At 41.9% G+C, this 136,249-nt stretch overlaps 1 protein-coding gene across 2 annotated transcripts; it reads left to right on the forward strand.

The window, feature by feature from the left end:
- Positions 1-58,663: 58,663 nt before the first annotated feature.
- LOC149432467 (ultra-long-chain fatty acid omega-hydroxylase-like) lies at positions 58,664-120,519 on the forward strand. 2 transcript variants are annotated; one of them, XM_089665123.1, is made up of 13 exons: positions 58,664-58,820; positions 68,847-69,069; positions 82,889-83,033; positions 95,644-95,697; positions 97,527-97,654; positions 99,624-99,745; positions 99,866-100,133; positions 101,984-102,050; positions 105,803-105,932; positions 115,962-116,095; positions 117,960-118,024; positions 118,106-118,188; positions 120,103-120,519. In XM_089665123.1, exons 2-13 carry the CDS (start codon positions 68,848-68,850, stop codon positions 120,272-120,274), a joined length of 1,590 nt encoding a protein of 529 aa, XP_089521249.1. In that variant the 5' UTR covers positions 58,664-58,820; position 68,847; the 3' UTR covers positions 120,275-120,519. The 2 variants fall into 2 exon arrangements, with proteins under 2 accessions (XP_089521249.1, XP_089521250.1); XM_089665124.1 differs by lacking the exon at positions 82,889-83,033 and adding an exon at positions 91,874-92,018.
- The last annotated feature ends 15,730 nt before the right edge of the window (positions 120,520-136,249 follow it).

The raw sequence follows: 136,249 nt of genomic DNA on the forward strand, positions 1-136,249 counted from the left end.
ATAAAGATTTCCAAAACCTTGAATATGCCAATGAGTACTGTTAAATCACTTATTAAGAAGTGGAAAGTTCAGGGATCTCTTGATACCAAGCCAAGGTCAGGTAGACCAAGAAAGATTGCAGTCATAACTGACAGAAGAATTTTCTGGGATTCAAAGAAAAACCCACAGGCAACCTCAACAGAAAAACAGGCTGCTCTGGAAAAAGTTGGTGTGGTTGTTTTTAAGGAGTACAATACAGTGATACTTGAACAAAAATTAGCTGTTTGGTTGAAGTGCCAAAAAGAAGCTTTTACTGCACCAATGACACAAAAAAGCCCGGTTACAATATGCCTGACAACACCTTGACATGCCTAACCAAGCCTTTTTGTGTCATTGATGCAGTAAAGGCTTCTTTCTGGCACATTAAACTCTAATTGGCATTTTAACCTTGTGTGTCACCTTGTGTGTCTGTACCAAAAGTAAACATTCCAGGGTATGTAAACTTTTGATCATGGCCATTTGGGTGATTTCTGTTATCATTATGATTTAAAAAGGAGCCAAACAACTATTTGATAATAAATGGCTTCATATGATCATTCATCATCCTTCAATAAAAGAGCATTTTTTTGGCATGATCAGTCATATCTTCAATATCAATGCCAAAATTTCACAATTTCTGCCAGGGTATGTAAACTTTTGAGCACAACTGTATATTTATGCATATAAAGATGTTATACTTACAATTTTGCATAAAGCGGGTGGAAAGTGTAAGTCTGAAACCTAAGCATCTTAGACAGCCTGTTTACAGCTGTGTCAAGAATACAAAACTTAATAGCAGTATTCATTCAGCTGAAAGACTCAAAGAGGTACCACACCCTCACCTCATTTTCAAAGTACTATGCTGTCTAAAAAATTTTAATTCTGCATGTGGGCATTTTGCATAGTGGAGGCAGTGATTTGTACTTCTGCACCTTAGAAGCTGACAGAGACATTGCCTGGAAATGCATGAGTTGGCAAAGGCAGCACTCTTCATTCACTTCTCACTGGTTAGTTACATATAGCTCTCCAGGCAAACTCCTTCCTCTCCACTTATCTCTATATTAAGTAGCATTCCTGATGCAGTACAATGCAGAGACTCCACCAGCTTCAGATCTATCACCTTCCCCAGTTGTTCTCTGTGAATAGGCATCCCAGAAAGCTGTTACCATGCTTCTCCTCAAGGCCTCACACCTGTAACTCCCAGACCAGGTGCCTGAGAAGATCCCATGCTGCAGCTGGTTCTTCCTTCATCACCCCTGCCAAGTCACCCACTTCCCCTGCAGCTGTCTTTTCTGTATTGTTATGCTCGGACATCTTCAGCCACAACACCACCACAACGGTTACTTTAGCTGCACCTTTATGTACAAAGTTCTCTTATCCTAACCCAAAGAGTTAATGTGATATTTTCCTTGATAGTTGTTGTAGCACACCTTGCATACACTTATGTGACTTTAAATAAGGTCAGGTCAGGCAAAGATTCTTCACCAAGGGAATTCTTTATTCAGGACTTTCAACATACAGCATAATGCATCTTCTCCAATATCACAAGCTGGTGCTACTCCTGGTGCCCTGGTACTCTGCCCCATTATTCAGACCTCACCTTGGTTATTAAGTCCAACATAAAAGCAAATGTCCATGTCTCGGAATCCTGGCTATGTTCCTGCCACGGGACACTCCAGAAAAAGTCCTTTCACATGATTCTGGCAGAGGTCCTCTTTACACTTCACACAAACAGCCCAATCTCCCTCTGGAGACACATTTCCCCCGATATTTATGGCCTCCATCAGGGGTCAGAGTCATGAACATCACTGAAAGAGCATGCTCACACAATTAACTCCCTCCCAACTGGAGTTCAGCAGCCCTGACCGATAAATACAGTACACAACATATTTTAAGAGCAAAACGTAGAGACCAAGATACAGTGAGGTAGCAACTTTAGTAGGAACCCTCCTACATGCAGTCAACAAGTACTAGTGTTTGGTCATTTTCTAGACACTATGCATATTGCAGACTAAAGCATGGAAGCACCCTGTAAAAACATATGCTTAATTCAATCCGTCAAAAGGAAGCTAATGTCTAAAATGAACATAACTTTTAGTTTTTTCCATAATGTTCTAATGTTTTTAATAAAACAAACTTTTGAGAGTAAAAGATGAACATGACATGATAGCTAACTGGATGTCCAAATCAAATCCTTGATGTACCCACGAACAACTTCTACTGAGGTAGTGACAATCAGAAAAATTTGTTAAAAAACCTTGCCAATTTGCAACTATTTTCCCCTATTAAGGAGGTGTCACACACATGTGCCCTTCTGTTCAACACAGGATCCCACTGTCAAAATGAGCTGTTATATGGCAATTGGATTATTGTTTATGAAATTTCCATCACTGCAGCATGTAGGCACACAACCTATGGTGCCAAGGGCATCATTCCTCTGATAGGATCACTTCATTCTTTGTTTTATTTGATCTAACCTGGCTTAGAACATTGTGACAATGTAAATAAGCTCATAAAATATTTCTCCTGATGATGGAAGAAAATGTATGGCCAATAACTATCCTCGGTAAAGCCTCTACTTTGCTTCTGCCACCTGTAGGCACTCTCTGATTCTGCCTAATGGTAAATCCAACTCTAGTCTAAGGGTACAATTAGAAAGTTTGAGAGGTATGCCATCAAACTCCAGTATGTATTAGACTTCTTCTATGGATTAAATGTTTTAGGAATGGTTTGTATTTTATTTGTGTTTGATGCAGAATAAAAGAGGCTAGCATGCTAGATATCTCTCTAGTGGGAGGTTAGAGGTTTGGGCATCTGTTCTGAGGTCACTGTTCTGAGGTCTAGGAAGTACTCTGCATAGTCTGTCACCAAGAAAAGGAACCAGATTGTGGTACTCTGCATATTATATCCACTTAAAATGATAATACACCTAAAAATGTTTTTTACCTTAATGCATTTTTAGTTTCCCTGAAGAGAGGGGAGAAGAGATCAGTGAAGTGCATGGCTGCATTTCTTCTCCCTTCCCCTCACTTCCTCTTCACACAGGAACTCAAACAGAAGCAGGAGCCATTGGCTCTTGCTGTTGTCAATCAAATGTGATGAAGAGGAAGTGGGGGTGGGGCTCCACAGACACACAAGTCAGGAGCAAGCACACAATGTGTATCCCCATAGCAAACAGCTTGCTATGGGGACACACAAAGAAGGAGGAGGAGCCAGGATTGCTGGCAGGGGACACGATAAGAGGAGGATCAGGGCGCTCTATGCAATACCACTAAACAGAGCAGGTTATCATAACGTGTTATTTTAATTTTTTTTTTAAATCTGCTTTTAAAAACACTTTAAGCTACTGAAGATTCCCCCCCCCCCCCCCCCTTCATGGCCAGGTCATTTGTTGCTATTTAGCACTGCAATACTTCAACCGGTAATTGCTTGGTCATGCAACGCTGTACCCAAATGAAATTTATACCATTTTTTTTCACACAAATAGCTTTCTCTTGGAGGTATTTGATCACCACTGGTTTTTTTTCATGAAAAACAAGCAAAATCTTTTAAAAGAAAACAATATTTTTTACTTTTTGTTTTCTAAAACATATCTAATAAAAACATCAAAAATCAAATTTCTTCATGAATTTAGGCCAAAATGTATTTTGTAACATGTCTTACATAGTTACATAGTTATGCTGGCTGAAAAAAGTCAAAAGTCTATCCATTTCAACTATAGAAAAAAAAAAGTTATAATCCTATACCCACACCTGATCCAGAGGAAGGCAAAAAAAACCATCAAAGCACGTTCCAATTTGCTCCTGCTGGGGAAAAAATTCCTTCCTGATCCCCCGAGAGGCAATCGGATATTCCCTGGATCAACTTTACCTGTAAATGTTAGTATCTAGTTATATTCTGTGTATCCAAGAAAGAATCCAGGCCATTTTTGAAGTAATCCACTGAGCTGGCCAGAACCAACTCTTGAGGGAGTCTATTCCACATTTTCACAGCTCTCATTGTGAAGAAACCTTTCCGTGTTTGAAGACAAAATTTATTTTCCTCCAGACATAATGAGTGCCCCCTTGTCCTCTGTGATGACCTCAGGGTGAATAGCTCTACACTGAGTTCACTATATGAACCACTGATGTATTTATACATGTTGATCATATCCCCCCTTAATCTCCTCTTCTCAAGAGAGAATAAATTCAGTTCCTCTAATCTTTCCTCATAGCTGAGCTCCTCCATGCCTCTTATCAGTTTGGTTGCCCTTCTCTGTACTTTCTCAAAATCCCCAATTTTTTTTTTGTGAATTGGTGCCCAAAACTGAACTGCATATTTCAGATGAGGTCTATACCTCTTTTAATGCAAGAGAGGATTTTGCGCGCTTTAGAAACTGCAGCTTGGCATTGCATGCCATTATTAAGCTTGTGATCTACCAGAACCCCCAGATCCTTCTCCACCATTGATTCCCCCAGTTGTACTCCCCCTAGTATGTATGATGCATGCATATTCTTACATGTATCAATATTCTGGAATAGTTTCTTACTGTGTTTTTCTGCCTCCTAGTAATTTCATCCATGAGCTCCCAAACATTTGTTTTCCTTTCACTTGTTCAGAATGAGCAGTGCCCACTAGTTGCAGTCACATGCACTGCTCTATGAACACTACACATACCATAGTCCATAACCAATAGTCCATCTTCTGAGCAAGCAAGTGAAAGTTGCTATATCCCTACATACAGTAGGACCATAGAGAACGAACATATCTGACTTCCTGTTGCAGGGTGGCTAACAGCAGCAAAAAAATGTTTTTGGACATATGCAGGCTTAGAATAGAAATTAAAGGGGGGGGGTTATAACCAGCACTGAGCCTTGCCTCTTCTCCTTTCCACAGCTGCTGACTCCTCCTGCTTTTTAGTTTACACGGAGCCTGGAGCTACAGCCTGCTAGTCAGGGAACAGGATTCCCTAGGGAGAGGAGGTCTTGGTAAAGAAAAATCCTGAAAAGTGTATATTCATTGATTTTATTTATTTGCATGAAAGTTATAGTGTCTACAAATGATGATGTATATACAGTATATATATATATATATATATATATATATGTATATATATACATTTTATTTATTTTTTTAATACTAGTAATGGCGGTGATCATCGACTTTTAGTGGGACTCTAATAGAGTGGCGGGCAATCTGACACTTTGGGGTTTATTTACTAAAGCTGGAGAGTCCAAAATCAGACTCCCTTCTGCATAGAAACCAATCAGCTTCTAACCTCAGCTTGTTCAATGAAGCTTTGGCAATGAAACCTGGAAGCTGATTGGTTTCTATGCAGAAGGGAGTCTGATTTTGGACTCTCCAGCTTTAGTAAATAAACCCCTTTATGTCTGGAGGAAAATAAATTTAATCTCCAAACATGGAAAGGTTTCTTCACAGCGAGAGCTGTGAAAATGTGGAAAAGACTCCCTCAAGAGTTGGTTCTGGCCAGCTCAGTGGATTGCTTTAAAAAAGGCCTGGATTATTTCCTAGATACACAGAATATAACTGGATACTAACATTTATAGGTAAAGTTGATCCAGGGAATATCCAATTGCCTCTCGGGGGATCAGGAAGGATTTTTTCCCCTGCAGGAGTAAACTGGATCATGATTTGCTTTTTTTTTGCTTTTTTCTGGATCAACTGTGGGTATAGGATTATCACTTTTTTTTTAATAGTTGAACTGGATGGACTCTCTTTTTTCAGCGAGACTAACTATGTAACTATGTAACTATAGCGGGATTGCGGGACTACAGCGGGCATTCTGACACTGGGGGGAAACTGACTAAATGTCACTGACATCCCCAGTGACACTAATACAGTGATCAGTGCTAATAAAAAGCACCAACACTGTATTAATGATACTGGGCAGGAAGGGGTTAACATCTGGGGTGATCAAAGGGTTAACTGCGTGCTGTGTGTGCTTTTACTGTGTGCTGTGTGCTCTATTTTACTAGGGAGGCATGCTGTTTTGTGTTTCTCTGCTATGCAGAGCAATACAAAGCAGCATGCTGGAGCTGACAGGGGAGAAATCTGTGTTGTTTACATACAGACCTCTCCCCATCAGTGTTCCTCGGCGATCGCCGGGTGCCGGTGGGGAATCTCCAGCCGGGACCCAGTGATAGACAGCTGTAGCTGCCAATAGCAGCACGGGTAGGGTGTGCGCGTCCCCTACCTGGAGATACAAAATCATGTATATTTACATCATTTTGTACAGCCCTGCCGCCCTGTAGCAGTAGTTCTGCTATAGGGCGGTCGGCAAGCAGTGAAACAATCTATAAACATTTGTTAATTTTGGAAAGGCAAGAGGTTGTATAAATTTACAAATAAGTTGCTGTTAATATATAAAAAAAGTGCAGCACTATCATCACCATTATACACACAAAATATTGTATGTTGCCCATTGTGATCATCATTTAGTGACTTATTAAACCTGCTACAAATTTTAAAAAATACTTTTAAAAAACAACTTAATACAAATCCTGCAAGTGCAATATAATGCTCTATACACCTACAAATGTTACTCAATGCAAATGAAATGTACTCAATTTACATCAAGTCCATATACAGTTTGCAAATCCAACACCTTGTGCTATGTGTAACTTTATCCAGTTTTCACCAATAGGGCTCCATCACCGGCTACATCAACTGCTCACCTGTAGAAATTGACCTATAATATAAATGGGTAACCATAAGCCTTGCCCTTTAATTAGGGGTTCACCATCTCCTTTGGGCTTCACCAAATGTACCAACAGCACACCTCCTCTCTCACCAATCGTCAGATCTCAGATGCAGGATGAAGCTTCTCCAGTTTACATTTATTGCTGAAAACCATAAAAAGCCATCATCATACGCTGTATTTAAACAACTTCCTTTATTACAAACAAATGAAAAATCACTCACAAGTCACATTGTTAACCAGTGCATTTGGATAGGTTTGCTTTAAAACATCAGCATTGCCACTTAAGAGTAAACATCGGCATCACCTTAATAGAAAAACAACCATACGTCTACTTCTGGGCTTGCGTGATGACGTCACATAGCTCTGCATTGAGGTACTGGTAGCATGGACAATAAGATCCGATTCACATATATGCGGTGCAGGAAACGCAGAAAATCCTGAGTTTCCCATATCGCATTGAAATTGCAATCTGCCATCTATGTCAATGTTAAATTAATGTGTCTGTTTGCCCCATGTTGGTATTGTGTCCATAGTAGCATTTGCATTGGCAGAGCAGAGTAGGACTGTCCAGAAAGGATTACTTTGATGCAGTTGGCCAGCTTAAACATGTATTGCAATATGTGTGAACTAAAAATCCCTAATTTTATTGCAAAGATCAAAAGGGTATATACCAGTGTGCAGAGGGTTCTTTTAGAATTTCTAGTGTTAATATGTTATTACAGCTCTTTAGCACCTGATAGGTAAATGCATGTACAAGCTATTGCGATTTGGGCACAGGCATATCTTAATAGATAAATTATTGACCCCCCCCCCCCAAAAAAAAAAACACAGTGCAATGGCAAGAATTGGATCGCATGGGGTTTTTGCCACATCCGATTCCAGTGCAGCAAAAAAAAAAAATAAGGTTCATGCACCTTTTTCATGCAGGTGAGGTGCGAATTGAGCCCATACAAAATGAATGGGCTCAGATTGCACTGGAAAGAATCGCATATGATTTGAACAGGAATGTGGTGCAATTTCTGTCCAAATCACATGCAATTTCCCACACCACTATAGTGTGAATCCATACTAATTTGGGTTCACTGAAGTTGAGGTTAATATTTTCTCAATAACAATTCAAGGTATTTCATATAGGACATTTTTTCCTGTTCTACAACCATCAAAAGTCACATCAAGGCTCTTCAGAATAAATAAACAATAACAGAAAGAATACAATTAAATTGCAATTAAATACAATAAAATACTTTGCAATATTAGTTATGTTACAGAATTCCCGCAAAATGTGATCTTTGAACTCCCTAAAACTATTGAAATCGATTTTCTCTTTCACTACCTTTCACAGGCTGAACAACTGTTCCAGATTTTATTTTTAAATCAACGAAAAGAATGCCAGCTCTTTTTTACTCTATCATAAACAATCCTTCTAGTGTTCCACAGCCAAGCTGACTTTGATTTTCTTAGTTTACACAAAACATTGCTGCGACCCTTAAAATTTTTGAAGGAAAGAGCCTAGTCATTGCTATGTTTATTTGTGAAGATTTACACATCCAATTTTAACATATTTATTTTAACACGGGTCTGCAGGGCACAGTGATACCATCAGATTTACAGTCAGGAACTAATCTGACAGGTTTGGTAGGATGACAGAGATAAGAGAGGATAAGAAATAAGAGCTTTTTTGACTAAAATCTATTCTTTTCATACATTTTGTGTGAGCAATCCATTGTTCTGTTTGTTATGTGAGCTGAAATGCCATGCTGCCACATTTATCTTATGTACTAAATTATCAAAAAAAAAAAAAAAAAAAAAAAAATATATATATATATATATATATATATATATATACACACACACTGCTCAAAAAAATTAAAGGAACACTTTGAAGACACATCAGATCTCAATGGGGAAAAATATCATGCTAGATATCTATACTGATATGGACTGGGTAATGTGTTAGGAACATAAGGATGCCTCATCGTTTGATGGATATGAAAATCATCAACCTACAGAGGACTGAATTCAAAGACACCCTGGAAATTGAAGTGAAGAAATGATGCAGCAGGCTCGTCTATTTTGCTGAAATTTCATTGCAGCAACTCAAAATGGTACTCAGAAGATTGTATGACCTCAACGTGCTTGTATGCATTCCTGACAACGTCGGGGCATGCTTCTAATGAGACAATGGATGGTGTCCTGGGGTATTTCCTCCCAGATCTGAACCAGAGCATCACTGAGCTCCTGAACAGTCTGACGTGCATCCTGGCAGCATCAGATGGACCAAAACAGAGGTGTTCTATTGGATTTAGGTCAGGCAAGCGTGGGGGCCATTCAATGGTATCAATTCCTTCATCCTCCAGGAACTGCCTGCATACTCTTATCACATGAGGCCAGGCATTGTTGTGCACCAGGAGGAACCCAGAACCCACTGCACCAGTGTAGGGTCTGACAATGGGTCCAAGGGTTTCATCCTGATACCTAATGGCAGTCAGGGTGCCATTGTCTGGCCTGTAGAGGTCTGCATCCCTCCATGGATATTCCTCCCCAGACCATCAATGACCCACCATCAAAACAGTCATGCTGAACGATGTTACAGGCGGCATAACGTTCTCCATAGCTTCTCCAGACCCTTTCATGTCTGTCACATGTACTCAGGGTGAACCTGCTCTCATCTGTGAAAAGCACAGGGCACCAGTGGTGGACCTGCCAATTCTGGTGTTCTATCTCAAATGCCAATCAAACTCTATGGTGCTGGGCAGTGAGCACAGGACCCACTAGAGGACGTCGGTCCCTCAGGCCACCCTCATGAAGTATGTTTCTAATTGTTTGGTCAGAGACATTCACACCAGGGGTCTGCTGGAGGTCATTTTGTAGGGCTCTGGCAGTGCTCATCCTGTTCCTCCTTGCACAAAGGAGCAGGTACTGGTTCTGCTGATGGGTTAAGGACCTTTTATGGCCCTGCCCAGCTCTCCTAGAGTAACTGCGTGTCTCCTGGAATCTCCTCCATGCTCTTGAGACTGTGCTGGGAGACAAAGCAAACCTTCTGGCAATGGCACGTATGGATGTGCCATCCTGGAGGAGTTGGACTGCTTGTGCAACCTCTGTATGGTCCAGGTATTGCTACTAATAGTGACACTGACATTTGCCAAATGCAAAACTAGTGAAAAACAGTCAGAAAAGATGAGTAGGGAAAAAAGTCAGTGGCCTGCACCTGTACCACCATTCCTGTTTTGGGGGTCGTCTAATTGTTGCCCATCTAGTGCACCTGTTGTGCATTTCATTAACACCAAAGCAGCTGAAACTGATTAACAACCCCCTCCGCTACTTAACTGACCAGATCAATATCCCAGGAGTTTAATTGACTTGACTCTATACTCTGATTAAAAAGTGTTTCTTTCATTTCTTTGAGCAGTGTATATACTGTGTGTGTAATATATACTGTATATATATATATATATATATATATATATATATACAACATATATATATATATATACAACATATATATTATACACTATATTGCCAAAAGTATTAGGAAACCCCTCCAAATCATTGGATTCAGGTGTTCCAATCACCTCCATGGTCACAGGTGTATTAAAGTTGTAAAGGCTGAAGGTTTTTTAGCTTCGTGTATTCAATGCATGAAGGAAAAAACCTTCTGTGTGCAGCAGCTCCCCCAGCCCCCTCAATACTTACCTAAATGACAGCCTCGGCTGCCACGAGTCTCCCTCCTCATTGGCTGAGACAACAAGTGGAAGTCAATGAGGAGAGAGAGGGGGTGGGGCTAAGTTGCGGCTCCGTGTGTGAATGGACACAAAGAGCAGCCCCATAGCAGGCTGCTTGCTGTGGGGGCACCCGGCAGACAGGCTGCTCTGTGCAAGGCCACTGCACACAGTAGGTAAGTATAGACAGGTATGTTATTTTACAAAAAAAAAAAGGAACCTTTAGAATCACTTTAAATCAAGCACCTAGTCATGCAGACTGCTTCTACAAACATTTGTGAAAGAATGGTTCGCTCTCAGGAGCTCAGTGAATTCAAGCATTGTACCGTGATAGGTTGCCACCTGTGCAATACGTCCATTCGTGAAATTTTCTTGCTACTAAATATTCCACGGTCAGCTGTTAGTGGTATTATAACAAAGTGGAAGCAACTGGGAACAACAGCAACTCAGCCATGTAGACCACATAAAATGACAGAGCGGGGTCAGTGCATGCTGAAGTGCACCAGCTGTGAGCAGAGTCAATAGATAAAGACCTCCAAACTACCTGTGGCCTTCAGATTAGCTCAACAACAAAAACAGTGCATAGAGAGCTTCATGAAATGGGTTTCCATGGCCGAGCAGCTGCATCCAAGCCTTACATCAGCAAGTGCAATTCAAAGTGTCAGATGCAGTGGTGTAAACCATGCCACCACTGGACTCTAGAGCAGTGGAGACCTGTTCTCTGGAGTGATGAATCACGCTTCTCTGTCCGGCAATCTGAAGGACGTGTCTGGGTTTGGCAATTGCCAGAAGGGTACTTGCCTGACTGCATTTTGTTAAATGTAAAGTTTGATGAAGAGGGGATTATAGTGCGGGTTTTTTTCAGGGGATGGGCTTGACCACTTAGTTCTAGTAAAGGGAACTCTTAAGGTGTCAGCATACCAAGACATTTTGGACAATTTCATGCTCCCAACTTTGTGGGAACAGTTTAGGGATGGCCCTTTCCTATTCCCACATGACTGTGCAGTGCACAAAGCAAGATCCATAAAGACATGGATGAGCGAGTTTGGGGTGGAGGAACCTGACTGGCCTCCACAGAGTCCTGACCTCAACCAGATAAAAAATCTTTAAAAAACTGGCACTTTTCTAACTAAATTATAATTAGATTTACTAAAGAAGTGAATCTTCACTAAAAAAATTGTAGATGTGTTCACATATCTAATCATATTCAGATGGCACAAATAAATACAAATGTGCTTATCACATGATTGGTTAATTGAAATGAATCTTTACTAAGTTTATCAAGTGAAGATTCTTAGCTCCTTTTGTTAATCTGGTTTATTATCTCTAAAGAAGTCCACAAACCTGAGAGGCATGATCCAACCATTGAAAGAGGTCCTTTTCCGGCAGCATTTCATGTAAATATATTATTTTTTTCATTTACACAGGAATGCATGCATATTACTATGAAGAGGAAGGAAGAAGTACAACCAGACACATCAATGGCCACCTGATCTTACAAAAATGTATCTACAAAAATATATATAAATAAACCTGCACTAATAAAAATTACAATAAATGAACAATAATCAAAAAATGAAGTGTATAACATATAGCAGCTGAACACAAAAACCCTGATACTAGGCAGTAAACAATATATACATACGAGTGCAGCACTTAAAAAAGTGACAGATAATTGTAGGAAAACAGTGAAAAAATGTGTCAAAAAATAGTCCATCCAAAAATAAAGAAAAAGTTCCAGAAGCTGTGATGAAACAAAAGAAATCCAAGGACAGTTGTTGTGTCACCAACCACTCATATAAAAGGCTTACCAGAAAGGCATGACTCCCTGTTAAGAGTGGTCAATCGTGCTTTGTTAAACAATCCAGAAAGCCAGTCACTCGAATCCTGCTCTAGATCACTAAAAGAGCAGATAAAGATCTTCCAAACAATGGACCTTACTTAGGGTAGCTAAACCACTCAGGATAAGGCTCATACTCGTAGTAGGAAACATGTAAAGAAAGAGTGTTCCACATAGTGTAAAACGATTAAAACCATGCACCTAATGACGTTACCTGTGACGAAACGCGTAGGATAGAACCACGTACACACGCTACTGCGCATGCGCGACCGGCCAGTGGCCATTTTGTAAACTGGAAAATTTGGATTTTTTTCCTATCAATGCCTAATGAGGTTAACTTTCATGTGAGTGCAACCATACTTTAAATAAATGTTGTTATAATGGTTTTACACTATGTGGAGCGTTCTTTCTTTACATGTTTCCTAATACGAGTCTGAGCCTTATCCTGAGTGGTTTAGCTACCCTAAGTAAGGTCCATTGTTTGGAAGATCCTTATCTACTATTTTGGTGATCCGGAGGAGGATTCGAGTTACCGGCTTTTTGGATTGTTTAACAAAGTGCGATTGACCACTCTTAACAATGGGTCATGCCTTTCTGGTAAGCCTTTTGTATGAGTGGTTGGTGACACAACAACTGTCCTTGGATTTCCTTTGTTCCATCACAGCCTTTGGGACTTTTTCTTTATTTTTGGATGGACTATTTTTTTTACACATTTTATACTGTTTTCTTACAATTATCTGTCACTTTTTTAAGTGCTGCACTCTTATGTATCTACAGGTCAAAATTTTTGTAAAATGTCAAACTGACCTATCCACCTGAGATAGGCAAAGTAGAGCTGTCTGCTAGTTGCCATAGACATGCAAATGTTGTGGCTGGAACTGGTGACAATAATCTAGTATCTATTCCCAGTTTTAGTCAAAGCCTTCTATAAACAAAAGTCCTAAGGGTCTGTGTAATACAACCCATGCATGCATGTCAAGATATAGCATTACATTGCTAATTTCAAGTTTGTCTCTGCTTCTTTATTTCTCCCAGAAGCACATATTACAAATGTTTAGTACAGCTTATTGAGATAATTTTCTTGGCATGTTGACATGAGATCCGCCCATTGAGAATTGACATAGTACTTTATTACTTATATCACAGTGATATATTTTTGTCATTTCTTGGAAGACCTACCCTAAACACAAAGTTAAAAAAAATAAGGATAGTTGCAAGTTCAATCACACCCTATTCCATTTACACCCTTAATCCAACATGATTTAATGCCTTAATAAAAGTTAACAGTATAACTTTTAGAATTTTTAATTCAATAGTGCATAAACATACAGTATATAGGGCAGAAATACAAAGAAGGCAGTTATTTTGTAGAACCACCATAAAAACACAATTTGTCAGTTAACCAGAAACTGAGACACCCTCACATGTTATGACAGTCTCAGGGCTGTTGACCCCGATTTGTAAAAAAAAGACAGAATTAGATTCACAAATTCTCAACTATTTTATTCTGATTTCAAAGCTTGCGATTGCAAAACAAGATGTCCCAAAATGAATTCTGCTATACCCCCAATCCAATCATTTTTCTGCTTACATCACTTTGTAAACAGACATAAGGACATTTTAAGTAATTCGTCCTAAAAGGTTTGAATTTTCTGTTTACATCAAAATTGGGCTTGCTGGGCCAATTTGCTTTTCTGTAATGGACGTTTTTACATGAATAAAAGCAGGGGGTGCATGTGGAATTTTCACTGCACTCTGCCCACACTCAAACACTCTATTGCTTTACAGTAATTGGTTTTAGGACAATAAAGGGGGGCAGTATCCCCAGCATCCCTCTAGGTGTTTGCTCATTAGTGTTAGTTGTGTATAGGTATATACACATCAGAATAATCCCATGTCTGTATGTTTTGTTTCATTAATCAAGTCCTTTGCCTTTAAATGGCTTTCTCAGCCACCAGCTAAGAAATTTAAATGACCAGAACCTCTAGGCTCTATTCATATGTGTGCATTGCTAGCTGCTATTACTGCAAGACAGGGTAATGCATGACAATGACTGTAGTGTGTTACAGTGGAGTTTATTTGAACAGCACACCAAAGTACCTTCCCTGTGAATTTCAGCGCATGTGCACTTTGGCACAAAACACATAGATGTGAACCTTCTCTGCTCTGTGGTCAGCCTTGCTGAAAATATTGCAGGGTCATTAAAACCTGCTTTGTAGTGCATTTACCCTTTCTTATATTTGTGCAGGGACAAGGTGGTGCTGAGGCCGAGGACTTCCTTCTTACCTAAGAAGTGTACCCAGTTTGCATTGGAAGCATTTGCTTGACAAGTGCAGGGATGGCCTCACAAGAAAGAAAAAGATGATAATTATAAAAACAAAATGTACATACAGTATACTGTATAAAGACTGTATGAAAAAATAGTGTAGCAAGTGAGAAGTCAATTGGGTTTAGACCAGCGTTTAACTCCCAGCATTATCAAAAGACAGATTTCTGCCTTCCTATCTTGTTTCAGGTACTATTGGCCTCTCACTCCTTGCTTAAGATTTAATCTAGTTCTCTCTGGCCTTTAGAAACAGCTTTTCTAATCTATTAGAGACATACCTCTCCCACCCACAAAATGGTATTCTTTGTTGCCATCAGCTTTGCAAAGGCGAGTATGTGAGCTGATGGCCTTATCTTGTGAGAAGTATAGAACATAGTGTAGTAGAAGCACTTGCAGACAAGTGGCTTCTCTGCACTCCTGAGGAGTAGAAGAGGAGGAGAATAAGAGCATTTTAGTAGTAATTGCAGACATGTGGATGCTCTGCGCCTTTGTTTGAAGGAAGAAAGGAAGGAAAAAGGAACATTAGCAGCATTTTCAGACAAGTGGCTGCTCTGCGCTCACATGATGATTTAGGAAATGAAGACAAAAGGGGAATCCTCCACATGAACATGGAGGGCAGGACTAGACTTGCTGGCAGAGGTACAATGGGACTAAAGGAAGTAGAGGAATAGGTGGAGGTGGTGGAGAAGGGGAAGGAGGAAGTGGAGGAGAAGGAGCAGAAGATGGAGTAATGCCTAGTACACATGGGTCAAATACTGGCCAAAGTCAGCCAGTACAGTTAGTACTTTTGGCCCATGTGTACAGCTCCCTGTCTGACAGAAGCCATTCTCATGACCAGCTTCTGTCTAACGGGCAAGCTATAAAGCCAGCATCCGATCGACATCTGATCAGCACCCTTATCTAATGACTGTGAGCGCTGACCAGGGTGTTCCTGAGGGACAGTATAGCACACCAGGGGGGGAGATCTCTGTATTAGCATTGCTTGTGGAAAAAAGAAAAAAATAAATTGTTACAAAAAATCTTCCACTCTGGGGCAATCCAGATCAGGAAATTTGTACTAGGTTACATAGGTAGGGTTGCAGCACAATCAACTTGGGCAGAGTTGGTCTCAGACCGCCTGACCTTGAGGTGGTTTGTTCACTGCCATCTGGAGCTGCACTGTCCAGCCATTGTACAATATTTGTGGCTAGTGTCTCAAATAATATACTCTAATGTTCCTCACTACCTCTTATATTGTTGCCAAAACAAGGTTCTTACATACAGTCCAGCCACTGAATAATATGTGTTGCTATTGTCTCTCAGATAATACACTCTAATTTGCATTGCATATAAAACCTGCTTTGTCTTTTCTAATCACTGCCTATTCATGTGCTAGAGTATTGTCCTGACTCTGACCAACTTCTACCAATCAAATACATGAAGTCTATATTACTTCATTTCTATAGTCTTTAAATTTGTTGTAGTTGCCACTTCCACTATTCATTCAGGCCTGTTACTGCTAGATACAAAATTAGGTGCTGTAGCCCAAAAACGTTTTTTCCAGGTTGTAATGAATCAGATTAAGGTGCTTTTGCTGTATTTAAGTTAAATGTAAAAGCTATCTATGAAAGTTGTACTGTTGCACCGAATGCAGCTTTAGGGAATTCCCCAAGCATTTTATTTAAAGGATGTATGTATTTTCAATGTTTCCCTTGAAACCAACGTGAAAAGACTCTCCCCCCACTGTATGGCAAATTGTGTTTTTTGCACTGGTATTATCAAGTACCTGGTGAAGACTGGAACATTGTGGAGGCCTCTCTTGCACTTCCTGCACAACACTCCTGAAGGTGAAGGATGAGTGTGAGGGCATAGAATGGCACGAGTATCGGAGTGGCTGGCTGGTGATGTCTGCTCTTTAGGTGGGTAGAGCTGGTAGCTGCAGTCCTCAGGACAGGATGCAGGAGCAGCTTGGCACCAGAGCAGAAGATGGAGGCAGGACCAGGAGACAAGCAGAGGTCAAATCAAATCGACCAAATCGGCAGGCAGAGCAAGTCCAGGAAACAAGTCGGGGTCAGTAACAACAGGGCAAAGTAGTACAGAAACAGCAGGCAAAGACCAGTAGACAGGCCAGGGTCAGAGCAATCGGATGAACATGATGGAGGCAAGACCAGAAGCAAAGTCCAAGGGGAAGCCAGGTCATACACAGGTAAGCAGGTTCAGTGGATCAGGTCTCAGGGACACAATAACAAGCTCAAGACTATTCAGCAACTGTTAACAGTGACAGACCAGTTTAAATAGGCCACTGGGCACTAAGTGCTCACTCTAACTGGTATGCACACATGCACGTGCTGGCTCGCACAGGAACGTGAGCATGACAGAATGAAATAGTACATCTAACATTGCCTCTTCGCTTAGAAGTATGAGCATGTGTGCAATGTACACACGCATGACCAGGCTCACACTGGTTTTATGGTGCTGGGAATCCAGTTTACCTTACAGGTACATTCTCCACATGACAGTGCCCAGATTCCTATGCTATAGACTTCAGAGGGGTTTCATGCTAAGTTCAGGTTATGCAGACATCATGCAGGGTTTGAGAAATGCGAACCCCCCCCCCCCCCACACCATCACCATGAATTGAACTCAGGCAGATTCACTCATCCCTTTATGTAACCTTATATACAAGAAGGAACGAGGAGATGCTAGTAGAGCAAGTCATATAAATGTACAAGCTTGTAATACTTTGCAACATTCAAATATGTCCTCCAATTTAGAAAAGAGTCACATTGTAAAAAATAGTTCAGATGTTATACTTCACAGTAAGATTCCATTACTGGGTGAGAATGATAATCTATGAATATAAACCATTGGAATTCACTGTTATGTACTACATCAATAGATCTTTTTTGCTTTATTGCTGATCCAGGAAGTGTTTCAGTCTTATGCTGGTATGATATATTTTTTATAGCATCTAGCATATCTTTGTGCAGAGGGAATCCTGAATATATTTGTAAAACAAACCTCTGTAGAGTTTCAAATGGCGTACAGTGCCTTGAAAAAGTATTCATACCCCTTGAAATTTTCTACATTTTGTCATGTTACAACCAAAAACGTAAAAGTATTTTATTGGGATTTTAGGTGATAGACAAACACAAAGTTACACATAATCGTGAAGTGGAAGGAAAATGATAAATGGTTTTCAACATTTTTTACAAATAAATATCTGAAAAGTGTGGCATGCATTTGTATTCAGCCCCCCTGAATCAATACTTTGAAGAATCACCTTTCACTGCAATTAGAGCTGCAAGTCATTTTGGGGATGTCTTTACCAGCTCCATCTACAGTGAAAATTTTCCCATTCTTTGCAAAATAGCTCAAGCTCTGTCAGATTGGATGGAGAGCATTTTTAAGTCTTGCCTCAGATTCTGAATTGGATTTAAGTCTGGACTTTGACTGGGCTATTCCAACACATGAATATGCTTTGATATAAACCATTCCACTGTAGCTCTGGCTGTATGTTTAGAGTCATTGTCCTGCTGGAAGGTGAACCTCCACCTCAGTCTCAAGTCTTTTGCAGACTCTAACAGGTTTTCTTCTAAGATTGCCCTGTATTTCACTCCATCCCTCTTCCTATCAACTCTGACCAGCTTCCCTGTCCCTGCTGAAGAAAAGCATCCTCACAACATGATGCTGCCACCACCATGTTTCACGGTAGTGATGGTGTGTTCAGGGTGATGTACAGTGTTAGTTTTCCACCACACAGCATTTTTTGCGTTTAGGCCAAAAAGTTACATTTTGGTCTCATGTGACCAGAACATCTTCTTCCACATGTTTGCTGTGTCCCCCTCATGGCTTCCAACAAACTGCAAATGGGACTTCTTATGACTTTCTTTCAACAATGGCTTTCTTTTTGCCACTCTTCCATAAAAGCCAGATTTGTGGAGTGCACGACTAATAGTTGTCCTGTGGACAGATTCTCCCACCTGAGCTGTGGATCTCTGCAGCTCCTTCAGAGTTACCATGGGCCTCTTGGCTGCTTTTCTGATGCTCTAATGCCCTCCATGCCTGGCCTGTCAATTTAGGTGGATGACCATGTCTTGGTAGGTTTGCAGTTATGCCATACTCTTTCCATTTTCAGCTGATAGATTGAACAGTGCTCCATGAGATGTTCAAAGCTTGGGATAGTTTTGTATAACCTAACCCTGCTAAAAATGTCTTCACAACTTTATCCCTGACCTGTCTGGTGTGTTCCTTGGCCTTTATGATGCTGTTTGTTCACTACTATTCTCTAAAAAACCTCAGAGGGCTTCACAGAACAGCTGTATTTATACTGTGATTACATTACACACAGGTGGACTCTATTTACTAGGTAGGTGACTTCTGAAGGCAATTGGTTCCAATAGATTTTAGTTAGGGGTAACAGAGTAAAGGGGAATGAATACAAATGCACGCCACACTTTTCAGATATTTATTTGTAAAAATTTTTTAAAACCATTTATCATTTCCTTCCACTTCACAATTATGTGCTGATTTGTGTTGATGTATCACATAAAATCCCAATCAAATACATTTACGTTTTTGGTTGTAACATCACAAAATGTGGAAAATTTATAAGAGGTATGAATACTTTTTCAAGTCACTGGATCTATGTGCCATATTCAAAATAGTTTTTTCTCAGATAGGTTAATATAAATTAGTTTTTTTTAAGATTTCCGCTGATAAAAGGATATTAATCTAATAAATTTATGCTATTTGGTCATCATATTATTCTAACTCTTAGGAGATTTTAAATAAAATGATATATCAGAAGCGTTGAAGTTTTGGTTTGGTTATATCTCTCCTATTGTATCTGAAACAGGATAGTTAGAAGCCAAAAACGTCCAACTAGCCTGGTGTAATGATACCAGGGGACAAACATATGTGTAACAGGGTATGGACAGTTGTCGATACAGCAAAGACCATAAAGCTTGTGTCAAAAACATAGTGCAGAACCATGCCAGGGTGCAGAGAATAGGTCAAGGTGGTCAGCATTCAAAACAGGTCAAAGTTAGCAATATAAACAGTCTAGTCCAAACGGTCACACTAATTAGAAAAAAAAGGTGTCTCTAAGGTTTGGTGCCCTTTTAAAGCCAGACAGCCAATCAGAGAATAAACAGATACCCAATAAAGTAATAGCCAAGTGCATAAGTGGGTGAAAAGGACACAGAAAAGGCATGGGGTGCCAAGAGGCAAAAGGAACTGAGCAGGCAAGATCCTCACATAAACCACTTGCCCTCCAGAGGATATACCCCCCTTCCTGACCAGGCCATTTTTTGTGATACAGCCTGTATTATTTTAACTGAAAATTGCGTGGTCATGCAACGCTGCACTCAAAATAAATTTAAGTCCATTTTTTCCCACAAATAGAGCTTTCTTTCAGTGGTATTTGATCACCTCTGCATGTTTTATTTTTTGTGCTATAAACAAAAAAAATAACAATTCTGAGAAAAAACAATATTTTTGACTTTATGCTATTAAACATGTCCAGTGAAAAAATTTTAAAAATCTAATTTTCGTCATAAATTTAGGCCAAAATGTATTTTGCTACATGATCAAGAAAAACAGAAAATAAGCGAGCGCTTGAAATAGATATAATGAGCAGCGGCTGTACACCAAAAGGCACCGTATCAAACCTTCAGGGACATAAATATAAAAAGGGGGGTGCAGCGCTACATATCTTAGCAAAATGATAGATCAAACACAGATAATAAACAATAAAACAGTGACTGTGTGCTAATAGAGCCACTGAATGGTGGCTATGAAGTGAAGGAAGTGAAACAGTCCAATGGAGGAGTGCTCTTAAGATCCAGGATGATCCTCAGACGTCCAATATTAGGAACCGTCAGGTGATAAAAAATGTAAAGACTGCGCACTCACCAGATACGCAATCTTTATGCGCATTTGTGTATAATATCACTGGACCTCCTGTGTCATCATCCTGGTCTGGTCAAATCTGGTCAGCATATCCTCCCTTGCCTGATATCCGGATAGATGCAGCTATTCCATGGATCTGGCTGGCTCCCACCAGAACTCAAATAAACAGAAAAGGCCACATAGTGTGATATCCTCAGGTATCTTTATTGTAGGCAAAGGATAGCAGGAAAACCAACATGTAAAAAATTACTGACCCAGATGCAAATCAAAGATGGCCGCCGAAGGCTCGTACTCATAGGGGTGCAGCTTACGGTAAGCTGCACCCCTATGAGTACGAGCCTTCGCTCGAAACGCGTCAGGGAGAGCTACAGCAGGTTGGACGCTTCACCGCCGGCACCACGAGGGGCCCCGGCGGCCATCTTTGATTTGCATCTGGGTCAGTAATTTTTTACATGTTGGTTTTCCTGCTATCCTTTGCCTACAATAAAGATACCTGAGGATATCACACTATGTGGCCTTTTCTGTTTATTTGAGTTCTGGTGGGAGCCAGCCAGATCCATGGAATAGCTGCATCTATCCGGATATCAGGCAAGGGAGGATATGCTGACCAGATTTGACCAGACCAGGATGATGACACAGGAGGTCCAGTGATATTATACACAAATGCGCATAAAGATTGCGTATCTGGTGAGTGCGCAGTCTTTACATTTTTTATCACCTGACGGTTCCTAATATTGGACGTCTGAGGATCATCCTGGATCTTAAGAGCACTCCTCCATTGGACTGTTTCACTTCCTTCACTTCATAGCCACCATTCAGTGGCTCTATTAGCACACAGTCACTGTTTTATTGTTTATTATCTGTGTTTGATCTATCATTTTGCTAAGATATGTAGCGCTGCACCCCCCTTTTTATATTTTGCTACATGTCTTTGCTAAAAAAAATCCCAATATGTGTAAATTAATTGGTTTATGTGAAAGTTATAGCATCTACAAATGGCGGTATATATTCTGGAATTTTTTTTTGTTTTTTCTACTAGTAATGGCAGTGATCAGCAACTTATAGAGGGACTGTGGGACTGAGGTGGGCATTCTGACACTGGGGGGAACTGACTTGGTGTCACTAATATCCCCAGTGACACCAATACAGTGATCAGTGCTAATAAAAAGCACTGTCAATGTACTAATGGCACTGGGCAGGAAGGGGTTAACATGTGGGGCGATCAAAGGGTTAACTGTGTGCTGTTTCACAGTATGCTGTGTGAGTGCTTTCAACTGTAAGCACACTGCTTTGTATGGCTCTGCTATGCAGAACCATACAAAGCAGTGTGCAGGAGCTGACAGGGGAAAGATCTGTGTTGTTTATACACAGGTCTGTCCCCCGTTGGAGATAGTCGACGATCACTGAGTACTGGCGAGGAATCACCAGCCGGGACCTGGTGATTGATAGCTGAGGCCACGAATGGCGTATATATACGTGATTTTGCTCACCCGTGCCACCCTGTAGCAGGATTTCTGCTATAGAGTGGCACAGAAGCGATTAAAGTTTATTTTTTGTTTTTGTTATATGAGACACTGAGATATAATTATTTATCAAAATAACCAAATAAGTGTCTGTGCTTTATCTCAACTTGGAAAGCTCTGGATGCAAACATACTAAAAATGTGTTGGGATGGCTTATAAAGCTATGGAAGTTAGGGGATTTATGTTTCTTTTGTTAATTAATGTAAACATTTATACTTTTCTCAGTAAAAAAAGAAATTAAATGCATCAAGACCAGCAAAAGAAACTAAAAAAGTCATGTTAATCTAGGTAGACACAAAAATGGAAAAGATCATGTAAAGTGATACTTTGCTGTAAAGATTATGCTTTACTTGTAGATATATTTGAATTCGTTATGTCTGGGTTTGCTACGTATGTGTATGTTTTACAACATTCTGCATTCTGTTTCACATGCCAGTCATTTCAACTGTTACGAAAGCTTGGTAAACCGATACCCTTACTGTAGCAGTACCTGTCACACATCATGCTGGTAACACATCATTGTAACAAAAGACCCTCACAACTGACAATGTGTATCTTCATCTGTTTACTTTGACATAAACTCAAATCAATGAGATGTTAAGACCATCTATTAGCTCTGTTTTTACTACACAGAATCAACTTTGACACTTGACTTGATGGGATTTATTGGCATTTAATGATGGAAACAGTTAGGGAAAGAGCAGAATACAAGGGCTACCAACTGAAAAAACAAAATGGGACTTTTTCTTGTGTTATAAATCAACTCATTGAGTTTTGTGCAAAGTAGAGTGACAAACAATTACATTGTTTTCAACACCTCTTTTCTTCACCTCCTTCTTTTTAACTATGGTTGCCAAGGAATAATTGCTTGTGCTGAAATTGGCTTCTAGAAATTGGCTTCACAAATCCCATTCAAACTGTACTGGCAATTGTCTGTTTCTGTTTTCCCAGATAATTTTTCCACTCCTCCTACCTCCACTAAAGGTGTACTTAGACATGATATGACATGTCTATTTTGGGTGGATGGGGAGACAATTCCATGTCTAAATCAGCCCGCATGCACTGTTACCTGACACTCCTCAGGACAGGAGACTGTGTGATCAGAAAGGTTTGGAAACCCCATCTGATTGCTACTGGTTCCCCTAGATAAGCTTGCATTGACAGTGTCTGTAGGTGCTTTCACATGCTTTGCCAAGCAGAGCATTCATGTTTATGGAGCTGTTGCCAAACATAGATGATGCTTGCACATTTGACAAATATCAGAAAGTGATTAAACCAGCACATCATCTAAGCTCAACTTGAAACATAACTTTTTTGTAGGACCCATCCACACCAGAATGTGGAGTAGGAAAGGCTCATTCTGTGTTCGGTTCCTGCAACGCACTGCCCTAGCAAGATTTGCGTGGGTGCCAACTAGTTGTTAATGGCACTAAACACAGCATATTGAGGTTTGGTGCAGCACAATCTGAAAAATTGGTGCTTGCCCTACTTTTTCTGTGTTCCAGTACATTTGATAGCCCATGGCAAAATTAATGGGCTGTCGAAACTGCAACATGCAAGACCACACAGGAACATGTATGTGACGGGAGTCACTTTGGGTGGTGGGCCCATGGAACCCAGCTAACTTGAGAGAGGTGGGGAGACCCCTGTCTCAGCTCCCCATATCCCTCTTATGTGTAAGTCACCCTGTGCCTGCTAGGGGTACAGGGTGATCTGTCCTAATATTGGGGTGGGGGGTTGTTGATTGTTTAATGCTATGTGGTTGCATCCCATTGTTCTATTGTGTGTCTTGCTTGGGAGCAAACAATTATGGGATGTATGTGTTTATGGGTATTGGCTTGGTGGGGGGTGTCTCCAGCAGCCCTCCCTCCTGAAGGGACTGTCTGTTGGTGTGTCTCTTGTTACTAAAGGTAGATTGCCCCACCTTGTGACATTATGCAGGGAGGGGGTATTGTCCCCTTGAGTTTATATATCTTGTATCTGTGTTAAAATAAAGTAGTTGTCAGGGCTCCGGGTGTGACCAGAGGTGTGTGAACTGACACAGGGAAACGCAAGCTTCAGATATGTTATAAATAAGACAATTTATTAAAGACTAACAATACAAACATAAACGCAGTGCACCAAACCCCAAGCTAACACAAATACATACAACAAGGTGAAACAAACCTAAACCTAAACTGATACAGATACACAGGTACATACACATATAGAGCACAACGTAATCAGGCAGGCCGGGTCAATAACTATCGGGCAGGTAGGTACAGGAGGAGCAGGCGGAGAGAATGGTCAGGGTCACAAGCCAGGGATCAAACAAGAGAAGTCAGCAGAGGTCCGGATCAGGCAGGGTCGGCAACGAATCAGTCAGACAGGACCAGGACCAGGAACAGGAATGCAGGTAACAAGATACAGGGGCCCATAGAAAAAAACACACCAAGGCACAGACTGCAGGTCTGGCCATCCCTTAAATACACCTCAGTAATCAGCTTCAGGTGTTTGGCTGGCTGCAGGGTTGAGTCTCTGATTGCTGAGAGCACCCACTGGCCAGCCCTGGTACTGCAGCCCACAAGGCAGGTGAGTCCCACCATTACTGGCAAGTCCATTCCTGACAGTACCCCCCCCCCTCAAGGAGCGGCCTCAGGACGCTCTAAACAGTCCTAGCTGGGCAAAAATGTTCCGCCCGGGTCTGGTAACTGGCGGGATATCAAAGACTGGCACATCGGGCCGGACTCCGGGCAGCGGCACATCGGGCCGGACTCCGGGCAGCGGCACATCGGGCCGGACTCCGGGCAGCGGCACATCGGGCCGGGCAGCGGCACATCGGGCCAGACACCGGATCACAAGGCGGAGCTGCAGGCACCGGGCCCCCAGGCGGAGCGGCAGGCACCGGGCCCCCAGGCGGAGCGGCGGGCACCGGGCCCCCAGGCGGGGCGGCGGGCACCGGGCCCCCAGGCAGAGCGGCGGGCACCGGGTCATCAGGCACGACAGCGGGCATCGGGTCACCAGGCATCAGGTCATTTGGCTCACCAGCGGGCACCGCGTCATCTGGCAAGGCAGTGGGCACCGAGTCACCAGGCATGACAGTGGGCTCCGAGTCAACTGGCATGACCGCGGGCACTGGGTCAGACATTGGATCGTCTGGCTCGACAGCGGGCATCGGGTCACCAGGCATCAGGTCATTTGGCTCGACAGCGGGCACCATGTCATCTGGCAAGGCAGTGGGCACCGAGTCACCAGGCACGACAGTGGGCTCTGAGTCAATTGGCACGACAGCAGGCACCGGGTCATCAGATACCGGATTGTCTGGATCGACAGCGGGCACCGGGTCACCTGGCGTTGGATCATCTGGATCGACAGCGGGCACCGGGTCATCTGGCGTTGGATCGTCTGGCTCGACAGCGGGCATCGGGTCACCAGGCATGACAGCGGGCACTGGGTCATCAGGTACCGGAACATCTGGATCGACAGCGGGCACTGGGTCATCTGGCGTTGGATCGTCTGGCTCGATCAGTTCATCAGGCTGGGTACAGACATCAGGCTGGGTAGAGACATCAGGCTGAAGTGCGGGTGCCGAGGCACCAGGCTGAACCACGGAAGGCAGGTTCTCAGACGGCAGGCTCACCGGTTTGGATACTGGCAGGATGGTACTGGTTGGAAAGAATTTTCGCTTTTTTCTGGTTTTAACTACTGGAGCACTGCAAGTAAACGCAGGTCTGCAAACGAATGGAGCAGCTGAGGACAGAGAAGAGCTGGAAGATGGAACAGAGGAGGGAGAACCTCTCCACAGGGCCAAAGAAAGGATAGGTGCAGCGAGTGGGAGCAGGGGACTGGTATGTGGTAGTTAGCAGAGTATACTGGGGGTGCTGTTGGGGATGCAGGAAGAGTGCCTTGAGCAGAGGAATGATGTTGCAAGCTGACTGAGGCTGGGTGCAACAAGTCTGACCATGTCTGCAGTATGGGTTGAACAAAGCTGAGCTTACACAAAGCCTGTCTGGTCAAAGACTGCACTGCGTTTATACAATCCCTTAATACCTGTGGTGAACATGCAGCATAATGCTCCAAGAAGCAATCCACATCATCCTCCAATAACCATACCAGGGACTCTACCTGGTCTGCACTAAATGGTGGCAAAAAGTCATTCCTGCTTTCAGGGGTACCAGATGAAGCCAACTCTACACAAACCTGAATCAAAGGTTGCACCTCAGAGAACTCTGTGCCCTGATCTACTAGAACATGAGCGATCCGTATACGTTCTAGCAGTTGATCCCGGGTATACTCCCTCAGAGTCTGATAAGCATATTCTCTGTCATCAAAAACCAGCAGCGACAAATACACAACCTCATCAAGATCCATCCTTCCCAGCAACAAGCCAAGATGGCTTCCCTGTGCAGCCACTTCTGGTCAGGATTGGCCTTGGTGTAATGTCAGGGCTCCGGGTGTGACCAGAGGTGTGTGAACTGACACAGGGAAACGCAAGCTTCAGATATGTTATAAATAAGACAATTTATTAAAGACTAACAATACAAACATAAACGCAGTGCACCAAACCCCAAGCTAACACAAATACATACAACAAGGTGAAACAAACCCAAACCTAAACTGATACAGATACACAGGTACATACACATATAGAGCACAACGTAATCAGGCAGGCCGGGTCAATAACTATCGGGCAGGTAGGTACAGGAGGAGCAGGCGGAGAGAATGGTCAGGGTCACAAGCCAGGGATCAAACAAGAGAAGTCAGCAGAGGTCCGGATCAGGCAGGGTCGGCAACGAATCAGTCAGACAGGACCAGGACCAGGAACAGGAATGCAGGTAACAAGATACAGGGGCCCATAGAAAAAAAACACACCAAGGCACAGACTGCAGGTCTGGCCATCCCTTAAATACACCTCAGTAATCAGCTTCAGGTGTTTGGCTGGCTGCAGGGTTGAGTCTCTGATTGCTGAGAGCACCCGCTGGCCAGCCCTGGTACTGCAGCCCACAAGGCAGGTGAGTCCCACCATTACTGGCAAGTCCATTCCTGACAGTACCCCCCCCCTCAAGGAGCGGCCTCAGGACGCTCTAAACAGTCCTAGCTGGGCAAAAATGTTCCGCCCGGGTCTGGTAACTGGCGGGATATCAAAGACTGGCACATCGGGCCGGACTCCGGGCAGCGGCACATCGGGCCGGACTCCGGGCAGCGGCACATCGGGCCGGACTCCGGGCAGCGGCACATCGGGCCGGACTCCGGGCAGCGGCACATCGGGCCGGACTCCGGGCAGCGGCACATCGGCCCGGGCAGCGGCACATCGGGCCAGACACCGGATCACAAGGCGGAGCTGCAGGCACCGGGCCCCCAGGCGGAGCGGCAGGCACCGGGCCCCCAGGCGGAGCGGCGGGCACCGGGCCCCCAGGCGGGGCGGCGGGCACCGGGCCCCCAGGCGGAGCGGCGGGCACCGGGTCATCAGGCACGACAGCGGGCATCGGGTCACCAGGCATCAGGTCATTTGGCTCACCAGCGGGCACCGTGTCATCTGGCAAGGCAGTGGGCACCGAGTCACCAGGCATGACAGTGGGCTCCGAGTCAACTGGCATGACCGCGGGCACTGGGTCAGACATTGGATCGTCTGGCTCGACAGCGGGCATCGGGTCACCAGGCATCAGGTCATTTGGCTCGACAGCGGGCACCATGTCATCTGGCAAGGCAGTGGGCACCGAGTCACCAGGCACGACAGTGGGCTCTGAGTCAATTGGCACGACAGCAGGCACCGGGTCATCAGGTACCGGATTGTCTGGATCGACAGCGGGCACCGGGTCACCTGGCGTTGGATCATCTGGATCGACAGCGGGCACCGGGTCATCTGGCGTTGGATCGTCTGGCTCGACAGCGGGCATTGGGTCACCAGGTATGACAGCGGGCACCGGGTCATCAGGTGCGGGATCATCTGGATCGACAGCGGGTACCGGGTCATCTGGCGTTGGATCGTCTGGCTCGACAGCGGGCATCGGGTCACCAGGCATGACAGCGGGCACTGGGTCATCAGGTACCGGAACATCTGGATCGACAGCGGGCACTGGGTCATCTGGCGTTGGATCGTCTGGCTCGATCAGTTTATCAGGCTGGGTACAGACATCAGGCTGGGTAGAGACATCAGGCTGAAGTGCGGGTGCCGAGGCACCAGGCTGAACCACGGAAGGCAGGTTCTCAGACGGCAGGCTCACCGGTTTGGATACTGGCAGGATGGTACTGGTTGGAAAGAATTTTCGCTTTTTTCTGGTTTTAACTACTGGAGCACTGCAAGTAAACGCAGGTCTGCAAACGAATGGAGCAGCTGAGGACAGAGAAGAGCTGGAAGATGGAACAGAGGAGGGAGAACCTCTCCACAGGGCCAAAGAAAGGATAGGTGCAGCGAGTGGGAGCAGGGGACTGGTATGTGGTAGTTAGCAGAGTATACTGGGGGTGCTGTTGGGGATGCAGGAAGAGTGCCTTGAGCAGAGGAATGATGTTGCAAGCTGACTGAGGCTGGGTGCAACAAGTCTGACCATGTCTGCAGTATGGGTTGAACAAAGCTGAGCTTACACAAAGCCTGTCTGGTCAAAGACTGCACTGCGTTTATACAATCCCTTAATACCTGTGGTGAACATGCAGCATAATGCTCCAAGAAGCAATCCACATCATCCTCCAATAACCATACCAGGGACTCTACCTGGTCTGCACTAAATGGTGGCAAAAAGTCATTCCTGCTTTCAGGGGTACCAGATGAAGCCAACTCTACACAAACCTGAATCAAAGGTTGCACCTCAGAGAACTCTGTGCCCTGATCTACTAGAACATGAGCGATCCGTATACGTTCTAGCAGTTGATCCCGGGTATACTCCCTCAGAGTCTGATAAGCATATTCTCTGTCATCAAAAACCAGCAGCGACAAATACACAACCTCATCAAGATCCATCCTTCCCAGCAACAAGCCAAGATGGCTTCCCTGTGCAGCCACTTCTGGTCAGGATTGGCCTTGGTGTAATGTCAGGGCTCCGGGTGTGACCAGAAGTGTGTGGACTGACACAGGGAAACGCAAGCTTCAGATATGTTATAAATAAGACAATTTATTAAAGACTAACAATAAAAACATAAACGCAGTGCACCAAACCCCAAGCTAACACAAATACATACAACAAGGTGAAACAAACCCAAACCTAAACTGATACAGATACACAGGTACATACACATATAGAGCACAACGTAATCAGGCAGGCCGGGTCGATAACTATCGGGCAGGTAGGTACAGGAGGAGCAGGCGGAGAGAATATTCAGGGTCACAAGCCAGGGATCAAACAGGAGAAGTCAGCAGAGGTCCGGACCAGGCAGGGTCGGCAACGAATCAGTCAGACAGGACCAGGAACAGGAATGCAGGTAACAAGATACAGGGGCCCATAGAAAAACACACACCAAGGCACAGACTGCAGGTCTGGCCATCCCTTAAATACACCTCCGTAATCAGCTTCAGGTGTTTGGCTGGCTGCAGGGTTGAGTCTCTGATTGCTGAGAGCACCCGCTGGTCAGCCCTGGTACTGCAGCCCACAAGGCAGGTGAGTCCCACCATTACTGGCAAGTCTATTCCTGACAGTAGTCTATTTCCTGGTTTACTTCAAGACTGGTGTTGTCTAGTCTCTTTTGGTCAGCTGTGGTGCCTGTTGTCGGTGTTCGTACGGGGAAGCAGTATTCTAACGGAAGTGCCCAAGTGCAGTCTAGAGTCGGTTCCCTTACAATGTGTTCCAGTGTGATCCAGCCTTTAATATGCTAGGAGAGAGGTTAACATTTTTGTTGGGTTTTATTTGTTGTCTGTGACATTACTAGATAGTCTTCCTCTGACTTTCTATCTAAGTTACACTGGAATGAAATGAGAGCGAACAAAAGTAATAGCTGTATTTTTACTCTACTTTTACAGGCAATATGAGGAAAGCCTAGAAAACACTCATGTTTCGGTGGCGTGCAAGTCCTGTGTGACTAACTTAGGCCCAACCACAACAGTAAAACAAATACAAAAAGTAAGCAGCCGCAAAGAAACAACAATGATGTTGCAGTGATGTAATGCCACACATACAAATAAATACATAACGTAACATATTTATGTAACGTATGTAATACTTCAACATATGAAATAATAAGAACAATTTAAAAATGTTATCAAACTCAAGAAAACATAATAACTCACTGCAATAAACTGAGCCTAAAAGCAATACTTATAATCTCAGTGGAACTGAAGCTTAGCCTCATCATCATCAGTTGTTGGCTGTGTGCAAGATAGGCCCAAAAAAGCAATACAAAACAGATATAGTATATGCTCTGTGCATTGCACATGTATGATAAATACCAATATGAAGAGTATGTGCAGGAATGCATATGTAATAGAATAGTTCATGTTCAAAAAATCTATTCAACCAACAACATGTTACAAGCAACTTTTCTTTCCTTAGTGTGCACAACTGTACCTGAGAATTTATATAAGTGCTACAGCTGATTTTAGAATATAGCCATCTCTGACCTCCCAAGAAGGCGATAATGAGTATATTAAGCTAAATTATATTTATCCAAGGCAGAAGAGGAAGCAATCATGTATGTAATGTAATGCCACTGTTCCGTGAAGATATTTAGCTTTGTTTTCTTTCCAGCTATTTCTTGCAGTAAACCCAGGTAAAAAAATACAGTAATAAAATAATGTGCTTTCAGTAAAAAGGAAAATGGTTTTTGATCTTAACAGTGTCTCTCTCTCTTTTCTCTCTCTCTCTCTTTTGCAGTGAAGCTTTATTGTTGTTCTTGTTCTACGTCAGATAAATATATACAGTGTATAAATATATACAGTTGTGTTCAAAATAATAGCAGTGTGTTGAAAAAAGTGAATAAAGCTCAAAATCCTTTTAATAGCTTTTATTTCCATACACACAAATGCATTGGGAACACTACACATTCTATTCTAAATCAAAACATGAAGAAAAATATATCAAATTTGTGTTGTTCCTCTAAAAAAATTGAAGAAAAGTGAATATTAGACTGTTCAAAAAAATGGCAGTGTTTGTATTCTTCTTTACAAACTCAAACATTCACTATATAAACTGAAAAATGTTTGAAGATTTTGCTTTCCTTTGAATCACTTAATGAATATTTAGTTGTATAAGCACTGTTTCTGAGAACTGCTGTACATCTGTGTTGCATGGAGTCAACCAACTTCTGGCACCTGTGAACAGGTATTCCAGCCCAGGATGATTGGACTACATTCCACAGTTCTTCTCTATTTCTTGGTTTTTCCTCAGAAACTGCATTTTTGATGTCACCCCACAAGTTTTCTATTGGATTAGGGCTGGCCACTCCATAACGTCAATCTTGTTGGTCTGGAACCAAGATGTTGCACGTTTACTGGAGTGTTTGGGGCTGTTGTCTTGTTGGAACACCCATTTCAAGGGCATTTCCTCTTCAGCATAAGGCAGCATGACCTCTTCAAGTATTCTGATGTATTCAAACTGATCCATGATCCCTGGTATGCGATAAATAGGCCCAACACCGTAGTATGAGAAACATCCCCATATCATGATGCTTGCGCAACCATGCTTCACTGTCTTCACAGTGTACTGTGGCTTGAATTCAGTGTTTGGGGGTCGTCTGACAAACTGTCTCCGGCCACTAGACCTAAAAAGAACAATCTTACTTTCATCAGTCCACAAAATGTTGCGCCATTTCTCTTTAGGCCAGTCAATGTGCTCTTTGGCAAATTGTAACCTCTTCAGCACGTCTTTTTTTCAACAGTGGGACTTTGCGGGGGCTTCTTGCAGATAGCTTGGCTTCACATAGGCGTATTCTAATTGTAACAGTACTCACAGGTAACTTTAGACCTTCTTTGATCTTCCTGGAGCTGATTGTTGGCTGAGCCCTTGCCATTTTGGCTATTCTTCTATCCATTTGAATGGTAGTTTTTCACTTTCTTCCATGTCTTTCAGGTTTTGGTTGCCATTTTAAAGCATTTGCGATCATTTTAGCTGAGCAGCCTATCATTTTCTGCACTTCTTTATATGTTTTCCCCTCTCCAATCAACTTTTTAATCAAGGTACACTGTTCTTCTGAACAATGTCTGGAACGACCCATTTTCCTCAGAATTTCAGAGAGAAATGCACTGTAACCAGCATGTACAACATTTGCTGCCTTCCTTCCTTAAATAAGGGCAATAATTGCCACCTGTTTTTCAAAGAATGAATGACCTCACTAATAGAACTCCACACTGCTATTATTTTGAACATGCCCCTTTCAATTAGTGATTCAATTACACAGAATCAGCAGCATGCATGTCATGACTGTTGGGTCTGTTGGATTTCTATTACTCTACTACACCTGCTAGTAAATTATTTGCTATGTAGAAATATAATTTCTACCAAAATCAGTGACTGATCAGGTTAGTGATGTCTGACTGCTATTATTTTGAACACAACTGTACATACATACATGTATATACAATAATGCCAAGAGTATTGGGACACCCCTCCAAATTATTGGATTCAGGTTTTCCAATCACCTCCATGGCCACAGGTGAATAAAATCAAGCACCCAGGCATGCAGACTGCTTCTACAAACATTTGTGAAAGAATGGGTCGCTCTCAGGAGCTCAGTGAATTCAAGCGTGGTACCGTGATAGGTTGCCACCTGTGCAACAAGTCCAACAAGGGGGGAAGCTCTTCTGCCTATTGATTTAGCTTTCGGGACTTCTATCAATTACACTTCCTTAACTTCTTACAAGGGGTATGTTGAAAAATTTGATGTCTGTTTATGAAAAAGCTAAAGATGTCTTGACTGCATGAGAACAAGGGAATAAAAAGAACTTTGACCTTAGGTGCAAGATCGTCTGCTATTGAGAAATTTGGGGATACCAGGAAAACACAAGTTAGCTGATCGATGGCGACCCCAGTCTTTTGTCATCTGCAAACAATTTCCCAGACTTCCAGTTTATCAAATTCACCCTGAAGGAAAGACAGATCCACTAAAGGCATGGCTTAAAAACCATTTACTGCCCATCTCTGAGGCTATTTGAGTACCCTCAGTCCTAGACTCTTATTTGCCTGACTCTCTCAGCCCTAGGCCTCGAAGTAGCCGATTGAGCCCAAATGTCATTCCCAATGTAAAGGAAGAGAGCAATGAAGGGAAAATGACACTCGACCAGCTGTGGCCCCATTCCCCAGAGAATTACAGTGTAGCCCCTGTGCAAGAGGAAATGGAGTGTACCACCTTTGCACAAAGGGGTATAGCTCTACCACCACCAAATGAGACCACAGAAACAAAGACTGAAATAACTATTCTGCCTACAGAGGGAAACTTTGAGACAAACCCTGATCCTAAAGACCCAAATCCCACCCCTGTCTCCTCCAAGGACCGCTTATCTCTCACAGCAGGAAATGTGGGTAGGGGGTGGGTAATGAAACTGTGTACAGCCTGATAGACGAAGCGATCCTGTGTCACCAGCTATATGGAGCAGCACTGTTCTGACAGGAGGAGGGGGCAGGGCACAGCACCGCTTCTCCAGACTGTAAGTTGGAAGGATTGGGGGGGGCTTACAGGCAAATTGTACATAATGAAGGGGGAGGTGTGGGGGAAAACAGTTATTTGTGCTTGGGATAAGAAGGGGCTATTTGTGCTGGAAAGGGTAATGTTGGGGAGGGGAAGGGTTCTGCTAGGAGAAGGATATGGGGGGATTTAAGCCAGAAGGGGGCTTGGGGGTAATTTGTGTGCCTATTTGTGCTAAGAGGAGGTGGGACATTCGGGCTGAGAAGGGAGCAAAGGATTTAGAAAGGAGAGGATCTGTGCTGGGAAGGGTATTTTGGAAGGGGTTGTGCTAGGAGTAGGAATTTAGAGGAATTTGTCATAGGGAGGGGAATGGAGGATAGGTATTTGGGGGAAGGGGGATTTGTGCTAGAAGGGGGATTAGTGGGGAGATTTGTGCTAGAAGTAGGGAATTGGGGGGTTTGTGCTAGGAGAGGGGATAAGTGAGGAGATTTGTGCTAGAAGGGGGGGATTAGCGGGGGGATTTGTGCTAGGAGGGGGGATTTGTGTTAGAAAGGGGATTGGGGGGTTTTTGCTAGGAGGGGGGATTAGTGGGGGGATTTGTGCTAGGAGGGGGGGAGTAGTGGGGGATTTGTGCTAGAAGGGGGATGGGGGGATTTGTGCTAGAAGGGATTGGGGGGATTTGTGCTAGGAGGGGGGATTAGAGGAGGTATGTCTGCTAGAAGTAAGATTGGGGGGGGGTTGTGCTAGGAGGGGGAATTAGAGGGGGGATTTGTGCAAGAAGGGGAATTGGAGGGGGTTTGTACTAGGAGGGGGGGTTAGTGGGGGGATTTGTGCAAAAAGAGGGATTGGGGGGGATTTGTTCTAGGAGGTGGTGAGGGAATTTGGGCTGAGGGGGGACAGGAATTTGGAGATTTGTGCTTGGATGTGAAATTTGAGAGGAAGGTGGATGTGTGTATGAAGGGATGATTTTAAGGATATGGGTGAGGGAGATTTGTGCTAGCAGGGGGGAATTGGGGGCATTGGAGGCAGGATTGAGGGGCAAAGATTTGCGCTGGGACGAGAAGGGGCTATTTGTGCTGGAAAGGGTAATGGTGGGGAGGAGAAGGGTTCTGCTAGGAGAAGGATATGGGGGGATTTAAGCCAGAAGGGGGCTTGGGGGTAATTTGTGTGCCTATTTGTGCTAAGAGGAGGTGGGACATTCGGGCTGAGAAGGGAGCAAAGGATTTAGAAAGGAGAGGATCTGTGCTGGGAAGGGTATTTTGGAAGGGGTTGTGCTAGGAGTAGGAATTTAGAGGAATTTGTCATAGGAAGGGGATTGGAGGATAGGTATTTGGGGGAAGGGGGATTTGTGCTAGAAGGGGGATTAGTGGGGAGATTTGTGCTAGAAGTAGGGAATTGGGGGGTTTGTGCTAGGAGAGGGGATACGTGAGGAGATTTGTGCTAGAAGGGGGGATTAGCAGGGGGATTTGTGCTAGGAGGGGGGATTAGAGGGGGGATTTGTGTTAGAAAGGGAATTGGGGGGTTTTTGCTAGGAGGGGGGATTTGTGCTAGCAGGGGGGGAGTAGTGGGGGATTTGTGCTAGAAGGGGGATGGGGGGATTTGTGCTAGAAGGGATTGGGGGGATTTGTGCTAGGAGGGGGGATTAGAGGGGGGATTTGTGCTAGAAGTAAGATTGGGGGGTTGTGCTAGGAGGGGGAATTAGAGGGGGGATTTGTGCAAGAAGGGGAATTGGAGGGGGTTTGTACTAGGAGGGGGGGTTAGTGGGGGGATTTGTGCAAAAAGAGGGATTGGGGGGGATTTGTTCTAGGAGGTGGTGAGGGAATTTTGGCTGAGGGGGGATGGGGATTTGGAGATTTGTGCTTGGATGTGAAATTTGAGAGGAAGGTGGATGTGTGCATGAAGGGATGATTTTAAGGGTAAGGGAAATTTGTGCTAGCAGGGGGGAATTGGGGGCATTGGAGGCAGGATTGAGGGGCAAAGATTTGCGCTGGGACGAGGGTTTATACTGGGAAGAGGGGGAATTTTTGCATTGTTTGGGGAGAATTTTGGCTTGCAGACAGAAGTTATGCTTGCGGGGAGCATGCTGATTAGTTCTGTTTTTTTTTTTGGGGGGGGGGGGGGATTCATGCTGAAACAGGATGCTCGGGAGCTAGATGACCCTGTCCTAGCACCACACACAGGACAGTCAATGGATCTCCTCCTCCCCAGTCAACAAATAGGAAATAGGATTCCCTTACAGACACAGCTTCGATCTGCACTGTATAGCTGGTTGCTATGTTGCAGTTCTGACCTTGTCCTATCCTCTTCTGACCCCTGTCCTCTACCCTGCTGACCCTCTGTACCCTGCCCTGCTGACCTCTGTCCTGCATCCTGCTGACCCCCGTACACTGCCCTTCTGACCACTGTCCTCTGTCCTGTTGACCCCTTTTTCTCTGCCTTGCTGATCTCCTTTTTTTCTGCCCTACTGTCCTGTATTCTTCCCTACTGTCCTGTCTTTGCCCTGATAACTCCTGTTCTCCATCCTGCTGACCCCTGTTATCTTGTCTGTTGACCCCTGTCCTTTGCCATGCTGACCCCTATGTTCTGCTCTACTGAACCCCTGTATACTGCCCTACTGACTCTTACACACTCCCCTTCTGACCTCCCATCCTCTGCCTGCTGACCCCTATCTACTGCCCTACTGAACGCCTGTATACTCCCCTGCTGACCTCCAATCCTCTGCCTGCTTATCCCTATCCTGTGCGCTACTGAACTTCTGTATACTGCTCCACTGACTCTTGTACACTCCCCTGCTGATCTCCCATCATCTTCCCTACTGACCCCTATTTTGTGCCCTACTGACCGCCTGTACACTGCCCTACTGAGTGTTGTACACTCCCCTGCTGACCTCTCATCTTCTGTCCTGCTGGCCCCCTGTACACTGCCCTCCTAACCCCTGTACACTGCCTTGATAACCCAATGTAAACTGCCCTAAAAAACTAATGGCCTCTGTACTCTTCCCTACAAACTGCTGTCCCTATCTCTCTGCCCTGCTGGCCCCCCTGTACACTGTCCTGTTGACCTCGCATCATCTGCCCCCTGATGTTTTTTACTGCACCCCCACATCAGACAGGCTAGATCCGGCCCTGCATACTACCCAGTGCTCAAGTCGACTGCCAGACCCTGTTACCATATGTGTGGTAGAGGCTGACTTTGACTCATCCTCTGACACTATTAGGTGGACCACCAACATCTTACTGGTCTGTCAACAGAATTATTTAACTTTGATGATTTATGTAAATTATTTTTGATGAATCCTTCTGTTAGTCAGTTGTTTGCAAGTATATTTTTTTATGTGAAAATTTTACTGACAGCTAAATCTTAGATTTTGTTCACTAACTACTGGGTGTTCACCACAAATCAGGAACTCTGTTCTAGCTTTGGGGACCAAATATTTCTAGTAAGGGGAGGATGTAGCCAGGAGCCAGCTACTACAAGCTGAATACAGAGGACTTCCTCTTCAGAACCACAAATCAAATAGCTTCCCTCTAGTGTTGCACTCAGACTCTTATCTCACCTGACTAAAGCAGGGGAATTTTTCTTCCTGGATCAAGAGCAAGGGACCTTGGGATTTGTAGTCCTGTGATCATCCATCCCTGTACTTCTGAGATCTTTTTGGTCTACACACCACAGAAGGTGGCCAGTGAAAAGGAATGTGGGTGAGGCTATATATGAAACTGCTTTTGGTGGGCTCACTCTCTCCTTCCAGTGACCTTCATCAGAGCTCTATCCCCTCACTCAGGGAATGTGTACTGCCACAGCCTTGCCCACCACAGCCACAGTCTTCATCGCTGGGCACTGGGAGGCCAATCGTTGTTCCTGTTCAGCAGCCTGAGAGCAGGATTGCGGGCTGTGATGGAACTCCTGGCACCCAGCTTGTGCCTTCCATCAGAGAACCGCTTCCTCGCCACTGGGACACAGGACCAAGGTATTATAGCTGGGCATTGCACCCAAGACTAGGAGACACTAGATGCAAACTGGAACTAATTTATTCAACAGAAACACAGATTTTTTTACACTCAGAAGTAGGGGCAGTCCCCACAAATAATACACAATTGAATAAACATTCCACAATTATTAGGAAAGAGCTTGATTGCATCATCCTAAACAATGCAAAAGGTAAACAGTACAGCCTACAGCTAACAGTGGTCTAATTAACAGAAAGCTAATCAACAGCCAAGAACCCAGACAATGCTTTGATTAATCAGGGAACATGCTCTGGCTGATTGTTGGGGAGGGAGGACGACAACCTTCTCTCTCCCGGGTCCTTGAACTGCCGCTGGGGAGGGAGGATGACCACCAACTCTCCCAGACTGTGGAACTTGAGGGAGATCATTGATAAATATTTCTGTCCCAAACAGAGGAGCTTCGCCAACCCAGTCCGCATGAGGGCCACCATATTTCCTTTGACCGATAACCTGTACAAGATTGCTCTTATTACATCTTTCCATCTACTCCAAAAGGGAAGATTTATTGTCTGTATGCAGAGAATTAATCTAAGCCTCGCTCTCAGCGTTCATCACATTGTTGTCCATCATCAGAGAATGATCTGCTCTCGGCCAGCCAACCAAGTATACATCCTCCTACTCTGCTGCACAAAGCCTGCATTACATCCCTTGTCTCTGCAGAGGTTGCCCATTCAGCTCGAACTGCTAAGCGAACAGATGCCCAAAATTAGTGGTCACTTTAATTTTCTAAGTATTCATTCTTGATCTCTGAGCTCCAATGTGCCTTTTGAAGATACTGCCTGTACCAGGAATCTGAACGCCCATATATTATTAGTGCTGTTTGAACACGCTCCAAAGGATACTTCACTTTCTTAAGTTATAAAGTAGAATATGATCAGCCTGGTCCAGAAGGGCTGAATTGCTGCTAGGTTCTTCCCTCTAAACTAGTGTCATCTTTGCCATAACTTTCCCTTTTTGTTTGATATCTTTGTTTGCTTTCACCCCAATTGCTCAGCGTGGTTACCAATTGATACACGTGCCCCCGCCGACCTGTGGGTCCCGTGATTTGATCCCTGAGGGATCAATCATCTGATTTAGGCCAGTGATGGTCGGCCTAAGTCGAATGATCGATCCCTGTCCTATCAGGGATCTTTCTGTATCTGTGTTTACAGTTATACAATTACAGGAAATGATGACATCTTCTCACTTATTCAGTCCCAGAGACAGAAGAATCAAGACACATGTGAGTAAAACAGCACACTTTTACAGTTTGGAACACTTTAGGACACATTTACCACTTGATCGCCCTCCCCCCTAATTAACCCCTTCACTGCCCTGTCAGCAGTGTCATTAGTACAGTGTACAGATTTTTTGCTGATTACTGTATTAGTGTCACCAGAGACTTCAGATAGTATTAGTGTCAGTTAGCGCCCCTCCCGGATAGCGTCAGATTGCCCTTCAGTACACCAGTAATCACATTTAACCCCTTGATTGCCAGGAAAACGCTCACATACAAAATAAACCTCCATTGCTAGTATAGTGTCTGAACGGATCAACATCTTTGATCAGATCAGCACTATACCAGCATTCACATTAGTATAGTGTCCCCAAAAATGCAGCGTTAGTGGGATCAGCCCCAGCACCTGCCAGCACCTGCATTTAGCCCCTATGCTTACCCCCCCTCCCCTTCTCCTTCAGCAAGTGCAGTGTCAGTAAATCACTGTTACTTGATGCATTGCACACAAAACCACAGTGTTCTCAGAATCAGGCGTAATCTCTGTTAGCACTTGCCGGTAAATTTTTTTGTAGCGGTTCAAGCAGTCCCTGACAGCCAGGTGCTCTTTTTTCTGTGAGTCGCACTAGTTACCTATAAATTTAGTGGCCAAAATGTCCAACAAAAGGTACTCTAGTGAAGAGGCCTACAGGATTCTGAGAAAGTCAGGTGAGAGCGAAGGGGAAGACTCCCTGCCACAATCAGCCTCAGAATACAAACCTGTAGACAACAGCGGCACCCTGACAGATAGCTCAGATGATGGAGAAGAGGTCCCTGCTAAGATCAGGCATACCCGACCCCATTCCTAGGTTGCTGAGATGTTCCAAACGCATGATGACTCTCATATGCAGCAGAGTGCCAGTACTAGGGCCGCTCTACCTTTTCGTGAACTGGCGAGCACCAGCGGTCTAGTATATCCTGGTCTATCACATACCAGCACTGCAGTATCACTTGGTGACGTGGTGAGTCCCATAAGTGCAGTACAAGCTGGTGCGGTGGCGAGGACAAGTAGTGTCCCGCAGCCACCAACAATTCACACACAGGCCCGTAGAGCCCCAAGTATCCTTCTGGATGTGTTTGCAAATGCCGTTTGGCAGCCCACATATTCTGCAGCACCTGTGCTTCCCCCATTCACTGCCCAACCTGGAATTGAGGTGGAAACAGCAAATAAATACTCCCCTTGATTTTTTGGAGCTGTTTTTCACAGAAGATCTGTATGCGTTGATTGTGGATCAAAGCAATTTATATGCTCAACAGTTTATCGCCTCCAACCCAAATTTAAACCTTTCCAGACCATTCGTATGGAAACCCATTATGGTTTCTGAATTGAACGTTTTTTTTGCGCCTAACACACAACATAGGCATTACTAAAAAAAAATTAATTTCAGTTGTATTGGTCCACAGACCCGATTCATCATATGCCGTGTTCTCTGCTGGCATAGATGTGAGAGTATAATGTGTTTTATGCATTTCAACGACAACACACTGTCATCCTCGGGGTGACACAAAATTCGGCTCCTCGTAAATCACCTTAACCAAAAATTTGCAGATTTCTATACTCCCCAGCAAAACATCTGCGCTGATGAGTCCCTCATTGATTTTTCTGGCCGCCTTGCATTCAAACAATTTCTCCCCAGCAAGCGTGCCAGATATGAGGTCAAGATGTATAAGACCTGTGAGAGGGCAACAGGGTATAAGTTTTGGATTTACGAGGGAACAGATAGTCCCGTGGTGCCCCGCGGATGCCCCCCGAGCAGCTGCAGGCATCATCCTGGTATCATTTTTTCAGCCAGCGATTGGCTTTCATGTAAAAGCAATCCTAGTAGCTAATTAGCTGCATGATTGCTTTTACAAGCAGCGGGAGAAGATGCTCCCCTCCCCCACTGCCTTCCACGGCCTTCTCAGGCAGTCCCATGCCATCAGGGGAACCTGAGAATGCAGCCGGTGTTTCTGCCAGGTGATCATAGAGCTGATTAAAGACCGGAATGGTGCCAATCATCTCTATAGTCTAAGAAATAGAAAGCTACAAGCATTTCATCACTTCAGTTTCGCAGGATATAAACAGCGCCATTTAAAAATTGGGAAAGCATCTGATCACACCAATCTTGGTGAGATTAGATAATGTAAGAGCAAAGGAGATATCTAGAGTCTGATAGATGCCAGATTTTAAAAAAAAAACAAGACATGACAATGCCCATTGAAGTTACAGGGGATATTTGCATTCTCTGTGATAGCATTAAAAGTGATTAAAAAAATGAAAGGGAAAGTGTAAAAAAAATTAAAAAAATCAAAATAACATTAAAAAAAAGCCCCCTCGCCCCCCACAGCAATTGCACCATGTATGTGAGGTATCACCACGAACGTTAGATCAAGGGCAGTAATTCTAGCACTAGACCTCTTCTGTAAATATAAAATAGTAGCTTGTAAAGGTTTTTAAAGCGTTGCCTATGGATATTAAAAATGTATGCAGTTTGTCGCCATTGCATGGGGCATGCGCAGTTTTAAAGTATGTCATGTTTGTTATCTATTTACTCTGTATACCATCATCTTTTCAATTCAACCAAATAATTGGGCAATATATTGTGTTTTTGTGAATTAAAAGTAAAAAAAGTGTATTTTTTTTTTAAAAAATTGTGTTTGAAAAATCGTTGCTCGAGTACTATGTGACATTTGGTATTCAGGTGGTTAGAAGAGTAAGTGATGTGTGGCATAAACTTCTAATGCTGGGCATAAAATGCCCCCACCCCCAAAAATGACCCCTTTTTGGAAAGTAGACACCCCAAACTATTTGCTGAGAGGCATGTTGAGTCAATAGAAGAATTTATTTTTTTACCACAAGTTTTTGTAAAATGACAAAAAAAACCCTTTTTTTTTTTACACAAAATATGCCATGGGTATATGTGGAATTACTCCCCAAAATACATTCTGCTACTTCTCCCGAGTATGGGGGTACCACAAGTAAAAGACTTTTTGGCAGTCTAGTCAAGTACAGGACCCAAAATCCAATAAGCACCTTCAGGCTTTTAAAGGACTTTATTTCCTCATTACATGTCCAGACTACCTATCACAGTTTCAGAGGCCCTGAAATGCCAGGATAGCACCAAACCCCCAAATGACCCCTGTTTTGGAAAGTAGACACTCCAAGGAATTTAGAATTCGACACACCCTAGATGAAATTCTCCTCTTCACCCAACAATCGGGAGGTTTCTCCTGAGCAGGGGATCTTGTTCCTGTCCCTTTATTGAGGTAAACAGGGGAATGCTTGTATTTCTGCATCTTAATTAAAGCTGGCCATAAACAGATGAAATTTTCCTGATAATTTGGCCGATATTCATTCCATGGGTGGCCATGTTGACATCACCCAACTCAAAAAAGCCAGTTGAAGGAGCCAGAAACAAAGTTCATTGTTCACAGTGCTTGCATCCACTTAGAAGCAGGCACTGTTGGAGAATTCTGACAGGTTTAGGTACTGGTTGTCAAAATACGATGAGAGGCACTGCAGATTAGCCTGTTTAATATGGATGGGGGAATTGAGTAATTTCTCTTGTTCAGCCTGCAGGTTGTACAAGTGAAATCTTAATGTATACGGACAGCTTTAAAGTAGAGTAATTTCAGACACACAGGGTCTCTACTAAAATGTGATATACAGTACATATATATATATATATATAAACTATTCTAATAAACCTAGCTACAACGTCTCTAGAATGTTGTTGTCTTTTTTGGGTCTTCTTTTAGTTGTTTACTTCTTGCTCTGGTCTCTGGTTAACCCAGTTTTACAGTTTTGCTCTTTGGCTTTTTTGGGAAATGCATAAGCACATATGGAAATCTATTGAAATTATACCTATTATTGAATGTACTCCTACTTTAAGGCTTCCAGTGTTTCTGCACATGCTCACTGACATATTTGTGCATTTGCTCTCTAGATGCATGACTCTGTGAGCCAATGCTGGTTTTCAACCTGATAATTTTATTTTGGAGTTTTTCATTAGCTTCCATCCACAGCAATGTGCCATCAATAGATTGATTTGCCACTCTAGTATTTGTATAAATGATGACAGATGCAGATGTCAGATGTGAAGTCAGGACATTATCACTAAAACTGGCAGGAAATTTCTTAAAATTTATCTAAACTCGTCTGAAAGGAGATTCAACCTTTTTATTTGTCATGATGACCATTGTCACCAAAAACAGAAAGCAATGGGGAATCCAACATTTTATAGCTGTCATTGACACAGGAGGTAAGGAAAAACCTTGCAATGGGGACATTGTTCCGGTAACAGCTGTTAATAGGGGAATAAAAGAAATACAGCGCTCATGAAAAGTGAGTAAATAATATTAATATTAAACACAGTCCGGTGAAAACAGTGCTCCTTGATTCCCAGTGCAAATGGTAGAATTTCACACTAACCAGAACGCGCATAGGTAATGCGCATGTGTATATATATATCCTGAAGATCCCCTCTCCACTCAGGTCTGGTCAGGTATATAGCTGGGAAAGATGGAGATCCTACGCCCTCATGTGGTGAGAAATGATCCGGCAGGTCAGAGCAGTAACGATCTGGATAAGCCTCCAAAGGAACTGGCACAGGAATCCCCAGGGCTGCAAGGGTGGAAGAAGCTCCTCACAGGAGACATAGGGAAGCACTCATAGTGTAGTAGGTAAAACTTTTATTGAAAGCAACACAGGTGCAAAATTGAGAATTGAATAGCCAAGTATGAGCAAACACACTGACCCTTAGAGAAGTCAAAATGGCCGCCGGGCCTCCTCGTGGCACCGGCGGCTTAGTGTCAAGCCTGGGTCCCACTGACGCGTTTGGTGCGCACGCACTTCTTCAGAGGTGGAACATAGGGGAATTCCATTCACTTTGGAGATATTTTTTTTTCTGACTTTCTGTTGTAAGTCCAAAGTGAAGGAAGTGAAGTCAAAAGAAATTTCCTAAGCAGCAACACTGACAGTAGAAAAACGTGTCAGGGCCTTTAAACCTTCCCTACTGTATCACATACAAAAACAATTTCACTTTAGATGTACTTTATACTACCCGGTAAGGTATTTTTTTATAGTTATTTCTGCTTTTTTTTTCTGAAGTGCAGTGATGAGAGAATTTATCCAGATTCTATTCAGCAAAAGTTTGGCAAAACAAACTTTGATGTGAATCCCACTGTGGGTGGTGCTGTTGGGGGGGGGGGGGAGGTTATTGTTAAATTCTGGCCTTTTCTAGGGTAAACTACTGTAAAAAAGAAAAGGCAGGATCACTGACATAGGGGACATTTACCATTGCAAAAAAAATGAAAATACTATACAGCAGGAAAAGAGTCTATTCCTGTGGCAATGAAGGCAACATTGAAAATACACAAATTCTTTTAAAAAGCATGTTTGAGGACATCTTGAAGTTAACACTAAACAATATCTTTATTCTCCAAATAAAATCCACATACACAATGGCTCTGTAAACAGTTTTTCATGAAGTTGCTTCTTACTTCTGCCACCTTGTAATGTCCTCTGAGTTCCCAAACTCTTTTTTCACTTCTGTTTGTTTGGAATGCGCACTAGTTGCAGTCATGTGCGCTGCTCTATGCACACTACAAATCCCATAGTCTGTTTCAAGAGTGATCAAGATAGGGTAGCAACATTGCTACATACATACAGTGGGACCATAGAGAATGAACATAGTCACCCTGTAAGGGCAAGTCGGATCACAACAACAGCAAAAAAACTCAAAGCTTTTCATCAACTGTTAATAGTAATAGCCACCTGTTTGAATGGAATAAAGAAATTGACCATTAGTTCTGTATGGTTGTCCTGATGCAAAACTGTGCTATTAATAGTAATAGCCACCTGTTTGAATGGAATAAAGAAATTGACCATTGATTGAAGAATTAAGAGACTACAGATGATACAGCAGTGTAAAATTGGACATTACATAACATACAAGACCTCCTTCTCTCTAGTTCCCTGGTCTCCTCCTCCCATGCCCGCCTCCAGGACTTCTCCAGGGTGTCACCCATCCTCTGGAACTCCCTGCCCCAACCCATCAGATTATCACCTACTCTCCTCTCCTTTAGGCGCACCCTGAAAACCCACCTCTTCAGGAAAGCCTACCCCACCCCCTGCTAACTTGCCGACGACCTCCACTCTTCCTACCTCTCCATCCCCCACAGCTTTCTCTTCCTGTGCCACCATCCCCTCCCTCCTAGATTGTAAGCTCGAAAGAGCAGGGCCCTCGATCCCCTCATGTTTTGCATTGTATTGTTACTGTTCTGTCACATGTTCTGTCCCCCTTTGTAATGTACAGCGCTGAGCAAACTATTGGCGCTTTATAAATACTGTATAATAATAATAATAATAATGAGGGAGAACTGGCCGAAATGTACATGATAAAAAGAATAGGTGGGCCTTTTACTAAAAGAATTAAGCGTAGTGGTAAAATTTTAAAATCATATATTAATTTCCACATTGAATTGCAATTATTTCTAGCCTACTCCTAATATTCTGATGAATCTTTAATTTTGAAAACTTTCTTTATGTAGACAGTCTGTTACCAGCAACAGGTGAGAAGTAAGCTTTCCAGCACCAGGCTCTGGGACATAAGAAAGCTGCTCAGCAGATGGCAACAGCTGGATGAATAGGCAGCCCTAACAAAAACAGGGGTGTGAAACACATCCACTACCTGGCCATCCCTGATCTCTGTGGTCCCAACTGAGCCACCATCCTGCCAGGAACATATAGTAGCAAGTCCCATTACAAGAAAGAAAGAAAGAAAGAAAGAAAGAAAGAAAGAAAGAAAGAAAGAAAGAAAGAAAGAAAGAAAGAAAGAAAGAAAGAAAGAAAGAAAGAAAGAAAGAAAGAAAGAAAGAAAGGAGGAAAATAAATGCACAGTCCTCTATGTGCCGCTCAGCTGCTGAAAGAAAACAGGAGACAGAAAGAAAGAGAGAGAGAGACATCTAGAAGGAGGGAAAGAAAGAAGGAGGGAAAGAAGGAAGGAAAGAGAAAGAAAGAAAGAAAGAAAGAAAGAAAGAAAGAAAGAAAGAAAGAAAGAAAGAAAGAAAGAAAGAAAGAAAGAAAGAAAGAAAGAAGGAAAGAAAGAAAAAGGGCAAGTAAGGAGGGAAAGAAAGAAGGAGGGGAAGAAGGAAAGAAAGAGGGAAAGAGAAAAAGGAAGGAAACAGGAGAGAGAGAGAGAGAGAGAGAGAGAGAGAGAGAGAGAGAGAAAAGAGACATATAGAGTGAGGGAAAGAAGGAAGGAAAGAGAGAAAGAGAGAAAGAGAGAAGGAAGGAAAGAAAGAGAGAAAGAGAGAAAGAAAGAAAGAAAGAAAGAAAGAAAGAAAGAAAGAAAGAAAGAAAGAAAGAAAGAAAGAAAGGAGGAAAAGAAATGCATAGTCCTCTATGTGCCGGTCGGCTGCCCCTCCTATGCAGGCGGCCTGGCCCATAGGGCAAATGCCTTGTGTGCCCTATGGCCAGTCTGGGTTTGCCTACAGCAGCTTTCAAATCACTGACAATATGGCTTTTCACTCTTTTATAGTGAGGGTGCTTGCTTTCATAAAAGCCCCCTTATTGGCCCTTCTAAGCCTGATGGACATAGTTCAAAGGCCATGCAGGCCATTCTCCTGAATTTGCACAAATCTGTACATAAATTCACAGGGACTGCAAAATTCACACCCATAGGATTTGCCTCAAACCCATGGTAGCAATAGACCCTCATCCCTATTTTAATAATAAACAGAACCTTGAACATAAAGTATAAATCAATAGTAACAGTCTCTTGTGTTGCACAAAATTATTTACATTCTATAAATGTTTAGAGATTATCACACAATAAACCAAAAACACCCACAATGCAATAGTTCAGCTCAGGGGCGGACTGACAACTCATGGGGCCCCCCGGGCAATAGGGGATCGTGGGGCCCCTGTGTCCTTGCCCAAACTCAAAAAAACCTATGAAAAAGGTACCAGGGGCATCTCATGGGGCCCCCTACTGACCTCGGGCCCTTGGGCAGTGCCAGAGTTTCCAAATGGTCAGTCCACCCCTGGTTCAGCTTAATGTCAGCCTCTTCTTTTGCGTTAAATGATAAACTGCTCTGTTCTCGTTTTTAAATGTATTCTAGAGCTGTACCACTAGATGGTGCCATTTAGATGCTTAGAAATGTTTAGGGTTCTACATGATACTAACCTACATTCTTTCAATATTTATTATGTGTTTGTAACTACAAATACCTCATCTTGGATTTCTGACAAATACTAGAGGTTGGAGGATTTCACTGAAATACAAGATAAAAAATTTTTCCCCTTTGTTTTGGTGTTTTCATTAATTCTATTTTGATTTCAGAGAACAGATCAGTTTGCCCTTTGCTTTATCCAGGATAGTTGCTTATTTATTATAATAAAATGAATAAATCAACTGATTTCAGGATTTTTCTTTCCATATATGGACCCTAAAATTATTAAATCCTAAGCGTAGAAAAAATAAAAAATTGAAAAATGGGCACAAGGGGCATAACTTACAATCAGAAGGATGCGTCCCTTGTGTTGATGCTTCTCCTGTTAGGTGAAATGATCCTCCAGTGATGCCCCCTACCCCCGGTGTTATAATCTTCCAGTGCAGCGGGGGTTAATAGAACTGTGGAAGCTGTCACATGCTTTCAGCAATTGAGGTCAACTATGCCAGCCCTTTCCCTCCAGCTCCTCCATTCATAGAAGCCAAACTACATATTCTATGAATGAAACAGGATCTGTGAATGGAGAAGGGACAGATAATTGAAAGGTCTGTCCCTCCATTTATAGATCGCCTTTCATTCATAGAAGCCGTAGGGCAGCACATAATCCAGTTATAGTTATATGAAGAAATCTACATCCTGTACTGTACAATCAGGAAAGAAACCATTTTTTTCTTAAGGTGTTACTAAACCCAGGACCCTGCATTCACTATATCTGGTCTCCCACAGTACACACAACATGCAACTATTTTAGTAAATATAAATTGCTACATACCTTTTCTCATCAGCAGTTAGAGCAGTCTTGTGACTTCTATCAGTGTTCAGCCGAGCACTGGTTAAAGCTTGTAGGGGAAGTTTTCATTCTGCTCTAGGAGGATGCAAAACCCCTGACCTCTGTCTGGACAGTGCTCATTGGCCCTGTGCTGATCACATGCACTCTCCCAAGGAAAAAAACAAACAAACCTCTCTAGCAATACACACCAAACTAAGCATGTGCAGAATGGGTTTAGTCTGTCTTATCAGAAGGTAAGACGTGGACATTTGAACAAGAGAAGGGGCAGAGAAGTCAGGATCAAATGGCCTTTTTACACAATGCAGAGGATTAACCCCTTAGGTTCCACAGTGAGTATAACAAGCATGCTTTACTGCATATACAGACTGATTTTACTGTTGTGGGTTTAGTAACACTTTAATTTGGATGGTGTAGGTCAGGGGTAGGCAACCTTAAGCCTGGGTTCACATATGTGCGGTGCAGTATATTGCATGTGATTCACATAGGAAACCGCACCGCATTCCTGTGCAAATCACATGCGATTTGTGTGCAGTGCAATTGGAGCCATACATTTTGTAAGTCTCTAATTGCACTGCACCTGCACCAAAAACGTGCAGGACCCTTTTTTGTGACCACACTAGAATCGGATCTCATGGGTATTCACACCTATGCAATCCGATTTTGCAGATCGCACCGCGTTCTGAGGAACACTTTCGGGGTGTTGTTAACATACACACCCACATCAGTTCACATGAACAGGGTGCGATTCTGATGTGGTGCGGAATTCATACTGAAAGCGCTGCGAATTCCGCATCGCATCAATGTGTACCAGGGCTAAAGAGTTGGAGATCTGATCTGATCTGAACAACATGGGAGAAGTCATAGATCACTAAGCACAGTGTCAGCCAGTGTCACCTCCTCACATTTGGTTTAAACCTCTAATTGCAGTACTATTGTGCACGGCAATAATGGATTTAAATCAGGTCATGAGGAGGCAACATATCTCCTCCTCACCAACTGTCAAATGCACTGGGATCACTTTGCAGAGGATCTACAGTGCCTACGGCACCTGTGAATGAGCCCTTAGTTGTAATCGGCAGCAGCACCCTAATGGCTTGTTCACAAGTGAAGGGGTGGTAAAAGCCTGTGGTTGAATCATGGTTAGCTGCTGAGGCAGCAGCCAAAGGTGTTCACATGCCGCAGCAGGAATTACACCCCCTGTTGCTTTTGGTGGATGCTACCACCTGTCAATCTTACAACTGCATACTTCTGCAGGGTTTAAAGCAGGTGGTGAGAAAGCAACAAACCACTGCCTGTTTAACCCCTTGTTTGCTGTACTGCACAAGGTTGCATGGGTATGATTGGCTGGTGCTACACCCTACAACCATGAGAGGGCGTAGGAGCAGCACTACAGAGGAGATATCAATGTATGCGGCTTTTGCTCCCTACTACAGCTACAACTTTACAAGTACCGTACTACAAGTGTAGTTCCTTGCATTGCACTCTGTTTGATGCTCTGACATGTCAGCAAGCCCAGACCCAGATCTACCAGTCACCTGGCCAAGATCTACTGGTAGATTACAATCTACTGGTTGCTGGCGTAGGTTGTGGTAGTATGGTTATGACCCCTGTTTTCTTTTTACTTGGTTTCATCTGGGAGATTTCCCTTTACTGCCTGTCCCACAGACACAGCAAGAAGTAAGAGTAGAAATTTTAAAAGCAGGGGGATAGGCACACTTAGTCAGTTGTCCCCAGGACAAGTTCACCTAATGGAAGATTTCCCCTCACCCCCAAAAAGGTTGAATATGCCAGTATATGAACCAGGGATAGGAGCGGCCTGACCATTTGGAAACTCGGGCACTGCCCGAGGGCCCGGGGTCAGTAGGGGGCCCCATGAGATGCCCCTGGTAACTTTTTCATAGGCTTTTTTGAGTTTGGGCAAGGACACAGGGGCCCCATGATCCCCTATTGCCCGGGGGGCCCCATGAGTTGTCAGTCCGCCCCTGGGATGCACTCTACACTTATGTGTTATTACTACACCAAAGGGGTATTTTAGTTACAACTAACTCAGGCGCCAGTGGTCCAGAGGGAGCTGATGATTTTCTCTCCCCCTTCAACCAGTGTTGCACATTGAGGGTTATCTTTAATTGCATCTGATCTATCTTTATTTAACCCACCTGGGGTTATACCTGGAAATCACTAAACTTATATGCTTTGTGATGGTTTTAGATCTAATCGATTGTTGATTTTAGCCTTTATGTGGAAATCTTTGACAAGTCCTATGATTGCTGAGTGGATTAAGGAATTATATGATATCAGGAATATGGAAAATTTGCCGACTCAGTTACACGAGAGAACTAAAACTCATTTTCACATCTGGTGTCCCTGGTTGTTATACAAGGAATCTGAAAAGTTTTAAATTATACTTGTAGTTTGGCACTAGCTAAAACAGGTTCTGGCTGCTACATGCCCTGAATGTAGGTGACCAGTCGCATACTCAGAATGCAGTGTTTCTTCTCTTTGTGTCGTCTTCTTCTTACTTTTCCTTCTCTTTTTCTCTTCCCTCCATTCTCTTTTCTTGTTCTGCCTTCCTCTCTGATGGTTTGATTTACCCAATACTGAGTCATACATTTTTCACAATACTGTCTGATGATCTGTGGATTTTCATCACTTTTCCACGCAGTGAGATGTGTGTCCCCCTTAATTGTCAATCTATTGTATATGTTGAAATTATATCATTTTTTGATACTGTACCTATCATATACTACAATAGTGACCTGCAGTCTATGATTGGATCATGTATCTTTATGTACAGCTCTGTATTGCCACTTCCCTTTATTTGTTTGCACTGAAAATAAATATGTATTACAGGTACTTATTTTGAAATATAAAAATATTTGAAACAAAAAACTTGCCCTGCATGAGGGTCAGGTAGGTGGCACATAAGCCCATCCTGGATACCAGGGATGCTGAAGACCTGGTGCCCATAATCACAGGAGATAGCTTGCCAGATCTTTTAAAAAGGGTTGCTCCTGTCTATGAGAAACCTTTCTGAAAGCACCCCTTCCCAAATGCTCGAGGGAATGTGGGCTGATATGAGCAGGGCAGGGGACTGCACACTTGCTTACTTACTGCTATTGTGATGTTGTATGTTGTGTGATCTAGATGAGGAGCATATCCTCCACATGTACAGCCATGTGGTGGGAGAGGACCTGTACTGGGATTCCTGCCCAGCATATCTTTCCCTCCTCAGGCTAACTAAGGCACTATGGGCACAGGATCTTCAAGGAGAACCTTGGCCACCAGCAGCTTGTTCCATACCTTCCCCAGGACCTAAAGCAATGGACCCCAATAACAGCTTCACCCAGCACACATTTTATTTCCAGATAATAGGCAAACCAACAGGCAAACTCCACTCAGACCAAATATACAGCCATCTTTCCCAAGATACCCTACACTGAAAGGGCTGACATTACCCCACTGTCTATGTTATACACCACTCTTTATTCTGGGGACCTCTAGCAGCTACTTAGGCTCATGTATTGCCTACCCTACACTACATGGTTCTCAATCCAAACTATGGCAGCATCTATTTAGAAAACTACACTTGGTACCTCTGTGCCCCTCCAGTGATACCAGCCTGCTGATTATTTCTGGAAGGAGAGGGAGAGTAAACTTTTTTTTAATCAGTCGCTAGTTTTGAAACTTTAAAAACAAAGTTTACAGCTGGAAAGTTTGGCAGACCATATATAAGCTTACCACAATAGTGACATTCGATGGCTTTTCATGTTCTCCGGTTGCATACAGGTGAAACTCGAAAAATTTGAATATCGTACAAAAGTTCATTTATTTCAGTAATGCAACTTAAAAGGTGAAACTAATTTATTAGATAGACTCATTACATGCAAAGCAAGATAGTTCAAGCCGTGATTTGTCATAATTGTGATGATTATGGCTTACAGCTCATGAAAACCCCAAATCCACAACCTCAGAAAATGAGAATTTTGTGAAAAGGTGCAATTTTCTAGGCTCAAAGTGTCCCACTCTAATCAGCTAATTAAGCCATAACACCTGCAAAGGGTTCCTGGGCCTTTAAATGGTCTCTCAGTCTGGTTCAGTAGGAATCAAAATCATGGGAAAGACTGCTGACCTGATAGTTTTTCAGAAAACCATGATTGACACCCTCCATAAGGAGGGAAAGCCTCAAAAGGTAATTGCAAAAGAAGTTGGATGTTCCCAAAGTGCTGTATCAAAGCACATTAATAGAAAGTTATGTGGAAGGGAAAAGTGTGGAAGAAAAAGGTGCACAAGTAGCAGGGATGACCGCAGCCTGGAGAGGATTGTCAGGAAAAGGCCATTCAAAAGTGTTGGGGACTGTCACAAGGAGTGGACTGAGGCTGGAGTTAGTGCATCAAGAGCCACCACACACACAGACGGATCCTGGACATGGGCTTAAAAATGTCATATTCCTCTTGTCAAGCCGCTCCTGAACAACAAACAGAAGCAACAAGTCAGAAGCGTCTTACCTGGGCTAAAGAAAAACAGACCTGGTCTGTTGCTCAGTGGTCCAAAGTCCTCTTTTCTGATGAGAGCAACTTTTGCACCTCATTTGGAAACCAAGGACCCAGAGCATGGAAGAAGAATGGAGAGGCACACACTGCAAGATGCTTGAAGTCCAGTGTGAAGTTTCCACAGTCTGTGTTGATTTGGGGAGCCATGTCATCTGCTGGTGTTGGTCCACTGTGCTTCATTAAGTCCAGGGCCAATGCAGCTGACTACCAGGAGATTTTGGAGCACTTCATGCTTCCTTCCGTAGACGAGCTTTATGGGGTTGCTGACTTCATCTTCCAGCAGGACTTGGCACCTGCCCACACTGCCAAAAGCACCAAAACATCGTTCAATGACCGTGGGATTACTGTGCTTGATTGGCCAGCAAACTCACCTGACCTGAACCCCATAGAGAATCTATGGGGCATTGCCAAGAGAAAGATGAGAGACATGAGACCGAACAATGCAGAGGAGCTGAAGGCCGCTATTGAAGCATCCTGGTCTTCCATAACACCTCAGCAGTGCCACAGGCTGATAGCTTCCATGCCATGCCCCATTGAGGCAGTAATTGCTGCAAAAGGGGCCCAAGCTAAGTACTGAGTACATATGCATGCTTATATTTTTCAGAGGTCCGATATTGTTCTATGTACAATCCTTGTTTTATTGATTGCATGTAATATTCTAGTTTTCTGAGATTGTGGATTTGGGGTTTTCATGAGCTGTAAGCCATAATCATTACAATTGTGACAAATCATGACTTGAACTATCTTGCTTTGCATGTAATGAGTCTCATATATTAGTTTCACCTTTTAAGTTGCATTACTGAAATAAATGAACTTTTTCACAATATTTTAATTTTTCAAGTTTCACCTGTATTTACCTATACAAGTAGAAACAATGTGCATAAAATGTCAGGTAAATATTAAAAGGGTGAATTGTTATGGACAATTTACTTTGCACATTTGCTGGTTATTCGTTTATAAAAAGATTCCATAGTGTACTCAGTGGTGTATTTAGGATTTGTGCTGCCCTAGGCAACATAAAAATCATCTGCCCCCATGGACACCGACCAACACCCCCCCCCTTCCCCCTCTCACGGAGAAAGACTGACATTGACCAACAACACCCTTGCCCCCCACCTGGAGGAGCCTTCCAATAACCCCCCTGGCAATAAAGAGAAAGACACTCATCTTCACAGCTCCGGACGAGAGTCAAGCTCTACATACACCATCAAGCAGCCTGCAACCTCTCTCATCCCACCTGGTTCCTATGGAGCGCGTGTCCCTTCTTTCATCTCTTCTTCTGGGGGTAGGTGCTGCCCCCCTGAAAAATGCCACCCTAGGCAAGTGCCTTGTTTGCCTTCTGGTAAATACACCCCTGAGTGTACTACTACTGAATTGATCTTTCTGAATTGAGTTATGATACTGTTCTGTGAAGGCCCCACAAGACAAGCAACAAACATAGATGTTGTTTTTATTGTAAAGCATAATTATATATAATAATCATATGTAATTATGAATAGCTTCTCTGACTGCATTTTAATTACAGATCTTACATCACTTCTTTTTGCAACAGTATTTCAACAGACGTTTGGACTTCCTAAAAAAAAAAGGAAGACATTGCGAAACTGATCTTCTTTGCTTTACCCGCAGTGTTTTTATAATTGCATTTAAAACATAGCCCTTTCTTCACCACTCTGTTCCTGTCACATGTACCCTCTTTTCATTGTATAGTGATTTTGTGGGAAAATAAAGAGTTGGAGCATCCCGAACAGTTATTCTTCATATAAATAAATCTGTATATATCAAAAAAACAGAAAAAAAATAATTCAAACCCTTACAGTAAAGCTGGCTATACACGTGTAGGTTTTCAGACGAGAATATTTGTAAGAAAAGTCGTCTGAAAATTCTTTGCACATTCAATGAGTGGATGAATGTAGTTCAAAATTAGTAATTTGCTGTTAACATTCAATTTTAAAATGAACTTAATTTCTGAACGATAACCACATACACTGACCGAAAATTCGTTTGAATGAGAAAAGTTTTCCTTCCTGCCCCTTCGAATTTTTCCATCACTGCTGTCAAAAAAGAAAAGTTGTCTGAAAATTCGTTGCACATTCGAAGAGTGGACGAATGTCGTTCAAAAATAGTCTTTCGCTGTTAGCAGAAATACTGCTACAGGGTGGCACGGGTGCACAAAATCACGTGTATATATCTGTGATTTTGCAGTTACGGGTAGGAGGCACGCCTGAGCCATGCACACGCCCTAGCCGCGCCGCTATTCGCGGCCTCGGCTGTTAATCATGGGGTCCCGGGCGGTGATTACTCAGCAGCACCTGGTGATTGCCGAGTATTACTGACGGGGGAGAGAACTGTATGTAAACAATACAGTTCTCTCCCCTATCGGCTCCTGTGCACTGCTTTGTATGGCTCTGCATAGAAGAGCCACACAAAGCAGCGTGCTTACAGTTGAAAGCACTCACACAGCATACTGTGAAACAGCACACAGTTAACCCTTTGATTGCCCCAGATGTTAACCCCTTGCTGCCCAGTGCCATTAGTACACTGTCAGTGCTTTTTATTAACACTGATCACTGTATTGGTGTCATTGGGGATGTCAATGACACCAAGTCAGTTCCCCCCAGTGTCAGAATGCCTATCGCAGTCCCGCTATAAGTCGCTGATCAGCACCATTACTAGTAAAAGAGTAAAAAAAATTCCAGTATATATACCGCCATTTGTAAACGCTATGACTTTCATGTAAATTTACACGTATTGGGATTTTTTTTAGCAAAGACATGTAGCAGAATACATTTTGGCCTAAATTTATGCCGAAATGTAATTTTTTAAATTTTTTCATTGGACATGTTTAATAGCAAAAAGTAAAAAATATTGTTTTTTTTCTCAAAGTTGTTGGTCTTTTTTTGTTTATAGCGCAACAAAATAAAAACCGCACAGGTGATCAAAAAGCTCTATTTGTGGGAAAAAAGGATGTAAATTTCATTTGGGTAAAGTGTTGCATGACCACGCAATTGTCAGTTAAAGTAACGCAGTGCCGTAACGCAAAAAATGGCCTGGTCAGGAAGGGGTGTTTGAAAGGAAAGTTTATATGTCAATTTTTATCAAAGTGTAACTAAATCAAAACTTTTTTTTCAGTTTTGGATAGAGTAGAGAGAGATTAGAACACCTGTCAGGTTTTATTGCTGTCTGTGCCCCCCTTAGGTAGATTCACTCTCACTATTTTTCCTTAAAATGAAAGTAAAATAAAGTCCCAAATTTTGGTTTGACATCATGATAGTAATAGAGGAGGCACTAGCTCTGGAGACCCTGGTGACACTCTGGAATTCCCTCACTTTGGATTTCCTCTCATGTCCTGTTTTGGCTGTGGGACAGGAAATAAAGGAAAATATTCCCAATGGGAGACAGATGGCAAAAAAAACAGGGGTTATAACCCTCCCTTACTCTACCCAAAATGAAAAAAAAATGCCTTTAGTTACACAATAAGAAAAACTGGAAAAAGTCTGACAAACATTTTAAAATTTGCACACCCTGGTTACTGTATAGGATCTCACTCTAAATCTGACAACTTTAATAAGGAATTGCCACAGAGGAAAGATAACTCTTTCCCCTCCCACCCCACTTTTTTTTCCTCCCTTCCCCCCCCCCTTCTCATTCCTTTTCATATTTACTATTTTCATATTTACTATTTTAATTACTATTAATATTACTATTAATTTAATATTTACTATTTTCATATTTACTGTTTTAATTACTATTAATATTACTATTACTATTAATTTAATATTTACTATTTTCATATTTATATTTTACTCATTCCTTTTCATATTTACTTCTAGTTACTGCTAATTATGTGGGACTGACCTAAAATACAGATCTAGAAAAAAAAATAAAAGCCGCACAGGCGATCAAAAAGCTCTATTTGTGGGAAAAAAGGATGTAAATTTCATTTGGGTGCAGCGTTGCATGACTGTGCAATTGTCAGTTAAAGTAACGCAGAGCCATAACACAAAAAATGGCCTGGTCAGTAAGGGGGGTATATCCTCTGGCGGGCAATATATGTAGTGTGAAATTTGAGCTTTTAAATAGGGACTCTGTGTTATGTTAGTGTGATGTGCAGTCTATGTAGTCTATTTATTATGGGGGTGCTATGTGTGCATAATGTGGAGGAGCAGTGTGTATAATATGGGGGCTATTTTGTACATAATGTAGGCATGCAGGGTGTGAGATGTGGTGTATAATGTACATGTGCAAGGTCGATATTAAGAGGTGTAACAGTGGTGTGCAGAGTATGTAATGGGCCGGAGCAGTGTGTTCAATATAGGGGTGCAGTGTGTATAATGTGTGGAGTATTGTGGGGGGTTCACTGTGTTATTTAGGGTGTATTATAGCTGTGAGATCTGCTGGCTGTGACCTTGTGACTGCGTAATGTAGAGGCATAGCTTAAATAATGTGAGGTGGTAGGGAGGCGTGCAGTGTACACATACAGTATCTCCCAATTTTCTGAAATGATAAAGAAGGATACTGTTTAGCACACAATTTGTAGGCGAAGGACATGTCCCTGCCACGGCCCAGGTTGCATGGACCACAAAGATCTAATTTGCAGAAAATGATTGGCTAAACCACACAAGTGTTATGACCTCTGCTTTTCCTTTGGATTACTTTTTCTAAATAACAAATGCAGCAATATAAAAGTTGGAGACTTTATTGCAGCATGACACTTTTTGGAGAAATATTGTACATTATGTATAGAGATGTACACATCAGACCAAAAAGAGGGACAACCAAGGCTGCACCAGGGACAGAGGGATTTGGTCTCAAAGGAGGCACAGTCCCTCCAAATGAGGGACAGTTGGGAGCTATGGTGTATGTAGCACCCTTTAGTGTGCTACTAGTGTAGTGCAGTGTAGGTAAATTTATTCTGTAGACTCATGGTAACTGTGGTAGTCTGTGATGAAGGTGGGGTTACTGTAGATCAAAATGGATGGCTTAACAGGTTTTGTCTCTATCACCTCCACTTAGCTCTGGAGGACCATAAAACCTCCCAGAAGCCTGTGGGTGGAGGAGGAGGAAACCTAATTTGCATGTTTATGAGAGTCTAACCAATCCCAGGTTTGGAGGCCCTGGTAGAGTGGTGCGACCAACCAATAAATATGGGGTAGTCAGGCTGGCAGGGGAATCAGGTGGAAGATGGAGTGCTGAGGAGACTGTCAGAGGCCTGGGAGGGGTCTCCTAGGTCAAGGGAAGGCTGGCCTCCAGGCTGGACTTAGGCTGGCTCAGGAGGGTCCATTCAGAAGTACGGCATGAACAGTATCAAGGCCTGGGAGAAGAAGGAGCAAGGAGGAGTGAGTATATCAGCACACCCAGGGATTCACAAGGGGAGAGGCTGCCATGTGTAGCAAGCTTTCAAAGGCGAGCATTGTGCTTAATCCTTTATCCTTGTCCTGGGAGATCTTCAGAGCAGCTAGGAGGACTGGTAGTGTCTGCAAACTGTGGAGCTGGGAGCAGTTCTACAGGGGAGAGAAGACATCTATGTACATAGTTGCAAGAAACTGAGCTAACTTTCAAAGGGACTGCGAGTCCCTAGCCCATAAGGGACTATTGCTACTGATCCGTAAAGACTGATGTCTTTAAAAGAAAAGAACAGTCCAGGATTTGTTTCTGTTAATAGGTAGGAAGTTGTCTCTGTGCATTGCTTCAGTTAAGCTGGGCATCCCATAATCCCTATTACCCTATCCAAGTTATTTCCCCTAATAAAATAACAAAAACCAAGCTCATGGGCTGTTCACTGACTTTGGATGCAAGTGTGGAAAATGCATGTTGCTTGGCTGTGCAGAGCTTAGAGAGACCTAGAAACACAGCGGCCCTCACAAGTGTAGTGCTACATGTATGTAATGTGGTGCATAATGCTCGAGAACATTAGTAAAGTCCTAAGTCTGTAGGGAGGACAACATATCACCAAGTGCTTTAACAGCTGGAAACACAAATTCAGTTCCTATGCCAGTTCCTGATTGTAGAGATTTTAGAAACACATGCAGTGCTCAATTAATTCTTTTTAGTTATTGGTAGAAGATAAAAACTCAATTATTCAATGATTTAGTTATTATTTTTACAGGTACTTATATCTGCGCTTTACATATACATATTATACATCCACATCATATTAAAGTGGTAATGTATTCTTTGTTATAATTATTATTATTACTACTAATAATAATAATATTAATAACATTATTATTATTATGATTATTATTTCCATGGATTTGTTTTCATTTCAGATACTTTTACTCCATATCAGTGTACGAGCATGTCATTTTAGTAACTCAACACTAGACGGCTACAAAATGGTACAATCAGCCTATTGGTTGGAGAAGAGTATGCTCAGCTTTCTCACTAGGAAGTGTACAGTGTGAATCACTGGGCTCATAGAGTTGTGTACTTCACCAGGCCTTGAGGTTCTTTTGCATGGAAGGTAAGAATTTCTTTTTCTCTCTAACCATCACTTTATGCTCCCTTGTCAGAAGAATGTATGTTAACAGGAGGAGACAGTTTAGTAGTGTAATCTTTTGGTAGTATTTCAGAGCTATGCATGATATAAAATAGATGAAATTCCGCTACGCAGCAAGTCTATTGTATTGTGACTTTTATTTAGGTTTCATTTTTGTCTTACCTTAATTAATGACTTTATTGGTGATATGTCTTATTTCTTTCTTAAGTGTTATCTGTTAATGAGATATAGGTTAAAGCCCCGGAGCCCAACCTGACGTCCAGGGTCCTGTGGCCCTTTGACATTCTATACAGACACTAATTTGTGTTTCTCTATTGTTCAGTTATAGCAGTAATTTCTAACAGTCTCATGTCTCCTGTCTATGATTGTCTTGTGAAGCATGTTCCAGCAACTCGTATAGCATGTTCACAGTATCTCACTATCTCTTGAATCCTGTCCATAGTCTCTGACCATCTCATAAATACTGTCTGCAGTCTCTGACCATCTCTTGAATACTGTCTGCAGTCTCTGACCATCTCTTGTATCCTGTCTGCAGTCTCTGACCATTTTTTGTATCCTGTCTGCAGTCTCTGACCATCTTTTGTATCCTGTCTGCAGTCTCTGACCAACTCTTGTGTCTTGTTTACAGTCTCTGACTATCTCTTGTATCCTGTCCGCTGTCTCTGACTATTACGTGTCTCATGTCTGCAGTCTCTGACTGTCTCATGTCTGCAGTCTCTGACCATCTCTTGAATTCTATCTGCAGTTTCTGATCATCTCTTGTATCATGTCTGCAGTTTCTGATCATCTCTTGTATCATGTCCGCAGTTTCTGATCATCTCTTGTATCATGTCCGCAGTTTCTGATCATCTCTTGTATGATATGTGCAGTCTCTCACCATCTCTTGCATCATGTCTACAGTCTCTGACCATCTCTTGTCTGCAGTCTCTGACCATCTCTTTTATCATTTCCACAGTCTCTGACCATCTCTTTTACCATGTCTGCAGTCTCTTACCATCTCTCTTGTATCATGTCTGCAGTCTCTAACCATCTTTTGTATCATGTACACAGGTTCTGACCTTCTCTTGCATCATGTCTGCAGTCTCTTACCATCTCTTGTATCCTATCCGCAGTTTCTGACCATCTCTTGTATCATGTCTGCAATCTCTCACTCTCTTGTATCATGTCTGCTGTCTCTCACTATCTCTTGTATCATGTCTGCAGTCTCTCACCATCTCTTGTTTCATGTCTGCTGTCTCTCACCATCTCTTGTTTCATGTCTGCAGTCTCTCACCATCTCTTGTACCATGTCTGCAGTCTCTCACCATCTCTTGTATCATGTCTGCAGTCTCTCACCATCTCTTGTACCATGTCTGTAGTCTCTCACCATCTCTTGTATCATGTCTGCAGTCTCTCACTATCTCTTGTTTCATGTTTACAGTCTCTCACCATCTCTTGTTTCATGTCTGCAGTCTTTCACTATCTCTTGCTCCATGTTTGCAGTATCTCACTATCTCTTGTATCATGTCAGCAGTCTCTCACCATCTCTTGTATCATGTCTGCAGTCTCTCACCATCTCCTGTTTCATGTTTCAAGTCTCTCACTATCTCTTGTTTCATGTCTGCAGTCTCTCACCATCTCGTTTCATGTTTGCAGTCTCTCACCATCTCCTGTTTCATGTTTGCAGTCTCTCACCATCTCTTGTTTCATGTCTGCAGTCTCTCACCATCTCTTGTTTCATATCAGCAGTCTCTTACCATCTCTTGTATCATGTCTGCAGTCTCTCACCATCTCCTGTTTCATGTTTGCAGTCTCTCACCATTTCTTGTTTCATGCCTGCAGTCTCTGACCGTCTCATGTCTGCAGTCTCTGACCGTCTCATGTCTGCAGTCTCTGACCATCTCATGTCTGCAGGCTCTGACCATCTCCTGTATTATATCCATAGTCTTTGACTGTATCCTGGTGTGCATCTTATGTCTCTGAAATGTTATGTGCGACCCGTTAGTAATGTTGAGGGCTGCACTTTTACATCAAGAAAGTTGACCACCACTGGTTTAAAATGTATGTCAAGCCAGAAATAATTTTTCTAATTTTGGATGGAGTGGAGAAGAATTAGAACTCCTGTAGGGTTTTTACTGCTATTTAGCAATAAAAAAACACAGCAGACTTGTTTGGAAGTAGCGGTGAACTCAGGCATGTTCAGACACAAAGTCCAAATCTGCCTGAGCTATTGTGCTGGAAAGCTGTCAAAGGCAACACCATTCATAGGCATTGGAGGCATTCCCTGCTCCACAATTGCACTTATACATACCCCTTGCTTATGTGTGACTGTTGAGCAGGAATGTCTTTGCCATCTATGATTGACTATTGTCTTTGTAGCTCTCATGTACACTGCAGCTGCTAAAATCACGTTCAGGAGCTGTTCAGCATTTTTTTCAGCAGCCCCTGAACTCTCCCTAATGTTTTCCTGTGTGTCCATGTACACATCTTCATTTACAGGCAGTTGAGTTTACAGTCATTTTGAAGGTAGAAAACTTGCGTTCAGGAGATTTTATCAGTGTTTCAAACACCAAACGCTTGTAAACGCATGTAAATTCAGCTAAACGCAGCTAACTGCGTTTATAAGCGTTTGCGTTTGAAATTTTTTTTTTAACTCTTCTATTTCCAAATACTGTCCAGAGCCTTTATTCATCATGAAAAATGCATGGAAAGCGTTTTCCCGGTACTCAAATGGACCTGGTACACCATACTTTGAGGTTTTGCATGAAAGAAAATATATTAGACACTGCTGCAATAATTTCTGCACAGAAATGAGCTGGAACACATCCAAACACCACAAAAAAAAAGCCAGCTAATCTCAACAAATACTACTCTCATTGCTTCTGCTCTCTCTATTTATCTCAAAATGTCTGAAATAGTTAATTTTTTACTGTTTTTCAGTGCATTCTGGGCATTTTGGAAGGTCTCCTGAGGTTATCTTTAAAAAAACGCTTCTAAATGCAAATGCTCATAAACACGCATAAACGCGGTATGCAAACGCGGCTAAACAGACATTTTTAACCTACGTCTTCCAGCAGTCAGTTTCCATCATTTAGAAGTGTCCCGTGTACATGGAGCCTTACAGGCAGGATGACTCAGGTGGGTTCGGACTCCTGTCTGAACCATCCTGTTCTCATTACTAGTCTGAACCTACCTGAGCTATCCTGCCAGGAATCTATCTCTGCCTACTACCAGACATAAGCAGCCAAGGCATTCTTCACTCCACTGCCGCATGTATACAAGGTGCATCTATATGTCTGGCTGCGGGGCAGGGAATGCCTTAGCAGCTTATGATTGGTGGTGTGCAGTGACAGCCTCCTGGCAGAATAGCGCAGGAGGGTTTGAACTAGAATCTGAACACACCTGAGCTCATCCCTGCTAATTACAGAGATTTAGGCCTGCATGGGCCATACATGGGTCGATTTTCGAACGATTTTTCATTCGAATATCAGACCTAAGAATAATCGGCCGATTTTCGCTCTGTTAGTGGGGCAATGGCATCGGCCAATTTTCATGGTTCCTCCCCATTTTGTTTATCGGGCATGTTGGAAAATTCGTGAAAAACTACCAATTTTTCGAAATCATTGGTGGCACCATCAGATCACAGAACGAACGATGTTTTTGATTTTCGATCGACAAATTCGTTCGGAATTCGACCCATGTATGGCCTGTTTTAGTCCTCATGCGCACTGGACATTTTTACAGCTGCTGTTTTTGGCTTTTGATGTTTTTTTCTACAGCCATTAAACACCCCAGCATGTTATCCTATGTGTCCATTCACACATAGACTGTAGTCATTGTTTTTTTGGCTGGGAAAAAAACCCAGAACTAGTGGGTTTCTAGAGGAGTTTTTTAGCTGTAAAAATGCGGTAACGCTGAAAAACACGGTAAAGCGTGGTACATCACCGCAAACCGGCGTTTTGTACTTTTTTTGAGCAAAAAAAACGCTGCAAAAGTGAAAAAACGCTGATAAACGCTAATGTAAAAATGCTGAAAAATCTCACGTTTTTTAACGTGACTTTACACAGCTAACATTGCCAGCGTGATTAAAAGACCCAGATTGCATGGAGCCTTGCCCTCACTTTCTGTCCTTCTGACATTTTTACCAGACAGGAAATGAGAGAGAGGTCTCATTCAGATGGGCGCTTACTCCAGGATCTAGGCTCCAGGTGCTGTAGGCAGACATCCCTTTCATGGCTATTAGGAATCTGCTGCTGCATGGACACTTCACTGGTCCCAATTTGATAGCCATGCAAGTGCTGGTGAGCGGCTCCATATGCACACTATCTGCACTTGAGTTGCTCACCTGCGGAATTAGGACCAGTACTGTGTCTGTGCAGCTGTTGCATCCCAATAGACATGAATCGGCTGTCTGCATGCAGCACCTGGAGCCTAGAAACATATTACCCACTTCAATACCGTCACTTTTACCCTCTTCCTTCCCAGGCCAATTTTCAGCTTTCAGCGCTCTCACACTTTGAATGACAATGCAACGCTGTACCCAAAATACATTTTTATCATTTTGTTCACACAACTAGAGATTTCTTTAGGTGGTATTTAATCACCACTGGGGTTTTTATTTTTTGCTAAATTAACAAAAATTTTGAAAAAAAAAAAAACTGAAACACATTTTTTTTGTTTCTGTTATAAAATTTAGCACATAAATAATTGTTCTTCATAAATTTAGGCCAAGATGTATTCTGCTACATTTCTTTGGTGAAAGTAACCCAAATCAGTATTTGTTATTAAGTCTGTAGGAAAGAGTTCACAAACTATGGTATTTATCTGTAAATCAAATGATCCTGAAGTATTGATGACCAATCTAATTTCTTGAGGCCCAAAAATGTCAGGACAGTACAAATATGCCCCAAATGACCCCTTTTTGCAAAGTAGACAGTCCAAGGTATTTAGTAGGAGGCATGGTGAGTTTTTTGAAGTTGTAATTTTTTTGTTATAATTTTTCCTGGAAAATATAGAAATAAAAAAAAAATGTTCACAATTTTTTTTTTTACATGCTGTCACCAGTGCAGTACAGCATCATCATATAACTGGTGTGGTGGGGATTAGGGACACTGACTGGTGACAGTACAAAAAAAAAAACCAAAACAACTTTTTTTTAAAGATTTTTAAATTTTTTTTTTATTACATTTTCTTTCTTTTTTTTAATATTTTTTTTTTCACAATACACTGTGACCAGAGCAGTATAATGTTACCGTAGTAACATTGTACTACATTGGGGAAGTGATCGGTATTTTTTTTTACACATTATAATTGCTTATAACAAAGAATTCGTTTTTTTATAAGTAAGCATTTAACTGAATGAAATCAATTCATTCAGGTTTTTTTTGTTGTGATTAGCTGTGATTGGCCATGGCTAATTACATGACACAGATGGGCCCAGTCTGTACATGGGATCACTGTGACCAATCACAGCTAGTGACATAATTGTATACAATGGATGGCATGCAAGGACACCACCATTATTTCCAATTGTCATGTGACCTGCTGTGATTAGTCACAGCTGGTCACATGGTACTGGCAACGAGGTACACAGCCGATGACAGTGGTCCGAAGTACACAGCTGGTGACAGATCTCACCACAGCGTGGCTGAATCCGGGAAGGACGTCATATGGTGTCACCCTGGATTGACAAGAGTCCCGCTCGGCTGTCATTCTGCTATTGGCAGTAGGTTGTCCTCAACTGAGGATGCCCAGCACCATCTTGGGAAAGCCTTGGTCAGGGGTGCTAAACCTTTTGAAGAGCAAGCGCATTTAAGTGATTTATTAATCAGTCGCAGGCCACAATTAAAATAAATGGTTAAAAATTTAGATTTTTTTATTTTAAATAGCATAATGAACATTTTCTTCCTGCAGCCACTGAATGCTGGCAGGAGGAAGAGGATGAGAATCCAATTTTCAGCATTTGCAGGAGAAAATAAAGGGGATCAGTTTATGTATATGCCACTGCCACCGCCCCTCCTGTCCAAGTGTAAAACAAAACGTGACAAGGAGGCTGCACGGTTCCTTGGAGCATGGGGGAAGGTGGTCACCATTGCCACCCCTGACACTACACTTGGGGGGGGTGATAAAAACATGTTTCAACTATGGGGTTTTACTGCCACCCAAACTGCCAATGTACAAGCTCTTACTGTCCTGAGGCCTTTATAAGGTTGCTTTCACACCGATGCACTGCTGTTTATCCCCACCACAGGTGCAGCGCAGTGCACCAGCAGCTTTCCTGTGGGTTAGCCATAGACTTGCATTCCTGCATTTAGAATGTAATAGAAGTGTGCTTCCCTGGTTTGAGGTCGTGGGCCACCTCAGAGGTCTTCGAGGGCGACAGGTTGAGCACCGCTGGCCTAGGTTCTGATTAAACTCCCTGGTTGGGAGTTTCTGAGAGAGGTGGCCATCTTGGATGCAGATATAATATATAGGGCACAATCTGTGTCATGGAGGGCCTCTAGCGGGAAGTATAGTTGGACAAAATCCTGCTAGTCAAGGAGAGTTAGACTACAAGGTATCTTGTTCTGTGTCCATTGAGTATTGGATAGGATAGGATGCCGGGACTCTGGAAGAGAGTGACTCCTTCAGAAGACCTGTTTGGTAGTAACCTGTTAGTAGGACATTTTCTGGCTAAGCTTTAATCACCCACCGTGGAAATTTCATCAGACATTAGAAAGAAAGCAAATTGGAGATTTTATTTATTTGAAGAACCATGGTTTCTCCTGAACCATGTAACTACGTCGTACTTGGAAAATTATTATGCTTGTTAAATAACCTGTTGGGACATTTATTATTACATTTTGGCATGGGGTTCCCCTCAAAATCAATATGGATTTTGGGGAACCCCATGCCACTTTTTTTTTGGCGTGGGGTTCCCCTTTAAATCTATTCCAGACCCTAAGTGATGAGGATTGGGGGGAGGACCCCCAGGCAGTTTTTTTTCTCTCAGACTTTTCTTGCTGGCAATTCTTTTGTTTTACATTCAGATGTCAGTGGGGAATGTGAAGCTGATGAGGTTGTAAAGAACTCAGCGCCTGGCTTGGCAGCCCTCTCCTTAACAACCAGCTATTGTTAAGGATGTCCATGGCTACTAGCTCCAAATTCATATTAGAATCTGACTTGCCGAGAACCGTTTCTAAATTGAAGCTGAACCGCCGAACAGCTACTTTGTAAATTCACACTGGAAACGGACCTGAAAATCCCACCGTACATGTGTGAACCTGATCTAAAAAAAAAAGGGTTCTGTGCAAGTTTGAGGTGATGCATTCCAAACTCGCACTGCATAGAGTATAGTGGCATTCTGAGACGTTCACATAGGATGCAATTCATAGCTGGTTTTGCATTGAAGTTGCTGAAAGGCAGTTTGGCGTAGAAGTGGCAAGAAGACAGATTTCCATAGAAGTGGCAGGAAGACATGGTTGCATAGAAGTGAATAGAAGGCAGTTTAGTAGAGAAGAGGATAGACAGAATTTTTAGCATACAAAGGCAGATTGATAATCGCAGCAGTACTAAATTCGCATTGAACAAAAGGGGATTCACAATCGCATCCTTGAATCGTATCAGAATCACATCTAAATCACTGAACAACTACCTTTGACAATCACACTGAAATGAAAATCGCACCACATAAAGTAAACCCTACTGTTCGCCTGCAGCAGGGCTAAATGTAAAAAGAAAACACCTGCCCGATACCTGGAACTACATGTCTGCTGCGATGTGATTTGTACATCCCTGCTTTACCAAGCCCAGAAGAAAAGGAATATGCTTCTGAGAAAAATAATTGTTTTTCTTTGTTATTCTATTGTTTTTTCTTTAATTTGAAACACATATGCTGCTTCATGCTGATTCGTGTAGGTGTGTATATCAGAGTGGGAGCAGCATCTGTGCCCGCTGCATTGGGTATGCATTGAACACCTGTACATCCCCATGCGGGTAAACACAACCCTCCAAGGGTGTACACTTCAGTATATGCCATGTAAACAAGGCCTAAGTGCTAGCTATTCCCTGCTTTGAAAAAGTGCTTACTGGAAATGTCTACTAAAGATCAATGAAAGAATAGAGACAAACTTGGAAACAGAGTTACCGTATTTTTTGCTCCATAAGACGCACCTGACCATAAGAGGCAACTAGATTTTAGAGGAGGAAAACAAGAAAAAAAATATTCTGAACCAATGGACTGCAGACACAGTACAGGGGATGACCAGAGACTGCGGACACAGTACAGGGGATGACCAGAGACTGCGGACACAGTACAGGAGATGACCAGAGACTGCGGACACAGTACAGGAGATGACCAGAGACTGCGGACACAGTACAGGAGATGACCAGAGACTGCGGACACAGTACAGGAGATGACCGGAGACTGCGGACACAGTACAGGAGATGACCAGAGACTGTGGACACAGTACAGGAGATGACCGGAGACTGCGGACACAGTACAGGAGATGACCAGAGACTGCGGGCACAGTACAGGAGATGACCAGAGACTGTGGACACAGTACAGGAGATGACCGGAGACTGCGGACACAGTACAGGAGATGACCGGAGACTGCGGACACAGGACAGGAGATGACCGGAGACTGCGGACACAGTACAGGAGATGACCGGAGACTGCGGACACAGTACAGGAGATGACCAGAGACTGCGGACACAGTACAGGAGATGACCAGAGAATGCGGGCACAGAACAGGAGATGACCGGAGACTGCGGACACAGGACAGGAGATGACCGGAGACTGCGGATACAGTACAGGAGATGACCGGAGACTGCGGACACAGTACAGGAGATGACCGGGGACTGCGGACACAGTACAGTGGATGACCAGAGACTGCGGACACAGTACAGGAGATGACCAGAGACTGCGGACACAGTACAGGGGATGAACAGAGACTGCGGACACAGTACAGGAGATGACCAGAGACTGCGGACACAGGACAGGAGATGACCAGAGGCTGCGGACACAGGACAGGAGATGACCAGAGGCTGCGGACACAGTACAGGAGATGACCAGAGACTGCGGACACAGTACAGGAGATGACCGGAGACTGCGGATACAGTACAGGAGATGACCGGAGACTGCGGACACAGTACAGGAGATGACCAGAGACTGCGGACACAGTACAGGGGATGACCAGAGACTGTGGACACAGTACAGTAGATGACCAGAGACTGCGGACACAGTACAGGAGATGACCAGAGACTGCGGACACAGTACAGGGGATGAACAGAGACTGCGGACACAGTACAGGAGATGACCAGAGACTGCGGACACAGGACAGGAGATGACCAGAGACTGCGGACACAGGACAGGAGATGACCAGAGGCTGCGGACACAGGACAGGAGATGACCAGAGGCTGCGGACACAGGACAGGAGATGACCAGAGACTGCGGACACAGGACAGGAGATGACCAGAGACTGCAGACATAGTACAGGGGATGACCAGAGACTGCGGACAGTACAGGAGATGGCCAGAGACTGCGGACATAGTACAGGGGATGACCAGAGACTGTGGACACAGTACAGGGGATGACCTACTTTATGAATAGGTGCAGCTCCGACCAAGTGGGAACCACACCGATATGACCACTCTGATAGCTGATAATAGGGTGCGACTTGTACGATTTGCAAGTTGCCCGGCATGCAAATCGCATGCCAAAATGCACCTGATGTGCCCGGGGGCTAATAATCACCAGAGACCTAGAACACAGTAAGTTGTCAGATCAATTGATGTCTTGCAGGTTCAACAGGTATATTTTTAGTTATCGAAATTATTTACCGAAACACTCAGTGGTGTATTTAACCAACTAAAAGAGAGCAAATAAGATACAGTACCTTCACCAACAGAGTTTACATACACTTTAACTTGAAAAAAGTACTTTTTGTTTTGCTCAGGAATTTGTAGCAGAGTAGTATAGTGGTGTTGAACCTTTTTTTTTATAATATATACATTTCTCTCCTTTTTCCATAGAATGTTGCCCTTAGTAGATCATTTGCTGGATGCACTAAACCTGGAGCGCACAACATTCAGAATCTATGCTGTCACTGCATTGTGTCTCTTCTCTGCTGTTATTGTTCTTCGGGCTTGCCTAAACGTGGTCCAGTCTGTGACTGCATATATCACCAACTGTCAAAGACTACGCTGCTTCCCAGAACCTCCAAGGCGAAACTGGTTTTTGGGACACCTAGGATTGGTAAGTACGCACAGTGAAAAGTAAGAGGGTCACCAAAAGAGACATGGTCATCTGGTCATACAGGGCAAAGTGATCAGTGTCTGTGCTGAGCTCCCCCCCGACCCACTTTGCCTGCAGTCAATCTCTGCTCCATTCTCTGCTCCATTCTTTGTCACAGCCATCAATGAAACAGACTATATCATCGACCAGAGCAGTGATATCATTCCTTGGGTCATATGACCGTACTGGGGGTCTATTTATTGACTGTTAGGCCCAGGCACTGTCATAGGGAAGGAGGTCACCTGCTCTTCAAAGCACCTGGTAGTATCATTAGCTGTGATGGAGGAAGGGTCATAAGGAGAGCACTGGCAAAGTTATATATAAGGAGGTCAGGGGGTGCCCCTTGTGGCGACACTGTCAAGCGCACTGCATGGGCATGGCGACAGTGTCTCTTTAACTTCCTTAACAGAATATATTCTCTTTTTGTTGCTCCCACCCCACTGCATTCAGCCACCATAGTAATTCCCATATGGAAGAAAAATATATTTGAAATATATTTAAAAAATATTCTTCCCAAATATATTGATCTATATTTGAAATGCTACAATTGTGGCCATATTCAATATATATATATATATATATATATATATAACTGTATGTTGAAATGCATTTTTATTACAAAATATATTTTTAAAAATACATTTCAAATATACTGTATGTCTTTAAAAATACAAATCTACATTTTTGGAATGCATTTACAAATATATGTTAAAATTACTTTTTTATAAGTTAAAAAAATCTGAAGACTATATTTTAAAAAATATATTTTTTAAAAATATATTCAGCAGATTTTTTTAAGCATATAAAAAAGTAATTTTAACATATATTTGTAAATGCATTCCAAAAATGTAGATTTGTATTTTTAAAGACATACAGTATATTTGAAATGTATTTTTAAAAATATTTTTCATATATTTTGTAATAAAAATGCATTTCAACATACATGGCCGAATTGCCAGCCGATAAATGAAAAATTGGTCGGCGCCGTTGCCGATGCTGCCACCATCGTCCACGAAAAACAGCCGTTTTTCGTGGATTGTCTTGTTTACTTTTATCGGTTATGCTGGAAAATCCACACGATGGTGGCAGCATCGGCAACAGCGCCAACCGATTTTTCATTTATCGGCTGGCAATTCGGCCGATAAACGGCCCGTCTATGGCCTGCCTTAAAAAGACCATGCAATTACCTGAAAATAATAAGCACTGACCACTGGTATTTTGTAACACACATTTTGGCACATTCTTTAAATGTGTATTTTGGCTACTTTTTTTTACAGATTTTAGCATTACTTACATTAATTTTGGCGCTTTTTAACATGTTGTATTTTTTTAACACGCTTTTTGATGTGGGTCATTTTAACATGCATTTTGGTGTGGTTTGTAACGCACATTTTGGCACTTTTCTTAGCATGTATTTTGGCACTTTTTTAAAGTGCATTTTGATTTGTTTTTTGTGCATATTTGGAACACTGCATATCTGCTATCCACTTTTGGGTGCCATTAACAAATAATGGGACAGCAAACATGACATGCATTTTGCATGCATTTCCAGAACACACACAAATACGGATGTAAAGAGTGAGCCAAAATACATGTTAAAAAAGTGCACATAAAAATTTCAACTCAACTCAATCAAAAAACGACAATATACTGTAACTATACTGTATATATGTTTGTGTATACGTATTATATTTATATACTGTACACTATATATAAAACACAAATATACATATATACATACATAAACACACAGTATATAGTTATAATTTATATCAATGTTTAACCCCACTGGTGCTGATATTAGGAAGAAAGAAGCCTTCTTCCTCACATCACAGCAGCTTCTCACCAAGATTATCCAGCTTTGGGCTGGAGAATCTGGGATGGAGATATTTTAAAGAGATGGCCAGTGAGATCTTCAGATCTCACCTTCATAAACTGGCCATCTCTGTAAAAGTGAATGACAGAAGGGTATGTCCTGGGATGAGAAGTGAAGAAAATGTTCTCCGATCCTCACCTCGGCTTCATAAACTGGCACTCCTGAGAGATCAGATGTGATCTTCAGGATCTCAGCTTTTCTCCCTTTCCTAAACGGACATATACGCTGCATATTTAAATTGGATTGGGTCTTATTTCTAACTGAATTCAACCAATGCAGTATGAAACCACTTACTAGTTTGTCTTTCTTACCAGCAGTATATGCCATATGTATCTATTTATTTCAGGTACTTATATAGCACTGTCAATTTACGCAGCACTTTACATGTTGTACATTCACATCAGTCCCTAACCCTAAAGGTGTGCACAATCTAAGGTATTGGTATAATCTTTTGGTAGCAGTGTTGTAATTTGCTTTACAGTGTACTACCCTGTAATACACTGGCTTCAAATCAGGTAATTAAACAATTATGAATAGTTGGACATTTACTAAACTGGAGCACTCAGAATCTGGCACAGCTGTGTATGGTAGCCAATCAGTTTCTAACTTCAGCTTGTTCAAATAAGCTTTGACAATAAAACCTGGAAGCTGAATGGATTCTGTGCAGAACTGCACCAGATTTTGCATGCTTTCGTTTTAGTGCCCGTTCACATATACAGTGGGGCAAAAAAGTATTTAGTCAGCCACCAATTGTGCAAGTTCTCCCACTTAAAAAGATGAGAGAGGCCTGTAATTGGCATCATAGGTAGACCTCAACTATGAGAGACAAAATGAGAAAAAAATCCAGACAATCACATTGGCTGATTTGGAAAGAATTTATTTGCAAATTATGGTGGAAAATAAGTATTTGGTCAATATCAAAAGTTCATCTCAATACTTTGTTATATATCCTTTGTTGGCAGTGACAGAGGTCAAATGTTTCCTGTAAGTCTTCACAAGGTTGGCACACACTGTTGCTGGTATGTTGGCCCATTCCTCCATGCAGATCTCCTCTAGAGCAGTGATGTTTTGGGGCTGTTGCTGGGCAACACAGACTTTCAACTCCCTCCAAAGGTTGTCTATGGGGTTGAGATCTGGAGACTGGCTAGGCCACTCCAGGACCTTGAAATGCTTCTTACGTAGCCACTCCTTCGTTGCCCGGGCGGTATGTTTGGGATCATTGTCATGTTGGAAGACCCAGCCACGTTTCATCTCCAATGCCCTTGCTGATGGAAGGAGGTTTGCACTCAAAACCTCACGATACATGGCCCCATTCATTCTTTCCTGTACATGGATCAATCGTCCTGGTACCTTTGCGGAGAAACAGCCCCAAAGCATGATGTTGCCACCCCCATGCTTCACAGTAGGTATGGTGTTCTTTGGATGCAATGCAGCATTCTCTCTCCTCCAAACACGACGAGTTGTGTTTCTACCAAACAGTTCTATTTTGGTTTCATCTGACCATATGACATTCTCCCAATCTTCTTCTGGATCATCCAAATGCTCTCTAGCAAACTTCAGACGGGCCCGGACATGTACTGGCTTAAGCAGGGGGACACGTCTGGCACTGCAGGATCTGAGTCCCTGGCGGCGTAGTGTGTTATTCGCATTTCCGGGTAGGAGGCGCGCGCACGCCCTACCCGCACCGGCATTTGCGGCCATGGCTGTCAATCACTGGGTCCTGGCCAGTGAGTACTCACCGGCACCGGGTGATTGCTGAGCATCTCTGATGGAGGAGAACTGTTTGTAAACAAAACAGTTCTCTTCCCTTTCAGCTCCTGCACACTGCATTGGAGGGCTGTGCACACACACAGCACACTGTTAACCTTTAACACCTTCCTGCCCAGTGCCATTAGTACAGTGTAAGTGCTTTTTTTTTTAGCACTGATTACTGTATTGGTGTTACTGGGGATGTCAGTGACACCAAGTCAGTTCCCAGCAGTGTCAGAATGCCCCCCGCAGTCCTGCTATAAGTCGCTGATCATCGCCATTACTAGTAAAAATTAAAAAATAATAATCCCAGTATATATACCGCCATTTGTAAATGCTATAAATTTCACGTAAACCAATTAATTTACACGTATTGGGATTTAATTTGGTAAAGACATGTAGTAGAATACATTTTGGCCTAAATTTATGACGAAATCTGATTTTTAAAATGTTTTCACTGGACATGTTTAATAGCAAAAAGTCAAAAATAATGTTTTTTTCTCAAAATTGTCAGTCTTTTTTTTTTATAGCGCAAAAAATAAAAAATGTACAGTCGATCAAATACCACCAAAAGAAAGCTCAATGCCTGGGGATAAAAAGGACATAAATTTCATTTGAGTGCAGTGTTGCATGACAGTGTAATTGTCAGTTAAAGTAACGCAGAGCCGTAACGCAAAAAAAAAGGAAGGGGGGGGTAAATCCTCAGAAGGGCAAGTGGTTAACTTATACAGCAACCTTTCTCAAACTATGTACCATTGAAACTATTGTTTGTTGTCAAGGAACCCTGGATAAAAAAAATCTTCAAATAATGATACATTAGTGCAACCAGAAAATAAGTATGGTAAAATGTGATAGAAGGAGGAATGTGGAAAACTATGCATTTTTGATACCCAGAGTGGATTTTTAACACTCTCTGCACTATACAACAAATAATTTTTATTAGTATTGAATACTGAATAATAATAATCCCCCCCCCCCCAAAAAACGGGTGGAATGCATTGATGGTCAGGAAAGAAATGTCCTTTCACATTGGTAGGCAGTGTAACGTCCTGCTCTGAGGGTTCTGCTTTTTTGTTTCCTGTCTTCCAAATAGACTATAAAAGGGTAACAATTGCAAAGGAACATAAAATCAGATAAAAAAAGAAATTGGCAGTTGTGTAAAGTGTGAGATCAGCTATTTCGCAAGCCTGCGGTGCAGTGATGCAACTGAATAAATATACTTGTTGGAGATCACAAACACAGTAACATGATCTTTTTATTGTATACTTTCTGGAGAAGAAAAACAAGTAGAGTTCGCTGCAAATTACAAATATTCTGTAATTTGCAGCTTTCAACATAACCTTTTTATTTATTCTCTTAAAGCGGATTTCCACTCACACAGTAAAAAAATAATGTAAATGTAAGTCAGCAGCTACAAAAACGGCCACACACCTGCCCCACGATCCCGCTGTGCCCCCGTCGCAGCACGTTTTACTGGCCGTCCTGTATTCCAGGAGGCAGGCATCTTCAGTGTGGGCACCCGGCTGTGACAGCTTGCGGCATCACAGCCGGGTGCCCACTGCACATGAGCGAGTAGCGCTGCGCTTCCTGAATGGTCTCGTAGTCTTGTGGGATCTGCCACGTGTTCCACAAGACTACGGGAAGTGAGGGTAGGAGGACAACTTCTGCCTAGGTGATCACAGCGGAATTGGGAGCAGGTACCTGTCAGTTTCGGGTACCCACTCCCCAAAGGTGCCAATCCTTAATGGGGAGCGGGGGACCAATCTTTAAAGTGGAACTTCCCCTTTTTGGGTGGAACTCCGCTTTAAGGCTATTTGCATTCTAGGCGCTCCTGTGTGTGTTCAATCCCAGCATTTACGGTAAGTGTGCCTGGGAGGAACAGAATACTTGTTTTCTAGCCATACATTTCTGAACGCGTAGGGCCCTAAACATGTGGACCACCCACTACAATGCACATCCCCTATCAGCTTCAGCTGCATTGACTTTGACAGGCTGAAGGCAGTGGAGCTGGACACCTCTGCTTCCCTGGAACACTAAGGTGCCAGGATTGGACCCACATTGGAATAAAGGCCTTGTGTGCTAATACATCCAGAAAGTTAGTAAACTATTGGCAAAGTGACTCTGTAATTGTAAAAGTATGAGTGCTTCTACTGCTAGACTTCTTTTGAAAATGCTACTTGCTTGAGTTTGTTTGGCTTCAATATTTGCATACCTGGAAGAAGCATTCTATAAGGCTCCATGCACATTGGGCGTTTTAATAACGCTGTTAATGTTAGCTGTGAGTTTTTCAGGTTTTTTAGAGTTTTTGTATTGGCATTTTGCCGACTTTTTTTTTCGCATTTGTGTTTTTAAGATTTTTTTAGGGTTGTTTTCCCCCCAAAAAAAGGTTTTTTTTTTAGTAAAAAAAAGTCCAAAAACGCTGGTTTGCCACGATTTACCGTGTTTTTCAGCATTAGAACATTTTTACAGCTAAAAAACTCCTCTAGAAACCCACTAGTCCTGGGGTTTTTTTCCACCCAAAAAACCTGCCAGAAAATGTTGATTACAGTCTATGTGTCATGGACACATAGGATAACATGCTGGGGGGTTTACTGGCTGTAGAAAAAAGCGTCAAAAGCCAAAAACAGCCGCTGTAAAAACGTCCAGTGTGCATGAGGACTAAGTCAATGTCAAAAAGTTTATTTTCTTTGTAATTGTTATAGACTAGAGGCTCAGCATTAAAGCCAATACATCAGCATGACATCCCAGGAGCTAAAGGAGAGGTCAGCAATGGCAGCCACAATCTTTCTAATGACACTGTCACTTTAGCTGTAAACATTCAAAACGATTATACCGTAAAGACTGTATTCCCTCAACAACAGACTAATATATTAAATACAGGCTGTTTCTTGCCATTAGTAAAAAAAAAAAAAAAATCTCCATGTCATTTACAGCCTAAACAAAGATGACGTGGTTTTTGGCTAGCTAGTGCTTTTTTGGTGTTAGAGGCTGCAGAAAGTCTGTTTTCAATCAGACAGACCTTTTTTCTTTCATACAGTGAAGGAAATAAGTATTTGATCCCCTGCTGATTTTGAATGTTTGCCCACTCACAAATCAAATGGTAGGTGTATTGTAACACTGAGTGATAGAATAGCAGTAAAAAATTCAAAAGAAATGCATGTCTAACAAATTATGCAGTGATTTGCGTGTTCATGAGGGAAATAAGTATTTGATTCCCTATCATTCAGCAGGATTTCTGGCTACAAGGTATCTTTCATACAGGTAACAAGGTGAGATTAGAAGCAGTCTCTTAAAGGGAGTGCTGCGAATCTCATTTTGTTACCTGTATAAAAGACACCTGTCCACAGGAGCAATCAAACAATCAGATTCCAAACCCTCTACCATGGCAAAGACCAAAGAGCTGTCCAAGGATGTCAGGGACAAGATTGTAGACCTACACAATCTGGTCATTTCTTTGTGAGTGGGCAAAAATTCAAAATCAGCACGGGATCAAATACTTATTTCCTTCACTGTATGTGTACATATAAAGCATTAAAAAGGCTATAGGTCAACATTAAGTCCCCTGGTCACATCGGGTGCAATTTGTCATGCGATTTGCATGCCAGGCCACTTGCAAATCGTATGACAGGCGCACCCTATTGTCCGCTATTAGAGCGATTTCTAAAGTATTGCATGCACTACTTTTCTTGTGATTTGCATAGACATCTGTTTTAGATGTCTTGGAAATCGGCAGGTCACCCAATTTTGAAATCGTGTGACTTCAATGTAAGTCGCATGATTTCAAAATCAGCTTTGATGTGTCCTGAGTGTAACTTAACAAACGCTCTGCTTCTGGTGACTCGGGCAAGATGATGCAGAGCCAAAACAGAACAGAATAACTTCACACTCATTACTTGTAGCTATATATAGCTTCCAGATATGTAAACCATTCAGACTTCTTTGTTCCCTAAGGTAACATGATGTTTGGCGACTTCTTTTAGGATCGCTGCTCTGACTTTACAGTGTACACACATGTACACACACATTCCTGAATCATCCCGTTTACCAACAGACATTCCACAAAAATAAATAACTACATATCAATAAACAATTAGAGTGCTGCATAAATTATAAAACAAAGAAAAAATGTGGCTACCCCCTTAATGATGATATTTTTACATTAACAGTCTTAAAGAACAGACTGGAGCTCTAGCCAATGATACGTCCTCAGGGTCACACATCAAAGTCTCAATTTAGAATGTCAGCATTTGGTTTCATCCCTCTCTACCTTTCCAGCATAGCTTTTGAAAATGGAGACTGAAGCTGATTAATTAATCATTAAACTTAAAGTGGAATTTTACTCATAACAACTTGATAAAAAAAATGTTATTTAGCAAAGAACATCTATTAATAATTATGCTACCAAAATCAGTGTGTGCTGTAAATTGCCTCCAGCATTGTTTATTTTTCTTCTTGCTGGAGGCTGCCATTTTGCTGAAGCCCAGAGCCCTGAGTAGCATTAAATCTTAAGGGTGTCAGCAGATCAGCCTCTACAAATTTGACACAGTGCCTAAACATAGAGACCAACTGAGCATGTGCAGAGCAGAGCAGAGTGAGACAGTGTATTACTGGATTTTACAGTATAGGCACTTATTTGTAATATTTTACATAGCTATACCTGCAAAAGGGGCCAGCATGATGTGATTTAGCAAGACTTAAAGTGTTACTAAACCCACAACAGTACAATCAGTCTGTATATGCAGTAAAGCATACTTATTATACTCGCTGTGGAACATAAGGGGTTAATCCTCTGCAATGTGTAAAAAGGATGTTTGATCCTGTCTTCTCTGATCTTCCACAGTCCCCAGTCCATCTACTGATAGAACAAAGCCTTGGGGGCAAGCTGCACATGTTCAGTTTTGTGTTTGCTAGAGAGTATTTTTCTTTCTTGGGAGGCTGCATGTGATCAGTGCAGGGCCAATCAGCACTGTCCAGAGAGAGGGTCCGGGGCCCTGCAGCCTTATAGGAGAATGAAAACTCCTCCTACAAGATTAACCAGTGCTCGGCTGGACACTGATAGAAGTCACAAGACTGCTCTAACTGCTGATGAGAAAAGGTATTTATCAGTTTATATTTACTAAAATGTCCATGTTGTGTGTACTGTGAGAGACCAGATACAGTGAATACAGGGTCCTGGGTTTAGTGATACTTTAATTTTCTGACTAAAGTTCCAATTTAAGAAGAGAGGGAGAAGCCAGATTTCTAGTTGAAGTCAAGATTTGCATAATAGAGCACCCTGGGTTTTTGTGGATGCCAAGAGAAGCATGACAGAATTATTGAAGCGACATGATAATGCTGTTTCAAGGTGAGCATACAGTCACTTTAACACCTTATGCTCTTCTATTTTCTGTCTTATGAATTCATTTTTTTGCTCTTTTCCATTCACCTTCTTCAGCACCTGTAATTGTATCTGCATCTGTGCTGTTGCTAAGCTTCTCTCACTATGGCTTCCAAGGGTGTTGTCCCCTCCTCAACTTTTCCTTGGTACACGCCTAGGTGTCCTTTTATCATGCAGTGGTAAATGACCGCTGCTCAGTTCTCTGGCATTCTCAGAGGAGACAGTTCTCTTCTGAATGCTTTTTTATGAAGTGGTGTAGATTGCTTCTCCGAATAAAGGGAGAAGCGATCTACAAATGCTTTGAACACTAGAAAACGGCTGCTGTTACAGTAATCTCATGAGATGACAGTAAGAGATCAGTCAAACACCGTTTACTAAACTGCGGTAAATTATCGCTGCTTCATTTGCAGTTCCTACGATTCTCCAGCTCTGGGCTGGAGAATCTGGAGGGAGAACAAAGATCACAAGTAAAGGGCTGAGATCGCTCCTTCATACACTGGCCGTCTGTGTGCTGAGATGATCAGTGGAGAACATGTTCACCGCTGATCATCTCTGTTTCCTAAACTACAAATGATCGGAGATCAGCAACAATCCTTAAGATCGTCGCTGATCTGTTTCATAAAAGGACACCTATAGCGCTTACAGATTACCTATTCTAAGATCCCATAAGTGCGGTGTGGTTTTCCACATGACGTTTTTATGTGCGTTTTACACACATTTTTAGGTGATCTACCAGAAAACTCTGAACGCTCCATCTTAGATGCACTTTCATAAAACACCAATAGAGTTGAAATGACAGTGCATCTAAAAACGCGAGTGTAAAGCGAACGTAAAAACACATCATGGGAAACTGCACTACAATGTGAACCCCTCCTTAAAGAAATATGGAGGTTTCCACTGGTGACCTCTTTGTAACAATGCTGGCTGCATACTGACCCAAAGCAAGCATGCAGCCATTGTAGAAAGGACAGTTGCTCTGTAAATCTATATTGGGTCAGGGACACCCAGCCACGCTACAAGTGAGGATTCCAAACTAGAACTATTATATGGTTACTGGTCAGGGATTGCCTGTTCAGAATAGTAAAGGCATGGGGAACAATCTTTTTGTAATATTTTGAATTAAAAAAGGCTATGCACTTCCTTTTTTTTCAGGGTAGTTTATATTGCATCAGAGATCCAACTTTTCCGAAATTGTTTACTGTGGTTTCGGAAGTTTAACATATGTTTCTTCTTTAGTCCTCATGCACACTGGACGTCTTGATAATGCTGGTAAGGTTAGCTGTGTAAAGTCACATTAAACTCGTGAGTTTTTCAGCTTTTTTTAGCGTTTTTGCATTAGCGTTTAGTGGCGTTTTGCCATGTTTAGCGGCATTGTGCCGCGTTCACGTTTTTAGCGGGGTTTTTTACCAAAAAAAATGTTGTTTTTGGTAACACAAAATGACCAAAAATGCCAGTTTGTGGCGTTTTACCATGTTTTGAGTTTTGTGGTAGATCACCTAAAAATGTGTGTAGAAACGCACATAAAAACGCCATGCGGAAAACCACACCGCACTTATGGGATCTTAGAATAGGTAATCTGTAAGCGCTATAGGTGTCCTTTTATGAAACAGATCAGCGGCGATCTTAAGGATTGTTGCTGATCTCCGATCATTAGTGGTTTTTCAGCGTTAGAGAGTTTTTCCAGCTAAAAAACACCTCTAAAAAACCCACTGGTCCTGGGTTTTTTTTTTTCTTACCAAAAACGTTGATTACAGTCTATGTGTGCATGGACACATAGGATAACATGCTGGGGGGTTTACTAGTTGTAGATAAAATGTCAAAAACCAAAAACAACAGCTTTAAAAACGGCAAGTGTGCATGAGGACTTAGAATCCAAGATAAGGAAAACCTGTTTTGAGTGTTTAAAAGTAAAATTCCTCCCTAATAACAAGCATGACAAAATGTTTGCTATTACAGCACCTTTGCTAGCCAGAAAGAAAAAAAAAAAATCTTTTGGAGGCTTTCATATGGAATGGCAGTTAGCAGTAAAACTACTTTTCAGAGAGGCTCACGGTGGGGTTAATTTACTACAGAGGTAGACTATGTCCAATTTGCAATGTGATTTTCCATTTTGCATAGTTAATTTTTACTCTAGTGTAGTTCAGGGGCTCTTAAATGTAATCTGAGGACCCAAATAAGAAAATTCTTACTGTGGGACCCAAGAAGAGAATTTTTACCAAAATATCTGCAAACCCTTACAAAAACAAAAATGACCATGTAATAAAAACGCAAAAACAATAAGGACCTATTTACATCTCTGTGTTGCAGGAATGCATGGTTCGGCAATGCAGATTACATACTTTGATGCATAGTGATGCAATTCATTTTGATTAATACCCCAACTAGTTACGACAACGCTCATGCATTTCAGTGTGCAGCAGCACATGGCAATGCACTATAGTGTCTTATGGTGTGTTAAAAACTTTGTTGCGCATCCAATGTTAGGAAGTTTTGGCAGCCCATTGATTTCAGTTGACTTGACTTAATGAAACACATGATAAGCGTGACAAAACCTGCCTTGTTGCACTTCACAAATGTAAATGGGCCCTAATTCATCCAGCTGTGTTCAATATATTATTATTTACAGGATTTATATAGCACCAACAGTTTGCGCATTGCTTTACAATATAAGGGAGACAGTACAATTACATTTGAGTACAGAAGGAATATGAGGGCCCTGCTCGTGGAGCTTACAATCTAAAGGAAGGGGGAGGTGATATAAAAGGTGATAGCTGCGGGCGATGATCTGGTGGAGGTGATTCAAGTACAGTTCTTAAGTGGAGGAGGGGTAGGCTTCCCTGAATAAGTGAGTTTTCCAAGAGCTCCTAAAAGCAGACAGGGTGGGGGCTGACCAGACATACTGTGGTAGGGAGTTCCAGAGGATGGGGGAGGCACTGGAGAAGTCCTGGAGGCGAGCGTGGGAGGAGGTGATGAGGTGAATATATAACAAGGGGAATGTAAGGATTGCACATAAGAAGCACTGCAGGACATTACCTATACTGGTGGTATGTTACTATCTTGCTACCCACAACTAATGCCTTACAAGCTGATTCTGCCTCAATCAACTTACTCATTTGTGGTTTAAACACTGTTTTTTTAAGGCTTTTTGCCCTACCTCTAAAAAAAAATCCATGGGTATGTTTTAATACCGAGGTCAAGTTGGATCAATTTAACTATGTATATACCATGCTGATGCCCCAGGAAGCCGTAAATCTCTGCGTCAATGGATGCAGACAGGGCGGCTCAGGAGCCAGCGCGCACAGGTGTCCCCATAGAAAGCTGCTTTCCATGGGGGGCACCTGCCGAAGAGGAGGGGCCTGGAGTACTGACAGAGACCCCAGAAGAAGAGGGCTGCTGTCACGTACCTGATTGGAGACTGAAATGACGAGGTCTGCCTCACTTGTGTCACTAGCCCTGACCCCACTGGAAGTGGAACAGAGGGTGTCTAGGGTCCAGGGGGACAAGAGCGCCAGCAGATGTTGTTTGCAGCTCTTGCAGTTGGAGACTTTGGAAGACTGATGAACCTCCGATTCAGACACAGTAGTAATATGTAGAGCTGGTATGGTAGATTGCCAGGTGTGCACCAGAGCAAGGCAGGAAGCAGGGATGGGAGACAGGAGCAGTGTTAAAGGAATAGCCAGGGTCATCAACGGGCGGACAGCGAGGTACCAAACCATAAGCAAGCCAAAGTCAAGAGCAGAGTCGAAGTATCAAGCAGGAGAGGAATCAGAGTCAGGTCAGGAACAAGTTGGGTCAGCAAAAGGAAATCACACAGGAATGAGCAGGAAATGGGGAACAGCTGAAGACCAGTCAGCACTCAGCACAGGCAGAGGCATCTTTTAAATAGTCCGTCTGGCGCCAATCTTCACCGCGCGTGTGCGTGATCGTGCATTTCTGTGCACATGCGCACGTCTATTCATCAGCCGTCTCACGGGAATTCCCTTACAGCTGCTCTGTGCAATCCCATTGCACAAAGCAGGTAAGTATACCTTGTTTATTATTTTAATAAAAAAAGAGAAAGGTTTAATGTTGCTTTAAGCTTTAGTAATGCCAAGAGAAATAAAGTCTTTGTTGTATTTTTTTTTTCGTAGTAGACGTTTCTGCTTAGCTTCAGGTCTTTTCACCTCATACATTTTCTGTAAAATTTCCTCCATTTTCCCCCTCATCCAGCACCCCTGCCTTGCACACACTGTAGCCTCCAGTCTTCCAGTTATGCACTAACAAAAATCCTATTTTTGATTTTATTTTCCTTGCACATGATTGGGTATTTAAAGTAACTACCACGTTACCTTATTCAGTAAGCTACATGAAAAGTCAATTTACAAAGTGAACATCCCAGAGTATTTCTGACTGACAATGGTATTCTCTGTTATCTTGTATGACTTGGTATTAACCAGAAACTTTACTTCTACAAATGATTGTCATGTTCACTTTAATGGCCTATCTGATATATTGGGGAACTTGATGTTTGGTTTTGGAACCCATTTGGGGTCCTGGTCTATAGGTTTCACAGCTCTGTATTATAATGATGTAAAATAGTCTTTCCTTATGGAACAATATGGATTGTTGGTCCTCCACTTTCAGGGAAATATATTTGTAAATATAGGGCATAAACAGGTACTACCTGGTCTTATCGCTGATCTTGCACTGCTTATTAATGCTGATAATATGCTTGCAAGCTAACCCATTTTCACTCCTATGCAGTGTAACTTTGCTTTGTGCCATATCTTTGCTTTTAGATTTTACCTAATGAAGAGGGGTTGACTGAAGTCAGCAAGCTAGTCACAAATTTTTCCTACACTCTGAAGTCATGGTTCGGACCTACCTTGCCGATAATCTCGCTTGTTCATCCGGACACAGTTAAACCAATGGTAGCAGCTTCAGGTATTGTATCAGACGTCTGAAGAAGTGTCACAGTTTCACCCACAAATAATTCTTTTTATTTTTTTAAACCTGAATTAAGAACAAGAATGATGTTCACAGGTGTTTTTCATTTGTGAATATTCAAGATATGATTATGAAAAAAAAAACTTAGAGACTTAGTTAGCTACATTCCCCAAAATTTACATCCTAAGCAGAGGTGGACTGACCTAAGCAGCCTTTTCTATACTAAAGCCACAACTTTTATATTTCTAAATGTTCTGCATGAGTCCCAGACATAATATTGTGGTATTATCCCTTCAAAAAAGTGCAGCCTATTTGAGTTTTTTCTCTACTTGTCTATTCAATGAACCTCAAACAATGATGTATGACCCAATTAGTCATATTCTAACTCTCATTTTGTGTACTAATGTGCACCCAAATGTTTAAAGCAGACTGGTTACACCTCTGATGCTTTGGGGTTGATTTGCTAAAAATAAACATTTTTATTAAACTGTAAGTTTGGAGAGCTTCCGTAGCTAGCCCACCGAATGGGTCAATCAGCTGAATGCTTTTTCCTAGAGATGATTGTTGGAGGTAAGGGGATCACTGACATTACAGTTCAGAATCAATTTACTAAGAAGTGTTTTTCACCCTAGCATTAAAATGTTCTTTGACCTGATTGGGTATTTAAAGTCTGGGTTTCATGAAAGATGCGTAGGTGCTTTTACATTGACATATCTATTGCTGAATATTGTGTCTTGCTGCAGTTCTTTTGTTCACAAAGTATAGTGTATTTACAGTCGGAATACATTCTTACTTTATTGTTTACCTTTAAACACTGGGGTTGATATACTGAAGGCAAATCGACTGTGATCTTTGCAAAGTGCAGTTGCTCTAGAGCTTAGTAAATGAGATAAAGCTTCTCTTTGCAAAGAATACCCAATCACGTACAAGGAAAAAGAAAACAGCATTTTTGCTTGCACATGATTGGATGCTGGAAGTCAGCAAAGCTTCTTCTCATTTACTAAGCTCTGGAGCAACTGCTCCTGCAAAGTGCACAGTCTATTCACCTTTAGTAAATCAACCCCATTGTGTTTTTATATATGTGCATGTTTGCGTTTCCATATTTTCACCGATTTTGTATCTGAGTGTAAAAATTTTGCATCTGTTGAAACAAACTACTGAATTTTAGGACCCATTCACATTTTTGCCTTGCGGTAACTTTGTAGAAACTGCATAATTGCAATATATGCTGTGCAGTTCATTTTGAATGGCACCCTAACACTCTAATTCAATGCACATCCAATGTCTCCTGCACTGTAATGCGCTGTATTTGTAGTGAGCTGGCAGATTTTGAACGGGAATCTGCTCTGTTATTTCCGAGGTTTTTAAATAGGAGTTACCCTAAATTGTCTCTCAATAGGGCTCATAATATTACCAAAAATAGGAATAGAATGGATATGTCACAAGATTAATAAGGTAAAAAAGAATAGGAGTAACGCAGATGCCTGTCCCTCTCTAGTATTGTCATACAGTATGGAATACTATTTAAGCAGAATTGGTAACATTGTTAACAAATATTTGCCAAGTTTGTTTAACCACTTCCCATACGGCCCATGTACATAAACGGCCGGACCTGAGCAGTGAAGGAGCGGGTTGCTGTTCATAAACAGCGCCAGCATTTACAGCCTGTGCGCTCTCCCTGGGAGTGTGTGGCACCGTGATCCGGTGCCCGCTGTGTCCGGAGGTCCTAGTGAGGTCTCAGTCATGTGATCACTGATTGGCTAATCAGTGATCACATGAATAGTAGTAAGCAATGATGTCACTTGCTGACATCATTGCTTACTACGTGTGAAATCTGTGAATGATCACAGAGATCACATGGTACAAGGCTATTCACAACAGCTTTGTACCATGTGACAAGCTGTGACCAATCATAGCTCTCACAGTATTTCTCAATGGCTGCAAGAATTCAGTCAGAGAGAAGGAGAAATGATTGCTTTTACAGCCTTTATGGGTATAAAAGCAATCAGTGTAAAAAAAAAAATATTCATCACCCCCCACAAGTAGTACAGTGTCACTATGGTGACACTGTACTACTAGGGTGACAGTATGTTAAAAAAAAAAACATAAATAATAAAAATAGAAATGTAAAAAAAAAATAAAAATTATAATTTTTGGTTATAAACTAATTTGGGTTTTTTTTTTTACTAAAAAGATAACTGAATCAATTTTGGCCAGTATTTATGAAGAAAGATTTATTTGCAAAATTTTATAAGAAAAACACTTTTTTAAAAATTTTTGGACATTTTCATTTATATAGCAATATAAATAAAAATCCCAGTGGTGAATAAATACCACCAAAATAAAGTTTTATCTGTCTCAAAAAAATGCTAAAAAAGTCATATGGGTACAGTGTTGCATGACCGCGCAATTGTCATTCAAAGTTTGATAGCACTGAAAGCTGATAATTGGTCTGGACAGGAAGGGGGAAAAGTGTCTGGACTTGAAGTGGTTAATGATTCCACTTGTTCAGAGGTCCTTGGGAATTGTATTAAGATGGTGGCAAGAAGTGCTTGTTCTCTCTCTGGAGACACAATCTGTAAAATCTGCTCCATACAGTATGTGGGACACACTACCAGGAGGCTCAGGGATCGTTTTCGAGAACACCTTAGTGACATTAAAAAAAATTGCTCCACTAATGTAGCCAGGCACCTTAGCGCTTTTGCTACCAGAGAAATTTTTGCATTTTTTGCACACTTTTAAAAAAAAAAATAATTTTAGGCCTGAAGATTACACAAAATGCCAAACATTATATATTTTCTGAAAGTAGGCACCTTAGATAATAAAATAGTGGTAGTTCCAATTTTTTATATAACACAATATTACCGTGAAGGTCTAGGAAATGCAAAATGTTAGTAAAAAACATACTAAATTGAATTCTAGGGCAAACAAACGCAATAAATTACCCGCATTTTTGGTAAAATATAAAAGTCGAGGTTGCGCCGAGTAAATACAGAGAGTAATATATCATCAACGCACAAAACAGGACTAATGATCCTTCTGGTAAACTATGGTGCATATCATATGATAGTCTAGGTAAAGTCTATAGAGTCCTATTATGCACAAATGGCAGCCATCCCAGAGTGAGCCAGCTCTGTATTGTGGAAGAAACGAGAAAAGGGAAAATGCACCTCTAAGTGCAGTATTCCAATGACATTTATTAGAGCTATGGTTAAAAACACAGCATAAAAAAGGTATCAGTGCCCATCAGCTACAATATGGGAAGAAGTAGAGGCGTAGTGCCATGTTCCACAGCCTGCCGAATCCGCCAAACTCTGTATAAAACCGCTTGTAGATAGAAGTGAAGCTTCTGGCTGCTGCAGCCAAAAACTGAAAGTTCCCATAACCAGCATGGAACTCACTTGCTGGGCAGAAGTAACGTCATGGGTGGGGAGAGAAAGGGCACCAGGAGAAAGGCTACATGCTCGGAGCTTACTGCTCCTTCTAAATTGAAGACAGTCATCATCAAGTGGAGAAAATATGGCCAACAGTGACATTAGAATATATAAAAATCTGCGCTAAAAAGTGAGATAAAAATGAAAATGCAAATATATAGCAGCTGAACATCCTGGTACCAGGCAATAATAATATACATATAAAGTGCAGCGCTTAACAGAATACCAAACCGTTAGTGAAACAAAATTGTAATTAAAAAAATATTGATAGAATTGTCCGTCTAGAGTTGTCAAAATAATGTAAAGTCCCCAAAGATCGTGATGAAACAGGAAAAATCCAAGGACAGCTGATGTGTCACCAACCACTCACTTAAAGGCTTACCAGAGAGATGTGACCCCTTGTTAAGAGTGGTCAATCGCGCTTTGTTGTAAGATAACCCAGAAGGTTGGAAAGCCGGATTCTCCTCTGGACTCCCAAGGGAGAAAAGCCAAAGATCTTCCAAGTAATGATCCCTAAATAGGGTAGCTAAACTACTCCGGTTTGGACCTAAATAGGTATTAGGAGACATGCAAGAGAAGAATGCTCTACATAGTGTAAAACCAATAAAACAATGTTAATTTTAAAAATTGTTACACTCACATGAAAGTGGACATAGATGAGCATGTAAAAGCAAAAAGTCAGATTCTTCCAGCATCTAAAATGGCTGCCGGCCGGTCGCTCATGCATGGTACCTTGGTGTGCGTGGCCCTACACGTTTCGTCATAAGTGACGTCATCCGGGGCACACCTACACGTCTTACCACATTCCTTATATATGACCTAAAGCCCCACAGTGATTGGCCACAGTTTGCAGGAGAAAGCAGGAAACACACCTGTAAACTAATTGTTCTATCAATCAATCAAAGATATTTCCATCTAGAATGGAATTAAAAAACAATACTGAACCACTGATTTGGGTGTAATACTGATTTGGGTGTAAAAAATTACTTATGGCTCCACTCAGTGGTTCCGACTCCACTTTAAGGACTGCCCCCCCCCCCTGCTCCCCATTAAGGATTGGCACCTTTGAGGAGCGGGGGGGGGAGCGGGTACCCGAATTTGACAGGTACCCGCTCCCACTTCTGGTCCGATTGCCTGCCTCCCTCCCTGTAGTCTTTTTGGACACGTGACAGGTCCCAGAAGACTACAGGACCATTCACGAAGCGCAGCGCTACTTGTGCATGCGCAGTAGGCACCAGGCTATGAAGCTGCAAGCTGTCACAGCTGGGTGCCCACACTGAAGATGCCGGCCTCCTAGAATATAGGACGGCCGGTGAAACGGGCTGCAGGGGACACACCACGGGACCGAGGGACAGGTAAGTGGCTGTTTTTTAAAAGTCAGCAGTGACGGTTTTTGTTGCTGCTGACTTTTATTTTTTGACAGGGTGAGTGGAACTCTGCTTTAAACATATATTCACTAGTAAGCCAGCCTATTCAACTGGTTGCTACTAATGTATTGAGGCGCCATCTAGTGTTTAAAAAAACACACAGCTACCACGGTGATGTCTTAAAATAAAGAAACAAAATGATATAAAAAATAATTAATAAAATATTTAAACGTAAATATATAATTCTAATTATATTAATGGATCAAATTTTACATTTTAATAAATCATTATGACTTAGGGCTCGTTCACACTTGACTGCCCCTATAGCATTTGGCAAGCGTTGGCCCGGCTTTTGCGGAGCGTTTTTTAACGCTCGGCAAACGGTCCACAAACGCCGACGGTTGCTAGGCGTTTGCCGAGCATTAAAAAACGCCCCACAAACGCCTATAATGAAGTTTGAATGGTGCTACCGCTCCGCAAACGCCCCGCAACCGCATCGCAACAGCACCGCAAACGCCAGTTGGGCGTTTGCGGAGCAGCACCATAGACTAAAATAGGAGGCTTCAACGCCTCCTGACTCGACCAGAGGCATCCGTTTTGCCACGACGCGATGCTAACGCTCCCGTTAGAACAGCACCGTGTGCTGCAATGTGCAGAATTGTCAGAGGCATTTGGGAAGCTGTAAAAACGCTTCCCAAACGCCTCTCTGCTGCCTGCACACAACGCTAGTGTGAACGTAGCCTAACAATGTTAGAAACATTTATATATACCAAAATACCAATCAATAGATACCAATCCTCTGTGACTAAAGATCAAAGAAGGACACAAAGAATAAAAATACAACAAGTTATAATTTCAACTATTATTAATGAAACAATGAATGTCCCATTCAATATTGAGACCCCATGGTGCATAACTCTTAAGCCGATATATCCAGCTTTAGAAATGGTTCTTTTTCTGTTACTACCTTGCCAGTCTGGGATGTATTTCTCCAGGGCGATAAAGGTAGTACCCTCAGGGTGGTTGTTATGTTTCAAAGCATAGTGCTTAGATACGCTATGTTCCTTAAAGCTCTTTCTTATATTAGCGATATGCTCGCTTAAACGAACATGGAGCATGGAGAGCATGTGTTGTGCACCCTACATATTCCAAACCGCATGGGCATTTCAACATGTAAACTACATGTCTAGTTGCACATGATATGAACGACCGTATTTTATATGGTGTGCCAGTTTGTGTGCCAGTAAATTCGGTAATTTTCCTACCTTTTAAACGAGTTAATTTGGCAAGCTTTGCACTTTCTACAAAGATGGTAACCCTCTAAGTTGGCAAAGAACCCTGGTCTAATAGGTGGATCCGGCACATTTGGTGCTACTTTATTCCTAAGGTTCCCTGCATCCCTAAAGATGACAGTAGGATGTTCAGGTAAGATAGGACCTAAAATGTGGTTAGACCAATGCTTTCAGATGATATTTTTAACAACATAATGTTGACTTGAAAAGCTGGTGAAAAATGCCAAATTAAAGCGATCGAAACTACCCTGAACAACTTCTTTATCCCTATTGAGATTGTCACAATTATAATGACCCACCTCACTAAGCAGTTTGTCTAAATCCTCCACTGTGTATCCTTTATCCAGAAACCTTGATTTCAGTATCAGGGCTTCTCTTTCATATTTATCTCTAAAGGTGCAGTTACACCTCAGATATTGAAATATCAAGAGTGCTGTAATAAAATCAAAAGGTGCTTCAACAGTATTGAGCAAACTGTTGGCGCTATATAAATCCTGTATAATAATAATAATAATAATAATAATATTAGTTTAAGGGTGTGCACACTTATGCAACCATATTAGTTTAGTTTTTTATTTTTACTGTCTTCCACCTAAAAGATTTCAGTTTGTTGTTCAACTGAGTTGTACAGTTTATAGGTTACATTAAAGGTGGAAAAAGTGCTGAAATGATTTATCTTTGTCTCATTTTGTTACATCACAGAAACCTGACATTTTAACAGGGGTGTGTAAACTTTTTATATCCACTGTATATCTTTTGTGCTACTTTTAAGGTTTACCTTTCTTCTCCTAAGTAGGTATAGTATTAGTGTGTATATCTAATTTATGTCAGTAATTGTGGAGGTTCAGACATATTCCATCAGTCCCCCTAGGGATAAATTAGGGTTTAGGAACATTTTTTGTTTATTATAATATTGTCTAATATTTGTATAAAGTGAGTAAATTCAGATACATAATATACAATATTATTGGATGTTTATTAGGATCATTATATTTATTGTTCTCAAGAGTATTTATGCTCATAGGTATGCGATTTTGTGTGAATGTTTTGTACACATTTTTACAATCTTTGTATTATTCTAATGTTTTATTGATCTTTATGGAGTAAAGATGTAAGCCATTGGTTAAGTACAATTTTGTAAGCCATTGGTTAAGTACAATTTAGGAAGACAGTAGTTAACACCTCATTGAATTCAGCTGATAAGAAGCATATTTAGAGAGACCCATGATAGGTGTTTTTTGTTATGACTAAGCACTTTTAGTGTGAAATGCGTTAACATCTACTGCTGTCCTGTATCTGGGAACTGTGACTATTTTGTGCATGGATTTTATATAATAAAATTTGTATCTTCCTGGCCATTGGAGCGCAGTCAACCTTTACTTTTTGTTTGTGTTGCAAATCATTCTCTGATTGGACAAGGTAGAGAGGTGTGGTGGTGATGTCACGCTCTTCACCACCCCCAATCAGATAATGCTTTTGCATTCATTCAGAAAGTGTAAAGCATTCTCTGAATGGATCTGGTGCCAAGCAACCAATCTAATGTGTTCAGAATACAGCAGGGTAACTGCCTGGACCTAGGAGCAAGAAGAGTATCAATGTAAGTTATTGTTTTCATTTACTTTGTGAATAAGAGGAAATGTATGGCATGTGTAACTGTGTAATTGAAAAGTAGTTTTAAAATAGTCTGCTATGTACAGTTGTATATTAAATATTTCCTGCTATAACATACTAGTAGTTTTCAGCTGAAAGTGTTATAAAGCAAATGTTGTTCTGGAGTTTCCTTTCCCAAATATATAGGGCGTAGGGGTTGTTTACTGATAGAGGAGCAAAGAAAAGATCTCAGGGCCACATTTAAACTTACCATTTTTGGAGAGCCAGGGCCACAGTGAAAAAAAAATAAATTAGGAAAAGTTTTGTTCATAATATTATTTACTGTTTTATATACGGTAATTATTAATAATTAAATAATTATTCTATATAAAAAAAAAGCTGAAAGCCAAATGGGAATCATTGCTCTAAAAAAATACGAATGGAGTCTCATTAGCTACCATGTACAACACATCCACTAGGGTTTATAATCGGGCTCAACTTTCCAGATCTGCGGACCTATTAAAGTACATGTAAACCCTACCTGAAGTGACATTTAGATTGCTAAAGTCCTGGTTATCATAAACATTTTAATTGTTTTATTTCTAAAATACTGGTTTTACCAATTTTCATTATTTATTGCACATCAACATCAGCACTGGAACATGCCAGTACATTGTGGGGTTGATTTACTAAAACTGGAGCGTGCAAAATCTGGTGCAGCTGTGCATGGTAGCCAATCAGCATCTAACTTTAGGTTGTTCAATTAAGCTTTGACATAAAATTAATTGGAAGCTGATTGGCTTCTATGCAAAGCTGCACCAGGTTTTGCACTCTTTAGTTTTAATAAATCAACCCCTGTGTATTAGCAAGGTCACTTGTAGTTCCTATTGGGAGAGCATGTGACAGGGTGACAATGCAGGACAACAATTGAAAGACTGGGAAAGAATGTTGCCACCCTATAATTTGAAGTGGCTGCAAAGGGTCCTTCATGTCAGAATCATAAGGTATTCTTTTATTGAAAGCTGCAAATCTTAAAAGACTGAAAATATGTACATGTTAAGACTCACATGAGATTTTAGAGATTGGGTTTACATATACTTTAAATGTGCATGCATGATTGCTATCCATCTGACTGTTACTTCCCACTAATCTAGATCAAAGGTACAGAAGAAGGATTACTGGTGGCAAATGATCTGGTGAAGAAGTACGTCTATGCCTGCTGCTGGTGGTTTAGCCTTTACTATCCTATCATCAGACTTTTCCACCCCACTAGCATTAAATCAGTCCTGCAGGTTCGAGGTAGACTATTGCTTCCAAGTCTTCTGTATCATTGTCGCCTGCTTCAGTTTATGTGCTATGACTTTTTCCAGCTGGCTGGTGTGCATACTGAATAGACACTCATGTTAGTAGCATACATTGTAAGACATGCATGAAAAATATGACATTTGTGCTCTGTTATGCTTATGGTGCTGAACCCCAAATCCTGCAAATAGTAGGCAATTACTTTTTCCAGCACACCTATGTGCTTTTTTAGCTTCACCCTTACTTTTGCACTTTTATCTTTGTTGGCAAAGATGTAAATACAGTGAAGAGGAATCATTTGAGGGATTGCCCTACTTTGCTACATACAGTACTGCCCCACATATCATCCCTAAATGGAATGCAAGATGACAGAGAAATCAGTGTGTCCTTAATATTTAGTGTCCATAATTACATTTTATAAAGAAATTTGCTGGAGAAGCACCTTAAGGGAAACCTGGACTATACTATACTAGTGCTCCAGCTGTCATTCTGGTCAGTTGGCTTCAACACTGTCATTGACCAAGAAAAAGTATGCAAAGTAGCTCTGTTCATAAAATGACCATACACTAGAAGGATTTTGTTTGAAAAGTTCAGGAACATTTATTGTTGAATCATTAGTGAGGCTGAATCGAGATTTGTTTTAGATTGCAATGACAAGAAAATTTAAATAGTCACCTTCTTATAGTCACAGCCAATCTGGTTGTTTTTTCCCACAATAACAGCAGAAGTAAAAATAAAACCCAATTCTTGGGTGTTTAATGAAGCTAATGTTATGGTGACCATCTCCAGCTTTACATTAAAAAGGGTAACAAATAGGTTATCATTCAGTGTAAAAAGATATCTGATAGGTGAGAATTCAGATTTCAATTTCTTAATATATTAACTGTTTCCTTTACATGCCTCTATACATTTCCTAGTGATCTACTATTTCTGATTCATTGTGATGGGACACCATTGTCTTGTTTGTCTGGTCATGTCATATGCATACATGTTTAATTTATGAATCTTGATTGTTCCTGAATTGCTAAACTTGATTTTAATGGGTTATGCTACAGGGTAACCTTTTAAGGTTCAATAAAGAAATATATTGTGATCCCACAGAGCAGAGTTTGGTTGAAATGCCTTAAAGTCAAGATGGGGAAATGAGAAATGTCTCTTACAAGAACTGGCAGTGTGATTATTGCTGTCCATGCCCTTCTGTCCTAGTGACAACCATACTGATAACTCTTGTACAGGTGTCACAGGGGCAGGACGGGAGGTAAAATCTCACCAGTCGGGTTCCTGACAGAAATTGTAACTCTTTCCCACTCTATCCAAACCTAAAACAGATTTGGCTGAAGTTAAATGTGAATTTTCATCATATTACTCTATAGTACATAATAATACAGCTATGTGTAGGCCTAAACGTTCAGAGGAACTTCTGTCTACCCAACTTGAAACATTTCCACTAGCCAGTGAGCTTGTGCTTACACTCCTCAGACCAATATCTCTCATCGTTATTTCTCTAATAGACCATTGTTTTTAACATATTTACCCTTACATCCCTAAGGTAATTCACTGACAAACTCATGTATGTCTGTGCAAGTGCTGATGTGTTATGTATGAATGAATGCAAAGGCTTACTTGCTCTGTTTCTCTGATCTTCTCATTTGATTGCAGAAGCAGCTCACATTTAATAAATCAAACTTGGAAAATGTTTGTTTTAAAAGCAGTATTAATCCCATTTAAATTTTTCGAAGCTAAGATATTAATATGTACCAGGGAAATATCAGAAAATATTCCCCATCCCCAGTACATTTTTTACTTCATATATCTGACAGTCACTACACTGGCATCAGCTCCAGACCTATACGTAGCTTCCTTGAACTTCCTTCCAGGGACATTGCGCTCTTTGTAACAACCCACAAAAAGCAGCAGATGTCCATTTATTGGCAGGAGCAGGGTAGTGGCTTGCCATTATAAAGCTTTGGGGCTGTGTGTTTGTGTGGACATGCACAGCTTAGGGAAGGGAGCACACATTCAAAGGTAGCTCACTAGGGTAAGGGCACACCCTGAAAAGTGAAAGTATGACTATCACAGAGTGGACCTTCTGAATGCAGAAGACAGGAGAAATGCAGTGCATCAAGAAGTCGCATTTACTTGTAAGTCTACACCTCAAGCAAGAGTTGCTTAAAATGGTAATACTTTAATATCACTTTAAACAGCAGAATTAAATTCCACATTTTTTTTAAATGGGTCTGTTAGCCATAATGTACTAGTATGCAGAGAATATTAGCAAATAATGGCAGTTTTACCTGTCTATCTTCTCTCGGTCTTCCTTCTGAGCGGACTATTGGGCCACTGATTGGCCAGGACGTAACAACATCACTCCCATGCATGCTGCTGGGAGTCACATCATTACGACACAGATCAGTGCCCTAAACGTATGCTGATCTGCGCATGCACGGCTCAGTGTACATTAACGCTGACAGGCAGGGAGAAGCAGTTCTAACGGAAGAAACCAAGAAAAATCTTAAGGCTAGGTTCACATCTGTGCCGGTGGTGCCGCTGCAGATCCGCACGAAAATCCATGCAGCCGCCCCACCCGCACAGAGGACTGCGGACCCGTGGGCGGATGCCATTAGTTCTAATGGCATGTCGGCCTCACTGGAAAGTGCAACCGTACTGGGAAACGAGGTTCCCGTGCGGGCTGCACTTCCAAAGAAGTGCAGGGACTTCTTTCCTGCATGTCACAGGGCACGGGAGTCCATTCAAATGAATGGGCTCTCGTTCCCACGTAAAACACAGCCCGCACGGCTGCATATATGTGAACCAGGGGTAACTGTCAGTTGTTGTTTGCTTTTTAGGTTCAATTCTGCTTTAAGCTTCTACTGCTTGTCAACCCAAACATGCAATATTTGTGATTTACTGATTTTTTTTCAGTTCTAATATCTGCTTGAATCAGAATACTTGTTTCTCTTCTATATTTTGTATTTTGACATGCCTTGGCCCCTTTGATTCTAACACCTCACACCAGACCCATTCTTCTGCAGCATAACTGCATGGGGGACATTTACTAACACTGGAGCACACAGAATCTGGTGGAGTGGCACATAGTAGCCAGTCAGCTTAATAAATTAAGCTTTAGCATTAAAACCTGGAAGCTGATTGGTTCGATGCAGAACTACACTAGATTTTGCACTCTCCAGTTTTAGTAAATCTTCCCCATGTGACTACTAATGTAATACAAATTACACAGATATAATTGTGATATATACACACCATGATATCCATGGTGAGTGCCATGAGGTTGTTTTTGAGTCTAACACCATATTACTTTTGATAGCTGACCTCTATTTAGCTAGACCTTCCAACTCATTTTATAACTCCTTCCATACACTTCATTGATCCTCTGCACTTCTACATATGATACATCTGCCTCTCTCACGCTCTTCCTACCTCCCATAGGAATGATTCTCTAACAAGCAGTGAATATTTGCATATTCCACTGTTTAGCCCCTTTTTTTGTTTAGCCCCTTTTTATTGCAGCAAACTTGACTTGTTATCATTCATAATCTTTCATATGTATTTTTATTGAAATGCAATGGGCACTTTTCAGAGATCTATTATTCCTATTTTCCAGCTCTCATTGCCCCAAAAGATGAACTGTTCTATGGCTTTTTAAAACCTTGGCTAGGTAAGCTTTTAATTACATTTTTGATTTGAGAAAAAAAAAGAAAAAATATATATTTATCTGTGTGTATAATAAATATATAAATTAAAGGATCACTTTTTAATCAGAGTATAGCATTAAGTCAGTTAAACTCCTGGGATATTGATCTGGTCGGTTAAGTAGCAGAGGAGGTTGTTTTCAGCTGCTTTGGTGTTAATGAAATTAACAGCAGGTGCACTAGATGGGCAACAATGAGATGACTTCCAAAACAGGAATGGATTTACAGGTGGAGGCCACTAACATTTTTGTTGCCTGCTTATCTTTTCTAAGTGTTTTTCACTAATTTTGCATTTGGCTAGGGTAATTGTTTCTACTGGTACCATGGAGCGATAGCTGGACCCTACAGAGGTTGCACAGGCAGTCCAACTCCTCCAGGATGGCACACCAATACGTGCCATTGCCAGAAGGTTTGCTGTGTCTCCCAGCACAGTCTGAAGAGCATGGGGGAGATTCCAGGAGACAGGCAGTTACTCCAGGAGAGCTGGACAAGGCTGTAGAAGGTCCTTAACCCATCAGCAGGACCGATATCTGCTCCTTTGTGCAAGGAGGAACAGGATGAGCACTGCCAGAGCCCTACAAAATGACCTCCAGCAGGCCACTGGTGTGAATGTCTCTGACCAAACAATCAGAAACAGACTTCATGAGGGTGGCCTGAGGGCCGACGTCCTCTAGTGGGGCCTGTACTCACTGCCCGGCACCATAGATCACGATTGGCATTTACCATTGAACACCAGAATTAACAGGTCCGCCACTGGCACCCTGTGCTTTTCACAGATGAGAGCAGGTTCACCCTGAGCACAGACATAAGAAAGTCTGAATAAGCTGTGGAGAATGTTATGCTGCCTGTAACATCGTACACCATGACTGTTTTGGTGGTGGGTCAGTGATGGTCTGGGGAGGCATATCCATGGAGAGACACACAGACCTCTACAGGCTAGCCAAGGGCACCCTGACTGCCATTAGTTATCGGGATGAAATCCTTGGGCCCATTATCAGACCTTACGCTGGCAAAGTGGATCCTGGGTTGCTCCTGGTGCATGACAATGCCCTGCCTCATGTGGCAAGAGTATGCAGGCAGTTCCTGGAGGATGAAGGAATTGATACCATTGAATGGCCCCCATGCTCGCCTGACCTAAATCCAATAGGACTCCTCTGGGATATTATGTTTCGGTCCATCCGATGTCACCAGGTTGCACCTCAGACTGTCCAAGAGATCAGTGATGCCCTGGTCCAGATCTGGGAGGAAATACCCAGGACACCATCCGTCTTCTCATTAAGAGCATGCCCCGACGTTGTCAGCATGTTGGGGCCATACAAACTACCATTTTGAGTTGTTGCAGTGAAATTTCAGCAAAGTGGACTAGCCTGCTGCATCATTTTTTCACTTTGATTTTCGGGGAGTCTTTGAATTCAGTCCTCTGTAGGTTGATAATTTTCATTTCCATCAAACGATGGGGCATCCTTATGTTCCTAACACATTAACCAGTCCATATCAGTATAGATTTCCAATGTTCTCAAAGTGTTCCTTTCATTCTTTTTAGCAGTGTGTTTATATATATATATATATATATATATATATATATATATATATATGTATATGCACACACACACACTGTATACTGTATATGTGTGACTACTTCATCAAAGTTCACAGTACTATGTAATTACATCTAAGGCGCATTGATAAATCAAATAATAATGAGCGATAACTAAATGAAATGGCATGCATAATAATGAAATATGTTTACTCAAGATAATTTTTTTTTTTTTACATGTCATGTTTTATCATGTAGGTGATGGTCTTCTTCTCAGTCGTGGTGAGAAATGGAGTCAGCACCGCCGTCTCTTGACTCCTGGATTTCATTTTGATATCCTAAAAAATTATGTTACTATCTTCAACAAAAGCACTGATATCATGCACGTAGGTTCAACCTTTCCAAAATATCTGTAGTATCACAACATTCTCTGTGGTAGGTCCCTGGTTCTCAACCTGGAGTATGCATGCTCCTTGGAGTACATTGACATGTCAATGGATATCTGAGGGGCTGCTTTCCGTATGGAAGATCAGTGAGAACTGGTGCAAGGGTCATAATGTGGACAGTGTCCTCCATAATGCCACATATTATGGGAACAGTACATAATATGGCCATAAGGAGGGTAAAGTGGTATTAAACCCAAAAGCAAACATTTATTATAGTGCAGCTTACCTATTCTCAGATATGTTGGCTGCATTACGTATTTAGGCTTTTTCCTTTATTTTCACTTGATGATCCAGCCAGTAAGTCTTATTTTTCATATTCATTTAACAGTCCAAGCTGTTAAGGTAGCTTGAAACAAACAATGTAGCACTGACAGCGGTGCGTACAATGATCATCTTTTATTCATATATGTAAAACCTTTGTCTCAAAAGGAAAACATGGTTTATGTAACTGCTTAAAAAGTGTTAGCTGGAGCTCAGCTTTATTTGTAAGTCTAGTCCATCTACTGTAAATCTGCACCTAACACTATCCTCTCTGCAGCTGATAATGCTGCTGTCCTAAAGGGGTTTATTTCCTTAAGCTGAAGAGTGCAAAATCAGGCTCACTTCTGCATAGAGACCAATCAGCGTCCAGGTTTTATTGTCAAAGTTTAACCTCTAGCCAATTGCGCTATAGCCGAATGACGGCTACAGCGTGGTTGTCCAGTTATGACGTCCTCCCAGAACGACCCCTCCCACGTGCACCCAGTGGCACGCACCCGTCGATCTCCACGATCGCTGTGTCTTACGGACACAGCTGATCACGTGCTGAGGTAAAAGGCCAATCACAGCGCCCTTTAACCACGTGATCAGCTGTATCCAGTGACACACCTGATCGCGGAGTGATCGGCAGCACTTTCACAGCTGTCACAGCATGAGGAAGATACTGCTGATAACTGACAGCTGTCACAGAGCAGATCAGCACTGATCATCAGGGCACTGATAATTGTGCCCTGCAGTGCCACCCAGCAGTGCTTTACAAGCAGTTGCGCCTATCAGTGCCCAGCAGTGGCGCCAGTCAGTGCAGCCCATCAATGTTGCCCATCAGTGCCGCCTATCATTGACCATCATTGCTGCATATCAGTGCCTCCTCATCAATGCCCACCAGTGCCACCTCATCAGTGCAGCCTATCAGTGCCCATCAGTGCTGCCTATCAGTGCACATGAGTGAGGAGAAAAATGACCTAATTGCTAAATTTTATAGAAACAAAGAAAAACTTTTTTTTCCAGATTTTTTGCTCTTTTTTTGTTTATAGATAAATGCAATAAAATATAAAATCCAGTGGTGATTAAATACCACCAAAATAAAGCTCTATTTGTGTGGAAAAAATGATAAAAATTTCATTTGGGTTCAGTGTTGCATGACCGCGCAATTGTCTTTCAAAGTGCAACAGCACTGAAAGTTGAAAATTGGCCTGGGCAGGAAGGGGGTAAACGTGCCCAGTAGGCAAGGGGTTAATTGAACAAGCTGAGGTTAAAAGCTGATTGGCTACCATGCACAGCCACACCAGATTCTGAGTGCACTAGTTTAAGTAAATCTATCTAAAGGGTCTCTGTTGCTCGCTCATCCAGAGTGGAGACACTCTAAGGCAGGAAGCGTATTATTGGCTGGCTCACCAGGTAAAAATAAAGGAAAAAAAAAGATTTAAAAAAATAAAACTAATGCAGCCACCACATTTAAGAACTGGTAAGCTGCAAACATATTACATTTTGACATTGAATTTATTGCCTGCTTTATCTGTCCCAGGTTTGGATAAAAAAAGCAATGTGTGGGGCTCCTACTGTGTGTAACCTAGTTCCCACAGAATGACAATTTTTTTTTTTTACTTCCTAACAAAAGCAAACTGCACTAATCACTGACTGTTTTCCACAGGCTAAATGGCGCAGGCTGTGTGTAGAAGGCCCAGTGTCGCTGGATATGTTTGAACACATCAGCCTGATGACTTTGGATTCACTTCTGAAGTGCACATTCAGCTATGAGAGTGACTGCCAAGAGTAATAACTTTTATTTCTCCAGAAATACGTACTTTAAAAGATTTGAGCGTAGTACTATAGTAATACCTGTCTAAAAGCAAAATGTTGTGTAATAGGCATTTCCTTATATCTCAATTGCAGGAAGCCAAGTGATTATATTGCTGCAATTTATGAGCTCAGCAACCTCCTGGTAAAACGTGAACACTGTCTTCCACACCATTTTGATTTCATTTACCGATTCTCCTCCAATGGAAGAAAGTTCAGACAAGCATGCAAAACTGTACATGATTTTACTGCAGGTGTGGTACAACAGCGGAAGAAAGCACTAAAAGAAAAAGGGGCAGAAAACTGGACGAAGTCCAAGCAAGGGAAGACTACAGATTTCATTGACCTCCTGTTACTGTCAAAGGTGTGAAAGAAGTGCTTAGAAAATATTACTGTCTGATTTAGCAGGAACATAACTGCACTAGTCTCTTTCTGGTATTTTCATCAGTTTCAGAGCTCAGATATCTGATTCTTCCAAATTAAAGCTGAGCCTCATACAGATATATTAAAACGACCAATGCAGTTAGAGCGCATTTTTAAACGAATATATGAATTTATTTTCATATCGACCTGTTGTTATCCCTTGTACAGCAGCACTCAAATGAAGAAGAGGGGGGATTGCAAAGAGCCAGACACATGTATTTCAGTTCTGGATCTAGCAGCTTGTTTGGGGTTCAGAAGTAAACGCTACTATCCATATTTTTACAAACTAACTAAATGGAACCCCCCAAATTATCCTGAAAAGAAATTTTACTATTTGCACATAACATTGCCATAAAACCCCAATGTAATGATCAAAAACTGTAACAATTCCTGGGAAGATAAACATTCTTTTACAAGTATCCCTGTGCTTTTGTTATTCACATATGAAGAGATTTCAATTTTAGATTCTGTGTGTGGCCACTCTTTATCAGCACCATAGTGAAATCAGGGAAAAGAGCTCAAGTGTCATAATGTAATAAGAGAAAATGATAGGCTGCTCAGCTAAAACGATTGCAAATGCTTTAAAATGGCAATCAAAACCTGAAAGATGTGGAAGAAAGCGAAAAACTACCATTCGAATGGATAGAAGAATAGCCAAAATGGCAAGGACTCAGCCAACAATCAGCTCCAGGAAGATCAAAGAAGGTCTAAAGTTACCTGTGAGTACTGTTACAATTAGAAGACGCCTATGTGAAGCCAAGCTATCTGCAAGAAGCCCCCGCAAAGTCCCACTGTTGAAAAAAAGATGTGCTGAAGAGGTTACAATTTGCCAAAGAGCACATTGACTGGCCTAAAGAGAAATGGGGCAACATTCTGTGGACTGATGAAAGTAAGATTGTTCTTTTTGGGTCTAGTGGCCAGAGACAGTTTTGTCAGACGACCCCCAAACACTGAATTCAAGCCACAGTACACTGTGAAGACAGTGATGCATGGTGATCAAGCATCATGATATGGGGATGTTTCTCATACTACGGTGTTGGGCCTATTTATCGCATACCAGGGATCATGGATCAGTTTGAATACATCAGAATACTTGAAGAGGTCATGCTGCCTTATGCTGAAGAGGAAATGCCCTTGAAATGGGTGTTCCAACAAGACAACGACCCCAAACACACCAGTAAACGTGCAACATCTTGGTTCCAGACCAACAAGATTGACGTTATGGAGTGGCCAGCCCAATCCCCGGATCTTAATCCAATAGAAAACTTGTGGGGTGACATCAAAAATGCAGTTTCTGAGGCAAAACCAAGAAATAGAGAAGAACTGTGGAATGTAGTCCAATCATCCTGGGCTGGAATACCTGTTCACAGGTGGGAGAAGTTGGTTGACTCCATGCAACACAGATGTACAGCAGTTCTCAGAAACAGTGCTTATACAACTAAATATTAAGTGATTCAAAGGAAAGGAAAATCTTCAAACATTTTTCAGTTTATATAGTGAATGTGTGAGTTTATAAAGAAGAATACAAACATTGCTATTTTATTGAACAGTCTAATATTCACTTTTCTTCAATTTATTTAGAGGAACAACACAAATTTCATATATTTTTCTTCATGTTTTGATTTTGAATAGAATGTGTAGTGTTCCCAATGCATTTGTGTGTATGGAAAGGATTTTGAGCTTTATTCACTTTTTTCAACACACTGCTATTATTTTGAACACAACTATATATATATATATGTTAGTCATATAAAAGATTCTGTGCACATTTAATTTATTTTTTCATCATAGGATGAAAATGGAAGACAATTGTCTGATGAAGAAATGAGGGATGAGGCTGACACCTTTATGTTTGCGGGTAACTGAATCAAAATTGTGTATTTTGGCTAGGTATGCAGCAACGTACAGAAATTGTTATTTAGATATACACCTTTATCTAGAGTTCATGAGTGAAGCCTGTTCCACTATTGCCCAAAGCAAGAGCTCTAGTTTCCCAAAAGGGTATTAGCAGTAATCCATGCCAGGACAAGGTCATCCAATGACTAAGGTGAAGATGCTAAGCTGCACGTGCAGCTGGAGTAGGGAGCAGGGTTATAGGAGAAGTATAACCCAAGCCTTTTTTGCTGTACTTCTCCTATGTATCACAGAAGTGCAGTTAATTTTCCGGTTCTGGCTCTGAGAATATCCCAACCATGTGGTTGGGATCCACCCAGATGCCTGACTGGCATCTGGCTCAGCCTCTCAGCAAGCCGTTGAGAGCCTGAACCCGCCTCTCCTGTCCCCTCCACAGCCTGACGCTCCAGTGAGTGCTGGAGGGGCAGAGTAGAGAGCCAGTGACTGATAGTCGACAGCTTTCTGCTGTCTAAGACCTGAGAGATCAGCAGTTTTTGATCACCCAGTTCTTGGTCTTAGAGCAGGTGGGGGATAGCTGCAGCATTGGATTAATGCTGAAAGCAGAAAGTGCAGGGTCAGGAGGAGGACCAGAGAAGGTCTGGAGTCAACTGCCAGAGTCTGCTGAATGCTGAGACCAGGGGAGGCGGAGATGAGATGGTGCTGTGCCTGCACATAGAGACGCAGGATCTGGCAAAGGAGTTCTGCCCCCCTCTCTGCTGCCCACTGCTGAAACAAGGTTGGGGGGCAGAGATGAGGGGGGTACCACTGCTGCAGGAGAGGTGCGAGGGTTATATGAAATGGCCTGGCAGGTTTTGTGATTTCAAATGTCACATGACAAAACTAAAAGGATAGAAGAGCATCCCGCCCTTACTCCCCAGTGGGTGCCCGAACTGAGAAGCAGGTCTGTTCTGAGCGCACGCCTGCCCCCTGTTCTCTTCCATTCACAGTAGGCTGACAGCAAGAAATCCCTCCAGACTTTAATATGGCCCCTGCTCTGCCTGACACTAATGACACTGCCACAGGTCCTGTCAGTAACAGCAACAAAAGAATAGGGTGCAGGCATGCTCCTATTGCATCCATCCCCCTCCCTCCACATAAAAACACTGAGCCCAGGGCAGCTGACAACACCTCCCATCCCCCTTGTCCTGGCCCTTGCTGTAAGACCTATTACCTCAATAGAAGTTGGCATGGTTTTCATTTTCATGACATGACAAAAAAATCCAATATTGTGGGAGTTGCCGTTCATATCTGAAACTGATTGCTGTTCGTCTCCTTGTTTATTTGCGTGGCTAGCAATATTTTCTTATGAAACTGACTGTTTGATTATCGGAACTACAGTATCTCACTGAAGTGAGTCCACCCCTCAAATTTTTGTAAATATATTTTATTCTCTCTTTTCATGTGACAACACTGAAGAAATGACACTTTGCTACAATGTAAAGTAGTGAGTGTACAGCTTGTATAACAGTGTACATTTGCTGTCCCCTCAAAATAACTCAACACACAGCCAGTAATGTCTAAACCACTGGCAACAAAAGTGAGTACACCCCCTAAGTGAAAATGTCCAAATTGGGCCCAATTAGACATTTTTCCTCCCCGGTGTCATGTGACTCGTTAGTGTTACAAGGTCTCAGTTGTGAATGGGGAGCAGGTGTGGTAAATTTGGTGTTGTCGCTCTCACTCCTACTGGTCACTGGAAGTTCAACATGGCACCTCATGGCAAAGAACTCTCTGAGGATCTGAAAAAAGAATTGTTGCTCTACATAAAGATGACCTAGGCTATAAGAAGATTGCCAAGACCCTGAAACTGAGCTGAAGCACGGTGGCCAAGCCCATACAGTGGTTTAACAGGACAGGCTCCACTCAGAACAGGCCTCGCCATGGTCAACCAAAGAAGTTTAGTGTACGTGCTCAGCGTCATTTCCAGAAGTTGTCTTTGGGAAATAGATGTATGAGTGCTTCCAGCATTGCTGCAGAGGTTGAAGGGGTGGGGGGTCAGCCAGTCAGTGCTCAGACCATATGCCTTACACTACATCAAATTGGTCTGCATGGCTGTTGTCTTAGAAGGAAGCCTCTTCTAAAGAAGATGCACAAGAGAGCCCGCAAAAAGTTTGTTGAAGATAAGCAGACTAAGGATATGGATTACTGGAACCATGTCCTGTGGTCTGATGAGACCAAGATAAATTTATTTGGTTCAGATGGTGTCAAGCGTGTGTGGCGGCCACCAGGTGAGGAGTACAAAGACAAAAGGGTCTTGCCTACAGTCAAGCATGGTGGTGAGAGTGTCATGGTCTGGGGCTGCATGAGTGCTGCCGACACTGGGGATGTTAGGAATGGACTGGCCAGCAATGGTGGGACTCACCTGCCTTTTGATCTGCAGTACCAGGGCTGGCCAGCGGGTGCTCCCAGCAATCAGAGACAACCTTTCAGCCAGCTAACACCTGGAACTGATGATGCTGGGGTATTTAAGGGATGGCCAGACCCACAGACTCTGCCTTGGTGTTGTGTTTGTCCTGGGCCCTGTATCTGTCCTGCATCCTGTTTCTGTCCCTCTGCCTGACCCTCTGTACTACGCTGCTTGTTACCTGTTTTGATCTCTGGCTTGTGACCCTGACCATCCCTCTGCCTGACCCTCTGTACTACGCTGCTTGCTACCTGCTGAACCTGGCCTGTGACCCCGACCATTCTCTGCTTGCTCCCCCTGTACCTACCTGCCCAATTGATATTGACCCGGCCTGCCTGACGACGCTTGCTTGTATGTACTGTTATCTGTGGGTGGTTTGGTTTGGTTTGTTTGCACTGTATTATGTTTAGTATTGCACTGCGTTTATGTTTGTATGGTTAGTGTTAATAAATTGTATTGTTTATCACATATCTGAAGTCTGCGTTTCCCTGCATCAGTCACACACCTCTGGTCATACCTGGGAGCCCTGACAGGGGAGCTACAGATCATTGAGGGAACCATGAATGCCAGCATGTACTGTGACATACTGAAGCAGAGCATGATCCCCTCCCTTCGAAGATTGGGCCGCAGGGCAGTATTCCAAGACAACGACCAGAAACACACCTCCAAAACGACCACTGCCTTGCTAAAGAAGCTGAGGGTAAAGGTGATGGACTGGCCAAGCATGTCTCCAGACCTAAACCCTATTGAGCATCTGTGGGGCATCCTCAAATGGAAGGTGGAGGAGCGCAAGGTCTCAAACATCCACCAGCTCCATGATGTCATCATGGAGGAATGGAAGAGGACTCCAGTGGCAACCTATGAAGTTCTGGTGAACTCCATGCCCAAGAGAGTTAAGGCAGTGCTGGAAAATAATGGTGACCACACAAAATATTGACACTTTGGGCCTAATTTGGACAGTTTCACGTACGGGTGTACTCACTTCTGTTGCCAGCGGTTTAGACATTAATGGCTGTGTGTTGAGGGGACAGCAAATTTACACTGTTATACAAGCTGTATGCTCACTAGTTTACATTTTAGCAAAGTTTCATTTCTTCAGTGTTGTCACATGAAAAGATATAATAAAATATTTACAAAAATGTGAGGGGTGTACTCACTTCTGTGAGATACTGTATATTCAAATCTTTAGAAAAATTCAGACCTTATAACGATTAAGTATGTGGCTTTCTTAAATACTTTGGGTTGAAAGTTTTATCACAGTCTACATAAACAATAATTTTATTCCATACTCATTGTGTTTTACCTATAATTAGGACATGATACCACAGCCAGTGGCCTGTCCTGGATTCTGTATAACTTGGCTCGTCACCCTGAATATCAGGACAAATGTAGGGAAGAGATCAGAGAGCTAATTAAGGAGAAAGACACATCCCACTTGGACTGGTAAGTACCTCACCTCGCAGCAAACAAATCATTAAGGGGGAATCTGTAATGGTTTAGGGTCAGTTTTAGTTTAGTTGTATTGTTTTGGTTTATACATTTCTAATCTGTTGTTTTATACACTCACCGGACACTTTATTGAGGACACCTGTTCAATTGCTTGGTAACACAAATTGCTAATCAGCAAATCACATGGCAGCAACTCAATGCATTTAGGTATCTAGACGTGGTAAAAACGACTTGCTGAAGTTCAAACCAAGCATCAGAATGGGGAAGAAAGGAGATTTAAGTGACTTTGAACATGGCATGGTTGTTGGTGCCATACTGGCTGGTCTGAGTATTTCAAAAAACGGCTGATCTGGTGGGATTTCACACAACCATCTCTAGGGTTTACAGAGGATGGTCTAAAATAGATAAAATATCCAGTGAGTGGCAGTTGTGTGGAGGAAAATGCCTTGTTGATGTCAGAGGTCAGAGAATGGGCAGACTGGTTGATGCGACATTCAGATGGTAGAGTCAGAATTTGGAGTAAACAACATGAGAGCATGGATCATTGCTGTCTTGTATCAATGGTTCAGGCTGGTGGTGGTGGTGGTGTAATGGTGTTGACGATATTTTCTTGGCAAGGTGTACCTAATAAAGTGGCTGGCGAGTGTGTTTTTACTATACTTATACACTCTGCTTTAGAAGCAAATATTTAATGCATGACAGTGCAATCAATTTATTTGTTCTGGGACTTTGAATGAGGCACAACACACACGACCAATTAATAACTAGTTTCCAACATTGTTATTTAATAAATATAAAAATAAACTCCTCATTGCATACAAAAAGAGGATAACATGGTATCAAGCTGATTTGTAATGAATCTATATTAATGCATTTCACACATAATTAAATATACTGTTGACCATATACAATCCAGAAGTCAATACATAATTACACTAAAATTGCATCCAAAAACTCGATGGGTTTCGTGACTCTGTAGTCACTTCATCAGGAGTAGACGCATGTATAATATATATAGGTTAAAACATCAAGAATGTAGCATACCTAATGATATCTCAAAATACATAGAGTAATTCCAACCTCAGGGGTCACCAGTGGGACTCTTAATACTTACAAGTCAGCTAAGAATAGATATGACAATGTTTCCAAATGGTGATTGCCAGTGGAGTCTCACCAGGGAGCCGTGGAAGTAAGATTCCGCAAGAACCTAAGGGAACAAGCAGGAAGTAGATCCAACGCAGGTGTGCAATCCATGATGGCACCCAACATAGTTGTGATAGAAAAAAGTTTAGCTATGCATTATAGTGATGAATGAATAATAAAATCAAAATGGGTGATAAGCAACAAAAATAACATGCTGCAATATAGCAATAAATAGAAAAAACATATAGTAAGTATGTGAGGGTGAAGAAAACTGCACCTAGTGGTATAACGAAGGGAAAGGCATCTAAATCTCTAATCCAGTCCACAGAAAAAGGAATGTGCCAATAAAAAGAAATAGAGCCAAATGTAAAAACAAAATATAGGCAGCCAAAGCATGTTTAATGCATGACTAAGGATTCCAGACCACTATGTGCTATAAGGCCTCATTCACATGGGATGTGCTAAAGCATACATCTGTAGAGGACCGTGTTTACCCACACAGGGATGCACAGGTGTTCCATTGATGTCAATGGGGATGCAGACACAGAGTCTGCATGGACGCAGCTGCTGCTCCCAATCTGACATCTATGTGGGTGCAGGTGTATGTCTTCGAACTCGCACAGTGTGCATTTAAGGGCACACACCACGGATGTCCTATTGGGGGCAACAGCTGCGTCCATGCAGACTCTGTCTCAATTCACATCAATGGCACTGGCTGCAGGAGGATGCACGGAACACCTGTAAATTCTTATGTGGGTAAATGCGGCCTTCCACAGGTATATGCTTTAGTACACGCAGCGCTATTGTGTTCTGCTGGCTGGGAACACAATGATCAGTGCTGGCAGCTATAGCCGTCTGTGGTGATTACATTAAAAAACATTTGACTGGTTGTACTGAAGTCCAGCCAGCCTGTCTATAGATGAATCAAATCTTGGCCAGTTTAGCAGGGACTAGCTGAGATTCGATTAATCTATGGGCAGTTGTACTTAATCGCCTTCCGCCTGCCATATAAGGAAATGATGGATGGGCAGTGGTTCTCTCGTTCTGGGAGGATGTCGTATGATGTCCTCCCACTCTAACTGCACGTGCGCGCACCGCAGCGCGGTGATCAGTGGTGCGCTGTGTCCCTGGGACACAGCAGATCACCGATCAGTGGAAAGAGCCGATGACTTCGGCTCTGTTATTGTGATCAGCAATGTCCAATCACAGCTGATAGCATGTAAATAAGGAAATGCCAGTTATCGGCATTCCTCTCCTCACGAGCTGTTACACTGACAGCTTGTGAGGAGAGGAGAGCCGGCAATCGGCATTCCTCAGAGGGGACATCTACACTGATCATCAGGGCACTGATGATCAGTGCCCTGATGATCACTGTAGCCGCATCAGTGTCACCTGTCAGTGTCCATCAGTGCCACATATCAGTGCCTACCAGTGCACATCAATGCCCATATGAGCTGCCTTTCACTATCAGTGCCAGTCAGGGCCACCTATCAGTGTCAGTCAGTGCTACCTATCAGTGTCAGTACCTCCTAACAGTGCCGCCTTTCAGTGCCATATATGAGTGCTGCCTTTCAGTGCCCATCAGTGATGCCTGTCAATGCCCATCAGTGCCACCTACCAGTGCCTCCTCATCAGAGCAGCCTATCAGTGCCCATCACTGCAGCTTCATTAGCACACATCAGTGAAGGAGAAAAATTACTTATTTAAAAAATTTTATAACAGAAACTAAGAAAAAAACTTATTTTTTTCAAAATTTTCAGTTGTTTTTGGTTTGTTTAGAAAAAATAAAAACCAGAGAAGATTAAATACCACCAAAAGAAAGCTCTGTCTCAAAAAAATTATAACAATTTCATATGAGTACAGTGTTGCATGACCACGCAATTGTCATTCAAAGTGCGACAGCACTGAAAGCTGAAAATTGGCCTGGGCAGGAAGTGCCCGTTAGGCAAGTGGTTAAAGTAGAACTATAGGCAAAACTTTTTTTTATTTTTGGTAGGGTAAGGGAAAAACAGGGGCGGACTGGGTCTCATGATCCCCTATTGCCCCGGGGCCCCATGAGTTGTCAGTCCGCCCTTGGGGAGGAATATAACCCGTCAGATTTTTTTTTTTTATCTGTGTCCCATTGCGGAGATATCTCTTCACTTATCTCTTCACTTCCTGTCCCTTAGCCAAACCGCAAGTAGGAGGAATTCCCGGAAAATGAACTAAATTCCTTGTGGATCCCCAGGTCTCCAGAACTAGTGTCTCCATTTTCTGGGGACAACCCAAAATTTGGGATTTTCTTTTGCTTTTAATAATAATGGTAAACAGGACAAATAAAGAGGGTACAGACAATAAAAGCTGACAAGTGTTCTAATCCCCATTCACTCTATCCAAAATAAAAAAAAAAGTTTTGCCTTTAGTTATACTTTAAGGCACCTTTTGAATAGTTGAAACCTTGGACTCTGGTATCTGATAAGGTATGATAAGGTGTCTGCTTTGATGAGTCACATGAATAGAGTACTAACAATGGGATTAGTAGACTAGAGCTCCACCTACTGGCTAGATAGAGGACTGCATAAGCTGAAATATTTAATTTACAGTATATCAGAAAGAAAAGAGGAAAATACATGATTGTTTGATTTCCTCAGTACTGACTTTAATAGTAAAATATGTAGAAAACCACCATATATTCCCTTTATTGGCCTCCTGTCATGTGCCATCAAACTCTAGTAACGTTTATCTATATTCTACCTTGTTTGCACAGATTGTAGTAGGGAACATGGCTGGATCCAATGGGGTGGAGGGGTGGGCTGTGCCCCCCCCGATTTCAGTTGTGCCTCTACTCCAGGACACTGTGCCCAGACGCTAACTGCCTCTTCCAAGAATGTGACAAAGAAGGAGAACTGCGTAGAGTCCCATTGAGAGCTCCTGCAGCTCCAATGTAAAAGAATACAGTGTGGAATTAAAGGAAATCTTCTCCCCTGATCACAGAACCTCCACTCTATACTGAACGATGGATCTGTCAGCCCAGCAGTAAATAAAGCTGATCTGGAATGTGCACTGATGGTTCAGTAAATAAGGCTGTGTACACTGAAGGTTCTGCTATCAGGAAAGAAAGTTTACTTTAATTTAACCCTTTATTTTTGTGCAATTTATTGTTTGGCTACTCTTAGGCAAGCCATACATTATGCAATTTTCTTTTCTGCAACTACAGGTTGAAGGAGAAAACAAAATTGCTTGATTCCCTCATCAACACAGTCTGTGTTGATGGGGGAATCCCTCCTGCGGAGATAGTTTTCTGACAGTGGGATTTTTCGCAGCCATCAGAATACATTAATCTTTGCCTGGGACTATAGCCCATGTGAACAGCCACTATTGAAATACGCAGCATCGCATCGCTACCATCCTAGATTGTAAGCTCCAAGGAGCAGGGCCCTCCTAACCTTCTTGTATTGAACTGTATTGTCTCCCGTTTCATTGTAAAGTGCTGAGCAAACTGTTGGCGCTATATAAATCCTGTGTAATTATAATGTTAAATTAAATGTAGCCACCTTATCTTGTAATAGATCAGCAAGTATTTTGCTTAGCAGGACTTCTTCGGGTATTTTGCATAACTTGGATAGGCAAATCTGGTTTTCCCTTTTATTGAGCTGTGGTCTATTTGTGTTGCTAAGGAAAAATACAATGTAAATTAAAATATTGAAATATAATCTAAAAATATAAACTGTGCACATGCAAACAAATGCTAGCTATGCTAATCTACGTAAATGCTGAACATATAATGCTATTCAAACGACACATCTCAAAGGAAAAGAAAATGCTTTGGTTAGTCAGAGGCTTTGTTCTCAGAGTCATAGTTTGGAATGAAAAATAGCAGCAGCAGGATCTCACGATCCTTTTGCACTGTAGAGAGCTTAACTATTATCCTGGGACCCTTGCATAAGGATAAGATTTTGTCAACTGCTGTGCTGCATTCCTTATTGTTTGAGAATTTTAGTTACCTGCCATGTCCACTATATGCTACTGATTTTGTTTTTTGCACTATTAAAAAAAAAAAAAAAAAGACAGACAATTTTGAGAAAAAAACAATATTTTTGACTTTTTTCTATTAAACATGTCCAATGAAAAAGTTTAAAAAATAAAATTTTGTCATAAATGTATTCTGCTACATGTCTTTGCTAAAAAAAAAAAATCCAAATACATGTAAATTCATTGGTTTACATGAAAGTTAGTGTTTACAAATGGCTGTATGTATACTGGGATTTATTTTTTTTACTAGTAATGGAATTGGTCAGCGACTTATAGCGGGACTGCGGCGGACATCCTGACATGGGGGGGAACTGACTTGGTGTCACTGACATCCCCAGTGACACCAATACAGTAATCAGTGCTAAAAAAAAGCACTGTGCACAGCCATCCAAAGCAGTGTATCCAAGCTGACAGGGAGGAGAATTGTTAGTAAACAAAACAGTTCTCCTCCATGTGATTACTCGCTAGCGCCCAGTTATTTCCAAGGATCTCCAACGGGGAGGAGAACTGTTTTGTTTACTAACAATCCCCATAAACACTCCTGAAGTGTAAAGTGCATTTTTTTTAGATGACCGAGTGTTGGAGTGGTAACACTGGGACAAGATTCAAAATGTTTTCGTTGCGGAAGAGTATTGTAAGATAGTTTGATTGTAATTCTAATTTGCTCAGCAATACTTTGGAGGACTGTGGAGGGGACAGGAGCAGCTGGCTCAGGTTCTCAGCGGCTCACTGAGAGGCTGAGCCAGGTAACAGTCCAGGCATCTGGGTGGATCCCAACCATATAGTCGGGATCTTTTCAGAACCATGACTAGCTCTGTGACATCAGCCAATGGGTCAGAGAAGTGTAGAATGGACTGCACCAATAGGATCCCCAGAAGAAGTACAGCCAAAATAGGTTTGGCGTAGAGCCCCCTCCACAGCCCAGCACCCCAGGAAGCGCTGGAGGGGCAGAGCAGCGAGACAGTGACTGAGAGTCACCGGCTCTCTGCTCACTGAAGGCTGAGAACTGAGGGATCTGCAGTCTTTGGTTGCTCAGTTCTCAGTCTTAAAATTGGCAAGGAACAGATGCAGCATCCACCTAATATAATCCTTTTTTTTCTGTACCCCATACTTTTAATTCGTTTTTACAAATTAAACACACACAGCTACACATAAATACTGTAGATAAACACTCCTGAAGTGTGAAGTGCATTTTTTTTTAGATGACCGAGTGTTGGAGTGGTAACACTGGGACAAAATTCAAAATGTTTTTGTTGCGGAAGAGTATTGTAAGATAGTTTGATTGTAATTCTAATTTGGTCAGCAATACTTTGTTCCAATCTGGAGGAGCTTTGAAATTAAACTGGTTATTGCCCATGAATAGCAAATCAACTTGTTGACTTTAATGCCTCCCTTGCCAGCATTCAGCCACCAGGAGAGAAGATAAATAGCCTTATGTAAGTCATCAAGTATGCTCTACCACCACACTCCTGGTGGCTGAACTGGCCCTCTCTGCTGCCACTATTCCTATCTTTCTGTATATCCCTCTTTCTGTCTTTCCCTCTCCCCTTCACTTTCTTCCTTCTCGTCAGCTTATACAGAACAGAGCCACATACTAATTAGAGCGTTATATAAAGTAACAACTCACTGATTTTGGCAGGATATGAATAGTTATAAAATGCAAATCGAGTGTCTTTCTTCCAGTAACTACAGGGAGAATCCTGGGAATTGTAGATGTTGTTCTTTTTACTTTAGAGGTAATAGCTTAGCCGCAGGGCCCTTAACAAGTCTGTGCTGAATTTGGAACAGATATAGTTACACAAAGCCGGTCATAGATTTCTTTCATGTAAAAGATTCTACCATCCACGCCAAACATAGATGGACAAATTTCCCCCAAGATCTAGTGACAGAATTGTCAGAATACCCAAACAGTGACATCGGAGTGGCTGCCATCAGTGTTCTGCCAACAATTTTCTACTAGACTCTTTCAGTTTTCAGATTGAAATTTGTTGAGCCAGTTGATGCCAGCATGGGCCAATCACAAATCAAACTTTGGCCAAGTCAGCAAGAAACACAAAATGCAGTGCATGTATGCCCAGCCTAAAGTGGAACTAACGTAAATTTTTTTTAAAATTTTGGATAGAGTATGGGAGAGTTGTTTGCCCTGTAAGGATTTTTTGGTATCTGTGTCCCATTGTCCCCTTCTTTTCTTGCCCCTTAGCCAAAACAGGAAGTGTTGTCACCATGGTCACCAGAACTGGTGCTCCCATTAAAAGATTACCCCTCTGTTACTGGGGACAACTCAAAAATTAGGATTTTCCTTCACTTTCAATGATGACGGTAAACAGGAAAAATAGAGGGCAAATTTCCCCAATAGGGACACAGACAGCAATAAAAACAGACAGGTGTTCTAGTCCCTCTCCATTCTCTCCACAGCTAAAAAAAAAAAAGTGTTGCCTTTTAGTTATACTTTAAGTCTAAGTAGCTTTTCCAGGTCATTAAAGAATACGTTTACCTGGGGGGCACATGCACGGTGCCACGGAGGACAACTGCATGTAGCAGGAGCTCCGTCCTTGCTTCGGGTTTTGCCTGCTCCCTGGGGCCTGTCTAACTCGTGGATTTTTATAAAAAGCAGCTGATCACCTCCAGGAGACAGTCCTGCATGCCGTCAACTGAAAAAGAGTAGGAGGACCACTTAGAAGTCCCTTACAATGTACCTATTGAGGACACAGGAGCTCTGCAGCATGTCACAAGACGGTGCTGGCGGAGCATCCCCATCCTGTTTCTCACAGGATACAGCAGCCCAGCCCTCTGCACGGGAGAGTGAGCATACACAGCAGCTTACAAAGGGGACTTGGAATCTTGTCTCCAGACTATGTACATGAAATTGACCACTAAATTTCAATCAGAGCTCCATAAAAGCACTAATGTCATTTCTCAGGAAATAGCTGCATTTGGGGCCAGAACGGATCGTTTAGAAACAAAACATGATGAACTCAGTTTGGCCTATGGCAAGCTCTCTAGGGATCACAACCTTTTACAGCTGCCTTTACACAGTTACAGGTACAGGTGGAAGACCTTGATAACCCTAATCGCAGAAATAATCCTGCGAATCCGTGGGGTCCATGAGACAGTGCCTGATCTTTCACAAGCCATGACTAAGTTGTTCAAGTCCCTTCTTCCAGACCAGGATGCTAAGGCCTTTACGTGTGACCGTAGGCATGGATACGCTTGTATTCTTGGTCGGATCATAATATTGTAGCATTGTCTGTTACCTTTTATAGGCCTAGCATCTACTCCCCTACTCCTGGCGGTTGAATGAGTCTATGCTTACAGATGTTATCTCCTGTCAAGAAGTAGCTACCTCAATCCAAGAGTATTTCAACTGAACAATCCTGATACCTCCCCGGCTATGCTGTTGGTGGCCCAAAAGGTGGTTCTCTGTGGCGGCAGCCAGGAATAGGGATCGCTGGAAACAAATTCAGAAGCTCACTAGGGAACTGGAAATGCATTATAGAACTCATGTAGGTAACCCATCCCTTTTGAATAGGGGCATGATATCGCAAAAGCGTTTAGAACATCTCGGACAGTTATTACAAGCATTTTGCCCCTCTCTTGGCCCCATCTTTGGTGTCTATGTTCAATGAAGTTTTGCAGGGGGGAAGGTTTCCTGATGAGATGCTTTTGGCCAACGTCTCACTATTGCCTCAACCTTCCTTGATCTGGCGTAGGATTTCGGAGGTGGCCTCTGTCTTGGCGAGTTCTCCGGTAGATTTTTCCCTGCAAATTTGCTTATTGGGTGCATCCATTTCGGGGATCCCAGCCAACCTAATGAGGCTAATTCACACTATCTGCGTTTCTACCCTATAGGCCATTGCCCTTCATTGGAAGTCACCAATGGTCCCTTTGGTCTCTGTTTTGCGGAGATTCAATATGGTCATGCTCATGGAATGTATTCAATACACATTGCTAGGATGCATTTATTCAAAAGAAAATGGGACAGTTGGAAAACACAGACACATCCTGTTCAATTGATGGTCTATCATGGGTTGATTTGTATTGAACCTTTGTTGGTTATGTGGTTGTTCTGTCTATCTTGCTGCCTACCTCCTTCATGTACTTTATCTTTATTTTTTTATGATCATGTGTTATATTACTGTTCATTACATATGTGCCTTTTTCTTGTATATTCTACCTCACGTAACTGTGCGTTTTTTGTAGTCTATCTCTTCATAAAAAAAGTTTTTAAACAAAAAAAAATACGTTTACCTGTCAAAAAATAATGAATGTACATAAATTTGCAGGTAAAAAAAATCTGCATTTATTTTTTTTTTTTTTTTTTACTGGAGCCTGCAAAGCATTGCACCCATGATCAGGAGACCGGTGGTACAATGCCAGGCACAGCCTTCCTCTTGCTTTTTGCCTGTGCTCATTCACATGCTTACAGTCCTTTCAAGCTGTAAGTACATCTGCTGCGGTGGCAGATGGTACTTTTTGTAGTTTTTTTTTTTATTCCCTGGAATATGTGAATGAATGATGTGGCTGTGTGAGCAGAGCTGAGTGGACAGGGGATCCTCTCCCTGCACGCACTGTTCAAAGTGACAGCAGGTGCGGGGAGAGGTTCCCCTGGCCACTGTCACAGAGTGGAGAACGCTGGTGGTGGGAGGCAGGTGCATAGGAGCATGTTACACCCTAAATATGCTCCTACAGGTGAACTTATCCTTTAAAAAAATATTTAAACCTTTTGATGTACGTTTTATTTATATATATATATATATATATATATATATAAAAGGGTGTGCTTCAAAATGTTTTAGACTTCTCCACTGTCTAAACTATTTAAATATTCATGACATTTTCAATGTACTAGTTCATTTTTTTTTTTCTTAGGGATGACCTGTCTCAGCTGCCATTTACCACCATGTGTATCAAGGAAAGCCTTAGACTACATCCTCCTGTAACAGCAGTGTCCAGACAGTGTACTGAAGACATTGCTCTTCCGGATGGGAGAGTCATTCCAAAAGGTTCTGCTTTGTCTTTTATGTGTTTGAGTTCTTCTACGTAATTATGCTGCTTAGACCTTACTTCGGCTTGGAGATGAATGACTCTGAATGAATAGAATGAATCTGCTTAAACATTTATATAAACATACACTATATTGCCAAACGTATTGGGACACCCCTCCAAATCATTGGATTTAGGTTCCAATCATCTCCACGGCCACTGCTTCTACAAATATTTGTGAAAGAATGGAAGCTCAGTGAATTCAAACGTTGTACCGTGATAGGTTGCCACCTGTGCAAAAAGTCCACCCATGAAATTTCCTTGCCACTAAACATTCCATGGTGAACTGTTAGTGCTATTATAACAGAGTGTAAGCAACTGGGGACAACAGCAACTCAGCCACAAAGTGGTAGGGCATGTAAAATGATAGAGCTGGGTCAGCGCATGCTGAAGGGCACAGTGCACAGAAATTGGCAACTGTCTGTAGAGTCAATAGCTAAAGACCTCCAAACTTCATTAGCCCTTCAGATTAGCACAACAACAGTGCGTAGAGAGCTTCAAGGAATGCGTTTTCATGGTCTAGCAGATGCATCCAAGCCTTACATCAATGCAATGCAAAGCATCAGATGCAGTGGTGTAAAGCATGGACTCTAGAGCAGTGGAGACATGTTCTCTGGAGTGACAAATCACACTTCTCTGTCTGCCGATCCAATGGACGTGTCTGGGTTTGTTGCCAGGAGAACAGGACTTGCCTGACTGCATTGTTCCAAGTGTATAGTTTGGTGGAGGGTGGATTATGGTGTGGGGTTGTTTTTCAGGGGTTGGGCTTGGCCCCTTAGTTCCAGTGAAGGGAACTCTTAAGGCGTCAGCATACCAAAACATTTTTGACAATTTCATGCTCCCAACTTTGTGGGAATAGTTTGGGGAAGGCCCCTTCCTGTTCCAACATGACTGTGCACCAGTGGACAAAGCAAAGTCCATACAGACATGGATGAGTGCGTTTTGGGGTGGAGGAACTTGACTGGCCTGTACAGAGTCCTGACCTCAACCCAGTAGAACACCATTGGGATGAATTAGTGAGGAGACTGTGAGCCAGGCCTTCTTGTTCGACATCAGTGCCTGATCTCACAAATGGGTTTCTGGGAGAAAGGTCAAACATTCCCATAGACACTCCTAAACCTTGTGGACAGCCTTCCCAGAAGAGTTGAAGCTGTTATAGCTGCAAAGGGTGGGCCAACCCAATATTGAACTCTACAGACTAAGACTGGGATGCCATTAAAGTTCATGTGCGTGTAAAGGCAGGCGTCCCAATACTTTTGGCAATATAATGTATATGCTCCTGACTCCAAATGTATGTACATTACATACACCTGACCCCCAAACTCTGTATTTACACACCTGAACCTCCCCTGCACTATGTACACCGCTCAAAAAAATGGCAATATAGTGTATACTGGCATACCTAGGAAGAACTGTTAATGTAGACTTACATGTGGTACTGTATATGGTAGTACTGTAATCTCCATCTCTCCTTAGTAGGGATAATAAACCCATTTTTATTGACAGAGGTTATGAACACAGTTTTTATGCTGCTTTTGCTATGTATAAAACCCTCATGGCAAGTGTGTAAGGGCTTGTGTACACAGCCATTTGTTTACTTTTCTTTCCATACAAGTCACTATGAATCCAAAAGCATCTTGATGTGGGTTAGGAGGTCACACACCCTTGAGGGATCTCAGAAGCATCTCAAACTGATCTCAAAAGCAGGCTGAACACACCTGAATGTATGCTACTTTGCCACTCTACACATGATCTTATGGGCAACAATATTTCCATTGCAAGCTAAAATTTGAAAGTGTTTTTTTTTTTTTTATGTTCTTTCAGGAAATATCTGTCTCATAAGTATATATGGAACCCATCACAATCCTGCTGTATGGCCAAACCCTGAGGTACAAATCTTATTATGTCCAGAGCCAAAATAACAAACAAACACTTGCACAAAGTCTTACTTCTAACCTTTGCTTCCTTAGGTCTATGATCCATATCGTTTTGATCCAGAAAAAGCACAGGAGAGGTCTTCACATGCTTTTGTACCCTTCTCTGCTGGACCTAGGTGAATATGAGCTTGATTTGTAATTATAATCACTGTTCAGTATATTTTCAGTAGTTGTCCAATATACACTGTCACTGATGTTGTAAGATATTATGTAGAGGAGATCTTTGTTTAATCTATAAAATAAGAATGCAAATACAGTAAGTACTTTCAGATGTAAGTTTTCAATGCAATCAGAGGCACTTTATAGAGTTTCAAAATGCCCCATACATTACTGTTCAAATTGGTCCATAACTCTGCAAGTTATCTATGCCACTAGAATTTGGCATATGTAGCTAATTGTTTTTAAACTATTCTCCTTGACATTTTAAAGGAAACCTGTGATGAGAGAAGTAAAGGGCTGCCATTAGTGACCTCCTTTTGAAATTAATATTTGTCTGCCTATTATGACACTCTTATGGTGTTTATACTCTTTAAATTATTGGCATGACTTCAAGATAACAACTGCTTGCAATCACAGATTAATATACACATCCAGAATGAGATCTTCAATAAAAAACTTGTCGCTGTTTACTGTCAGTGGGCTCAACACCCAAGTGTGCTGAATAAACAGTTCCCTCCACTGTAAGTAAGCAGAAATTCAGACTTCACCATTCACAGAGGTCAATTCATGTTTTGGTAAGTCAATCCAATGGAGATTTCTGTATTCCTCTATTATGCTTTATAAAAAGTAAAAGCACAGCTGCTGCAGATGCAGGTGATCCCTTTATTGGACTGACTTACCATAATGCGAATTGACCTCTGAGATTACTTTGAAATCTGAATTTATGGTTATTTTATTTGTGGTGGAGTACACATTTTGCCTGTACACTTGCATGTTGAGTCCACTGACCGAAAAGTCCTGCAAGCTTTCACTAGCTGCAGGTAGTGACTTAGAGAATAATAAAGTCAGAGAATTAGAATGACTAGTGGACAACAAGCATTTTCAGAAGAAGTTCATTGTTGATCTACGTATTTTTGTTATGTTAGGTTTCCCAAATATCTCTAAAAAAAATACTGTAAACCTGGCCTGGGCCACGCTTTGGGGCCTCCTTCATCCTAAATTTTCCTATTGACCAACAAATCTGACCATATTAGCAATAAGCCAATTGTAAAGTGCAGGAGGGGTCCTAGAACATTGAAGTCTGGTGACGTTTTCAAGAAAGGAAAAGCCTAGACTACAGGAGACCTTAAGGGGGCATGATGATGAGCTGAAGGTATGTTGTGCCTACAAAATATGTAATTTGTTAATTTTTCTTAACTGGCAAACTATCTTCAAAGGCTACGTTCACATTTCATAACATGTTATACCCGTATCCAGGGTATAAAATGTTACAAAACAAGCACCCCCAGTCTCCAGAGCCACCATTGTGACAGTGAACTGGATCTTCTCCCCGCATTCGCTGTTGCTCCTTTAAAAAAAACGCATTGGTGTGGGGCTCCATGAAACCCAGCTGCATCATTCATTCAGAGTTCTGTGAATGGGAGAACTATAACTACCACCAGTAGGCTTGTAGTTTTCAATGAACTACCAGGGCGCTGAAGAGCTCTCTTGGTAGTTCATTGATTCTTCCTGTCATTCAGTAACTGCCTGCCCGTACAAGGTATGGGCAGACAGTTTCTATGACAGTCTGCAGGAGCCTTGCATTGCACCCACGATCTGTTGATCCTGGGTGCAATGCTTTACAGGCTCCAAAGAAAAGTATTAATAAATGCACTTTTTTTTCTACCTGCAAAAAGATGTGCATTTATTTTTTTTTTAAAGTTGAACTCATCCTTTAAATGTGTCAAGGAGAGCCAGATTAATAATGTTATTATAAATGTGTTGAACATGTAATGAACATTGGCCCTATTTTGAACTTCAAATACAGCTACAGGAACAGACATTTTGCTTATTTTAATGGGCATAATACTTATTGATTCTTTATTCCATAGGAACTGTATAGGACAAAACTTTGCCATGGTTGAGATGAAAGTAGTTCTGGCTCTCACACTTTTAAATTTCAAAGTGAACTTGGATCAAACCAAGACAGTGCGCCGGAAGCCTGAGCTGATCCTGCGAGCTGAAGGTGGGCTTTGGCTGCAATTGGAGGAAGTCCAATCATAAGATACCACACCAATTTCTAATGTGTCAGGATCTACTTAAGAAGTTATCCTTTTTTAATGTTCTGGGAATACTAACTTCCACTTTGCCAATGTATTATGGTCATAAATGTATTTCTTAACGTAACAAATTTTAATGACCTTACCATCATTGTACTGTGTTTGGCTAATAGTGATTGATCTAATCCAATTGATTGCATACATCAAGCTAAAAGTCAGCACAATAAACATAATTTGATTGATATTTCATACACGTGTACCATGCTTTTCAATGCTGTACCTAAATCAATTGTGTCAAGTAGATCAGGTGTAAGCACAGTGGTGAACCACTTAGCATGTGAAAAAATTATGTTTTTCTGCCACAACCATCTACTTGGTTCCATCACTATCTGTCGCTCATCTCCAAGCCGTACCATTTTTGCCTTGCTCTCTCGATGTCCAATTCAATATTTTTTTGGGGAATCAGACATTGATCGTTTAGTTTTATTGCACCATGCATGGCCATCATAAGGAACACAACTAATTTTAGCATTATAGCATTTTTTAAAAATTCATTCTATCATACATTATCTTAGGACAAATATGAATCTTGAGTATATTACCAATTGCAGTGCTTTTCAGAGTACTGTTTGCCCTCATATGGACCTAGACAGGAGACAATTTGATCTTGACAAGTGAAGTTTAGGACTTCGGATAATTTTTTTTTTGTCTGATTGATGAATTTCACATTACTCTATATGAGGTAATAATGCGTAGAACCTGGTTGATTAATTAAATCTTTATAGAGATGAAAAGAAAAATCCTTCCTGTCAGCAGTGCCTTTCTATCATAGTCACTTGAATATGAGTGTTCCCACTACATGCAACAGAAAGTTATATAACAGTAGTACAAAAATGCCTCAATTGTTCAAAAATCTCTACCCTAGTATCACATTTTTATCAAAGACTAATCGCCACCTCATCCTTAGCAGCATGGGACCAGGGAAATTCAGTGGGGACACTTTTCTAGTGGTAGTTTTCTTTAGAACTATCTATGTCTAATTAAGGCAAGCACTTGCGCCAGTTTTGGTAACATTAGTGAACTGGCAACAAATTCAGGTAGTTCTAACTACTGCCACTTTAAGAACCTGTTGGTACGGCTGCAACATATCCTTAAAGAATAGGTTCACCTTTAGTAACATGTAACATGTTACAATCGGACCGGCCCCCACAGCCCCCTATCCCCGTTGTGACAACAACCTTCTCCTCCCCGCCAGACCGTGTCACTCATTCACAGTATTTTGTGAATGGGAAAACTACAAGTTCTGATAGCCTTTGCGACTGTCAACTTGTAGTTTTTAGTTCACTGAGCCTTCCTGTCGGTAAGTATCTGCTTGCCTATACAGGATTTACAAGTAAGCAGATATACTGACAGGTCAGGGGGAGATTTGCAATGCTTTAGAGCAGGGGTCCTCAAACTTTTTAAACAGGGGACCAGTTCATGGATCTTCACACTGTTGGGGGGGTCAGACTATAGTTTGAAAAAAATATGAACAAATTCCTATGCACACCACATGTATGTATAGTGCAAAAAACAGGACAAAACAATACAATATTTAAAATGCACTGTACACTGTAATGCACTGGACACCACAATGCACTGTACACTGTAGCTCACTGGACACCGCGAGGCACTGTACTCTGTAGCTCACTGGACACTGCGAGGCACTGTACTCTGTAGCTCACTGGACACTGCGAGGCACTGTACTCTGTAGCTCACTGGACACTGCGAGGCACTGTACTCTGTAGCTCACTGGACACTGCGAGGCACTGTACTCTGTAGCTCACTGGACACTGCGAGGCACTGTACTCTGTAGCTCACTGGACACTGCGAGGCACTGTACTCTGTAGCTCACTGGACACTGCGAGGCACTGTACTCTGTAGCTCACTGGACACTGCGAGGCACTGTACTCTGTAGCTCACTGGACACTGCGAGGCACTGTACTCTGTAGCTCACTGGACACTGTGAGGCACTGTACTCTGTAGCTCACTGGACACCACGAGGCACTGTACTCTGTAGCTCACTGGACACCGCGAGGCATTGTACTCTGTAGCTCACTGGACACCGCGAGGCACTGTACTCTGTAGCTCACTGGACGCCGCAAGGCACTGTACTCTGTAGCTCACTGGACACCGCGAGGCACTGTACACTATAACGCACTGTACTCTTAACACGTAGCTATTTGCCGGCCAGCACCGTGTTCTTTTGTTTTTTTCCCTTTCGGCTGGCCTGGCAGGCCAGAAAAGAGTCTTTGGCGGGCTGTATGCGGCCTGCGGGCCATAGTTTGAGGACCCCTGCTTTAGAGGCTCCAGAAACAAAAAGTAATAAATGCACATTTTGTTACCTGCAAAAAAATGTGCATTTATTATTTTATTTTAAAAGGTGAACTTATCCTTTTAAAGAATTACCACTAGTTCAAGGATTACAAAACTACCAGTAATTAAGACTAGTTCTGTGCATGTTCTGGGAAGCTGTCATGAATGCCAAACTACACAGTACTCTCTCCCGGCTCCATTCAGGTGTTGGCTGAAAGCTAAAAGAAATAAAATGGGCTGGGGATAGTGGTGATGTAATTACCAAAATCTGGCCTGTGACAGACTGGCACCCCACTTGAGTTCCTCCATTAGAGAACTGCTTCCTCGGTGCTGGGACACAGGACCTTGGTATTATAGCTGGGCATTGCACCCAAGGACTAGGCAACACTAGCTTAGGTGCAACTGGTACTCTTTATTGAACAGAAATACAGGTTTTAATACAATTCAGAAATAGGGGCACCTGAATAATATAAACAAATATTACACATTGGGTTAAATATCCCACACTGATTAGATAACGAGGTAAAGCTGACACCAGACTAATCACATCATGTAGGAACCACCAGGAGGACTAGCCAACAGACAGAAACAACAGGTGACTCAATTAACTCAGTTAACAATGGGAGAAATACACAACGGTAAACACATCACACCTTGCTAAATATATTACAGCAAGATACCTCAGTATAAGGTTGTTTTGAGCTGATTATAAAAACATCTGCTTAGAGTCTCTGTGCCTAGGAGGTGGGGGTTGAAGCTGTCAATGCTGGTTTGGGCACAGAGACCAAATCTGTATCCTGGTCCTCCAGTTTTCAGAGTCTGTGTGTTTTGGGGACACAGACTTAAATCCAAAGTAAAAAAATCCCCCCTGGCACACACCTCCCAAAGAATAGAGCCCCTTCAGATGCCAGAGCCCATGGTCAGTAGGCAAGAGTGTCACGTACCTGAACGGAGGCTGCAATAGAGAGAGGACTCCCCTTACGGCTCAGTGCAGTGCACCCCTGGAGGTGGAAACAGGAGGTGCAGAGCCCAAAGAAGCCCGGGTTGCCAGTGGTGTTGCTGCTTGGAAATGTCTGATGAGATGGAACCCGTGGGTGCTCCAGTTGCAGGAGGAGTTTCTCCAGAGAACATGTGGATCCCGGAGGACGGGTAGTGTAGTCAGTAGCCAAAGCCAGGATCAATATGGAACAGCAGACAAGAGCAACGTCAGGATCAAGCCGGGGTCATACACAGAGTAGCAGACAGGAACAAGGTCAGGAGCAAGCCGAGATCATACACAGAGTAGCAGACAGGAACAAGGTCAGGTGCAAGTCGGGATCATACACAGAACAACAGACAGGAACAAGGTCAGGATCAAGCCAGGTCGGTGGCAGGAAACTCAGGTACACAGGAACGGGAGGGGCTGACGATAATCCAGCAATCACTGAGCAGAGCTGCAGTCCTTATAAAGGCCACTGAGTGTCAGCAATTAGTGCACCCTGCGTGTGTTGGTGTGTTTTTGTGCACAGGAATGCTTTATTATGTGTCGGCCGCCTATGCGCATGCGCACTTCTTTGCACAAATTGGCGCATTTGCCCGGGCTTCCTCGTTTTTTCCTCTGACAGAGGCTAGCCTGCAGTCCCTTCCAAAAGCCACTGTCCCGGTGGGTCTATCACATGGCCTTTATGTTCAGGTCCCTGATATTTCACTAAACCTCTCAGTATTAATATATAAAATAAAATGTGTTGTGCACATGTACTGCAATGCATTGTTCTAACACATATCAGTGCTTAATTTTTTTTCTTTTTTTAAACTTTCTGTTTTAATTGCATTCATTTGACGCTACGTGCAGCAATGCATTTGCACATGGTGTTGTGACAAAAAGTATACCTGAATCATTTTATCGCACCACACACCAACGCAGTGTACACACGCCAATGCAGATCAGCATTAGAACAAGGCATAGGTGTGAAGCCAACCTCCAGATTATAGCATAAACTGCTTATTTAAAGTTTTGCAAAAAGGCACAATTTAAAAAAAAAAAATGAAATATTGCAAAATTGATCTGGCCACCTGAGGTTAAATGAACACAGGGCCAGACAGTGAAATGGCTATCGTTAGAAACATTATAGAATATAATGGCTAATAGAATATAATTGTAATTTAATAAAAAAACTGCTGAAAGTGAACTTATTTTGTGAAAATTGTGATTTAAGGGTGCCATAGTATTGGTCAGTGTTCAAACATTGTAAAGATTGCTACAATCCTTTCTATCAGACAAAGTGAATCTAATGTCTGTGGAAACCTTATTTGGAAACTTTGTGTCGGTCATATATTTGTATATGATTTTTCCCACAAAAGAACTAAACCTCAGATATTTTCCACCCTCAGGACAACATCAAAGACTGGAAAGAGCATAGTGCAATGTGAAACAGCCCACAGTCACCTATGATGAATCTTAGTTGAGTAAATCAAAATCGGGCTGACTTGGTGTTTACATTTACCTAGTAATTACCAGCACTAATAATTTTATAGAAAACAGTAATCTCATTGTGCTTGCTTTCATAATATGTTTTTAAGAAGTGTTATACTTTGAAAGATATATGAAGAAAAGCTAATATGCCTTTTGATTTAAAGCGTATGTGTAGTCAAATTTAGAATCCCTGTCAGTTTTATTGTCTGTTTTTCCAGTGGGGAAATGCAATCCTATATTGGTCCTAGTGACCATTTCATTGCAGGTGATGAGTAATAGGAAATCCATATTTCTTTCTTGTTCACTTAGGAACACAGGATTCATTTATTCTGTGAAAACTGAGTTATACTATGGGACAGGAAAGAATGGTGACAAGAAAGAATTGTATGCTGGCAAGCAAAAAAAGCCAGGTATAACTCATCTCATTCCCAACATGCTTAATTTTTTTCCTAGTGCCCTTGGAGGATGGATTTCTTTTACTATTGAAAAAAGTTTAACCATTATAACTAGTACTTTTTTCTTTTTTTTTTTTTTTCAAGATTTTATTTTTTTCTTCTTTCTTCAAGATTTCACCTACAGGTTGCTGAGCTGGACTCTTTATGCAGCTATCCGGATTGTGTATACTTTGCAATAGCTGTGGAGACTGTACGCAGACCACACTAGACTGAAAATTGTGGGTTTGTCTGGAATGTGACGTTCGGGTACTGGGCTCAGCTTATGGGATTTCCAGGCCTATGTTACTGTGTTAACCACAGAATGCTTTCCAGGTTCATATCTGTGGCCCGGTCTTTAGCGTAACCCAGTCACTGAAGATTCTATGAGTATGCTTTGCATTGGGAGCTATTACATTTATTGCACTCATTGGGAAACATCATCATAATCATTTTTTCCATTGATTTCCACACAAAGGGTTAACACGCTGGACAATTAAGTGGTGCTTCACTAACTAGAAAGTCTTGCACATGCACTTTACACTCCCACATTTTCAACATAAGGCAGCTCTTCCAATTATTGTACCTTTTGCAAAAAACACGCACAGTTCCACCACCATTGCTCATTGCTGCACCTGCAGTGACCTGGTCACCTCAGGCTTAACAAAACACTGACCCTTCTTTTTGGGAATGCACCATTGTTGAAGGATCCCATTGACAAATGTTTGGAAACCCTTTCCAAAACATTGTTTTCACTAGCGGGTTCAGCTATTCAGCATAACATAGCTGCAATTTTTGTCTGTCAAATCTTAGGGGAATGGATTAAACTAATGTCAAGGGATCCAGCTATTATTACTGGTTCTGTATCTGGGCCTAATCCTAGACACAGCCCAAGCCAGAGCTCAAGAAAAATGTCTAACTACTCACATGGAAGAAAAATATATTTGAAATATATTTTTAAAATATTCTTCCCAAATATATTGCCATATATTTGAAATGCTACAATTTTGGCCATATTCAATATATTTCAATAAATATATATACTTCATGTTGAAATGCGTTTTTATTACAAAATATATGAAAAATATTTTTAAAAATACATTTCAAATATACTGTATGTCTTTAAAAATACAAATCTAAATTTTTGGAATGCATTTACAAATATATGTAAAAATATATGTTAAAATTACTTTTTTATGTTATAAAAGATCTGAAGAATATATTTTTTAAATATATTCTTCAGATCTTTTTTAACATATAAAAAAGTTATGTTAACATATATTTTTACATATATTTGTAAATGCATTCCAAAAATTTATTAATGAAGTGTAGTGCTGATAAAATGACAATAAAAGTTCATAGGTGATAAGAGATGATAAATGATCCCAACTCTAACAGAATTCAAATGCTTGTGCTTGGAAGTAATGATAAAATTGCACACTCACCAGAAGTGCATAGAATATGCGCATATAAATATATCTACCACAAACCACTTAGGGGAGCGTGGTATGTCAGGCATCTGGTGAACTTCCTTCTAGGTATGGATCAGCACAGCAGTATATCTTGGGATTAAGTGACATCAGCTCATCCAGAGGTCCCCTTTAGGATGTATGGGTACTCTGCCTGGTTACAGGGATTCCCTCCTCTGGGTGCTGGATAAGTGAGGATTATCTGCAGGCTCAGTAATTAATAGCTCCATAAAGGAGCCACAGAATAAGTGCCCATAGTATGGTAATATTCAAAAGCTTTATTCCATGGAAATTAGTTTAAAATTGGTTAACACACTGCAATACTGTTAACCAATTTTATACTAATTTCCATAGGGAATAGATGAGTTCTTGCTGGAAAAAAATATTTTAGGCAACCGACAGCATGGATTCATGAAAGAGAGAAGTTGTCAAACAAATCTGATTTCTTTTATGAGGAGGTGAGCAAAACCTTGGACAGAGGGGTGGCGGTGGACGTGGTATACTTGGATTTTGCAAAAGCGTTAAACACAGTTCCCCACACATGGCTAATGTGTAAGGTAAAGTCTACGGGCTTTGAAAAATCTGTATGTAAATGGATAGAAAACTGGCTAAAAGATTATATTCAGAGAATAGTGGTTAATGATTCTACTCTGAATGGTCTAGGGTTGTCAGTGGTGTACCCCAAGGTTCAGTGTTGGGACCCTTTTAAATATATTTATAAACGATATAGGGTCTTGGGTATAGGGTGGATGTGGACGCATTTATCTGCAGGCATACCTCAATCTTTACCACTGCAGCCGAATAGCATCCATCAAGAGCACCAAGGGCAGCAGACCAGCCAGGAATCATCGCATATTCAGCGATTATTTTAACTCCCGCAGCTCTGGAAGATTTCAGCTCTGGGCAGTATCTGGTGGCTTGAAGGGAAGAGTGTTAGTTGAAGCCACAGCCTACAGGATATTGGATACACACCATTACAGTTGCATAAGAGAGGAGGAGGAATAAGGAGTCTGCCAGAGGAATACACCACTGAGGTGGTAACTGCTTTGGGGCCCTGTGTGGGTCGAGGAAGGGAGGTGAGCAGGCATTGCTGCCATTGGAAGGAGAGTACTTGCACTTAGAAGTGGAGATCACGTGTGTGTTCCAGCCAAAGCACAGTCACATGCATGGAATATTTTTTCACTTTTGATATTGTCTTTTTCACTTATGGCATATATTATTTATATATGATTTAGACACCATTGTATGTGGCCAATTATTCTGTTTTTCACGTATATATATTTTGTTCAGTATATTTGATATATGCACTATATATTAAGTTTCATAATGTGTGTTATTTAGTTATTTTGGTTGACACTATTTTTTCTTTCCACTAGAGGGAGTCAACACACATTTTTTATATATAGTGGTCACTTTGATTTAAAATCACACTATATGGAGATACATGATTGTATTCATGTGATACAAGCGCTTCACTAATTTTAATTTTTATTTTTGCACTTATTGGTATCAGTTAAGTGACAGCAGCTGTATTTTGTTAAATATTCCCGTGAGCGCAGGAGGATCCTTTAATATTTAAGATATAGGGTCTTGGATTATAAATCCCATTTCAGTCTTTGCAGATGACACCAAACTGTGCAGTGGAATAACGTCCTTACAGGATGTCTGCAACTTACTATAATGTAAGGTGATGCACTTGGGGGCTAAGAATATGCATGCATCATACATACTAGGGGGGGTACAACTGGGGGAATCAATGGTGGAGAAGGACCTGGGAGTTCTTGTAGATTACAAGCTTAATAATGGCATGCAATGCCAAGCTGAGGTTTCTAGTGAGCAAAATCCTCTCTTGTATTAAAAGAGGTATAGACTCCAGAGAGAGAGATATCATATTATTCCTGTACAAATCATTAGTAAGACCTCATCTAGAATATGTAGTTCAATTTCAGGCACCAATTCACAAAAAGAATATTGGGGAACTGGAGAAAATGCAGATAAGGGCAACCAAACTGATACGAGGCATGGAGGAGCTCAGCTATGAGGAAAGATTAGAGGAACTGAATTTATTCTCTCTTGAGAAGAGGAGATTAAGGGGAGATATGATCAACATGTATAAATACATCAGTGGTTCATATAGTGAACTCGGTGTAGAGGTATTCACCCTGAGGTCATCACAGAGGACAAGGAGGCACTCTTTACGTCTGGAGGAAAGGAAATTTAATCTCCAAACATGGAAAGGTTTCTTCACAGTAAGAGCTGAGAAAATGTGGAATAGACTCCCTCAAGAGTTGGTTCTGGCCAGCTCAATTGATTGCTTTAAAAAAGGCCTGGATTCTTTCTTAGATACAAAGAATATAATTGGATACTAACATTTATAGGTAAAGTTGATCCAGGGAATATCCGATTGCCTCTCGGTGGATCAGGAAGAATTTTTTTCCCTGCAGGAGCAAGTTGGATCATGCTTTGCTGTTTTTTTGCCTTCCTCTGGATCAACTGTGGGTGTAGGATTATAACTTTATTTATTTATTTTTTAAAAGGTTGAACTGGATGGACTTTTGTCTTTTTTCGGCCAGACTAACTATATAACAATGCTCTCAATGGCTGTAAGAATGCAGCTGAGAACTGTGAGAAATGATTGGTTATACAGCCATCACGGCTGCCCCTGGAGGGGGGAGTTTAAACTTTAACACTGTGCTCATAGATAAACGCACATTTTGACTTGCTTGACATTCCTCCTTCTCTTAATCTGAAAATGCTCTCTCACATTTTGTACAGCCCCTTGAAAGTTGTGTTCGGCTGCTTTATGAATGTACAGCAGGAGCCGCACTTCTCCGCTGCCAACAGTGACTATTACCAACACCAATTCAAGTGCAGCCACAGAGTCATCACAGGGCCATGTTTATTGATTATTGTTAATTGATTGGCTAAGCAGAAGAAGGGGACAGCCGTACAACATCTGAACTGATGTTGGTAATAGACTCAATTTTGGAAGTGTGGTTCCAGCTGTATTATTAGTAGGCTTGGTTCACACAAGACCCACTCCAAAGAACCGCTACTTTCAGTGCAACTTTTGAGTCCGACTTTGATCTGACTTTGACATGAATTTTTATACTCTGTGGCATTGAAGTCGTATCAAAATTGGACCTAAGTAGTTCAGGAACCTTTTCTAAAGTCGGATCGACTTGTGTAGTATCAGTTAAGACGGCTTTCATAGGAAAACATTGAATTTCACATGTCGTCTGACTTCGGGTCTCACAGTCAGATGTCGCAGCAGTGTGAAGCAGCTGAACAACTGGCTATACAAATAAACAGACTATTAACATATCAGAGGCAGATGTAAAAAACATGGGGCTGAAAGCTATAAAAATTAAGATGCCTGGAGCTGGGCTTTTAACCACCTCCCGCCCGCCACATAATAATATGACGGATGCAAGGTGGTTCTCTCGTTCTGGGAGGACGTCTTAGGACGTCCTCCCATTCTCACCGTGCATGCGCGACTCAGAGCCGACATCTTCGGCTCTTTCCATGAATGGTGATCCGCTGTGTCCCTCGGACACAGCGGATCACCGATCACGGAAAGAGCCGAAGATGTCGGCTCGGTCAGTGGTCAGCTGTGTCAAATCACAGCTGATCACATGTAAACAGGGAAATGCCGGTTATCGGCATTTCTTTCCTCTCGAGCTGCCACGCTGACAGGTCGTGAGGAGAGCCTTTCCACGGAGGGGACATGTACACAGATCATCAGGGCACTGATGATCAGTGTAGCCCCAGCAGTGCCACCTGTCAGTGTCCACCAATGCCTTGTGTCAGTGCTCATCAGTGCCTCATGCCAGTGCCCATCAGTGCCACATCAATGCCACATATCAGTGCTACCAGTGCACATCAATGACACATATCAGTACCCGTCTGAGCTGCCTTTCAGTGTCACCCATCAGTTCCAGTCAGTGCCACCTATCAATGGCAATCAGTGCCACCTATCAGTGTTGCCAAACAGTGCCACCTATCAGTGCCAGTCAGTGCTGCCTATCAGTGCCGCCTGTCAGTGCCGCCTATCAGTGCCAGTCAGTGCCGCCTAACAGTGCCACCTATCAATGCCATTTATCAGTGCTGCCTTTCAGTGCCCATCAGTGATGCCTGTCAATGCCTACCAGTGCCTCCTCATCAGTGTCCATCAGTGCAGCCTATCAGTGTCCATCACTGCAGCCTCATTAGCACACATCAGTGAAGGACAAAAATCACGTATTTACAAAATTTTATAACAAAAACTAAGAAAAAACATTTTTTCCCCCAAATTTTCAGTGGTTTTTGGTTTGTTTAAGAAAAAATAAAAAACCCAGAGGTGATTAAATACCACCAAAATAAAGCTCTGTCACAAAAAAAATGATAAAAATTTCATATGGGTACAGTGTTGCATGACCACGCAATTGTCATTCAAAGTGTGACGGCGCTGAAAGCTGGAAATTGGCCTGGGCAGGAAGGGGGTATAAGTGCCCTGTAGGTTTGTGGTTAAACTGAACAATGTTTTATACTGTAACATGATCTGAATGTTCTTATACGTTTAGCATTTTTTTAATAATATCAGCTTAGTGTTTTTCAGCATAAATTTCCAAGTTGGATAGAAATGATTGAAATAGGTCAATGACATTAATGTTCAAATATTTAAAATGTTAAAACTTTCTCGAATAAGGGGAAGCACCGTTTGTTTTTTGAAGCTTTTCTCATCTGGTGCCTGTATTGAGAAAAGTGACAAAAGCCCCTGACAAACCACAACAAACGTACATGGCAGCTATGGTTATTTCCCACTTGTATTTGTTCGTTTAGAAAAATGTCATTCTTTTTTCATTAGTATTGCAGGACAAGCCTTGCATTTACCCACTAGATATGTGACTTGCTGGGTGACATTTAGGTGCAGCAATTATGTGAAAATATTATTTTTACTGCATGATTACACCACAGTGTAGGATGTTCACATTGGAAATTACTGGCTTTTTACTTATTTTTGATGTCTATAGCTTCTTTTTCTATGACCTTTAAGATTTTCAAAGTTAGAAAATCTTTACATTTGGAAACAGGGCAGGGCAGTGAGCTTATGGTCAATTGCAATATAATCCATGGTGTTTGCTGAAGCTTGCACAAACATTTGAGGTATCCACTGTGTAAAGGGATCTATCCACGCTTAGTTTGATTACATGAGGCATATGTAAACAGTGTATATGACTGTAAATGCATACTTCATAGTAACTAGAAAAAAAACTGTTTTTCTTGTTGCAAACAATGTCCATTTTATTAGCTTGTACAAGGTAACAAAACACATTTAACATTTTAGATGGTATTATTAGTGATGGGCCAGACCCCCCCCCCCTCCCTGTTCCAAACCGTGTGCGAACATTCGAAACGAAAGTTCGACCGTGAACTTCGAGAGTAATGCAAGTCTATGGAACTCAAACATGTAAATTTAAAAACTGCTTATTTTGAAGGCTGATATGCAAGTTATTGGCCATAAAAGGGGTATGGGCACTCAGGTACTGTCCTGAGGGAAATGAGTCAATTAAATTTTTTTTTTTCAAAAAGTACAGTTTTTAAAGGGGCAGTAATTTTTAATTCCTTAAATTTCATTTAAATATCATGCATGGGGGGGGTCCCCTTAACCCCCCTAGCGGTCTGATTATGTCAGTATTTCTGTGCTCAAAGTGGTACATTGTTTTCAATGGAAATATGTTGTTTTTTTATTGTAGGCCTGTAATTCTTAGGAATAACTCACTGAAATCTGTCCGAACAAGAGTCTAGTAAACATCCCAGATATGATAAAATTTGAAACACAAAATCATAAATTATAATATAATAAATAATCATAAAAAATAATAATATAATAATACATTTAATTCAATAATGTAATCAAACAAAAAACACTGAAATTTGAAATAGAGCGCCAAGTTCGCACATCACTGAGCTCAGTCGCAAAATCGTTTTCAGTGTCTGATGACGAATTTCCCCACAAATCATTATCACTCAATTCTGCAAGTGGTTCTGATTTACTATCGCTGTTCTCTAGCTGGTCTAAAACCGCTTTTGATCTAAAGGGACGCTTTTTGGATGCCATGGACTTTTCTCAGTTTGCAGGCAGAAAGAACGGTAAAAATGCAGGCAGGGCACAGGACAAAGCACTCGGGACAAAATGTATGTGAAATGGTTTGATACAGTAATGTAATGCTATCAGATTTTAGTGTATTGAGTGAATGTCAAATTTTTTAATTCTCGAAATTCCGGCCGGTTCCGTCCCCTGTACGTGTCGATGCTCGCAGGGAACAGAATCTGGAAGACGGATGCCGGAGGACATGGCAGGGGACGCTGCAGGGGGGACATCATGCTACCGCAGAACAAGGTGAATGCTCGAGGATCCCAGAGCTACGCTGCAGTGTAATCTCGAGTGTAGCTCGGGGTTACCGCTTCTGGTACTGAGAGTTAACCCCGAGCTACACTCAGGAATATCGCCAGGGGGGTTAAACTACCTGCAAAGTTGCACATCTTTACAATGTATAGAACCTGCTGCAGCAGGACTGACATTGTTTTTTTTAAAATGACATTTAAAAATAAAAAAACAAAACAGCGTGCCCCCCCCCCCAATCCATACCAGATCCTTTAGGTCTGGCAGAAAGGTTTATGAGGGACCGACACAAATTTTTTTCTAAAAAGTGCATGGGGTTCCCGATTTTTTTTAAAGTGTGTGGAGTTTCACCTAAAAACCATACTAGGCCCTTTAAGGGGAACTCCACCCAAAAATAATGGGGGGGGAGCGTGGGGTCCCCCCTAATTTCCTACTAGTCTCTTGATCCTAGCACAGACCTGGCGGGCCAGGAAAGGGGGGGTGAAAGAGCGCACCCCCCCTCCTGAACAGTACCAGGCCGCATGCTCTCAACATGGGGGGGTTCTTTGGAGTAGGGGGCTCCTCCCCAAAGCACCTTGTCCCCATGTTGATGGAGACAAGGGCCCCTTCTGGTTGTGGAGGTCTGCGGTGGATAACCTATCGGAATGTGAAAGCCTCATTTAACAAGGGGGCCTCCAGATCCCGTCCTCCATTGTGAATGAATATAAGTGTAAAATGTGAATAAAACACAATCATTCTTGACAAGCCCTTTATTAAAAAAAAAAAAAGGTTCCATCATTGCAATCCATCGTCAATCACAGCATCCAGCGTTGTCACGATGACGCCAACTCGCTGAAATAAGAAAAAACATGACGCCCACCAACCCGTCCCGTCAGATGTAAACAACTGGGCAGACCTAGCCGTGACGTCACTGCTAGTTCCATCCAATTGTGCTGTGACTGGCCACAGCATTTCATCTGGCCTGTGGTCAAGTGCATTGCTGTGGCCAACCACAATGCACTGTCACAGCGCAGTACATTGTGGGGTGCGGCGAGCGAACAGCCCGCCAAACGCCCTTACCGTTCGTGTGCTCGCTGAACACACAAACGGCTGATGTTCAAGTCGAACTTACATTCGATTCGAACATCAAGCCCATCATGTATGGTATTTTACCTTACCATATTGGCTTGTTATTTTTAATAAAATCCATGTTTTACTGCTATATTAATCAAATTGCTCTTGATTTAAAAGCTTGTATGAAGTGTATGTTAGCACTCACACAAACAGACAGCATTATCACTCATCCATAACTCATTGCTTATTGTTCTTATAGCAAAGATGAATTCTATTACCAATATTCACAGTTAGCCCAGGTTCACACCAGGTTCGACTTTGAAATTGTGCGACTTCACTTGAAAAGTTTCAAAGTGCAACTTCAGGTGTGACTTGGAAGACATCTGTGCGACTTCATGCACAGATGTCTATGCAAGTCGCACCTGAAATTGCAAAAAGTAGTGAAGAAACTACTTTCAAAATCTGTGCGACTCTGATAGAGTCGAAGTTGCACCAATTTGAACATTTCCATTGCGGACCATAGGGTGCAACTTGTCATGCGATTTGAAACTGTCAAAATGCATGACAAGTTGCACCGGTGTGAACCAGGCTAACATAGATGGTTATGTTAAATAAAGACTCCACACCATTCAATTCAATATAAGTACGTATGTGTTGTTTTTTGTCAATACCATTGTCAATATCCCTGCACTTTGTGTTTGCTAAGAGTGGGAATTCAGACCATGTGTACAGCTATCCTTATATCCTTATTCAGACCATGTACAGCCCATCTAAGCCCAGATTTTGTTTGTTTGTTTGGGTTTTTTTCAGCTCACTGGGTTGAAATAAAGAAAAAAACTGAATGTGTGTAGGAAACACTAAAGGTTTTTGAATTTATTTTCACTCCCCACTCGCACCACCAACTGCGGAAGAGAGTTGAACCACCGCTCGTCCAGCTTCATTGTGTGGCCATGTGTCTTCTTTAGAAACTTTTAGATTAGATAGTTGTTATAAAGTTTCCCTTTAAAGATTTGTATATTGTGATCATATCTCCTCTTAATAGGCTCTTCAACTGGAAGAATACGTTTAAATTTTAAAGCTGTTCCTCATAACTAAGGACCTCCAGCCCTCTTATGAGTTTTGCTGCCCTTCTCGAGACTTATGCAGGCCATAGACAGGGAGAAAAACGGCCGATTTTTCTTTTAAAAAACAAAAAATCGGTCGTTCAAGCGGCCGACGTTACCAGCAATGGTAAAAAAAATCGGCCGATTTTCATCCCGTCTACAGCCGGTAAAAAGTGTCCCTGCAGAGAGCTCTGCTATTTCTTTGACAGTTCCTTGACATTTATAGCGGTTGCAACAATGTATCTATTTGTATCCATTTAGGATACAGATGTTTTTATTTGGAAACAAATAGATACAATGTTGCAACCACTATAAATGTCAAGGAACTGTCAAAGAAATAGCAGAGCTCTCTGCAGGGACACTTTTTGCCGTACTGGAATTCCTCTTATTTTTCATCCTTCTTCATCATCCTCTTCTTCTTCTTCTTCATCATCATCCTCTTCTTTTTCTTCTTCATCATCATCCTCTTCTTCTTCTTCTTCATCATCATCATTCTCATCTTCTTCTTCTTCATCATCATCATCCTCTTCTTCTTCTTCATCATCCTCTTCTTCTTCTTCATCATCATCCTCTTCTTCTTATTATTCATCATCCTCTTCTTCTTCTTCTTCTTCTTCATCATCATCCTCTTCTTCTTCTTCTTCATCATCCTCTTCTTCATCATCCTCTTCTTCTTCTTCTTCTTCTTCTTCATCATCCTCATCTTCTTCTTCTTCTTCATCATCACCATC

The sequence above is a fragment of the Staurois parvus genome, unplaced genomic scaffold (assembly GCF_062004578.1).
Source record: "Staurois parvus isolate SC_StPar_1 unplaced genomic scaffold, SC_StPar_1.0 ptg002140l, whole genome shotgun sequence".
NCBI lineage: Eukaryota > Metazoa > Chordata > Amphibia > Anura > Ranidae > Staurois > Staurois parvus.

What these genes read in the sequence shown, in the direction of transcription:
- LOC149432467 (XM_089665123.1), top strand. Translation starts at nt 68,848, where the DNA reads ATGTTGCCCTTAGTAGATCATTTGCTGGATGCACTAAACCTGGAGCGC. An exon ending in ACCAATGGTAGCAGCTTCAG is followed by an intron (nt 83,034 to 95,643) that starts GTATTGTATCAG and finishes CCTATTTTCCAG; the next exon opens with CTCTCATTGCCCCAAAAGAT. An exon ending in AAAGCACTGATATCATGCAC is followed by an intron (nt 97,655 to 99,623) that starts GTAGGTTCAACC and finishes TGTTTTCCACAG; the next exon opens with GCTAAATGGCGCAGGCTGTG.